This window comes from Panthera uncia, chromosome C2 (assembly GCF_023721935.1).
Source record: "Panthera uncia isolate 11264 chromosome C2, Puncia_PCG_1.0, whole genome shotgun sequence".
NCBI classification, from domain to species: domain Eukaryota; kingdom Metazoa; phylum Chordata; class Mammalia; order Carnivora; family Felidae; genus Panthera; species Panthera uncia.
Genome location: NC_064810.1, coordinates 95,515,096 through 95,659,274, shown reverse-complemented (window position 1 = coordinate 95,659,274; position 144,179 = coordinate 95,515,096). Strand labels below are relative to the sequence as shown.

The following is a 144,179-nucleotide window of genomic DNA, read 5'->3' as shown; positions in this document are numbered from 1 at the left end:
AAAATGTAAAAACAGCCCAAATACTTATTGACTGAAGAATAGATAAACAAAATGTAGTACATCTATAAGATGGAGTATTATTTGGTCATAAACAGGAGTTACGTATGGATAGGTGCTGAAACATGAATAAACTCAGAAACATTATGCCGAATGAAGAAGCCAGTCACTAAAGATGTATTGTTTTGAGTACAGAGTTGTTTTTTTTTTTTTTTAATTTTTTTTTTTCAACATTTTTTATTTATTTTTGGGACAGAGAGAGACAGAGCATGAACGGGGGAGGGGCAGAGAGAGAGGGAGACACAGAATCGGAAACAGGCTCCAGGCTCCGAGCCATCAGCCCAGAGCCTGACGCGGGGCTCGAACTCACGGACCGCGAGATCGTGACCTGGCTGAAGTCGGACGCTTAACCGACTGCGCCACCCAGGCGCCCCTTGAGTACAGAGTTTTGATTAAAGTACAGAGTTGTTACATGGTGTATATTTAAAGAGACGGTGAAAAAGGAAATGGTCATCAACTCTAGTTATACCTAAAAACAATAAAGGCCATTGAATCCCAAGGAAAACAAAGTTTTTTTCTTAAATAAATAAATAAATAAATAAATAAATAAATAAATTTGGAAGATTTTTAGCAATTTATTGATGTCAGGAAAATAAATTCTGAATATGTTAACTAAAGGAACCTAGATGTCCCAGAAATTGTATTTCAAAGGATTTAGAAAGAATGCTGTATAAAGTTAATATTACATTATTTGTTAAACTGGGACTTTGACAACTTCTGGTATAATTTCATCCCTGAACCAATATCATGATAAATTACTCAGTAACAGCATATTCCATCTATATGAAATGGCCAGAACTGGCAACTCTGGAGAGATGAAAAGTAGATTTGTGGTTGACTGGGCTTAAGTGGAAAGAGGAAGAGAATGATTGATAATGGATACAAGGTTCCTTTGGGGGATAATAGAAGTGTGCTAAAATTACAGTAATAATTGTACAACTCTGTAAAAATAACTGAACTGTATGCTTTTCCCCTCTTTTCCTCCCCTTGAATAGTACACTTTAAACAGGCAAATTTTATGGTATATTATATATCAACAAAGTTGTTAATAAATAATATGCACATAGAGAGAGATCAATAAGGTAAATGGGGTAAAATACTAACAATTAGGGAACCTGGGGTATACTTGGGTGGCTCAGTCGGCTAAGCATCCGACTTCAGCTCAGGTTATAATCTCATGGTTCTTGAGTTGAAGCCCCACGTCGGGCTCTGTGCTGATAGCTCAGAGCCTGGACCCTGATTCAGATTCTGTGTCTCCCTCTCTCTCTGCCTCTCCCCTGTGCTGGCTCTGTCTCTCTCTGTCTCTCAAAAATTAATAAACAATTAAAAAATTAAAAGAACAAAAACAAAAAACAATTAGGGAAACTGGGTGGTAGGTACATGGAATTTCTAAATGTTGCAGCTTTTCTGTAAGTTAAATTTATACCAAAATAAAAAATTAAAATAAGCTTTTATCGTGTCCCCTAACTTTTTAAACTAAATGTATCATGAGGGTATATTTAAATGTATACATGTATACATTTAAACATGTATCACGAGGGTAAAATTTAGAAATTATAAAACAGATGTGGATGAGGCGTATAGAGGCGTTCTACAGAATGCCTATAAAATGAGGCAACAGATAACGTGGTCTGGTCAGGATGACTCCAGAACTCCAAGAGGCACCATTCAATCATAGAGTGGCCAGATATTCCCCTCTCAACTGTAGCTTTAAATTCAATATACAGGGCTCTAGAGTTGGGCAGTTTTGATAGTTTTTCTACTGCAAGCAGAGAAAATTCCAAGATCAGCTGCAGGGACTCTTGTATAATGCCCTCCCCCTTGAGTGTGAGGATGAACTGTGAATATAACAGGAAAGTCCCTCCCACGGCTGGATTATGCCATACGGCATAGCTGACTTTAATAAAGGATAGTCCTGACCTAAACACACGAACCTTTTCCATCTGGGTCTGAATGTTAGAGACAAAGGAGTCAGAGATTTGACATGACATATTTGCATTGCCTGCTTTAAAGATGTAGGGGGCCACATGGCAAAAACATGCGGGCAGCCTCTGGGAGCTGAGAATAACTGCCAAGCGAGGGCCAGCAAGGAAACTGGAACCTCAATTCTATAGTTTCAAAGAATGATTCTACCCACAGTCTGAATGAGGTTGGAAGTCGACTCTTCTTCAGAGGCTCTAGATGGGGAAGCAGCCTGCGGACAACCTTGATTTGGGCCTTGTGAGATTCTGAGCAGAGAACCAAGTCATGCCAGGCCTGGAACTTCTGCCCGAGAGAACTGTGAGCTAATAAATAAGTGTTGTGGTAAGCTGCTAAGTTTGTGGTGGTACGTTACAAAGCAAAAGATAACAAATACACAGATTCGTCATACAGCAAACGAGAATAATAGCACTTCCTGCCTCATAACAAGGTGAATTCTTACCAACTGAAACAATCATATAAAATATTTAGCAGCCTTTCCTACTTTAGGTTAGCTTTCATTACCATTACTTTTACTATTGTTGTTGAGATCAGATAAAGCCAAATCCTCAAAAAAAAAAAAAAAAATCAGCATCTTCTCTAGTAAACCCATAATACACTTAATTTATTCATTAATATTGCAACCAATATATTTTGGCATACCCAGGATATGAAAATTATCCCTTATATCGTTCAGAACGAAAGCTCTGGCTTTTAGTCAAGATCTGATTTATCCCGATGGTAGCATATCTTAGTGAAAGATACCTTTCTCGGTCCTATAAAGTATTTATCACAAGGCTGCCTGTCAGGTTTTGATGACGGGTGGAAAATGATGGAGACAGCAGGGAAGATTCTTATAAATGCTCCCTGAATACGGCATTTAAAATTTTATACGTTAACTGTAAAACTGAAATACCCCTGCCAACTAACAGAGTCAAGATGGTATTCATGAAACAAATAAGCCAAACCACCTGAATAAAGTCACGCTTGTAAAGTGGACTGAATAGTTTGTGTCCCCTAATCCCAGCTACAGGCTAATACTCAACATGGCTGATACCCATACGCTAAAATTGACTGTAGATGTGCACCTGTGCGTATGTGAAGCAACATAGCACTTATTCCCAGGTGGTATTTATCTTTGGCAGTGAAGAGCAATCGCCAACCCATGGAGCATGAGGCTAGCTTTCCCTCAAACACTTCAGAGTTTCCATTTACGTTTCATAATATCACAAAGATGCCATGGATTAATCCTCCTTGCTACCGAGTAAGGATGGCACTCACTCCTTGTTCCTCACTTGCCATCAAATTTAAAGCTGTACCAGCATTTTCAGATCTCTGGCATTCACAGAAATGCACTGCTGAGTTATCAGAGCAGTACAGAATGTCAAGGAGATCCATGGATATGCAATAAACTTCTACAAAACAAAGAAATGATAGAGAAACGAAATTGGAACATACCTTCCGAGCAAAGTGAAACTGTCAACTAGGCTCTATGACTGTGTCTGAAATTAAGATCTAATTTTGAGAAAATCATTAATCAAGAGGCATTAAATCCCTGACTGTGCTAAACAACTTTTGATCGCTGACATTTCCAGCTAAGAAAATTAAGTTTAAAATTTATGGAAAGTCTCATTCAACTCTCCTCACCTTAGACATAAATCCACTCTAACTGGAGTCATTTCATATTGCCTTTTATATTTTGAATCCTAGCAACATTCTTACTTTAATCATTCTTGAAGCATTACTGATTTTTGGAAAGATGTCTTATTCATTATTTTTACAAAACACCTTAGCTTATTAAAACGAATGCTGACTTACAAGGTTGTTTTATTTATATATAATTTGTATCTTGATTATTTATTAGCACATCACATTCAAAATACACTGCTAGATGAACAGAGTGGCATGTCAGTAAATCAAATGCAGACTTAATCCTGATATCTGAATGATGATGTAGGTCACATCTTCGTATACTGGGCGGTGGGGGTGAGGGAGATGACTTTCCACATTAAAGTACACCAATTAGTTGAGAACTATTTTAATATATTTAGTCAAGAATTAGTAAACTTGTTAGGCATAAATGGGTATTTGAGAGTCTAATTCCCAATATAGAAAAATAAATATAAGTTGGAGTTGCATATTTTTTATTATTAAATATCAGTTTTCAATGACATTCTTTTTTTTTTAATTTTTTTTTTTAACGTTTATTTATTTTTCAGACAGAGAGAGACAGAGCATGAACGGGGGAGGGGCAGAGGGAGAGGGAGACACAGAATCTGAAACAGGCTCCAGGCTCTGAGCAGTCAGCACAGAGCCGTACGCGGGGCTCAAACTCATGGACCGCGAGATCGTGACCTGAGCCGAAGTCGGACGCTTAACCGACTGAGCCACCCAGGCGCCCCTTCAATGACATTCTTATAAAGAAAAAAAGCTAGGGGGTTTGTATGTTTGTTTATGTTTATTTATTTATTTGGAGAGAGAAAGAGAAAGAGTGCGAAGAGGGGAGGGGCAGAGAAAGCGAGGGAGAGAGAATCCCAAGCAGGCTCTACCCTGACAACACAGAGCCCAATGCAGGGCTTGATCCCACAAACAGTGAGATTTTGACCTGAGCTGAAATCAGGAGTTGGATGCTTAACCTATTGAGCCACCCAGGCACCCTTTTTTTCAAAAGGAAAGTAGTCTCTTCACCACATAGCAGCATTTCTAAACCAGAAATGCTTCCAATAATCAAGCACTGTAATCACCTGTTGATGTGTTTTGGCTACTTGCAAGAAGGTCCATAACTTTACTTCAATACTAAATGATGTTGTCCTCAAAATTATGAGTCTTAAGGAGGGCACTTGTTGGGATGAGCACTGGGTGTTATACGTAAGTGATGAATCGCTAAATTCTACTCCTGAAGTCAATACTACACTATACGTTAACTAACTAGAACTGAAATAAAAACGTGGAAGAAAAAACAAGTAATGGTCTAAATATGAAAGTAATTAAATGTGTCATGATTTGAAAAGAAAAAGAGAACCATAGATTATTTCATTGTCATCATTTTCATCATTGTCATCAGAGATTTAAATAAATGTTCAATGGGGAACCTGGGTGTCTCAGTCAGTTAAGCGACCGACTTAGGCTCAGGTCTTGATCTCAGGGTCCAGGAGTTTGAGCCCTGCGTCGGGCTCTGTGTTGACAGCTCAGGGCCAGGAGCCTGCTTCAGATTCTGTCTCCTCTCTCTCTGCCCCTCCCCTGCTCGCACTCTTCTCTTTGTGTCTCTCTCTCTCAAAAATAAACATGAAAAAAAAATTTTAATGTTTACATAAATATGGGAAAGAAGCCCATCAAAGGGTTAAAATTATTTTATCTGAGTAGTGATAAAATAATTGTATTATTTTTATTTAATTTGAAAAATACTAAAAAAATATATATAAAAAGACAAACAAGGGGTGCCTGGGTGGCTCAGTCAGTTAAGCGTCCGACTTCAGCTCAGGTCATGATCTCACGGTCCGTGGGTTCGAGCCCCGCGTCGAGCTCTGTGCTGACAGCTCAGAGCCTGGAGCCTGTTTCAGATTCTGTGTCTCCCTCTTTCTCTGACCCTCCCCTGTTCATGCTCTGTCTCTCTCTCTGTCTCAAAAATAAATAAATGTTAAAAAAAAAAAACATTAAAAAAAAAGAAAAACAAAATCACCTATAAATCTACCACAATGTGTATACGCATCATATTTACTCTCTGCTCCAATGTCTCACACCGGAGTTGTTATATTAACAACGTAAAACATGTCTTTGTAGATGTTTTCCTAAGTTTATGCAGACATATTTATGAATATTTACACATACATTCACGTACATATTTATTTTTTTATAAAAAGCTGTCCTAGTACATATGTGCAAAACTTATTTTTATTTTCTAATTACGAATACACTGTGGACATATTTTCAGATCTGTACAATATCTACATCATTCTTTTTATTAGTTGCATAACACTGTTCACCTCCCAACATGCTACATAACTTACTAATTTGCTATGTTTATTATATATTTCCTTCCATAGATAAGCCTCATTGGATAAAGAGTTCTTTATTTATTGCCATATCCAAGTGCTTAGATTAATCCTATTATACAGTAGATTCCCAATAAATATTTGTTGAATGAATCAAGTTTTTAATAATGTAAACCCAGGGGCACCTGAGTGGCTCAGTTAGTTAAACAGTTGACTTCGGGTCAAATGATGATCTCACGATTTGTGGATTCCAGGCCCACATCCGGCTCTGTGCTGACAGCTCAGAGCCTGGAGCCTGTTTCCGATTCTGTGTCTCCTCTCTCTGCCCCTCTCTTGCATTCTGTCTCTCTCAAAATAAATAAATGTAAAAAATATTTATTTAATAATGTAAATCCATAACTAGTTTTGCTATATTCTCATTAATGACCTTATTTTGATTGTGTTCTTTGCTAATAAGAGAAATAGTTCAAGGGTGTCTCTACAGATATATCTTCCCTTGCTGAGGCAGTTATTTCTTAAATTCCTGGAAGGTAATTGCTAGTTTTTAGATTATATGCTTTTAAAAATAGTATTGCCAAATTGTTCTCCAAAAATGTTCTACCATACCAAATTCTTTTTTTTTTAATTTTTTAATGTTTATTTATTTTTGAGAGACAGACAGAGGACAAGCAAGGGAGGGCAGAGAAAGAGACATACAGAATCCAAAGTAGGCTCCAGGCTCTGAGCTGTCTGCACAGAGCCAGACGTGGGGCTTGAACCCAGAACCATGAGATCATGACCTGAGCCAAAGTCGAACGCTCAACCAACTGAGCCACCCAGGCACCCCTGAAATTAAATTCTTAATACAAGATATGAGTAGGTCTTTTGTTTTATTCTTTTTATAACTTTCTACTTTTCCAATTTCCTATAATCAACATTAATTATCTTAATCACAAGAAACCATGATTGAAAAGAAAATTAGTTTTTATTTTCTTGATTGTCCTAGAAACATAATTTAACTGTCTAAAACTTGAACATAACAGATATCATTTGAACTACAGTACTCTTTCTCACTCATTTAAACTATTCCAGTACTTAATTTTTAAAAAATTGTTATTTTAATGTCTATCAACAATTTACTACCAAGTGAGAGACTTATAGCATGCTTGCTGGAGCAGAGAAATTAGAAAGAAAGACTTAACTAATTTTCCAAAGTTGGTGTTGCCTTATAATTTGCACAGAGCAGCATGAAGAGAAATACTTTTAATAATAAATTATTTTCAATTAATGATAAGTTATTAATAAATAAACCTACTAACCTCTGAGTTAGCCCTTTTAGTAAAAGTCCAGGGAGAAAAGAAACATATTAACATTTTCAGGGTACACGAAATATATATTAGTTTTCAGATCTGGAATGTTTCTAAGCAGCCAGTAGACTAAAAACAGAGTTGGTAGTTTTGTTTTTTGTTTTTATTCAGCTTTAAACTTGACCTTCTTGCTCAATAAGTGTGACGACAGCTTTGGTAAAGTGTTGTCCTTCTACAAAAATGATTAACCCGGAGTCATGACACCAGACCTGCTTATTCAGACCTGCTGACAAATTGCACTAAACCATTCACGTATATTTGTGTCTCAGCTAAATAGAAACAGAAATAGGGAGAAATTTCTGTCAGGGTACATAGATTCCCTCTTTGAAGGGAAAACAAACCAGTAACTAATGGGACTGGACCCTCCATCATTGCCTCTGTCTTCGGACTAACTGATCCAGGGACAACATTCATTGTCTCCTAAATATTTCAGAAGCTCATGAAATTTCATAACGACTGAACTTCTCATTTATATAATAGCAACTTGTAAATAATCAAATAGAAAACCTATAATGAATAGAAAAAAGTCCCACTTCAATCAATAATAAAGAACACTGCTAAATGCCAGGTGTGCAAAGGCGTAATTTTAGACTCATGCAAAGTAAGCAAGGCCTCGCCTCAAGTACTCTACATTTCACCTTGCAGCCAAGGAGATTTAGAGAGAGAGGTAAGCAAGAAAATGCAGCGAGTTGAGTAGACATTATATCTAGAGGTGAACTTTATGATGCTTCCTTTCATTGTCACTATAAGGAATTATAAACATACTACTCATAAGATGAGTGAATACAATGAGATCATGAAAGAACTGGGAAATCTCAAGTAGGTTTCCCAATGAATTTCCTGACAGGGATCCAAGACCTAAGTCATCCTTCAGCACTCTGGTTTTTAACTTTTCTCTCGAACTAACATACTTGTATTTACTCAGATTCCTTTGTTCATCTTTTCATCTTTTCTCTAGTCATGAAGAAAAATTCATCTCTCCAACTTTCTAATGCTTCTTAACTTCAAGTATTTGCATGGATGAGTTTCAAAAGGCCTATCTGTTTCTTTAAAAAGCCTTCTGTGAAATAAAATTCTTTGAATGGCTACTGTCAAAGTATTCTTTTAATCCTAACAAGAGCAGGGTGCCAGCCAAGCCCCTTTTTGGTTAAAGTCAATCTTCTCCAAGTATTATTTAAACGTATCTGCCAGTGACCTCAAAGACATTAAATTTTGGGGAAATTTTTAGATGAATTTCTTGAAAGATGTGTCCTCCTATTTATCCCGGCTGTCTGTATATCACTGTCCCATTGTTTACTGTAATAGGTTTTTCCATGCAGCTTGCATGTCTCATTCCTTTATTGGAAAGGTACTATCATCTTGCCGAACCTGGCAGATAGCCAACCAAAGACTCAATAATAAGTTAACTCTACAGATATTGATTGAACACCTGTGTATAAAGTAAAACAGTAGCTGCTGAGGTAAAGACAAAGGTAAATTAATCACAGACTCAATTCCCCTGAAGTTCACAACCAAGTGGCAGAGATGGTGTCAAGACATCTAGTTCTGTGTCTGAGGAAAATGTTGAGAAGGAAACGGAGGAGGAGAAGGTGAAATTTTTAGATATCGAAACTTCCTAATTTAGCATTAGTGCATAATTTACATAATTTCATGCGTTCCTCTGAAAAGCATTCTGAACTTTCTTAAACACTTACTATATCTCTCATCCATTTATTCCGACATACTATTATCTATTGAGTGCCTCCTGTGTATACATAACTGCACAAGGACATGGCAGAATACGGAAGTGATGTATTGTCTAAAAACAAAACGTTAGAGACTTCAGAATTGCTGTTTTTCATACAGATGCTTTTATAGCTTGGCCCAGAATTGTCTAGGGGATCTAAGCTTACTTTCATAAAAACTACTTGTTATATTTTACTTAACAATTTTTGCATCACTTTTAGTCTTAAAATCTTAAAGTTCATGTTTTGGGACTTTCGTTTCAAAAGGTTCTTGTATTAATGTGAGAATCCAGGCTTTCTGGCAGCAAATGGTAGCACAAAAAAGTTGTCATACACCTGTGAATCTCAGCAATTATCTGGTAGATTGTGTTACAAATGATAATATGCAAAGCAGAGGTTTAATTCTTCCAACTGGCAATAGATATCAAGTCATGAGTTCAATTATTCTTTATAGTTCACTAAATATTCATGGGTCTTGAAGAATATAACCGAAGAGCTGTAAATAAACATCGGTCACATTATTTTGATGATATATAAGATACTTCACAAATCTCATACTGCAGCATATTTATTTTCTTTTAGCGGTGGCAAAATACATTCCGATATGAAAATGCCCACCTAAAAACGCACATGCCAGCTATATTCACTTTCGTGATGGTTGTGAGTTAATTAATTTGCATCAGATGAAATAAAACACAAGAGAAAATTGATTATTTCATATTAAAAAGAGAAATGCTGCCTGTAGAAAAATAGTCAATATCATACCCAAATGTCGATGTGTGAGGAGCAAATAGAGAATGTGCAGAAGTGCCAGGATTCTGAATCCTCTGTGTCCATTTTCAGGAAGCTACTATACGATGTGCTCAGTGAAATGTGGTGGAGGGAGACTGGTGCCTAAAATAGGGGATCCAGAACAAGAAAGTCAAAAAGTGGAGACACAGCAAGACAGCCATGCCTTAGGCTAGAAAGCAGGCAGAATAGACTGAAATAGGCAGAGGGGAAAAATCTACAAATGATCAGATTTATTGGAACATTTGAAAAGCTGGTAGTAATGAGTATTTTAGCGATCTGACACAGAATTTGAAAGGGTATATCGAAAATCAAACAAGACAAGGGGGGAGCAAAGCAATTAACTCTAGGTAAGCGAAAGGCTGAAAAAAGGTAAAATATAATAATAATGTACTACTTGGTTTAGTAAACGATAACTTCACGGTAAACACTGACCAATGATTTAAGCAAATGTTTTACAAAGATATTGGGACGATAAAGGAAAGGAAGAGAGGTGAATGTAAATATATATATTTAGGGGCACTTAGGTGGCTCAGTCTGTTAAGCATCTGACTCTTGGTTTCTGCTCAGGTCATAATCTCACAGTTCATGAGTTCAAGTCCCACATCAGGCTCTGCTCTGATGGTGCAGAGCCTGCTTGGGATGCTCTCATTCTCTCTCTCTCTCTGCCCCTCCTACATACTCTCTCTCTCAAACTAAATAAATGAACTTAAAAAAAAATAAAAATGTGTAGCCAATAGGTAATATCTACATGTGCTAAAGAAAAAGTTATATACACATATAATTTGTAAATGGAGGAGGGAGAAATACCAGATAAATCAACTAAAGTTGTTAAAAGTGAATGTGTCTGGGTAATGGGACTAGAAAGGAAGAAAGATGGAGAGAGGTATCTGATGTTTATTATAACCTTTTTACTTTGAAAACCTCTGTGTATCATGTTTTGACAAAAATCTTTGCATATTTTAAATTATATTTGAATATCTTAAATTTGCAAATAACAAAAACATTCTGCCTAATCTAAGCAGAGAAAGAATTTGTTAAAGGATACTAGAGAACTCATAGTCATTAGATGGGTTAGTGAAACAGGGTAGAGGCTGTGTACCCAGCAACGCACAGAGATTTCACTCAATCGAGTCATTCCTAAAGCCAAAGCTGCATATCCCAGCTACCTTGCATTCTAGAAGAATGGATGCTATTCAGGTTGCTTACCTTTGGATCAGTTTTACAGAGTGTGAATGACAGAATCTAGACTTCATGCTTTCAGCCTACGGGCAAAGGGGTCTAGAAAAGTGAGTTTTCTGGATTCTCCTTTAAAGAGGCAAACTTCAAAGTGTGGGAAATTATCAATACATGGAGAAGTTATACAAAAGATACCAGGTAGCTAAAAATGGCAAATGTTTGCTACATACAGATAAATCAATTCCTTTCCTAGAATGTATGCTTTCCGTAATTAATATTTAACCACTTAAATGCAAGCATCATTGGTAATTTTTTACAAATGCTAAGAAGATGTTATAACTCTAGATTGGCAACCTCTGGGAATTTATTACGTCATGAGAGACGATGGTGACCTAGATATAGCTGCGCACAGTTTACACAGAGGATATGAGTATATATTCTAGGCCTGATTATGAGAAAGCAAATGTGCACAAACAGCTGGGAAACATTTGGCTATAGGGAGAGGTACGTAAGAATGGGTGAAAAACTCAGTATCTTGGAGAAAAGTTACAAATTCTATCCCAGTTCTTTCTACTGTTAACTTTACCTCTTGTACGTAGTATGCAATGAAAATTATTTTCACTTTAGTTGGAATTTGAGCATCTTAAGTAGACATTTTGGTGACTGTATTTTTCTTTAGCTAAAATTATCGTAAATTTCTTCACTAATTAGCAGCAATTATGTGATAGTCAAGTACAAGTATGTTAAGAAGTAAACATGTTGATTTGTCTCCAGGGCAATCTATGAATAAATGGAGACAGAAGAAGACATAAAGAATGCCATAGATAATAATGTCATAATATTACAGAATGAGGATTGAAATTGTTATTTGACGAAATAAAAGTCCAGATTTCATTTACTAATCTGAGTCAACATAATGCCAGGAAATTATACTAGCCCGGCAATCCAAAATTATACATATATGACAACTCCCAAGAATATTATCACTTTAAAATTCTTCAGACACCTTAGCCCTTCAAGACAGAATCACAGAATGCAGACATCTAAGAATACCATGCCATCAGTTATACTCTGCCTCCAGTGAGGATGCAGATTACAATAGGCATTGATTCCTAAAATGTACATTATGATAATAAATTCAGAGTTGAGGTAGGATATAACACCCTCATTTTACAGATTATAAAACCAAAAATCTTAGAATTGGAAAATGTATGCCCTCATTTTATAAATGAAAAGAAAAGCTCAGAAAGTAAAAGCAATATGAATAAATTTACATATGAATGGAAGAAAACATTTTAGAACGCAGATTTTTTTGTATCAAGTGTTGAGCCAGAATATTATTCCAGACAGTATACACATTCGCGACTACTACACTATCTTGCCTTTGACAAAGGAGGAATATATATGGTTATTAAATATCAAAAGACCACTTTCAATTACAATAAAAGATATGTAAATTAAAATAAGAGGAAATCAAAAAGGGGCGCCTGGGTGGCTCAGTTGCTTAAGTGTCTGACTTCGGCTCGGGTCATGATCTCACAGTATGTGAGTTCGAGTCCTGCGTCGGGCTCTGTGCTGACAGCTCAGAGCCTGAAACCTGCTTCAGATTCTGTGTCTTCCTCTCTCTCTGCCCCATCCCCACTCATTCTCTGTCTCTCTCTGTCTTAAAAATAAATAAAAAATTAAAAAAAAAAATAAACAAATAAGAGGAAATCACGGTTCTCAGATGATTCTTGTTATTTGCAGTAGTTACATTCTATAAAGTAGTTGTGAACACTGAGTTAGTGAATACTGAGCCATTGCTCCAAGGGGAAATGTAAGAATAGATTCCTGAAAGCATTTGGTCACAACATTTTCTTCAACTGACAAATTTATAACTTTGTTTAATTATATGCAGCATTTCTGTATAATAAAACACTACTTGAGAAGGGTTTACTGTGATCCTCGCCCTGGGTAACATGAACATAAATTTCTTTGGCTTTCAGCCTTGCAACAATGCTATCAACCATGCTTTTTTTTTTTTTAATCAGCCATCATCTCATGAATCCACTTTCCATCCATTCCATAACTTTATCATAAGTTGCAGATGTTACTTTAGCACTTTCCAGAGTAGCCTCATGTACAGATCAGTGAATTTCCTCTTCCTTTTTTCTGGATAGGCCATATTGTTTCATTAACATTGAAATCACAGCTAGTAGCACTATAACTCATGCTTCAATGAAATTAATCTAACAGAGGTATTTTCTCCAGGAGGCACATCACAGTTTCCTTCCATACACACACAAAAACAAAAACAAAAACAAAAACAAAAAAGTAGACAGTACTTTAGCACAATGCTTGGGGAGGAGGCATTTTGAATAACAAAATCACCAAGACAAGCCCCAAAACATAAAAATTATAGCACTAAAATGAGCATGAAAAAGATGCTTGAGAGTTGAAACAAGAATGCTGAGGATTGCATTGTTTGACCTCAACTGGAAATAGTTTTTCACTCCTCTGCACATGTACACAAACGGCCAGGAAAGTGCTGTTTGACTTTGGGTTTACAAATAAAGTTTAACGAGTAACCAAATTTGCAAATTCAGAGTTCCTGAATAATAAGGACCAATAGTATATTGACAAAGATTTCAAAAGAATGACAAGACTAGTGTGCCAAGGATGGAGGACAGGGACATGTGCCTTCTGAATTAGGACAGAGTCTCCAGAGGCCAACTCAGAAATATGAATCGAAAATTTAAAAACTGTTCACATGTGATGATTAATTTCATGTGTCAACCTAAGTAGGCCACAGGGTATCCAATATTTAGTCAGACATTCTGGATTTGTCTATGAAGGTGGTTTTGGATGAGATTACTATTTAAATTGATAGACTGAGTAAAGCAGATTGCTCTTTCTAATGGGGGTGGGGGGATGGGGGGGTGAGAGGTCGGTGCTCATCCAATCAGTGGAAGCCCTGAATAGAACAGACAGGCTGTCCTGCCCCTGAATTAGACAGAATTCCTCCTAACTGCCTTCAAAGTTGGGTATCAGTTTTTTCTTACCTTTCTTGCTAGAGTGGGTTCTAGCACTTACTAATTCTGAGGAGGATTTTCCTCACCAGTAAAAAAGAGACTGTTCCACATACTTCAAGAGTTTTTAGGAGTTCTACATTCACTAAGGGATCTAAAGTGCATAGGACAAAATCGGCACTAAAAAGAAATAATAAGTAATCATTTCCTTTTCTTCCTCCTTTCACAGATGACACATTCTAGAATCACGTTATTTCTGAGGAAAATAGGGGAAGGGAAATGATTGTTCTTCATAATTGTCCTAGGAGCTAGAGATAATCTTGTTCTGCCTAATGATTACATTAGACAGTTGATAAATTATAACACAAAATGAATATGTTGTCATAGCGGTAAAAAAAAAATTAAATTAAAAAAAAAGCAAGTTAAGCAATATGAGACAGGAAATAAGCATTTAATTTTGGGATCCAATTTGGAACACAATTAAGGTGATGTAGGAGACTAATATTTCATTCATCTAAAAAAATATCTCCAGGCTTGGTAATGATTAGATGCAGAGTCATTTCCTGGCCCCTCTAATAGATAATAGCTCTGACACTGTCCTTTAACAAAGTGCCGGAGTAACAGCTTAGTCTCCTCCACGAGGAGAACAAATCACACCTTGTCAGACCCACATGGTTTCTGGATTCTGCCCACCAAAGTAGTAACATAGTTTGACCTTTTTTTACTCAAGAATTCTGATAGGATCTCAAGATAAGACATTGCCAGATCTTGAAAACTCATTGTATTCTTTAGAAAGAGAGTTAGGCAAACTCATGTTGATGTGTAACAAGGAACAAATTATGAGGCCTCTTATCAACTCGATGAATCTTAGTTTTGCACAGTGAAGAAACCACTTGGTCATCCAAAGAGATGATCTCCTTAAATGTTCTGTTCTCTGATCCCATTTTCATTTCTGATTACCTCCAAATTCCCCAGAGCTGCAAGTCCCCAACTTTGTGTCAGGTCACCTCAAGGTAAGGCAGAACATTCATAGGGGAGCTGTGGATATTTTCTATTTTTTAAGGGAGACACATTGATTGTGTCTATCAGGTGGCTTGTGAATTACAAGTCTGAGTTAATTTTCAGACTGCATTATAGGATAACACTCCTTTGAATGACATCATACCTTTTAGAAGCTGTGTTTCCTGTAGTTGCTCTGATAAAAAGCAACTACTGTACAAAAATTTATGTGGAACAGGAAGTGAGGGTAGTGGTATCATCCAATTTCAAGCATTATATGAAATATTTTTTATTTTAATTTATGTGTGTTATTTTTCAAATGGCTACCGACTTGCTAGGACATAAATACTTATGAAATCGTTTGTACCTAACTACTTAACACACTGAACTATCAGGTATTTCTTTTGTCCTAAGAATGCTGTGGAAAAGGCAAAAGGAAAAAACAAAAAAATGCAAAAACAGAGACATTGAGGGCCCAGGAACAGAAAAAAATCTGGCAACCTCTGCCCTGCAGCCCACTCCTACCTTGTCAATATAGCTCAGGTCGATATTTTATCTTCAAGTGCTTAACTATCACAACAAACTGCCTGAGGAGGCTGGAGAGATGGGTGTTCTTTTCTTTAAGTTAGGCAAAGTTGAAATTTTAGGTCGTTAAGGTTTTTTTCAATCGGTTGAAAAATATCTGCTATGGTTCATGTTAAATATTTGTCACCTGGGGACACCTAGTGTTCTTTACAATTCTCAGTTGGGCTTAGCCTCTATCTTCTGGCCAAAAGTATTAGATGGTTGATATCTTGATTTCCAAAATCAGTATGCTTTGGGGTTGCCTACTGTATGTGCTTATTCATAGCAATATTTATTGTCTGACCTGCTTTCTGGGGTTCTCCAAAGCATCCATATCTCATAAATATACTATTCATTTCTAATTATGTTGCAGGCTGTAAGAACCCTAAAATAATTATTTCTCCTTTCTGTTTAAATTGGAAAGCTGGAAAATATTCAGACGTTATCACTTACTCATACTAAAAACAAGGCACAGATACTCCAATTTGTAGTTGCATATTCAAGATCCCCAAGAACATGTCTGAGGCCTTTTCTCTCCTCTATATTCATTCTGTCTGGGAGAATTCCTCCCACCTCAGTGCTACCGCAGGATAATATCTACATAGATGGCTCCCAAGTTCCTGTCTTTCCTTTTATCCTGTCTTCTGAATTGCAGACACATGTTCCAAATTACCTAGATATTCCACAGGCCCCCAAACATCATGTGCCCTAGCAGACTCGCCCACTTTCCTTTCACACTGTCCTCCCTTCCTCATTCTTTTACACCCAACTCAGGCTCAGGATTTGGTTACCTTTTACTCTCTTTTCTGGCTATGTAGCTCTTCCTTTATCCTCAATTCCCACCACAACTTCCCTGATTCAGGCTTTTACTTCTTCTTACTCCAGTTGATTCTTTACAAAGTAGCTAGATCATTTGCGAACTTCAAATAGGTCCATGTTACTTCCCCCTCCCAGCTTTCCTGGGATATAGTTCACATATAAAACAGTGTAAGTTCCAGATGATTAGATATACGTATATATTGCAAAATGATTACCACAATAAGGCTAATTAACACATCTACCACCTCACATGGTTACAGTTGTGTGTGTGTGTGTGTGTGTGTGTGTGTGTGTGTGTGTGTGTTGAGAACTTTTAAAATCTTTCTGGGCAACTTTCAAATATGCAGTACTATTTACTAGAGACACCATGCTGTACAATACATCCTCAGGACTTACTCATCTTATAACTGGATGTTTGCACCCTTCAACCACCTTCACCCATTCCCCCCTACGCCCGTGAAACCACCAATCTGTTCTCTGTAAGTCTGGCATTTTAGGTTCCACATATAAGTGATATTATATACAGTGGTTGTCTTTCTCTGTCTGACTTATTTGACTTAGCATAATGCGCAACATGGATGGACCCATGTTGTCACAAATGGCAGGACATCCTTCTTTTAATAGCTGAATAATATTCTATCACCTGTACACACCACATCTCCTTTATCCATTCATCCCCTGATGGACACTTAGGTTGTGTCCATGTCTTGGCTCTTGTAAATAATGCTGCCATGTCACTTTTGGAATTCAGCCTGCTTGTCTTACAAGTTTCATCTGTAGCCTCTTATCATCTCTTCTCATCACAGCTCTGGCCTTCTTTTGGCTTCTCAAACATTTATTGCACTTCTCCCAAATCGGAGTCTATATCATGCTATTCTTGCTACCTGAAAAGTTCCTACTTTGGCCTTCTCCACCTTTCAAATGTGGGATAGTGTCGGGCTTCAGTTGATCTTTGCTTAACGTCTTCTGTAGGAGTCCCTGATACAAGGCAACATAGGTCGGTGCCCACTCACCCACCCACCACTTCCCCACTCTGCCTCCAGGAAAGAAAAAGTGTTCTCAGTTTTAGTTGTGCTCAAGCTGGCTTCAAATTTGGAGGACACAATAGCTTAAAAATAAAGCTATGGTAGTATAATGACCTGAGTTAGCCACAACAGTGAAAAACTCAGGCGTGCACTGGTTGTCAAAAAAAGGAATCTCAAAAAGCACTTGAAAGGAACCACATGAGCAAAACCTTTTATTAAGCTTTCAATGGGAACATCTTTCCCACTGATTTGAACTGATTTGGAACTTAGAAACCAAGGAAAAATTTTTCATTCATTGTCTTCATTAAATGCTTGCTTTGTATATTCTGCAGGGTATATTCCAGTATCTCCTTATTTATTCATTCATCAACATATATTTGTTGAACCTCTGCTGCTGAACCACATTCTAGGCTTTGTGCTAGCTCCAGAGTCAGTCCATCTTGAGGCAAGGGGGCTGGCCTTCTTATTTCACAATTAGTCAGTGATTAGCTATGGGTTACCCCAGGATTGGAAGGCACCAGGGTTACCTCCCAGACAAGATGCTCCTGTTTCTCCAAGGTCAGTACTTAGAGAAAGTTGCAGTTGTGAGCTCTTACGGGTCAAAACTCGTAACAGCTATGGGATGAGTACAATAGCCTTGCAAAGGGTACATGGGACACCAAGAGCTTCTACTACAAGGTGTAAATGAAAGAGCTGTCATCTTGGAAGCCTCCAAATGATACAACTCTGGGGTAGACATGGGTCTGATTAACATGAGCATTGTTGCAGGAGTGAATAAGGATGCATTATATTGTGAAGAATTTGTTTCAACTTAACTTTAACACAGTGGTGCAACACCAAGAACAATAGCATCCCCAAACTGGAGCCAACTGGATTGACCAGTTTCTATGGTTGTCTCTCGAGATTTTTGGAAGCAAAGCTAGCTTCCTTGGATCAAGTGAGCCCTTGATCTTGATTCATTTGGGGAACATAAAAGGATAGTAAAGCCTTCGAAAGTCTATTATATGAGGGATTCAGATGATTTCATTAAAATAAAATTAAAAAATAAAGGTCATGACCATACTTGTACCCTGAAGAGTGCTTGTGAAGTATGGGTTGGAGAGGAGTTGGTTGTGGGTGGGGTGCAAGACAGACCCTCTAAATCTGTTTCTCCCTTCCATGTGGGGTTGAGAATAACTTTGGAAAGGGGAAACTGTAATCAGGTGTCATTAAGTGTCAATCTTAAGTTCTAGAAATGGAATTGGAGATGCACAAGAAAGGGCCCCTTATTGGTTACCCACTAAGATAATTCTCTCCATTTGGGCACATTGTTTACATGTCAAACACTGATGAATAATGAAATAATTTAATAAAAATAATGCTAAATATTTTCAAACCATAAATCTCACAATCTTTCTGAATTTCTGCTTAGATTTACTTTTTTTTCAGCACTAATAGTGATATTTGAAATTTGGTGAAGAGAGACATAATTTTTCTTAGGTCCATTATTCTTATTTTTACTATGACAAAGCCTTGGTTTTGTGTTTAAAATATCCAGTTACTAGAAGAAAAATGGTTCAGCAAGAACCCTTAGATTTTTAAATTTTACTTGTTTTTTTGAATTGGCAGTAAGTTCATATAGTTCAAAATTCAAAAGCTGCAACAGGGTAAATGGTGAAAGGTAAGGTTGTGCCGGAGATGGCTCTCCCTGGCTCATAAGGGCCATTGTACACATCTTTTCCCAACTCTGTGTTCACTAACACCACACTGGTATCTCGAAATCCTGAAATGTGTTGGGAATATTTACACCATGAAAACTGACAAATACTACAAATCAAGTACCTCCTCCACTCCTACCTAGTTGTTGCACATTTACCATAATACCACTGGTAAAAGTTTTTCCCCCACCCTCAATCTTCTACCCAGCCTAATTATCTCCCTACTTGCAACTAACATTATTTAGGATTATTGAAATGTCTTTCCAAATATATTTTTGGCATATGTCAGCAGTATGTTAAATGTAGCAAATACAGGGGCATCTGGGTGGCTCAGTCAGTTAAGCATTCAACTTCGGCTCAGGTCATGGTCTCGTGATTCACAAGTTCAAGCCCTGCATCAGGCTCTGTGCTGAGAGCTCAGAGCCTGGAGCCTGCTTGAGATTCTCTGTCTCCCTCTCCTCTGTCCCTCCGTTGCTTGTGCTCTCTCAAGAGGGGAAAATTGATGATGGGCATTGAGGAGGGCACTTGTTGGGAAGAGCACTGGGTATTGTATGTAAGCATTGTATGTATTGTATGTATTTTATGTCAATAATTTGACAATAAATTATATTAATAAAAAATAAAAATAAAAAAGTAAATAAACATTAAAAAAAATGTAACAACTATACATATTTAGTTATTTCTCCCCTTGTGACCCAAATGGTAACATTTCACACATGCTGTTCTGCCCCTTGATTTTTCACTTAACAAAATACCTTGGAGTTCATTTCATAGTGGTGCATACAGCATTTCCTCCTCATTCAATTTTTTGTGCAAAGTAATCCATTCTACAAATGTGCCATAATTTTTATTTAACCGGATTATGAGCATGTACATTGTTTTCCAACTCAGGAGAGGTGCTCAGTGATCAACCTTTACACTGGTCATTTCCTACATGTGCAAATGTACCTGCAGAATAAATTCTTAAAAGTGTTGCATTTAAAGGCATGTGTATTTTTTTTATTATTTTTTTGAAAGAGAGAGAGAGAGTATGCAAACAGGGGTATGGAGGCAGATGGAGAGAGAGAATATAAAGAAGGCTTCACATCCAGCACAGAGCCATACCCGGGGTTTGATCCCACAACCCTGGAATCATGATCTGAGCCTGAATCAAGAGTCATGTTCAGTCGAGTTAGCCACCCAGGTGACCATATTTTATATGTGATTGATTATTTATTTATTTATTTATTTATTATTTATTTATTTTTAGAGAGAGAGAAGGCATGTGTATTTTAAATAGATGGAGAATACCAACTCATGTTCCATAAATATTCCTGTTTGCACTTCTATCAGTGGTATATGAAGAAAACATTTATAATTAGATGCATAAGCACCTTATCATATAGTCAATATAAAGTTGTTGTTTTCTGTTAAAAATACTGCTTTCTATCATTCTTCAATCAATGGGACAGGTACAGGATACTATTGTTTCATTAAGTGAAAAGCTTTCTTTGACTAAAAATCTCTTCTGCAAATTCTTTATTCTCACTAGGAATGTTTTGTGCAAAATGGCTTCACTCAAACCCTTAGGGAAAAAAATTCATAAGATTTGACACAAGAGAAATCTTTTATGTATTCACTTCTCCAAATTCCTTTTCTATCTCATTATTGCCACACACAGAAAAAAGTATGAAATGATGTAGAGAACTTAAGTTAGGCAGTGATTTATCAGAAAAAGCAGGAACATGCATTTAAAATGCTCATCTTTAAAGAAAAAGAAGGAACAAGTTTTTAAAAATGACTTTACTGTACATCTAACAAAAGAATCAATATCTGGTTTTTGCAGGAGCAATCCCATAGTGAAAATAAAATCATTCACCCTTGTAGCTTTAAACAACGAGTTTCTATGCCTAAGGAGAAAAAGGGGCATTTTCTAGAGAAGCTTTAAAAGAATAATGAGAAGTTAAAATTACTCATGTTCCACTCTTTTAAAGGACTTGTTTCTTGAAAAATGAAATAATTAATGCACCATTCCTAAAGCCCAAACGCCTTAAATAATTCTTCACAAAGTTTACTAAATAGTCAAGACTAAAGTACATGTTAGCCAAGAAAAATAAGACAGAAAGAGAGAGCTACATTGCATAAAGTATTATTTCACTTGAAGGCTTCAGGCAGGCAAAATGCCAGTGGAGTTGTTAGAATAAGTTTCTCAAAGGCTGCAGGCAGGAAACCAAAGAAAAGATACACAACATTTTCTTTAAATGGAAATAAGGCGAAATGCAAAGAGGGGAAAGTCAACATCTCATAACCACCACTAGCTTCTAGGTTGTGTCCCCTAAGCCTCTAACTCAACTACATTTGGTGCTTTGAAAGTATATCTCTATTAAAACAAAAAAGGAGGGGGAAGAAAAAATAATAATAAATAGAAAAGGGAGACAAAGATATTCATAGCATTTGCTAATATAAGCTGCTGTATTTCTTCAGGAAGTACCTGAAGGCACTCCCATATTTGTTTACATTCATACCTTCTGTTGGTTCACATAATCATGTTGTTTGGCACATTGACTAGAAATGTATGGTTCCGCCCCACTGGGCAAAGCTCCCTTTACACATGAATCTTACAAGATTCCTTTTATTGCAATGTGTGTTCACTTCCTGCTTTCCACATATAAAAATGTATTTAAAAAGAACTAATTTGGAGCAACTGAACCCCGAGAGAAGTTCAGAAGCAGGAAGTTGAAAATACACATCTGAGGCTCAGATACACACACACACACACACACACGCACGCACACACACACACGCACACACACACAGGAAGTCTTCAACATAAAGGGCATAGCCAAAGTATGTGGTGAGGCAGAATAATGAAATAAAAATTACAAAGGAGAAAGAGCCAGTGAACAAATCAGCAGGGACCAAGAGGAACAGTGCTCCAGGGTCATTGCTATGCTGGAAAGTTGCTGGTAGAGGCAGCCTAGCCGGAGGCTGCTTGTGCACCTGAGCCCATCACGAATCCTCTCCGGGCTTCGGTTTCCCCATTTGTAAATTGAGGGGCTGTCTAGATCTGATACCTATGAGTCACTGATGCTATGCTTGTACAGGTGTGTAAGGAAGGAAGACGGGGCTGAAAGGAATTACCAGGAAGGCTCTTTCCTCCATCCCCTCTGACACGATCTGAGGTATAAATAGTGTTACTCCCCAAATATTCTTCCACACATCCCAGCCCTTTTGCACTAAGGTGGAGCCACATGACTTGATCTGACCAACTAGCTGTGAGCAACTCTGAGTCATTTCTAGGATAAAGTTTGAAAGAACCCACTAATGGCCCTCTAGTTGTCTCTCTGCCATGGCAAATCCCAAAGCCTGGGTCCCCAAGAGATTAAGTGGAACAGAGGACTTCACCAACCAATATGGGACATGTGCCATGAATGAGAAATGAACGTTTGTTGTTGTAAGACACACACACATGGGGTTAGGCAGGTACTCTTGTCTTCCCAATAAATAGCATAACAGTAATCACTGGATAGAAGAAATATTGGAATATGTGTGGATGAAGAGAAAGGAATGAGAAAAAAGAAACAGAAAAAAAAGGAAAGCTGCATGGTAAACCAGGAAATGACTGGTAGGGAAGGGCTATGAACAGGATACTCTAAAAAGTGGTCAGACCCAGTGGGAATGGCTGCTGCATGTGTTATGAAGGGACCTCTAGGCGGTAAATTATCCTATGCAGAAAAACCACAAGAAATGGTGAAGTCTGTTTTTAGCAGAGGAGGAGAACATTAAATGGTCAACCACCTTGTGTTTAGTATATTGGTTCACAATCAAAACATCCTGTCTTTACAAAACAATTGTTCATTCTTTCAATCAGGTCTAGCTGACAAGATAACCATGACATTGGCATTCAGCAGAAAGAGTACACCTCAGGGGCACCTGTTCAAAATAAAAATCCAGAAAAAGGGTGGTGAAACATGTCTCTAGAGACCTCTTCTAAAATTGCTTCATAGATGGGGCGCCTGGGTGGCGCAGTCGGTTAAGCGTCCGACTTCAGCCAGGTCACGATCTCACAGTCCGTGAGTTCGAGCCCCGCGTCAGGCTCTGGGCTGATGGCTCGGAGCCTGGAGCCTGTTTCCGATTCTGTGTCTCCCTCTCTCTCTGACCCTCCCCCGTTCATGCTCTGCCTCTCTCTGTCCCAAAAATAAATAAAAAAACGTTGAAAAAAAAATTTTAAAAAATAAAATAAAATTGCTTCATAGAGAAAGGCAAGGCTAGTTTTGGGGGGAAGAGTCACCAAAAAAAACTGTGTTATCTCAAAAGAAGTTTTGCTTAAACAAGTCATTTTCTCTGTCTACTAGGAAATCAAAAATGCAGACCTGAGGCTTAGGTATGTGTATAGCTGGAACTCTTCAACATAAAGGTCATAGTTGAAATGTGGAGTGAGACAGATGCTCTGGTTGGGTTGCTGCACACCCATTCTGATAGACACCTAACCTTTCTTCTCGTACTCTAGACCAGGAACCCTAACAAAGTATGTCCCAGGTCCCCTCCTGACTAGGGCTCCACTCGTGATCAGGTTCCAACAAATCTTTGTGTGTTTTTGACGTAACAGTGAGCATCAAGGGACAACTGTCAGGAGAAGAGGTCGTTTTCAGACAGGTAGGCATGGTGACGGAGGTTTTTGGAACTTCTGGGATAGCTGTGGCTGAGTTTCTAGCATTGCTTCCCCAGCATCATGGAATCTGAGTGACGAGCAGTGGCCACTGTGAGCTTTCTACTGAGCTTTCTTCTGGGCTGCTTTGTTGTTGGTTTTATATCTCAGCCTTATTCCCAGGACCCTGGAGTTCCTGTGAGTTTCCCAATAATAGTTCATTAGTCTCTTTATGTTTGAATTAGGTAGAGCAGATTTTATGGTCTGCAACTCAAAGGAAACTACCTAAGGAAACAGTGAAATAAGAGTTCCTGGGTAGAGGCATTGGGCAAATTGAGAAAGAAATATCCAAGAAGTGGAGGTGAAACAGCAGAGTATGGGGTCCTTGCCCTACTCCCAGATGGGATTCAAGTTTAAATACTATCCTGTCATTAAGGAGGTGACGAGTGTCTGGTCCCACTTGGTCTCGGGCTGGTGTTTCCTCTTGCTATGTTCTCTGTGCCCCTTGTGTGGCCCAGGAGAAGACGTTCTACATAGCTATCCATCAGGTCCCATCTGGTCTTTTGGGTGTCTCTTGTTACTGATAACAGCAGACCTGGCCTTCACTGTGGATTACAAGGTCTCTGTTCTCTGTAGCTTGCTCATCCCAAACCCAGTCCTCTTCTCTTCCACTGCTTCCCTCAGCATTCTCATGCCGTGTGTGGACCCAGAAACTCTCAGGTATTTTTTCCATGCTTCACTGGTGTGAGAGGGTATTTTCACAGGTGCTGTCAGACCCACAGCCCTGGAATGTCTCCCTGCCCTTGCTAAGCCATGGCCTGGTGGAGTGCAGAGTCACATCAAACTGGGAACTGTCTGGTGATTAATCACATCAAACTGGATATACTGTTCGAGTGACAATTCCATTGTCCCCACCCCTTCCCTTTCCAGAATTTCAACTCAAGTTGAGAAAGCCAAACACATGATGTTTGGTGTAGACCTTAAGATGTCTAGTTTGAAGAATTCTCATATATTTCCAGTTGGTGTGTAATTTAGTACTATCTCTATGGAGGATAATTTGACAATATTTAGCAACTTTTAAATACACATGGCCTTGAATAGCAATTCTGCCTTCAGGAATTTATACTGCAGATATAATTGTGCTCTCACAGAATGGCTTTTTAATGAGGTTATTCATATGGGATTATTTGTAATAGTGGAAGATTGGAAACCTACATGTTCATCAATATGAAACTGGTTAAATAAAAATTATGGTAAATTCAATAATGAAGCATCAGAAGGAGAAATCAAGGACATTATCCCATTTATAATTGTACCAAAAACCATAAGATACCTAGGAATAAACCTAATCAACTGTATACTGAAAACTATAGAAATCTTATGAAAGAAATTTAAGAGGACACAAAGAAATGGAAATGAATTCCATGCTCATGGATTAGAAGAACAAATATGGTTAAAATGTCAATAAAACCTAAAGCAATCTACACATTCAATGCAATCTCTATCAAATAACACCAGCATTCTTCATAGAGCTAGAAGAAACAATCCTAAAATTTGTATGAAATCAGAAAAGACCCCTAATAGCCAAAATAATGTTAAAAAAGAAAACCAAAGCTGGAGGCATTACAATTCTGGACTTTAAGCTATATCACAAAGCTGTAATAATCAAGACAGTATGGTACTGGCACAAAAACAGACACATAGATTAATAGAACAGAATAGAGAACCCAAAAACGGACCCACAAATGTATGGTCAACTCATCTTCAACAAAGCAGGAAAGAGTATCCAATGGAAAAAAGACAGTCTCTTCAGCAAATGGTGTTGGGAAAACTGGACAGCAACATACAGAAGAATAAACCTGAACCATTTTCTTATACCATACACAAAAATAAATTCAAAATGGATGCGAGACCTAAACACGAGATAGGAAACCATGAGAATCCTGGAGGAGAAAACAGGCAGCAACCTCGGCCACAGCAACTTCTTACTTGACATGTCTCTGGAGGCAAGGGAAACAAAAGCAAAAATGAACTATTGGGACGTCATCAAGATAAAAACTTCCATACAATGAAGGAAACAACACAACTAAAAGGCAACCAACAGAATGGGAGAAGATATTTGCAAATGACATATCGAATAAATGATTAATATACAACAGGGGTGCTGATTCGAAAGGGCACATGTATTCTAATGTTTATAGCAGCGCTATCAACAATAGCCAAAGTATGGAAAGAGCCCAAGTGTCCATTGGCTAATGAATAGATAAAGAAGATGTGGTACATATATACACACAATGGAATACTACTCGGTGATCAAAAAGAATGAAATCTTGCCATTTGCAATAACGTGGATGGAACTAGAATGTATTGTACTAAGTGAAAAAAGTCAGAGAAAGACAAATATATTATTTCACTCATATTAATTTAAGAAACACAACAGATGAACATAGGGAATGGGAAAGAAAAATAAGATAAAAACAGGGAGGCAAACCAAAAGAGACTGTTAAATACAGAGAACAAACTGAGGGTTGCTGGAGGGGAGGTGGGTGAGGAGATGGGCTAAATGGGTGATGGGCATTAAGGAGGGCACTTGTTGGGATGGGTTCTGGGCATTATATATGATGAATCACTGGGTTGTACTCCTGAAACCAATATTATACTGTATGTTAACTAACTTGAATTTAAATAATTTTTTTAAAAATTATGATAAGTTCAAACAGTGGAATATTATGAAGACATAAAAAATGAAGTGGCTCTTTATGTGCTGATCTGTAAGAAAACCACGATATATCTGGATGGTTAAACTAAAATCAGTAATAGTGATTGAGCAGAAAGGCAGTGGGTAAAGTTCAGGAGAGGAAGAAAGAATTTTCACCAAATATTCTTTTATACTTCTGAATTCTAAACCATGTGATCACCAAATTTGTGAACACCTATAAATCTATTTTAACTAAAAACTACAGATTCAAAGGGATACATGCATCCCAATGTTTATAGCAGCATTATCAACTATAGCCAAACTATGGAGAGAGCCCAAATGTCTACCAACTGATGAATGGATAAAGTGTGGCATGTATTATGTATTATTCTAAGTGACAGAAATCAATCAGAGAAAGACAAATACCATATGATTTCACTAATATGTGGAATTTAAGAAACAAAACAGATAAACATGAGAATGGAGAGAAGAGGAGAGAGAGAAACAAACCACAAGAGACTCTTAATGATGGAGAACTAACAGGGCTGACGGAGGCAGGTGGGGGGGGGGGGGGGGGGGGCTAGATGGGTGATGGGTACCAAGGAAGGCACTTGTTGTGATGAGCACTGGGTGTTGTAAGTGATAAATCACTGAATTCTACTCCTGAAACCAATATTGCACTGTATATTAACTAAATAAAATTTAAATAAAATAAAAAAATAACTATCATAGATCTGTAAGTCCAAGACCTGAAAAGATACTCCTTTTGAAAAAGTAAAAAGTAGTAAAACTTCAAATAATTCAAAAAATACCCTTGTTCAATTTTTTAAAACCTACCCTTTTCCCTAAAAATATGTACTCATAAAAACTATATAATTATATTTTAGAAATTGCTCCAAGTTGAGCAATTACTTATTTGTTCTTTGGAATACCTTCCCTCCCCAGAAGCTACAATTGCTTCAGTTTTAATGAAAGAAGAGCCTTGGGGCACAGAGAAGCAATTATTAGCTCCTCAGAATAAGCAATTACTGGTAACTATGTCATTAACTATATCAGTTTAGTGTTTTAAAAAATGCCATCTCTGTACATAAGGTCAATAGTTGGGATTTGCAACATTTTTTATTCAGACCTTTGTGTGTTAAGTGTTTCTCCTTGGCTTATTTCAATATTTACATTAAGACTCCAGATTCTAAGCCATCGTTCTATAGTTTCTGTAGGTTCCAAAAACTGTATCACTTAGATATAAAATTACAACCACAAAACAATCTTATGAAAGCAGCCAGCAGTTTTATGGACTGCTCAGTATATATGAAGCATGCTCTAAGTTCTTTGATATATTTGTTTGATCATCAAAATAATTCTATTAAGTAGGTACCTTTATTATCATTTCACAGGTGAGGAAATTGAGAAAAAGAGAAGTTCACCAAAGTCACACAGGTAAGAAGTTATGGAAGGAAGATTCAAACCCTAGATTCTGCTCCAATAATGGTGATGATAACAACTAATATCTATTATAATAACTAATATCTACTGAGCAGTATTTATGTGTCAGGCACTGTCCTAAACACTTCCATGGATTAACTAATTTTTGAGCGATTGACCAGTTTAATCCTCACAAAAATTCTATGAATAGGTATTGTGATCCTCCCATTACATATAAGGGTATTTTCCTAGTTCCAGCTGCTATGACAGAGTACCATATTCTGGGCGGCTTTAACAACAAGCATTCATTTATCATAGTCCCAGAGCCTGGAAAATCCAAGATCAAGGTGCCAACAGATTTTGTTCCTGGTTAGAACCTTCTTCCTGGTTTGCACATGGCATCTTCTCAGTATATTCTCAACAAGGCAGGGAGAAAGAGAGAGCTAGTTACCTCTCTGGCCTCTCCTTACAAGGGCACCAGTTCCAGTCATGAGGGCTCCATCTTCCTGACCTATCTCCCAAGGCCTCTTTTCCAAATCACACTGGGAATTAGGCTCCAACATGAGGGGAACCTGCATTGTCTTCATCTGCTCTGACAACTATCATAGGAAGCCATAGACTGGGTGGCTTATAAACAACAGAAATTTATTTCTCAGAGTTTGGGAGGCTGGGAAGGCCAAGATCAATGCATTGGCAGATTTGGTGTCTGGTGAGAGCCCACTTTCTGGTTCGTAGATGGCTGTCTTTTCTCTGTGTCCTCACGTGGTGGTGTGGGGGTTTTGCGGGACAGGAACATCCAGTCTATAGCACAAACATTCAATCTGTAGCAGGTGTCAAGGCACAGAATGTTTAAGAACTTTATTATGTTCTTAGCCACTCTAATGTAGTCTTTCATCACTGAAGCAAACCCATGAAGCAAACAAGTTTTTCCCTGGCTTTAAAGAGCTAAGAGTAGCTCAGTGGAATTCCCTAGAGTCATGGGTCAGGGTTTGAATCCAGCCCCATCTGCCTTCTACAACCTGGGCTCTTCCCATGACACCACTGTGCCCCTAAAGAATGATCCCTGAAGCACATGGCAGGCCACCAGGGCCTGGGCTCAGCTCTGCCATTAATTGGGCTGCCAAGTTGTCTAACCTCTCTGAACTTTAATGGAAACACTTTAAAATTTTTTTTAGGTTTATTTATTTTTGAGAGAGAGACAGAGTGTGAGTAGGGGAGGTGCAGAGAGAGAGGGAGACACAGAATCCAAAGCAGGCTCCAGGCTCTGAGCTGCCAGCACAGAGCCCAACGCAGGGCTCGAACTCATGAACCGTGAGATCATGACCTGAGCCAAAGTTGGACGCTCAACTGACTGAGCCACGCAGGTGCCCCTAATGGCAACACTTTTAAAGGAAAGAGGAAAACCATATGGTCTCTGAAAACGCTGAAACCCTGGAAGTTTCTACCACCCAACTTTCCCACTCTATTCCTTCTCTTAGTTTATAAATTCCATACAGGGAAGTCTCTATTCACCCCTCTATTCTGATGCTGCAAGACTCAGAGAAAATATCTCATAGCTGAGGAGTTTTGAGCATTTAAGAGCAAGAGTTGAAGTTCCAGAAGAGAATGAAGAGTTGTCTAACTACCCTGGGTTCAAATCCAGACCTGGGTTTAGCTCTTGGTTGTCCAATGTATCAGCTGTTCCTGATTCAACACCCTTCTGGTCACTGCCACCATCGCCACTGTCCTGTGCTTTTGCTCATACTGAACCTTCTGCCTTCAGTACTTTCTACTTCCCTTTCTTTGAGGGCCCAAGCTGTAATATTCTTCAAGTCTCTTGTTCTCTCCTCTTCCTATATTGGAAGTATTCTCCCTTGCATCTTTTTTGGTTTTTTTTTTCTGCTAAATGCTAATGGAGGTCAAGAGGGCAGAGATCACTGACATTTTATTTATTTTGTGCCATCATTGTAACATTTTTTCTGGCCCAGAAATTCTTCATTATCTCAGGTCAATTTTGCCTGCTACCCTAGAAGCTGACATTCTTTTTTTTTTTTTTTTTTTACAGGTGAAGCCTATACCGAATTTATTTCTTTAACATGCAGAATAATGCCAGTTCCTTCAATCTTTTCTAAAAAGGCATTGTCCCCACTATTCAATATCTTGGTTGCTTTTCTCTACCTCTCTCCAACTTTTCTCTTTCTCTCAATCCCTTTTGCTTTCCCCTCTCCCTTCTCCTTTCTCTCCTATTTTTCTTTCTCATCTCCTTTTCTTCCTCCTCCTTTTCTTCCTTCCACTTCTCCTCCTCCTCCTTCTCACTCACTTCCTTCCTTTCTTTTTAAATGTGCAAATTCAATTCAATTTAGCCAGTGTGTGTGGAAGCCCAGCTATCTATAGAACTCCATCCCTGGCATTTTAGAAGATTAAAAAAATCAAGCACAGTCTCTCTCCTCAAGGAATTTGCAATCTAGTCAGAAAGATATCTGCAAAAACTAATTATGACACAACAGTCTAAGAAATGCCTGGGGAACTAGAGATTAATCTCCATTTGAAACAAATAATGCAATACACACACACACACACACACACACACACACACACACACAAGCTGTCTTAAAAACAAACTAAAAACAAACAAAACATAACATTTAAAAAATATTATTAGCTTTACTAACAGAGAACCCAAGATACAAATTAGTTATAATCTGCAAGTTCTTCCAACTTTAATAAAACAGAAAACAAGTCCATTGTTATTGTTGTTTCAAAAACTAATCAGTTAAGTTTATATGTAAAAGATAAAGAGTGGCACCTGGGTGGCTCACTTGACTAAGCATCTGACTTAGGCTCAGGTCATGATCTCATGACTTGTAAGTTCGAGCCCCCCATCAGGCTCTCTGCTGTCAGCATTGAGCCTACTTCGAATCTTCTTTTCCCCTCTCTCTCTGCCCCTCCCCAGTTTATTCTATTTCTCTCAAAATAAATAAATAAACTTAAAAAAAGAAAGACTTTCTTCTATGGTTATTTAAGCAAAAATTATCCTTTCATTTATAGCATAACGTTTCATTTTTTTTTTTTTTTTGGTTTGCTTTTTTTTTTTACATTTATTTATTTTTGAGAGACAGAGAGAGACAGAGCACAAGTGGGGGAGGGGCAGAGAGAGAAGGAGACACAGAATCCGAAACAGTCTCCAGGCTCTGAGCTGTCAGCACAGAGCCCAACGTGGGGCTCAAACCCACAAACTGCAAGATCATGACCTGAGCCCAAGTTGGATGCTCAACCGACTGAGCCACCCAGGTGCCCCTGGTTTGCTTTTTTAGGTTGGATAAGTACTATGCAGCATTTTAATAAACTCCAAGTGCTCCATGACAATATTTACAAGATAATGTTTGCTTTATATGGAAGAACTTTAAAAGGGAAACGCCCCAGTGAAATGGTGACAAGCATCCCTGGCAATCCAGTACATATTTTTGACCGTAACAAGCTAAGACTGCCTTTTCCCTGGTTTATATTTCCAGATTGTAGAACAGGTGGCTTTAAAATCTTTGGAATCTAAGATATGGCGGAGACTTCAGTGGCCCATTCAGGCTAGGGCTACGTTCCTCATCAGTCAGTGAGACCAATACTGAAGCTAACATCTTCCTCCCTAGCAGTGCTAACTGGCAATTTTACTCACTTCTCTCTCAGTCTCATGTGAGCTATGTCCATATTATATAACCATCACCAACAACAACAACAAAAATAGGCCTTTGTACACCTGTTAATACATTAAGTTACTAACATAATCAATGAATTAATTTACTTTTGTATACAAGTAATAGAAATGGTCCAGATGACACTATGTAGGAACATAATACTACTAATTGGTATTAGAACGTTTTTGTTGTGGACTTTGTTGCCAAAATCAGAATGTGTCTCAAACCATTAGATAGTATGTTCACGGAGATAAATCAAAATAATATAAAAGTGTGGTTCAAGCACACATGTGTAAACCAAAACAATGCTGCACACATAGAAATGGAGAGAGAATCAGAGGGTATCATTCCATCCCCTCCTTACTTTACAGACAAAATCCCGCTACCATAATGGCTTACATTTTTGTTCTTAGTATTATTGAAGCATGCATTTCAAAATGCCTTGCACATTGAAAAGTAACAATACAAAACTTAGTGAGCAATCGCTCTAATGACAATTTTGGATAACGATTGTCACTGTACTGAAGTTACTCGTCTGTGGTATCAGTCACATCCATATTTATAATGTTCCAATTTATCAGCTTAAAACACCCAGCCAGCGTATCAGTGAAACATACTATAGCTCTCCCATTATTAACAACAGGAAACATAAATATAACGTCCCTTCATCCAGGATATCCTTAGCAAGATTTGCAATGCATTTTATTATTATCTTCACATAAACAATGTAGGAGAAAATTTAGAGCAAAGCATAGAAGTATGATTTATTTCTACTCCTTTTCAACATTTCGTGTGATGTGGCTCTAAAATAATGAGTAACACTATATTTTAGTCAATAAAACCAATATTCTGCTTTTAAGAAATGAATTATAGAAAATTAAAAAATACTCTACTAATAGAAAAAGTAATACATTGGCTGGAATTCTGTGTATTTCAAAAATTTTGTCAACAGCATAAATATATTTTAGGGCTATGACACAAGAACTTTATTTGGCCTATAAATATATTTTTATCTCTACATATTCTATTTTGAGGAGCATTGATAGAACAGTTTGCATCAGCCAAAAATGTCTTCAAATGAAATCAAATAAAGTTTAGGTTTTCTTTCTCCTTATAAATCTAAAAAGGCTGCAGAAATTTCATATAATATAGAAAAGCAGAAGGAAAAACAATTGCCCATTATCCCACTATTAGAAACATTTTTGCTATAATTTCTCTTTAAAAAAATTTTTTAATGTTTATTTATTTTGAGAGACAGCACAGGATTGAGCTGGGGATGGGTAGAGAGAGGGGAAGAGAAAAAATCCCAAACAGGCTCCGTATTGTCAGATGGAGCCTGGTGTGGGGTCGAACTCACGAACCATGAGATCATGACCTCAGCCGAAATCCAGAGTCGAATGCTTAACTGATTGAGCCACCCAGGCGCCCCCTCTTTTAGGCTTTTTGTTTGTTTTGTTTTTCTGTTTTTTGTTTTGTTTTGTTTTTAATGCATACATTTTGGTTTGGTGTTATTTTTCTCCCACGGTAAGAAAAATATGGTATGTTTTTTCCACCAGCTTTAGGTACAACGAAAGGGATATTAGAATAGTACTCAAATTCCCATCCTACCTCTCCCTCTGACAAGCTATCGTCACCTTGACAAATCACTTACTTCTCTACGCCTTAGCTTCCTCATCTATGAAATGGGCATAGTGCTGACGTTTGCCTGTTGTGATCTAACCCAAGCAAATGTGTGTTCTCACAATTGCCAGGTCCTTTTTGGTGAAAACTGGTGAACTCTATCTACAGTAATCAGAACTCCTCTCAGGCTTCCTTGCTGTCAGGGGATATGTAACGATGAGAGCGAGGCTCCGTGATTTCTGCCAGACGTGCAAACAGTTCCTGTCAGGAGCACCAGTTCTCCATCTCGAGGAAACCTCATGACAGTCCTTTTGGTAGTGTCACTCTAAGGTAGAGATATTCACCCTATTCTGAGGTGAGGAGCAGCCATCTTTCTAGTTGGGATATATGATGAAATTTAAAGCCCTCCTCCAGCGGCGTTAGGCTGCAGGGCTCTAAAAATCCAATGCACCATTCGGGCAAATTTGCATGTGTCCATCAAGTATTTCTATTTGATCAACATAGTTGGAACATCACTCATTCCACCAATGAGAAAGTACCTCTAGCATCCCTTATGTTAAATAATGAACTCTAATAATAATATAAAAAAGTCGCACAGTGACATCTGCAATGCTGGTGTAGATATTCCTGGCGTGTGGATCAATGTCTTTCAAATAGTACCAATTGCCTCTGGAATGTGTATTAGAATACTCAAATTATTGGCCAAATGTCTGTGGGTTATAAATAAAGACTGATACATACTCATTTATACCCCGTTGTCCATGGCAAAGTATTTTAAAGGGATTATGAACACTTAACACTGTCATATACTGTCATAAATTTTCAACAAAATCACTTAACAAATATTTATTGAGCTCCTAAAGATGTACCAGGGACTATTCTAGGTTTTGGGATTATGGAAATAAAAAAGAAAAATCCCTGCTTACGTGGATATTTTATTGACAATTCGTGCTCTTGATAAACTATTTTTAGAATAAATAAATGGTTGGTATTTCTGCTGATTTTGGTTGATATGTCGATGCTGCTGTTGATGATTTATTATGTATCTTCTGTATACATGGCATGCTATATATATGTGAATATATATATATATATATATATATATAGAGAGAGAGAGAGAGAGAGAGAGAGATTTATTATAATGTAAGCATTTTTCTTAAATACTACTGTTAATTACTACATAGTATCCCAAAGTCTGGATATGCAGCAATCTGCTTAGCCATTCTCCTTTCCTTGGCATTTAAGCTATTTTTAATTTTTTATAATAAAAATAATATTGTGAGAAATGACTCTGTAATACATCTCATAAAAGGCTATTTAATAAAACCACGGTAACACTTCTTTCCTACTCTCAACCATATTTAAATCAGACATACTATTTATGTCTGAGGGCCAAGAAGCTTGCCTCTCTGGAAATGTTGCCATGTGTCCATATTTGACTGATCTTGTGAGTTTTAATTTGTAAAAGGATAGCCTTGGCAAAGTCATGGTGAGGGGGAGAGTGCTTGGACACTTTGAGAGAAACAAATACATTGTGGGAAATGTCTAAATGTAAGATTCTCTCCTCCTCTGGGTCTTTCTCTTCCTCCTTACCTCCCATCTCCGCCTCTTTCCTTCCCTTCCTTCTGTCCCCTCCTTTCCCTTTCTTCCCTTCCTTTCGGCCAGCCTTAATTATCCCAGCTTTGATGTCACTTGGTAGCTAAGTTAGACTCATTTTCATACCCTGGAATATACTGTCTCTAGACCTAAAATGGCCTACCAGGCACTGTGATTCTTTCTAAATGGTAGGAGGTACAACAATCTGTTCTTTACTTCCTTTTTAAAACTTTTTTTTAATGTTTATTTATTTTTGAGAGAGAGAGAGAGAGAGAGAGAGAGAGACAGAGAGACAGAGAGAGAGAATGAGTGGAGGAGGAGCAGAGAGAGAGGGAGACACAGAATCCGAAACAGGCTCCAGGCTCTAGGCTGTCAGCACAGAGCCTGACACGGGGCTCGAACTCACAAACCGCGAGATCATGACCTGAGCCAAAGCCAGATGCTCAACCGACTGAGCCACCCACGCGCCCCTGTTCTTTACTTCTGAGAGGATATCCCACCATGTCCCAGCACGTGGGAGTTTTATAACCTGCACTGATGAGGACAAATCTGTGAAGGGCTTTTTCCCCTCCCTTTCTGGCTTTTCATGTATTCTCCAATTCTTGCTTATCTGGTCACAATAACGTACAATTGATATAATGAACTAATGTGATGTTCTGCAGATCATCTCAAAAGCCCAGGTCCTTTTGACTATATTATGACAGAAGAGGAATTTTAATATACTCTGGAACAAGATCATAAACTTACACTCTTATCCACCCCAAGTGAATGCAAACTATTTCTGATCCTGCTCCTAATAGGATTGGAAAAAGATGAACTCATCATATCAAAGGCTGAACATTATGTACCTTAGGCCAGTTATTCTGCTTTGGCAAAATATCCCACCCATATGGCACAGTTTACTCTCATCCTTCAGGATTTTTCTGGTTTAAATAGAATATGATTGGGACCATCAATGCTGCATTCTTTAGTTTAAAGGCAGCACTAATCTCTGCCATTCCCCATGAAACTTAAAATAACTGTGATTTTCTATTTTGGTAGAGTATAGGGGTGTTCCAGTTGGCCCTCTCCCTTGTGACAACTCTTATTCCACAGACCAAGCAATCAATATGGAGGCTCTTCTAACAGCAGAGTATGCCTATTATAATTATTCATTTAGGAACGGGAAAATGACCACTAATGGTTCTATGGACTATTATGAATAAGACCTGGGCCAAGATTCCATTTATTGTCTGACTCCCAATGACCCCAACTGTAACAGGGAAATTATATGCTGCTACTTCTTGGGTCCCTTTGGGGAAATACGGGGGAATTGTTACCATGTGTCTTTCAGTACCCTTTCTCCTGGGAACTTAATCTCCATTTCACTAAGTGGGTTCTGGGTTTGAAAACTGGTTCATTTCTGGAAACTGGACAAGAGATTGTGAATTTTTATTAGGGAAACTGACCTCAGGCTCCTATCTTTGATTTCTTTTGACTATGTACATTTAGCAATATGTATGTTGGCTGCTTCTGTCTTGCCCCTTAAGATACTATATTCTATTAATCATCTCCACATCCTAAATTAACAAAATTCAAAAAGGCTATTTGAAAGGGATACGAATTGACAAGAACTAGGAAAAGTCTGCGATTTTACCTTCCTTGCATGCTAACAAGTCAGCCAACCACAATTTCATGAATGTCTATTGAAGATGTAAGACATCTTGGTCAGAGGCACCGAATGGTTTACTATTCATAGCAATAGTAGTAGTAGCCAGAGTATAAGCATCTTTTGTGCTGGTTCCCTAAGCCCCATTTCCCAAAATGGAATGCAAAGGGGGTAAGATGAAGTCTGAACATGCAGCAGGGTGTGCTGTAGGAGATGAACTCTGAACTTGGGGAACTTGAATATTTTACAATGGAAAAGAAAATAATTATTCTTTGTTTTAGAGAGAGACATTATCTTTATTACACTACACAGTAAGCATCCTGCCCTTTGCTTTGGAGAGGACCACTCCTTTTATCTTTTAAGGCTGTTTGCTATACAAACATTCTTTTTTTTTTAATTTTTAACATTTATTCTTTTTTTTTTTTTTTTTTTGATAGAGACAGAGACAGAGTGTGAGCAGGAGAGGGGCAGAAAGAGAGGAAGACACAGAATCTGAAGCAGGCTCCAGGCTCTGAGCTGTCAGCACAGAGCCTGACGTGGGGCTCAAACTCATGAACCGTGAGATCATGACCTGAGCTGAAGTCAGATGCTCCATCGACTGAGCCATCCAGGGTCCCAGTACAAAAATTCTTTAAAAGATAGTTGCAACAAGAGGCAGTAGGTGCTTAACTTCTCAAGATGTGCAGAAACATGAGAAACCCATGGATAATTGTGTCCCCAAACTGATAACATACATTGAAAAAGTTCACAATATTTGTTCAGTAAAATACGTAAGATTTATAAAAGCGCTATAGTGCTTATCCAGAGAAGTGAACCCTTGTTGAAGGGATCACAGGTTGTTTTTTTTCTTTTAGGTAATTTGCTAATGACTGCTCTGTTAATGAAGATTATTTCTGTATGTTAATTAAGATTTTTAACTTTTCAATTATATGACAATGTTTTATTGATTATAGAAAGGCTCATTTCCTTGACTCTACCTGAAATTTTACTATATCATTGTATTCTACTGAACCTAACATCTCAAAAATCATAAGATGTGCCACTAAGAAAAAAATTGTCTAATAACTTCATGTTGCAATGCTTTCTTATCACATTTGTTCTAAACTGCATAATAATTTTAGATATTAAATTATGGAAAACAGATGTGTCTTAAAATCAATGAAATATGTATTTCTTGTCTGTCTTTTCCAACCAGAATATAAACTCAAGAGGAAGGTGGGGATTTTGTCTACATTAATCATCAATATATGCCCAGTGCCTAGAATAATGTCTGGCACATAATAAATATTCAGTAAATTTTTGTTCAATTAATACAGGAAAAAACAATAGGTTCTATTTCTCTCACCTTTCTGTCTCTCTCCATGCCCAACTTTGGTGTAAAACAGTAGTTCTCAACTCTACTTACATACAGAATTATCTAAGGAGCTTTAGAAACAGACCAGTTCCTGGGTCCTATTCAGACTAATTAGATCAGAATTACTTGGACCAAGACACAAACACAGTATGCTGTAAAAGCTGTCCAGGTGAATCTAATGCATGCTGAAAAGTTCAGAATCACTGATTCACGCTGCTCCATTAATACAGCCTATACACATAGAGCGACCACATGTCTCTGCATTGCCATCTTCTCTGTAGCGAAGATCTGATCACTTGCTGGATGAGAAAACGTTTTTTAAAGGAAATCATTGATATTCTCTCAGAGTACAGATCCAATATGCCTTCACAATACATTGTTACAACTATCTCATTTGATCCTCAAACAGGTGAGGAAGATACAGCAAATATGATCATTTCTAAAATTGAGAAGAATCTGGTTCTCAATCATTTGTTCAAGGGAAAAAGAAGGGTATACGCATTTTATCTTCTCTGTTTTATGATCTTAAGTAAATCAGAATAACAGTTCTAAACTATCATTTTATCTCTGTTTTCAAACAGCATTTCCTAATCAATGTGTTAACATTAGCAAAACACTGAGGGGAGACCTGATTACTATTAGCTGTTCGTTCATTCAACAAATACTGAATATTGACGAGTTTGTTGAGTGCCCGCAATGTTCTAGCTGTTAATCTAAAGCAGGCTGAGTTTTCCCTGTAACTTCTACTCTGCCCCCGCAACCTGTAGCTTTTCTCATGTTCCTGTCTCACAACACCTTGGTGGCCTCCCTTTGCCTTCTTCGGTTCAAGCCATTGCTCTAGGTGTAGTCAACAGCACAAGTCTATTCACGCTGTTCATTGTTTGAAAGACTGTTAATTTTCTTTTGAACTACAACGTCCTACTTTCTTCATGCTTCAGGCCATGATTTCTCTGCTCTTTCCTTCCGCTTGCTAGTTTTTAATCAGTGAGTTTGGGGCCACTTGAAAACAGATTGAAACATGCTAAGAATAATATCCAATTAACCATTGGAGAATTAAAACTTGAGAACTGGGGTCAATTTTCTTTTTTGTCTTTCCAGACAAAGCAAAGACCTATATCTTTAATGTGCTGGAAACCATTTTTCCTGGAGGGTGAAGAAAACCATTAAACTCTCGTTATCATTTTATAAAGTTGGAAACATTTGTTAGAATTATAAGAGAGAGAGTTCCAGCAACAAGGAAATCTGCACTTAAATGACCTTATGCCCATAAATGAATGGGACTTACAATAAAACATTTTCCTGAAACAACTGTAAAAGACTCTTAGAATCAAAAGTCACCAGGATAAAAATGTAGGCGAAATAGGCAGGCTGTTCTAATGCTCTTTAGGGACAGACCTAATTTCCTCCTGGGGTATTATAACATTATTAAAAAGTTAATAGGATATCAGCCATCCTCAGAAACCTTTAATCCCAAGGATTTATATTACACAATTAAAGTCCTCATTAAAGAATTTAACATCATCCATAGACATTTAAATTTATATAGAAATGGTAAGTCCCTCCTTTGGTTTTTACATAGTTTCTTTTTAAACTTGAAATGAGGATGGGGATGTAGAATCCATGATTTCCAAGTACACATTTAATATTTATTTATTTTTGAGAGAGACAGAGACAGGATGTGAGTGGGTTAGGGGCAGAGGGAGAGGGAGGCACAGATCCGAAGCAGGCTCCCAGCTCCGAGCTGTCAGCACAGAGCCCGACGCAGGGCTCGAACTCACGAGCTGTGAGATCATGACCTGAGCCGAAGTTGGATGCTCAACCCACTGAGCCATCCAGGCGCCCCTCCAAGTACCCATTTAAAACTGACATTTCGAAAACATTGTTCTACCCAGACCCTCAACATGTTCCATACGTGTTTTTTTTTTTTTTTTTTTTTAAATTTTTTTTTCAACGTTTTTTATTTATTTTTGGGACAGAGAGAGACAGAGCATGAACGGGGGAGGGGCAGAGAGAGAGGGAGACACAGAATCGGAAACAGGCTCCAGGCTCCGAGCCATCAGCCCAGAGCCTGACGCGGGGCTCGAACTCACGGACCGCGAGATCGTGACCTGGCTGAAGTCCGACGCTTAACCGACTGCGCCACCCAGGCGCCCCACCATACGTGTTTTTTGGAAGTACCCTATATTAGTTTCTTCCTAAGCAAACGTTTACTACTACTCTAAAGGTTCCGAAATGATGTACAATAAGTTGGGTGGTCATACATCAATTTTTGCCTGGGAAAATCCTGGTTTAAGCCTTTGTTCTGACACACATATCAACAGAGCTCCCTTTCTCTCTCAGAAGTGTCTTAGTTTGGACAATATGGGTACCCTAACAATTTTAGTTTAAAACGGTTTAACCTGTTTCACAAACTAACTTTACCACGGAAGCTGTTTAACGTTTGTCAATCTCCTAGGAAATGATATTTTACAGTTTTCCTAATTAATACTTACGACAGTATCTGACATTAGTTTAATTTTGTAAAAATGTGCTCTTACCATCTTTTCATAGGAACCATAAAAATCATTTGCACAGGGCACCTGGGTGGCTCAGTCGGTTGAGCGTCCAACTTCAGCTCAGGTCATGATTCTTGTGGCTCGTGAGTTCAAACCCCACATCAGGTTCCCTGCTGTCAGTGCAGAGTCCACTTCAGATCCTCTGTCCCTTTCTCTCTGCCCCTCCCCTGCTTGTGCTCTCTCAAAAATGGATAAAAACTTAAAAACAAACCATTCGCAGGAAGTAGGCATGTTAGAAGAAACTGAAGACGCATTTAAACATACAGGAGAAGGATGCAACATGCAACTTCTTTTCCAAGTTATGGACATTGCAAAATGGGACATCTGGTCTACCAGGATCCAGTGGATTGTGGAACCAGGTCTATCACAGACTTCTCAACTCAGTTGCACCTTAACAAATACAATGGGTAGATTACAGCAGCAACCTATAGATTTTGTATACCCCTATCTTAATCACCTAAATTCACTTCCTCCTACCACTTACCATCTGTAAACTCCCTTGAATAACACTGGTCAATGCAAAAAACAAAACAAAACAAAAACAAACAAAAAACAGAAACAAAAACAAAAAACACTACCAAATAGTCAATGATAGAATTGCACTCACACAAGATTTGTGGTCACCCAGTCTCCATTCGATTTACCTACTAGTCTTAGCTAGGCTGGGGAAAGAAAACATCAGAAGCAGGGTAATTTCACTGTTCTAGTGTGGTATATTTTTGTCTGTGGCAGTACATATCCCAGGAAGTGTATTTGGTCTGAGAGATGAATGGCAGCAGAAGATTCCTCTTTGGAGATAGGAACCCATGACCTAGATGTGCTCAAGGTGACTGTGCTGTTTTGCTTGGACCAATGTTTCTTTTTGTGGGATGAAAGAGGGCAAGTACAGACCTCTGTCACAACCATTGTCCCAGGACATCTCAGCAGGAAACATTCAAACCCACATATATCAAAAACACACCAATAGAATTCAGATTGTTCAAGTAGTGTAAGTTTTCCACCCGATTCACTTTCAACAGCAAGTTCAGCTCCAGAATGATTATGCTCTCCCAGGAAAATCCACTCATTACATTAAAACAGACAAATGACTCCTGCTGAATAAGAAAATCAATTGCCATCTCAAATAAATTGTTTATAACTATCCAAGTTATCCAGTGTTCTCCGGAAACCATTTTCTGACGAGTATTTAGGTCCCCAAAAGACTTTACAATATTGTCTCACATCATTCTTAAATGTTTATAGGTACCAGTTTTGTTTTTCTTTGTTTTCCTAATAGTAGCTAACACCTCTACAAAGCTTCCGGTGTCTGTGCATGGTTCTGAACACTTTTCAGGGATCGACTCATTTAATCCTCCTAACAGATATAAATATCACTGCCTCCATTTACAGATAAAGAAAGTGTGATGCAAAGAAGTTTACTGCCCTACTCATGATTATGTCGCTAGTAGGCAGCAGTCTATCATGCCCTCACTTCCAAACTGCACCTTTCTTTACAGTAGAGTATGCCCTTATTTGAAAGCTTTTAAGGAAGAGTACTATGTCTTTCTTGTTTTCTTTTTTCCAACAAGTCATGCCCTACTTCATGTATTGCCAGTAATCAGGAGTAGATATGATAACTATTTTAGTCAATAGTAGTTATGTTTCAGATAAACGAAAGACCAATATGCTATGAAGAGGTGCTGGGGACATAGTAAATGTTCAGTAAATATTTATCGGTTCTTTCCGATACAGTGTGTGAACATGAAGCCAACATTTCCTACAAATAGTATTATTAGATTATTTCCTAATTCTTTGCTCTGATAAAACTCAATGAAAATTTAACAACATACTTCCCAAGTCAAATTGTTTAACTGTCAGGTTAAGCACATGAATACCAAAAACATAGTCTGAGCCACTTTTTTAAACTATTCATTTTTTCCTTGCAATGGGTAAGGCACACTATTCGGTTGAACAGTGTCCCCTCCAAACCTCCCATCCACTCAGATGCTCAGAACATGACCTTATTTGGAAGGAAGGTCTTTGCAGGAGTAATTAGTTAAGACAAAGTTGTACTAGATTAGACTGAGTCTTAAGTCCAACAGCGTATGTCTTTATAAGAAGGCGATGTGAAAACACAGAGGCAGAGACTTACAGGGAAAACACCAAGGGATGACAGAGATAGACATGAAGGCAAGCAGCCACAGACTAAGAATCACCAAGGATTGCTGGAAACCGCCACAAGCCAGGAGAAAGGCCTGGAACGGACCGTCCCTCAAAATGTCCCTCAGCATAGAAGAGCCAACCCTGCCATACCTTGATTTTGGACTTCTAGCCTCCACAAGCGCGAGAGGATAGACTTCTACAGTGTTAAGCCACCTAGTTTGTGGTGATTTGTGATGCAGCTCTAGGAATCTAGACATTAATGTCAAATTTTGTCTTGGTTCCCTGGTAGGTAGAAATTTGCCAATGCCTCAATTCTTTTGACATTAGCAAGAAAAACTATTTTTATAATACCACTCTTTTCTGTTGTAAACATACATGGTCTTAGTTTATAAAATGATCAATTTTCAAAGCAATATGTAAACATATAAGTTTCTGAATAAACTTAACGTCAGCCAGTTAATTATTTGTTGCTATATGGAGAGGTGAAACCAATACTCTATTTTCTCCATTTACGGTAACAATAGACCATACAGATAATGTATTAGGCTTCTCATATGGTACAATTAATTTGATAGAATGTTTAGTGAAAGACGAGTCAGACCTTCTCCCATGGTCTTTTTGAAATGATGACCTTTCCTTCTTGGTTGTTCATAAAAAAATACAGTCGTTTTGAAAATAATTTCAAAAGCTACCATTAATCTACATATTAATTAAATGTTAAATTGTTGAATGATAAATTTGGCAATTATTTTATTAAGTTGGCAAAAGAAAAAAATTGCTGAAGTCAGTTCTAACTCTATGAAACCATTCATAATTATACAAAAACACTTGAACCATTTGGTTTATTTACTCACATACATCCCTCCCTTTTTACCCCAAGAATATTTTCAGTTTGAAATAAGAGGGATGAAGAAAAACTATTCATTTAGATTTTGCTTCTGATATCACTTGGCAAGTATATTAAAATGCTGAAAACACAACTCAAATATACTTAAAAACAATGACAACATTGATGGGAACCTAGAACAACTAATTTTTTTTTTTTAAATCAATGTCCTCGCTTTCTAAGAAATACCACTTTGGAGGCTAAGTGCATTTCCAAGCAACAGGGAGAAATATACAATTTTCAACTGGCACAAAAGTCATATTTACAGTTGGAATTTTTTTTTCAACTTTTACATTTGGGGCTTAAGTGTGTTTGCATCACTGGAAGGCTTACTTGCTTTCGGCATCACCTGTAGATTTAAAGCTATAGTGGAACTATATCCTGGGAGAAATAACAGAAAGATACAAGAGAAGAGTGTGAGTCAAAGGTGCTGACTTAGTTCTTTATTCTAGCCATCGAAATATAAATGACACTTCATTAATTTTTCATATGAAGACAAAGGCATGATTATAATTTCTAAGTGGAAAAAAGTATTGGAGAGGCAGTTTAATAATTGAATGATTCCGCCTCAAATTGTGGGCTGGGTAGCACACACAATGTTGTATTCCCTCTTAGCTCATCACTTCTACACGCGGATGAGGCTCCTGAGTTACCTCTTCATTAAAACAAATTGGATGCTTATATTGGGCTCTCCGATACACATAAAATTAATGCTGTATTTTGAGGCTTTCATAAAATATATTTAATTATAATTACTGTCTATCTGAACTGGCTATCTGAAGTGGCTGAGTGTTTTATATTAAATGAAGACACTCTATAGAACATACACAGTATATAAAAATCTATACTGATATCTAGCCATTGCTTTCCTAAGCTATCTAAAAAGAAAAGGTATAATATTAAGACTCCTTCTAGAAGCCAGTTCCCAGCGTAGTGTAAACTGTCTTATTTGTTACTCTTAGGATATAAAATTAAAACAAAACCAAAAAAAAGTAGGCCAGAAAACCATGGGATGTTGGCCTGTGGCCAGCTGGTCCTTTGCAGTGAATCTTGACTCACAAAACCTTGGCTTTATCACACTGCTAGTGAAAGAATATATGGTGGATGGTGTGTTCCCCCTTTTACAGGGAGCACACATGGATTCAAGAGCTGAGAACAGACCACAGGGAAATGCCAAAAGGATTAAAGCCCACATATGTCTCTGTAGTGCTATATGCATAGGCACAGTATTTATTAATTCAGCTGTCAGCCCTCAAAAACCAAGAGTATTTATAGATGTGGAGCCGAAAGAGGGAAAAGCAGAGAAAAAGAATTGGAATCATGGTCTCCACCCCATTAGCCTTGATCGTACCTGTGTGCCCTCCTATAGCTCTGAGATAATGGAAGCCAAGATGCTATGAAGACAGAAGACAGAAGAGGCTCCCAGGGGCTCTTAAAACTCATTCCAAAGCAGAGGTACAGAATAGAATCACTAAACCACTTAAGAAGTCAGAGTTAGCAATCCACCGGGATGAAAGTAACTACTCCTAGAGTTTGCAAAGGGTCATAATCTTTGAACTGTAATGCAAAATATTTTCGTTACTTTACTCACAGCTGAAGACAAACAAGGTGGGCAGGCTCTTGGCAAATGGTGCTCTCTTCCCTCAGTCTCAAGGCTGCCAACATCCTCTGAACATCTGATTCATCATCCAGCAGCATCCCAAAACCCCAACCCCCCAGGATTCAGTGATGCACATTTTAGTTACCTGAGATTCTGTGCAGGTGGATAAGCTTCTTCATCCAGAATCCTCTGCCAAACCATTCATTTCTCTTTGAGAACTCCTAAGTCTTCAAGTCCTGGTATTAAGGCATTTCAAGTATTAGTAAGCTGGTTAGCGCAAAAAGGAGAAAGCCACAAGAAGGAAGAAGAACAACGAGGGAGTACCTGGTGTGGCTCACTGAAGTTACAGCATCCCTGTGAGATGTTGTACAGGTAAGACTCAGGGAGGTCAGGAAGAGGTTTGTTCCCAAGATGTTCACCTAGAGATGCCCCTGCCCGAGGCTGTCCTGTGGTGGAATGGGATGGTAGTAGGCAAAAGTCACAACTTTACTGTGTAGGTACACATTGAATTCAAATGCATTTTCAAAGTGAGAAGCCAAGGTTTCACTTTGCAGTTCCCTCCTGCACGCCTCCAAGCAGATTAAATCTATCATTTTCAGGTTCCACACTGGCGTTTCTTCCCTTTCCAAGTGTATGTCATGGCTGATTTTCCTCGCCATCCAGTTTCATTCTTATTAACACGTATTGTTCTCTTTCGCCACCTTAGTCATTTTGTTGCACTTCAAATACCATATTTCACCTGCTGTTGGAGGCAGTCATCGAGAGGCTGTGACCACAGTTGACCCTCCAGCTGGACCCAGGCAGTCAGAGGCTCCTCACCCTGCTCCCCCTCGGAATGTTCCTTCCGCCCACGGTTCCACAGCTGGAACCATTTGCAAGAACGCCGCATGGAGATAGTGATGCGTTGTTGAACACACCTGGATGGTGTGAATCACTGAGCCCAGTTAAGGCTTCTACATACACCTTTTAAACTTGGCGGTTAGGTGTGGAGGCTTTCTCCTCCCAGCAGCGCCTAAGACAAGCCTCCTGTGTAAGTTCCCATGCTTATCAAACCTGCCACCTGCCAACATGGCCTGCCCCTTTCTTCCATCTCTCCCAGCCCTCCCCATAAGGGGGCCAGTTTCAAATTTCTCAGGGGGAACTCCCAAGGTTGCCAACCAACATCTGATTTTCTCTCAGGACCAGCAGGCTTTTCAATAGCTTTTGCAATCTAAAAGCCAGGTTGGAGATTTTTTAAATATACTGAACTACCCTAACTGTACCATGAAGTTTGCAAGGTCATTATGTTTTCCTCTATGTCTTAGAAAAATTTCTGGTCTTGGCTTGAATAGACCCTGGGCTAAACAGCACACACTCATAAATTAGAACAGCCATCCACATTGTGAACAAATAGCAGGGCTGTCTTCTATGACACAACACCCCTTCCCTGCCCCCTGCCCCAAATAGCAGAAACCAGAGGCTGAACCAAGTAGCTTCTTTGCCTTTGATTTACTTCCTGGTACTTGTGTTTTGCACGATTTCTAGGTCTGTACATATGGTGTATGTTTCCAATCTCTAAAGTTTTAGGAAGTGCCGTAGTGAATATTTGAATATACTTTGCTTAGTTTCCTGGGTCCTCAAATGCCCTGGGGTGCCTTGGCGGCGAGTTGATGGTGAGGAATATCAACCAGGCTGTTTGGCCATTCCCTTCTACTGAGACTCTGCACAACTTTTGCCTTAGCTAGGATAATCATCTCATTTTCCCTCATATACTACTAGTTTTCCATAAGGCAAATCCATAAAAGTGAGACGTTGCCGGTTATTTTATTTTTATCTGTTTTCATTATTTTTTTTAAATGTTTATCTATTTTTGAGAGAGAGAGAGAGCACAAATGGGGGAGAGGCAGAGAAAGGGGGAGATAGCATGTCTTGCAGCACGTACAAGGAGCACGATGAGGGGCTCAAACCCATGAACCTTGGGATAATGACCTGAGCCGAGACCAAGAGTGGGATGTTTAACCAACTGAGATACCCAAGCACCTCATTCCTGGTTATTTTAGTTTATTTATTTTGAGAGAGAGAGAGAGAATGAGGGGGAGATGGAAAGGGGGGCTGGCTGGAGACAGAGAATCCGAAATGGGCTCTGTGCTGACAGCAGAGAGCCTGATGTGGGGCTTGAACTCATGAATGGCAAGATCATGACCTGAGCTGAAGTCAGATGCTTAACTGACTGAGCCACCCAGGTGCCCCATTTCCTGGTTACTTTAAAGTAAGGATGTGGACGGGGCAGATCAGTTCGTATTAACTACTCAATCCTCTCTGGCCAGAACAACTGGTTAACTTAACTTAGTTTTCTGCTTCCAGCCAGAGTGTCCTGAATCATTGGAGATTAAAGAACGTATACTGTTTTTAAGATTTTTGAATATTTTATATATTGAAAGCTCTGATAAGTCCTAGTTACCACATATCATGATTAAAGAAAAACAACAACACGGTCAGATAAAGACAAATACCACAGGATTTCACTTTTTTTTTTAAACAAATCATTATATCTCAACACTTCTAATTTTTTTAATGTTCTCTTTTTATTTTTGAGAGAGAGAGAGAAGGGCAAAGAGAGAGGGAGACAGAGGATCTGAAGCAGGCTTGAGCTATGAGTACAGAGCCCAATGCGGGGCTTGAACTCGTGAACAGTGAGACCATGACCTGAGCCGAAGTCAGATGCTTAACCAATTGAGCCACCCAGGAGCCCCTGTTTTCACTTATGTGTAGAAGTAAACTAAATAAATGAACGAAGAAAAAAAGAACCAAACCAAAAAAGAGACTCTTAATTATAGAGAACACGCGGATGGTTTGTTCCCTCTACCAGAGGGAGGGAGGTGGGAGATGGGTACAACAGGTGATGGGGACTAGAGAGGACACTTATCATGACGAGCACTGGGTAATGTAGGGAATGGTGGAATCACCATATTGTACACCTGAAGCCAATATAGCACTATGTTAACTATAGTGGAATTAAAGTAAAAATAATAAAAAAGAATTTAAAACGCAAGACAAAAAAAATTGATTTTCAATATAAAACAACGACCATAAATTTAGGTTTAGTCTTCTGGCCTCCAAGCTAAGAAATAGGTCAGGGCTTCCGTGCCCAGTCTCTTTCTCAGTGAGTCTTAAATGTAAAGGAAGGGAGGAGAAACTTGGCAATCGGGTGCACAGATGAGGATTAGTGGTCCCAACCTCAACCTGAAGGCTGCAATTCTTCCCATTTTACAAGTGGGCAAGTGGAGGTGCACGAAGGTCAAGAAACCTGCCTGACTTCAGAAAGCCAGAGAGTGGTGCAGCCAAGGGTCACATTCCCATCTGCTTCCCTCCCACATGGCAGGCAGAAGCGCAGACACATGGTTATATTCTCCCAGAGTATTTTAGCTGTGATTTTCTCACCGTTAATGCATCATGCCAGCAAGATACTGAGTCGTGACTAACACTGCCATGAAATAGCATAAGATAGAAAAGGCATGAGCTGTTTCTTGGAACTTTTATTTCATTGGTATAACACACACATCCATGCACACTGTTTTGTGATATAAAATGTATTTATTTCTTCCTATGATCCTACTCAGAAATGAAACTAATTAAACTGCCAAACTACTCTCCTTTTGGGATTCTTTGTTATTCCATAAAAACCACAGTTTATGGGTTTGAGACACAGGGTTTTGAGACAAAGCAATTGCATTATGAATTTTTTCTCCAAGAGCAGAGATTAATAGAACTATTGACTCATGCAGTTCCCCTACTGCAATGTTCTGAAATTCCCCAGTGTGAATCTGGGAAAGACAGCTATATCTCACTATTATAGTATTTTTAATTTACTTTAAAATACTTCAGCATAGACAATGTGGTGTCCTCATATAAGTGGATATGTGCATATGGGGAGTAAGGAAGGCTGGTTAATGTAGGAAGTTCACACTGGTGGTGACCTAACAATGAATACATGTCCCAAAGTTGGTAGACCATCCCTTGAAGGAATCTAATCCAGTGACTTCCAAGGCTGGCTGTACATTAGAATCATCTTAGGCATTTATTTATTTATTTATTTATTCATTCATGAGAGAGAGAGAGAGAGAGAGAGAGCACAACTGGGGGAAGGGCAGAGGGAAAGGGAGAGAGAGAATCCTAAACAGGCTCCATGCCTAGCGCAGATATCGATATCATAACCGTGAGATCATGACCTGAGCTGAAATCAAGAGTCGGATGCTTAACCAACCAACTGAGCCACCCAAGCACCCCCATCTGAGGCTTTTAAAAAGAATTTAATAGTTATGATATTTATTTAAAAAAATTTTTCTTTGCATTTATTCCTTTTTGAGAGACAGAGACAGAGCACAAGTGGGGGAGGGGCAGAGAGAGAAGGAGACACAGAATCCGAAGTAGGCTCCAGGCTCTGAGCTGTCAGCACAGAGCCCGATGCGGGGCTTGAACTCACAAACCGCGAGATCATGACCTGAGCCAAAGTTGGACATTTAACTGACTGAGCCACCCAGGCACCCCTTATTTTTAAAATTAAACAGTAAGATTGATCTTTTCATTTGCACAATATTCTTACCTGTGCAGATTTGCATAACACTCTCACAGTCAGAATATAGAAGAGTTTCACCACCCAGACTACCCCTTTAGGGTTGTATCTCCCGGCCAACCTATCCCCTGATAATCCGGGGCTTGTTAAGAAGTTTTTGAAAAGACCAATGCCCAGGCTCTGCCCTCAGAGTTTCTGGTTTCATTAGACTGAGGTCAGGGCGGGACTCTTTTTTTTTAAGTTTCTTTGGTGGCTCTAATATGCATCCAGGGCTGAGAAACAGGTGATCTCATTAGGGCCTACACTCCAGAAGCCGTTGTCACACGATCTTTTACTCTCTTCACTCAAATCAACACTGTTATGTTAGATAGTACCGTGGGTATTAAACACATTTTTTTTTCATTCTAGAAGTGAATGAATGCTATTCAGAACAGGTGGGTGAGCTGGGGGAAGTCTTGTACATACAGGTACTGACCCTCCTGCCGCCCAAAGACATGCAGGAAGACATGGGACTCTTAAGGGAAAACTGTCAGGTACAGGATCTGGTTGGAAACTTAGCTGAATTCTGTGCCTCTGAAATTATAGGATCTGTCCTGAGCAAAGCTTTCACGCCCTATGCCTGTCTAGAATGCCTTAAAGGATAGGGATCTGTGTCTTTATGGAGACTTCAGGAAAGCTTAATGTCTCTTTCTGCTTGCCCATAAATATTTGCTTTGCAGATTTGCTCTGAGACTTGTTGTATTGTAATTTATCATCTGGTAGGGAGATGTTGCGGAAGGAGCATTACTCTTTCCTACTTTTAGCTTAACCTTAATCTTAGCTACACTTTAGAAACACCTGGAAATTTAAACACCAGGGAATTTTAAAATCCTGGTGCCCAGACTCCAACCTGGTGCAGGTATTTCAGAATCTCTGGAAATGGAGCCCAGGTATCACTACTTTAGAAATTCTTCCCAATGTTTATAGCAGGGCTTTCAACAATAGCCAAATTATGGAAAGAGCCCAAATGTCCATCAACTGATGAATGGATATAGAAGATGTGGTATATATATACATAACGGAATACTACTTGGCAATGAAAAAGAATGGAATCTTGCCATTTGCAAAAACATGGATGGAACCGGAGGGTATTATGCTAAGAAAAATAAGTCAGAGAAAGACAGATATTATATTATTTCACTCATATGTGGAATTTGAGAAACTTAACAAATGACCATAGGGAAAGGGAAAGAAAAATAAGATACAAATAGAGAGGGAGGTAAACTATAAGAGACTCTTAAATGCAGAGAACAAACTAAGGGTTGATGGAAGTGGGGGTTGGGAGGTGGTAAAAGTGGGTGATGGGCATTGAGAAGGGCACTTGTTGGGATGAGAGTACTAGGTGTTTACGTAAGTGATGAATCACGGGAACCTAACCCTGAAGCCAAGACTATGCTGTATATTAGCTAACTTGACAATAAATTAAAAAAAAGAAAAAAAAAAAAAAGAAATTCTTCAGGTATGAATCCAAGTTGAGTAATACTATGTTAGAGGCTACTAATATCTGCCAAAAAGAGCCTAATAATTTGAACAAATTAATTGAGTTAAATTTATTTTACTCATTAAGTAGATCTTTCTCTTCTGTCACCAATGCATCTAGACTTGGCTTCCAGCAAAGCAACTGGCTAGATGCCCAGTCTCACCATGCAGCTGCGCATCATCTTCACCATTGGCCTCCCCACTTTGAGTCATAAACACTCCTTGGAAGATGCATTAGTTATCTACCGCTGTGCAACAAAATCTAAAAGTAAGTAAACATTTATTATCTCAAGTTTGTGTGGGCCAGGGATCGGGGAGTGACTTGTCTGGGTGGTTCTGGTTCAGGGTTTCTAATGAGGTTACAATCAACTTGTAGTCTGATGGCCAGAATGGGGCTGGAGGGTCTCTTCCAAACTCCCTCCAGTAGCTGGGGGCAGGAGGCCTCACTTACTCATTGGCTGCTGGCTGGCTAGAAGCCTCAATTTCTTGCCATACAGATGTAGGTCTCAACATTAGGCTGTTTCGACATCCTCATGACATGGTAGCTGGCTTCCAAGAGAGAATATGGAGGGTGCTGCATTGTCTTTGTGACCTAATCTCTGTGTCGCACACTATCGTTTCACTTCAATTTTATTTGTTAGAAGCCGGTGACTATGTCTAGCCCATGCTCAAGGGAAGGGGGACTAGATTCCATCTCTTAAATGGATTAAAGATTTTGTGGATAAATTTTAAAACCACCACAAGAGGTAATTGGCCAGGGCTATGGGAATATAAAATGTGCTTGAATTGACTTTGTGGAAAAAAAGTCTAATTCCACTAGGATGCACAAACTTAACAGGAATCAGAACACCTGCAGAACCCCCCGAAACTCTTGGAGTTGAGATCACAAATTTGATTGCCATTAATGTATTAATGGTAATTGGTTTTAATTCCTTAGGTCTTCAAAGGAGAAAGAACACACCAGACCAAAAGAAGTCATCTCATCTTGCTCAAACCCATGTTTTCCAACGGCTCAGTTCTTTAAAAGGCATGTACCTTATAGGGAATTCTGTGTATGTGTTAACAGACAAACAGAAATGACATTTAATTTCAAGCTCCATTAGTAGCATATAGGGAATGGTAAGAACAAGGTCAGCCAAGATAGTCAAGGACAAAAGTATTTCATTTCCAATTACTTAAAATAGTGCACAAATGAAGCAGCTGAGATAATGTTGAGTGCTTGCCAACTTCAAATAGAAGGGATTATAGGAAAGAAATAGAAAGCCTTGTGATACCCGAAGATCTCAAAATGCTCTATTTTCGGTTGAAATCATTGTTTTTACAGCAGGCCTTCAGATCATATATAACAGGTGTCTACAATTTGCAGGCCAATTCTGGCATGCTTTATGTTTATGTAAATAAAGTTTTATTGGAACACAGCTATAGTCATTCCTTTATGTATTGTCTCTGGCTACTTTTGTAGCACAATGGCAGAGGTGAATAGTTTCGAAAGAGGCTCTATGGCCCACAAGGACTAAAAGATTTACTATCTGGCCCTTTTGCCGATCTTTGGTATAGACTAAAGAAAGAGGATATATGAGTATTCTTAACTTCATTAAAATAATCCCAAAGCTTTCAACACAGATTCTCTGGGCCTTAAAGACAGACCCAAGAGAAAACAGGACAATCAAGAGATTGGCAAAAAGCGTGCCATTATTTATTAAAACTTGCCACCTTAGGGCAATGTGACTAAAAGTGAATGCCAAGTATCTCCTCTCATCTTAATCTTGTTCTTCCCCGTAAAAAAAAAAAAAATAATGCTTAAGTCAGTATTCTTTAAGTTGTGATTGAAAAGAACCTCAAACCTGCTGAAGTAAAAAAAAAAAAGGGGGGGGGGGGGGGGGTGGGAGGGAAATCAAAGGAAGTCAGAACCTGGGAATTTGAACACCATTCTCTTTATCATTCTGTATCTATCTCTCTTCCTTCCTCACTTTTCTTCTTCCTCTCTTATATTCCCAGTTCTGTCCCTCTTTCTGTATTGGCTTCATTTCTCTCTGCTGCAACTGGGTATTCTCCACGTCACAGGGAGTATGACCCCTGGAAGCTCCAGATGTACACTTCAGAGCAGCCAGAGAGCAGTTCTCTGATCTGGCCTCATACAGAAATCCCAGAAGATGGAGCACAATGGTTGGTTTGGGGTCCAATTCTGTGGTTACAGGATTAGGCCTTTCTACAAATGAAGGGCAGAAGAGAAATGGTGTGCAGACAAAAGGACAACCAGTGGACAAACACATGGTCCACTGCACCACACCGACTGGCCCTCCCCCAGCAGTCAGTCAAAAGACCCAAGGACATTCTAAGATAATTCTGCATTTTTCTTTGGCTTAGGTAGGGCTCTTATAAATCATAACTGATTAGTGTATTATGACTTAAAAACCTCTCTAGATGTCATAACTCCACCAACCCATTTCTTAAGAAATTCTTTATTCCTTATGCTACAGTTGATGCTTCTAAGAAGATAGACATAAAACATTACATCTTCCTTTGACCTTATGTCTTTCCCTGGTCAAATAATTCTAATCTCTTGGTTCCTCCTCAAGACCCTATGGCTGAGGCTTTGGTCATTTAAAAAATTTTTGACTCCCACCAGAATTGTTTTTGCAAAATTTAAAACACACCTTCTTAATATGTGAAACCCAGAATGTGGCACTGGATAGTAATCCATCCAACTCTGGCTGTATTTGCAATTAACATTGGAATCAGATTCATCTGGGAAGGATTCCTAGTTCTGCCACCTATTCATTGTATGATCTTGAAGTAGTCAATATTCTCAGATGAGGACTAGAAGATGTTCATCTAGTAAATATTTAATGGAAGTATCAGTGTTTGGGTTGTGACAATAAACAAGAAAAATAAGGTCTCCACCCTCATAGAACATTTATGCCAAGAAGAGTATAGCCAAGCTTATTCCCATGTCTGTTTCCATAGGCTGTGTTAAATACCCGGATATGGAATGCAGGATGTTATAGAAGGACATAGAAAAGGTATACGATCTAGCAGGGCAGGGGGTGAGTGGGAGGTAGACCCTTCCCAGGGGAATTGGTATCTAAGGGGATACCTAAATCAATGAGCCAGGCAAAGGAGAAGAGAGTAAAGAGGGATTGGACAGTGGTTCTGGGGAGAGTAGGTAGTAAATTTACCATGATGCAAGAGAGCATGATGATTTAAAGGAACTGAATATTAAGTATTAGTCAAGAATATTCAGATGACAAGTGACAGAAATCCATTTTCAACTAGCTCAAATGAAAAAAGTAAGATTTATTTGCTCATTAATCAACCCCTGGGTAGACTTGGCTGGCATCAGGAATGGCAAGATATAAGGACTGCAAAATTGCCACAACTTTCTTCACTTCCGCCTGTGCAGAAGCTGTTTGCTTACTTTTGTGGGTTATGTTTGTTCTCTACTTCTGCAGACTATTTTCTCCGTACAACTGAGAAAATGGACACCAGCTACCCTGAATTAAGGACACAGTAGCTTTGGCATTGGTGGAGGGGTTACTAAGACATTAGGAGAGGAATGTGCTTGACAAAGAGGAGCCACATTTATTATGATTCAGTATTAGAATGTAAATTATAAAGTTGGAGAGGTAAGACGGGGCCAGATTATGATGATGTAGGTTATACTTAAGAGTTTGGAATTTTCTCTGTGTGGAATAGCAATTTGTTGAATAATTTTATAGTGGGGGAGTGTTAATGTTATCTTTTGAAAGATCACACTGTCACAGATTTTAGGGATTGGTGGGGGAGAGCAAATGAGAGAAGTTAAAGGACTGTTGTAATAGTCCAGGTAAAAGGTAACAGTGGCCTGAACCAGGATAGTAGGAATGGGGAAAAAAAATGGGCAAATTTAAAGATATTTTGGTAGCCTCTGTAGGGAGTGAAGACAGAATCAAGGACAAACTTTGTTTCTGTTTCGAGAAGTATTGAAACTAAAAGTAGGTGTTAGGAGGGGAGAAAAGAAGACAAATTTAGCTTTGGAAATTATAAATTTGAGGTAGAACAGGTCATCGAAAGTGAGGCTGAAGAAATGGATCAGGAGACATGTGTCTAAGGCGTGGACAGAGAGAGGGCTATAGAGGAAAGACCTCCAGGACAAAAGCTGGAGAACACTAATATTTAAAGGCAGGATGAGAAGAGAATCCCGCAAAGATTGAGAAAAAGTAGCCAGGATGGTAAGAAAAAAAAAAACCTAGGAAGAGATAGTACAACAGAAGACAAAAAAGGATTCAAGAATAGAAAATGACTTGTTTTAAATTTTTTACACGCCATAGTATGGATGTACCACAAAGTAATAAGAGAACTGAGAACTCATTGTTATCAAAGTGATTACATACTGAGAAACAGAGCTTACAGGGGAAATATATAGTACTGTAGAGAACTGGATATTGAAACAAGGATATCACGAGGTGACTTCAGAAAAAAAGAACTGAATGGGTGCTCACATAGAAAACACCAGCCACACACACACTAGTTAGTAAACAAGGTGTCAGTCCTTCAGGAAGGTTTATAACTGAGAACTCAGTTAAACAGTGTCAAATGCTCCAGGGGGACAAAGTTCTTCAGTTGTGAGAAGGGGATGCCATGAAACTTAAAGGATCACTGTGGGGATAAAGTGGAACCTATTCACATACTTCCTGTATTATGAAGGCATTCAATACATGTCAATAATTTTCCTTTATGAAAGTGAGTCACTGTGACCTACCTGTGGTTCACATTATACTCTTATTCCAGGATCTTTTAAAATCATTCTTACAAGTATGTAGTCATTACACTTGTACTAATGTAGCTTTTTTGTGTTCCACTGTACTTGTCCCTAATAAAGGTGCCTTCCCCCACCCTTCTGATTATGTCACTGAGACCAAATCCTTTGATTTTTTGGTTGTGCCAAAAGTCACAGAATAATTGGCAAGATAAATACAAGTGACCCTGTATTTCTGTTCATCTCATTAATGTAGATCAATTCTGGCTGATTAGTTCTCTTCCAAACACTAGTTAGAATGACTATAACTTGGTGCCATATGGAGGAGAATGGTTTGTGATGGTTGCTTCTGGGGTGGGGGTGGGGGTGGAAGATTTAATAGGTTTTTTTGTTTTGTGTGTGCTCACATGACAACATCTTATGTTTCTGTACCTATTTATTTTTCCTTCACCAAAACTAGCTCAAATAAAATAACAATTCTTAGCTCTTTCTTTAGGAAAGGGGGGAAAAAATCAAGTACCAATCCAATTAGAGAAAGAGATAAAGAAAGTAGGTAAAGGTTGGAAAGGCATTTTAGAATTCATTAATATACTGGCAACCTCCTAAAATTTTTCCTTTTACAAAAAGGAGCTGAAGATCAGAAACTAATAAGAAATCACAGACTTTTAAAAGATTTACCACTTGCTTTTCATAGCTTTATTGACTATTACCAAGTTTCAATATGGTTCAAATAATTAAATACTGCAACTGGCACATTAAAAATACAAACTAATTTACCAAAATAATTGTATTCTGAATATTATGTACAATATTATACATTTTACATTACATAAAGGGTTTTTATACATAAAGGTAAAATTTGATCTATGATTATTGAAAATCCAAAATACATTTGAACAAAACATTCCTATGCATACATACACAATCACTCCGCTGGGATAATCAGAACCATACATGAGTGCGGTTATTAAAAAATAACATCGCATTCATACAACAATGGTAGAAATTGAAATTTGCCTTTATTAATTTGAGAGTATTATTATAAAACCACACACATATGGGTTATATAACCTAATTCTATATATTTAAAAAATCTTTATATAGAGAGACAAATATGTCTCTACCCCAAAAGTTATTTTTGATTTTTAGATTTTTATTTTAAGGACTTTTGTAATTCATAGCCCAATCCCAGCAAATGGAAAAATCATGAGGGTCTATCATATTACCATGTGTATTTCACTGAATACTTTTCGAAGAATAACGCTGATTCAACTGTATAATTTGGAATGCCTTCATGTTCATTCCTGTTATCAAAGTGATTACATACTGAGAAACAGAGCTTACAGGGGAAATATATAGTACTGTAGAGAACTGGATATTGAAACAAGGATATCACTAGGTGATTTCAGAAAAAAAGAACTGAATGGGTGCTCACATAGAAAACACCAGCCACACACACTAGTTAGTAAACAAGGTGTCAGTCCTTCAGGAAGGTTAATGCACTGATGTGCCCTACCTTGTTTGAATACTGGAGTGTCAAAGTCCGGAATACTGTCGTGTGGGTTTTAGTACCATCTCATTTAAAAACCTAATTCCTTTCAAGAAGAGCTGTGATTTTAAGTAAAGCCAAACATTTTTCTAACAGATACAAAAATTCTGAAAAACAATGTCTTTATAGCCAAAATGCCTTTCCAATTGTATGTCACTCTGTACATGGATCTTATTACAGAGACAGACAGATGGGTAAAAATTCCATCAGAACTATACCTCACAAGAACCTCAGAAAGGCAGCAGTTAATAAACTGGCCATTCTCCTTAAAGGATCTGCAGCCTTCTGCAGTATTGCCTATTTGAAATCCTGTATTTTATTAAAGGCAAACAACAGAACAGCTGGAAACTAGAAGACAGAAAAGTAACAAGCTGAAATATACAAAATCGGTGCCCTTTCCAACATCACCTAATCTATGAAAAATGAGATTCAAAGGCCAAGGTTTGCTTTATTCTTTCTCTTCTTGCACGTGTTTAGCTTGAATATAAAAGAAGCTCTAACCTAGGTTATCAAAATATATTCATATAAATGTATGAGCATTTCTAATACAAAAGTTAAAAAAAAGTCTAAATTCTTAATTTTTGTAATTAAATATCCTAGAGTTCAGTAGGCAGATTTATGTCTGAGCAGCTTGAAAAGAATCCGTTGGCTGAGCACTGTCGGTGAGGTCGGGCACCATTACATTTCAGCTCTTCGCCGGGATTTCTCTGCAACAGCAGCCCCGTCCTCTTCCTCTTCTTCCTCCTCCTCATAGGGTTCCTCTCGGCCTTTGGGGTGGTTGTCGTCTCGAACTTCTTGCTCTTCACCATCATTGTTTTTTTCATCGGCCTTAAAGGTAAAAGAGAAAGGGAAAACTAAGAGGGCATAGAGTTAGGATATAAATAATTCCCTCTTCAAAAAAAAAAAAAAAAGGCATGAAGTTATTCACTTTTAGAGAAAAGACTGAATAAAAATGGTCCAACAGGCAACAGTGCGGTCTTCCCTAATCCTCATACCATCACAGACTTTCAGACGTACACAGTGGTATCTACACAAGCAGCCATTCACATCTCCTACATACGCGCACATGCACGCGGCCGAAATATATGTCCCACACTTACGTTTTCATCGTTTTCACCATAGGTCTCTTCAGCGTTATGCTCTAATTCCCTCTTTTTCTCTTCAGTCAAATCTTCCTGAACCTGAGAGAAACCAGAGACACTAGGTGACACTTTTTATAATTTCAATAGTTTGATTTCCAAAAAGTTCATTTAAAGTAGTAGAAACAAAATCAAGCTAAAGATGAATTTGAAAAGGGACAGAAGCCAAAAACTTGACTTGTCTATTAGCTATGAAGAGATGTACAACACACGTCCTACAAAGAAATCAACGCGATTGATTCAGAGCCTAGGACTTTTGTGTGTGAATTTCCAGTTTCTCTGAATAAGCATTAAACCTCCAAGATTAACACTTGAAGAAATTCAGCTTATGAAATTAAAAGTTCCCCTTTTCCAAATGGGAGAACTGCAGAAGTCTGAAGGCTCTGACAGAATGTAACCTCTACGAAGACAGACACCATGTCTTACTCAACTGTCTTCAATACCAAGATGTATACCTGGCACACAGCAATTGCTTAATAAATACTGGTGAGTGAATGAGTCAATGAATAAGAGAATCAAAGCAGCAAATGCCTGCTCTGTAAAGGCCCAGAGAAGAGACACCATTACCTGTATACAATGTAGTAGAAAACAGAGAAAATGTGTATGTACAATTCTTAATTAAGAAAAAGTTCTCTGGCTAAAATATCTAGAGCTCAGAACACAATCATTTCCATTTCTTCATGAAATAGTTACTAAACTGCCTCAAATCCCTACATCTCTTCGATGTTCTAACATCCCATGTCTGTTTTAAGTAGTTTTCTGTCATGTGCACTATTCCCAGTATGTGTCATTGATCCCAATTATTTTTTTCAAAATGCAAATCAAAGAAAGTATCCAAACATCTTTGCTAAATAATCTCCATTTAATGATTACATTGCACAAAAAATGCAAGGTAAAACATTTTCTAACTTAAGTATTTTGACAACCTTATGTATGCCAAAAGATTTAAGTCAGCTGAGTCTCAAAAAATTGCTGACCATCAGTTAAGTATCATGTACTGGGACGAAAAGCAAACCTGCCTTGTCCTAAGACAGTAGTATAAGAGTTAAGTCCTCCGGAATCACACACAGAATTACCAGGTTTTGGGGGCCGGGGGAGTTAAAAATCCCACAAATGCGCAAAGGAGGGCAAGTATGCAGGCGTTACAATTAAAGAGGAACAAATTAAGGGCTGCCTCTTAAGTGTCCATCTGAGGTATGACAGGAATGAGTCACAACCCACCCCACAAGCTTTGAAGGGAACCTGGCTTAAGAGCCTACAAACATGACCCTTCAAAGATGCCTGAGACAGAGCCCAGCTTTCGTGAATCTCTTCTAATCAGCCCAACATCGGCCGGACTCACAGGCCCTAAAGTACGATGGCACCAAATAGGTACATTCTGGACACAGAGGCATAGAGCAGGGTTTTTGTATTCACACGTTCCGGTGGCGAGAGCTAAAGAGAAAACACCCTAGTTTCACCTGCAAGCTCTATCAGTGGCCCATGACATCTCCTCTGCCCTTAGTCGCAGAGTCTCGTAACGACATTCCCCAGGGTGCTGGGATGAAAACACCGAACCACTTATTTGACACTACATATGCTACGGTCTCACTCATTGAAACATCATTAAATTGCCAAAGTGTCCTGATCAATTTCAGGAAACAAAGACACGTCTTTTAGAGCATTATCAAGGAAAACATACTAGTGAACACTAAATTTGGTTTAGCTGGGATTGAGAAGGAACTGCCTTGAAACTGCAACATGGTGGAAAGAACATATAAATCAAGGTCGACAAACTTTTTTTTTGTAAAGGGCCAGATACAGTACATATTCAGGCTTTCTCGGCCGTAAAGTCTCTGGAGCGGCTCCTCAACTCCACCCCTGTGGTGCCGAAGCAGCCTTGCACAGTACGCGAACAAAAAGGAATGGACGTGTTCCAGTAAGACTTGACTTACGAAACAGACTGAGGCCTGTAGTTTGCCAAACCCTAACATAGGCTCCGGAGTCAGACAGACCTGGATTAAAACCTTCGTTAAAACTGGCTCCAAAGTGCTGGCTGCATAAAAATAAGGTCACTTGTTTTTACTATGAAAATTCGCAAGCACACACAAATAAAACATAATTCAAAGAACTCCTTACCACCATCACCAAGGTCCAAAAGTTATCTCAACGTTGCTGCCCTTGCACCACCTATCGCTGTTCTTTATTTTTGTTGATGAAGGGTTCTTAAAATTTCTAGACATCATTATTCATCATAATTTTATCACATTTTACATCACCGTAATTTCGCCCCTGTCCATCTCAGTATGTTATCTCTAAAAACAGTGGATTTTTCTTACATAACCATAGAGCCATTATCACATCTGATAAGTAATCCCACAGTATCATCTAATGTCTACTTCATGCTTAACATTTTCCTGATTATCTTCAAAACGTCTATTTACAGTAGGTTTGGTCTAATAATCCAAACAAAGGCCATACCTAACATCCTTTCTACTCCCCTTTTTTCCTTAATGCTATTAACTCATTTTCCTGTAGAATGACCCACATGCTGCATTTGTTTGCTTCTTTAAGGTATCACTTATTTCCTTTGGCCCCCACTTTTCTTATAAAAGGAAGTTTAAGACTTAAATGGATTCGATTTACAAAGCAAGAGTTTTTGAAAGGTAATACTGCATATTTTATATCTTCACCGCATCAGGAGGCATATAAAACGTGTCCCTGGTACTTTTAATGAGGCTCAAGTTGGTCAAGGAGCTCAGAAGCCTGACCCCTCCATGATACAACTCCCTGACCTCCACTCATGTAGCAAGATCACCCACTGATGACTTGCTCTTAAGTCATCGTTTAATTAGAGGTTACAAAAATGGCAACTCTCTAATTCCACCATTCCGTCTGCATTCACTAACTTCTATAAAGAAGAACTCGTCCCTATCCACTGTTTAGTTACCGTACTTGCTACAGCCTTAATTACAGTAGCCTCTAAAATCAGACCTGGCTGCGGTCTAATCACGGGTCCAACAATAACAAGCTGTGTGACCTTCAAAAACTTAGCTGACCTCTCTGAAGCTCAAATTTCTCATCTGTAAAATAAAAGGGCTTGATGAAAATCAGTGATTTAAAAATTTTCTGTGTGTTTGTGTGTCGGGGGGAGTCATGAACCCTTTTACAACTTTGAGAAGAAATGCAAATGTATGCAAAGAGACACAGATACATGTCACTTTACACAGAAGGTTCAGGAGGTTCAGACTTCCCCAAGTCCGCCCGTGGCCACCTGTCCTAGGCATGCTTCTCCAAACAGCGTGTTCCTGGAACTCTGATTACTAGGCTCCAGCACAGGTAAGATCAAAACCTCCAAGGGTGAAGTCCAATCCAGGAATTTGTACTTTTCACACACTCTCCAAGGTGAGTCTTAGTCACAGCAAAGACTCAGAGCCACTAGTTTGAATGACGGGGAGTGCTGGGTTAAGAATGTCTCTGGCCAGAGAGAGAAAGACGCTTGCATGCGGTCTTTCTTCTCTGGAGACCTATTGTAGAAAATTCGGGTTATTTATCAGTTGCCAAACATGAGGTAAATTAATTTAGGGAACCCACAAATAAAAATTTTATAATTTTCAAATATATACATGTATACACTATTATTCTGGTAGTATATTCTTTGTATTGGGAACAAAACCAATTCAAACTCATCTTAAAAGGCATTACTGAAAAGGAACAAATGATGCAGAAGTTTCTAATTTTCATACATGTTTAGACTGATGTTTCTTCTTTATATGGAGACACACCAATCACGTCTTCCACGTTCAACCCTCTTCAGTAACCTGCTGAAGCTGATGTGAACATTTTGTCAAAAACTTCCCAACGCTGCTCCTCTTTACTCATTTTTACTCACTGAAATCTAACGTTTTAGCCACTTTTAGAAACAGTCCCTATGTGATGCAGCAAAGTTTAATAGCCAAAATAAGACAGATCTACTGGGTCTAAGATGGGCTTTGGCTTCACACGTCAAAGATGTCACGGGATGAGACAGGAGCCGGAAGGCCGAGCCTGACGCAGTCCAATAGGTTAGGATGCAAAGAGGTGGAGGGCATGTGACACAGGAGAGGCTTCAGCAACATCAGCCACATTGACGGACACCACCGTTTGCTGGGTGATGTTTAGCAGGGGAGGCTGTGCCACCTGCACAAGGCGACTCACAGGCTGGCAGTGCCACTAAAGCTGACCAAATATCCCTGTGCTCGCTCTCCCACGAGTGTTCAGATCAATCTGTTTTCAGTTACACTGGAGAAAATGAGCACTCAGATTTTTCAGTCATTTAACTTCTGGGGTTTTTCTGAACATTTAAATAATTTTTAGGCACACACAGCACTTTTTGGCAATGCCATAATTTGTCTCATTTGCTCATAAGTAGATAAAAAAGTCTGGACAGTAAGTGACACAAGGATGGGATCCCCACATGAATGTCCCAAACAATAAGCCATGAACACTTGTTCATAACCATCATTTTTATGCCTTAGAAGGATAATGCTATTACACTAAGATAAAAGAAGGCAGGGATAATGCAAATTTCCAAAAAGCACACTTATTTTGGGTCCTACTCTCTGAGCTCAAGTCACAAGTCTTTTTTTTTTTTTTTAATTTATTTATTTGGTGGGGGAGGTGAGAGAAAGAGAGGGAGAGAATCTCAAGCAGGCTCTGCTCTGTCACCACAGAGCCTGACGCCAGGCTCCATCTCATGAACCATGAGATCATGACCAGACCCAAAATTAAGAGTTGGACGCTTAGCCAACTGAGTCACACAGATGCCCCTCAAGTCACAAGTCTGATGGGCTGTAGCTCTGAGCAGGGACAGCTCTGACAGAAGTCAGGTGACCTGGGATAGAAGGGAGGAGAACCGAGGGCAGCAATGAGCCATACATCCCTGTGGTCAGTGGGGACAGCTGGACGACCCTGGGGCTCGGTGCAGATAAGAACAATGCACATTACAGGGCCCCGCATGGTTTCCAGACCATTCCACAGATGTCTCACACACAGCACCTATAAACAACACGCTATGTGTTCTCACATATTGTAGACCTCTTTTTCTCATTTTGCTGCAGTCTGCTGAGAACTTCGTCTCTATTACTAGTCCTTAAATTGTATTTGGGGACCAGTCTTCTCCCTCCTCAAGGGAAGGACTGGAACAGTGGAAGAAGGTGGAAAGGTCCCATAACTAACCATCTCAGGAACTGCCCAAGGAATGCAACACAGCCTGTGCAAGGGACGCCGGGGGGCAGAGACGGAAGTCACCCGGAGAGAGAGAAAGGCACGCTGAGAGCAGTCCCACACGGGAGGCTATGCAACCTACACAAGACAGGGTCAGAACGTGGGGCAGAGGCACCAGACAGGACTTCAGAGCAGGGAACCAGAGAAAGAGAAGCAGGACTGGGGGCCCGCTGCAGGGACAGAACAGAGCTCTGGTCAGTTCAGCCCGCCTGCAGCCCTCACCTCTGCCCGCCACCGCTCTCTTCCCCTCCTGTCTCTTTCTCTTTTTCCTATCCTTGATCCGTCTTGGATCACAGGACTGCTCTCTCCACCTTGACTGACATAATATAAAGGTGAAAAATAATCAGTAAATACTGATTAAAATTTTATGTTTACCCTTCTGCATTTTTAAAAAGAAGCCAAGGTGAATCTCTTCTCCTTTAATCCCTCAAAGATTCCTGGCATCTGACATAATGAGACAGAGTAATATTCATTCAGACATCCTGTTACAAGAGAAGTCCAGATGAGTATCTTTTTCTTGCCAAATATCTTAATATTCAAGGCTGCTAGTTCTTCTAATGTTCTCTTGTGATAACAGAGCTCAGGATCTCGACCAGGATGAACGGCAGGATGAGAAAAGAGAAAGGATAAAAAGATCAAGCCAGTGAATGTACATGTGACTAGAGATGTATGTGGCCAGTGTCTGTAAAGAGCAACATCCCTTTCTGTTTTCCTGGTGTAAGCGCACCCTTTCACATGAGCTCTGAGAAGTGGACAACAAATGCAACAACAATGAGAAAGCAGGGCTCGTCGAGGGAACTGCACCGGCAAAAAGGGTAGCTCACGTATTCTGAGCAGGGATCCCCAGTGGTGGGGGTGTCAGTTCAGGCTGCCATCTGTCCATCCATTCACGCAGTTCCCGTTAGGGCTAAAGCCCACATGGGCAAGAAACCTGGCTGAGGAACACCTCTGCACCAGAGCTTTGATTTAGCGGACCATTTCCTGGGCCAGAGAGAGACCAAACACAGGGCCTTGGCCTCCTTCGTATCATTTCCCCAGGCTCGGGGCTTCAGCGGTCCTTTCGGTGGGGAGCAGAGACTAACCAGCTACGAGCAATGGCACTCACCCAGCACTTACATGATGTGCCGCCAGGACAGGGCTGCTCTGCAAAGCTAGTTAGCGATAATCTGTTAGAAGTTTACAATAACAAGGAAACTAAAATGAAATTTACGAAATTCCACCTAAATGCATTTTATTCAACTGACCTCCTCATGTATTTTTCCTTTTCTTTATCATTAAATCTCATTATCACACTAAATTCTTAGGAGAGAAAAGGCAAAAAGTAGAGACCCTAAAAATGTTTTTGGAGGGTGTTAAGTGTATTCCAGTGGACACTTGAGGCACCCGTGAGGCAGCACTGTGGCAACGTCTACAGAGCAAGTTACAGGGTTCATCCCGACCCCCAGACCTGACATGCAAAGCTTTGTTCTTCCCTCTGTTATGAGGGGAAGAAACGAGAGAAAATATTCTTACAAATATCACATAGCCCTAAGTCCACCATTCCGGGAGGGCTGGATGACTTCTTTTAGTTCAAAATTTCTAGCGACACCCAGAAAGAAGGATTCTACTACCCTGTTTTTTATTACCTTCTAACCACATGTCACCTTTTTCCACAGTCCATTTCCTCTTGAACCACCCTTTCCCATCCCGACTATGTCTTTCTGAATGTGTCTATGGAAGGCACGTCAAAGCCCATGCTGCCCCTTAAGGTTAGTGTGACGCACCAAGCAGTTTGACCAGTTTCCTGCATCCCACCTCCCTACCTCTTCTTCTCCCTCTTCCTGGTACTGTTCATCAACATTATCTTCCTGCTGGTCTGGGTTTCCTGCCATCTGTTGAAACAAAAGGGGAGGCTTGAGTTACTGAAGGCGGGAGATGCATTTTACAGTTCTCTGGGACAAAGAGCAAGCTTGCTGCCATAACACATGTACTTTCAATGCATCGGTGGCCAGGAAATGATGAATAATCCTTCCCAACACAAAACCTAGGATGTGTGTTTCTCTCGCTCTCTCTCTCTCTGAGTGTGGCCATATCATTTCACATCGCGGCCTACAAACCAACCGAAGAGGCAAACCTTCTGTCAGTGTGCCTTAGGACTAACCTTCTGCATTAATCAGGCAGTTATTAAGATGCCCGGGTTAAAACCACCCTCTAAAGTAGCGTCTGCTTACCACCAAATGTTCTTCCATTTCTGCAGTCTCTTGCTTTGGATTACTTTGTTTTGGCTCCTCATTTTCATCTGGCAAATTTTCCTCTCTCACTTGCTCGGCTTCCTCAAATTCATCTTCGCCTTGATTATTGGGGTCATCTGCTGGGTTTATATCCTCTACAGCCGCCCTCTGCAAAATTTTAATAAAAAGCAACCACTACCTCAAAATCCAGGATCAAATTTAATTTCATTGGAAAGGCCACACACTGGCAGAAAATGAAATCGCCCTTCACCAGACTGTTCGACTCTATCCTTGCCAAGACTCACAAGTACACATCCCACTGTCAAAAGACAAAACTCCTGCTTTATTTGTCAGCGGCTGATGGATCAGAGTGAAGTACAGACAGCACTTGTTTTCGGGAAGCGATTCCAAGACAGTCCTCCAAACTCTAGCACAAGAAATGGGAGTGGAACTAAACAGACCAGAAAAATAGTTCATCAACGCTAACAGAACATGTAAAAGAAATAACTAAAATGGGGGATTTAGATAGGCAAGGAGGAACATCTTTCCTGAGTATGCTGGTTTTCATACAGACAAGCTTTCCTCTGCGAGCAATTTTTTACACAGTAAGGGGGTGAGCAGCCATTGAAGAGCGAGAAGTCTCAGAAAGGACTCAAGAAAGGGTGTGCTTGAAGGGGCTAATCCAAAAGTAAACAGTCGGTATCTAGCATGGAACCAATTTCTATAGAACGATCACTACCACGAAAGAGAAATGTTGCACTGGCAAAGGACAAGAGAAAAAGAACTGAGCGAACCCAGTCTTTGGCAACAGATCTTTAAAAATCTCTCCCCCAACCCTCCCTCCAGCAGCTCTCAGTTATGGTGTTCAACAAATGCCCTTCACGTGATCGACTTGAGAATTATCTCCATTTTCCACTTAAACTCCCAAAGCACCTTTCACAATAATACATGTCCTCATAAAGATTCAGATTTTAAAGCCTGAGCTGGGCAGGGATGTGCTTGCAGGAGCTTCCCGATCACTCCAGGGTCACCAACAGGACACTTAGCTGAGCAGCAAATGCCTCCCAGAGTTGAGGCCTCAGAGCAAGATTTGATCTGTATCAGTGTTCTACAGGCAACAAGATTCCACTTCAATTCACTTTGGAGCCTTGAACATAGTCAAGAGCTCACCGGTCTCAGTTGACTTATTACTTGCACATCCCCAGCTACATGCTTCATTTAAGAGCAGATGACACTTTTCTTGGGAATAGAGAGTGACAAATCATCACCTTTACTCCAGACGCCAATTACTCCACAATCTCTATATATAGATTTCTTTCTGGGCATTATCAATAATACGTGTGGAAACACAGGAAAAATATAATACATTCTCTTCAAAAACAAAGTACCAAAGGGCTTTTGCAAAAGCCCACAGAAATGTACACACAGGGTCCAACACGACGCAAGTAATAGGTGAAGTGTAACAGGCACAGTTGTTACCTTCAAATAAACAGATGATAGGGGCGCCTGGGTGGCCCAGTCGGTTAAGCGTCCAACTTTGGCTCAGGTCGTGATCTCGCGGTTCGTGAGTTCAAGCCCTGCGTCGGGCTCTGTGCTGACAGCTCAGAGCCTGGAGCCTGTTTCGGATCCTGTGTCTCCCTCTCTCTCTCTGACCCTCCCCCGTTCATGCTCTGTCTCTCTTGGTCTCAAAAATAAATAAACGTTAAAAAAAAATTTAAAAAAACAAATAAACAGATGATCAAACACACCTCAATAAAACTGGAAAAAATTTCTTTAATTAAAAAAAAATTAGATGAGACAAAGAGAGACAAGCTGGCTAACGATTTCTAATTAAAAGAAGGAATGGGAGGAAGAGAGCAGTGTCCTCCAGACCAAGTGGAGTGCTGACTGGAGAGCGAGGGTTAGATGATCACCCTCAAAGCACGCAGCACCTCCCAGAGGGCGGAGACTGGGACAGGCACCCTCTCACCGGCCCTGCAGGCCCTGCATCGGCTCAGGCACATCCGCTTTCTTGCTGCTCTGGAAGATACTCCCTTGTCCCTCCACAGTCACCAGCTCTACTCCCCTACTCTCCAGAGCTCCCACCCTTTCCTGAGCACACTTGCACAAGTGCTAACGCAGGAGCCACAGGCAAAAGTGCTTTGTTACAGCTCCGCTCAAGTTAAGTACAAAAGCCATTTCCACACATAAAAAAAAAAAAAAAAAAAAAAAAAAAAAAGTAAAAAAATTAAAAAGAAATTAAAAAGAATTTTAAAGCTGTTTCCATCCAGGGGGTTTTAAGCAGCTATCATCAGGGAGACTTTCTCAATGAGTATCAAGGAAAGATATATGGATCTTCCTTTCAATATAAACAAGACCCATATGGTAGCATAGACTAGATAAACATAGCGGTGGTTTTACTAGCAAAAGATGACAGGAGAGCTAAAGTAAGTTGTAAAATTCATCTACACACAAGCGCGAGAACGCACTCACTTGACGCTTGCTCGCCTCAGGCCCCCCGGCTACACAGGTGAACTGGGAGTCTAGGTCCTTTCTTGGTAAACACAAAGGACATTCTTGGTTATCAGGTCTCTACTGATTCATATTCTAAATTTTCTACAGCATTATGGTACCTGAGCATTTTTTTTTTCCCATTTCTCAAGCCCCACATCCTTACTTCATGTACTGATTAAAACGGTTGCTTACTGCCGGGAGATGACAGAGTCACACGACCTACATAACACCCTAGCAAACTATTCAACATGCTCCAGAATGGCTCATTTATTTTCTCTGCTTCTCTAACTCCCACACTTTTTTTTTTTTCATTTTTCAGAATGACTGCATATTTCAGTGGTTCTCAGCATTGCTTTTCCTGATCTAGAAGTTGTCAGAGGGAAACTCCTATGTTTTTCTAGAGCAGCTTCTGAGCCAGTCTCCCCCAACACACCCTCAGTTTACAGTTAACAACATTGCTTATATAATTACACAAGCCACCTTCCTTCTGCACTGATGAAATAACAGATATATCTGGAGCCAAAGGCGTGGTGTCAGGTAAACCTTCAAGTTTCCTTTCCGCGTTGTGAGTTTCCAAGAGTCATGACCGAAAGAGAGGACACTTACATCTGCCTCGGAGTCTGGATCAGCTTCGTGGGGACCCTGATCTTGAGGCTCATGTCCATTCTCTGGGTCATCTTCTGCCTCATCTTGGTGCTGGTTATCTCTGTCATAGGCTAGCAAATCAAAGGAACTAATATCAGTACAGATGAACCAGACAGGACTCTACCCTTTCACTCAAAGAAAAGCCACCAGTGGGCTTTCCTACAGACTATTTCACCCAATCTCTCCTCCAAAGAGAAAGAGGTTAATTCAACAGAAGGCATACACCTCAGCTCTTCTGAATAAAACTAGGTCCTTTTCCTAGACCATGTGTCTAAGGAGATAGCATGGGTGAGTGACACATGCTAATCTTCTAAAGCAAATGTTTATAAGAGCTTCATTCTCCCCCTTGCTATATGAAAAACAATAATAAAACTTTCTCAACAAAAGCATGCCCAGTCAACTGGACACTGATAAAATTGTCAGCTAATTTTTGGTAACATCAAAGGAAATAGCAAGGTACCAAAAGAAGAACTGGTAACGTCTCAGGAAATGGAAAAAAGAACACCTCATCACACGGCAGTGATGAGGGATGCCACCACAAGGATACATCTCACAGTTCAACTCACATAGATATTTGCTGCTTTCAGAAAAATAAAATTTCATAAAGGAAATTTAGGTAAGAGCATACAAAGAGAAGAACAAACAACTTTTTAAGTAAGATATAAGAGGAAAGGTTAAGTATATGGAGAGTATTTAGCTTATAAAAAATAGAGATGCAGGGTAACTTACCATCAGGTTTCAAGTGCACCAAGGGATTCATTAAATAAATAAGAGAACAAACTGTTCCCTAGTCTTACTGATAATGGAACAAAAAAGCTGAAAGTGCTACACAGGGGGACATAAGGAAAACAATTTCTTGACTATGAGGCTATAAAATATCAGAACAGGCTATAGAGGGAGTTTGGGTAATCACCTTCTTTTAGCCTCTTTTAAAGAGGATACATATCTGAGTGTTAGAGTCGCCAGAGAAACTGTTACTTTCTAGCTCTATTATACAGGAAGGGATATTTGATAAATTGCATACGAGACGCCTGCCACGAGTGAAAGCTACTAGTGCCTTAATCTGAAAAACTTTCAAGGCAATGATCCAAAGGTTTCCAAGGTAAGGAGAAAAGGTAGCCATTTCCCGGAGTATAACAGTCCTATGACAATGTGTCATAAAGAACAATTCAGTACACAAAAAGCTTAAACTGTAGGAAAAAAATATTAGGAAGGAAACAGATGATCTTGGGCAGGTGTGGCCACCAATGTGTACTGTTTGGAAGGATTACCAGTGACATAACAGCAGCAGCGACAAAAGGCATGTGGTACACAAGTCTCCCTTGTATGTACTCAGATGTGCACGCAACTCTGAGTCGATGTTCCACGTGACCAAGTAATCTCATTAACGTATTGACAATCTGAGAAGTCTCACCACCTCCTTCCTCTTCTTGGACGCCCTGGTCCTCTGCTCCCTGAACAATATCATGATCCACAGTGTCATAATGACCTTGCTGCCTGCAAGAGACACAAATGTCAACAATTCAGTGACAAATTCGGTGGCACAATTTCACAGAAGTCATTTACATTTAAAGGTAATAATAAACGAATTTTTCAACGGTTTTTAAAAAGTCATCAAGAGGTTCTTTTTTCTTTTTAAACTTATGCTATTGGGTTTAATAAAGATTCCAGCTACAATTTCAAAGCATACCTTAAAAAACATAAAACACCTTTCACCTGGTAAAGTAAAATAAAGTTAGCACAGAACCTGCTAGGTCCTCTCTCTCTAAAGTAAGCTTGGAGGGGTGCCTGGGTGGCTCAGTCGGTTCAACATCTGACTTCGGCTCAGGTCAGGATCTCACGGTCTGTGAGTTCGAGCCCCACGTGGGCTCTATGCCGACAGCTGGAGCCTGGAGCCTGTTTTGGATTCTGGGTCTCCTCTCTCTCTGACCCTCCCCGTTCATGCTATGTCTCTCTCTGTCTCAAAAATAAATAAGCATTAAAAAAATTTTTTTTAAATAAAGTAAGCTTGAAGATCTAACGTTTTTAATTAGGAAAAAGAAAAGGTTGATTGTTTTAGAATGAAATATTTGGAAATTCAGTTCTCCAGTCGTTGTTCCGCTCCGGCTACAGGAGCCCCCCCCCCCCCCCCCCCCCCCAAGCTCACGGGGAACAGGCACCCCGAGCTGTGTGCCCTGCTCAGAAGAACGAGAGGAGAGCTGCATGCACCATCGGGAGAAGGCTACCGTAGCTGCTCCGGGGGCTGCGGCCGCCCCTCCTCGGGGCCGGCCTGCCTCTGCCGGGCCACCTCTCTGGCGAGGAGCTGCTGCCGCTGCCTCAGCAAGTGTCCCTGCAGCCGCTGCTGGTGCAGGGCGTCCTGCTGCTCTCTCAGCCTCTGCGCCTCCTCAGCCCGCCTCGCTGCCAGCCGCTGCTGCTCCAGCTGCTCCTCGTAGGGCGATCGCAATTTGGTGGCCGGCCCGGCGGAGGGATACACCTGGGGGGAAAGGTGGCGCTGCTGAGCGGGGACAGGCCGCACCTCGGGTCACCCCTTCCTTGGTTTCCCCTGACACACTCTGGCGGCAGGCCTGGTTTACTTAATTAACACCCACCCATCTGTCAGGTGAACTGGGATTGCACCTCAGGTCCAAGGTCACCCTGAGCCAGAACCCCTCTTTCCCAACTCTCTGAGTCAGCCTTGGCTTCTTTTAGCAACCCATCTTCCCGATTTGCTGGCATTTTGGCAGATTTTCAACGTGCTCCCTCTCACACGGGAGAGGGCAAAACAGAAGGGCAAATCCCTTCTGAACCCTAACTGAACGGATGTTCAAAAGGTGCTGCTCTAAGTGGGCACGTAGTAACCTCACATTAATTGTAGCAATTTGTGAGCTGAAGCTGTAAGAGTGTAAGATCCAGCGATGCCAATTAATTCTAGGAATGCGGAACCAATCTCAGGCTGACCACAGCCAAAAAAGCCAAATTTCCGGTAAGGGCAGAGGGGCAGAGAACAAATTCCTTCAAGGAAAAAGAGAATGGGTGAGAAGGCAGTACCTTCTGATGAAAGGAAAAACTGATCCAGGAATTCTTAAACTCTGCTTCCCACTGAGCTACCCACAACTCACTCCTCCATCACCCCCTCTCCCAACCAACACAAGCACACCCAATATTCACCAAAGAAAAGAAGGTGCAGGGTTAAGGGGAATTAAACTCAAAGGGAAATTACTTTTGAAAAAGGCCGTATGAGGGACACAAGACTGGGAGAAGCTTCTCCATGCTAAGTTTGCAACAAGGAGTCCAACAACAGAGGCTGTTACATCTACTCAGCCTAAAGCCTCAGGCAGCTTGTAGTCTTAGAAAGCTCGAAGCCGAACGAAACCTCAGAGGCATAAATACAAAGTGACTGGCATGTATGTAAAGGCAGGCAGCCCAGTGTTAAGGATCAGCTTAGAGACAGAGGAAGAAAGAAAGCTCTCTGCACTCAGTGTTGCTTCAAGTTCTTTTAAATTCGGTTTTCTAATAATAATGGATTTTTCAAAGATAAAAAGCCTTATTTATGTGAGAGGGGAGTGCTCCGGTAGGGGGAGACTGAGCAGAGATTGGTTAAACATACTCACCCAGTGGGCATCCTTAAGTGATAAGATCAGCCTTTTGACAACTTAATAACCACCTTGAAGATGAATGTGCAGAAGCCAACCTACCATTTGATAGTAAATGAACAGGGAGAAGGAGACTTTTGATCATAGAAAATGAGACCTTTCTGGGCCTCAAGTTGCCCTTGGAACTTGAACACGTTCCCCGGAGGTGCCCCATCAGGCGCTTATCTATCCTCCTTCTGCTCAAGGGACCTGAGTGAGCATGAGGCTGCCTTGTTACGCACTACTGACAAAGAAAATACACCAACAGCTTTCTGTTTCCTTCGGGTCAGCTTTCTGAGGGATGGGAGCAGCTATGCTATTAACATTACACGAAAAAATTTAAGCATGTGCATCTAAAAAACATACGTGCATGTAACATTTAGTGAAATCGCTCGAATTTTATTTTAGAGATTGTTGTATATGGGGAGGCTTTCTCAATGTTTAAAAACAAAGCCATGCTCCCTATCCTGGCTGACGAAACAGAATCCCAGTGGAGGTGAAGGACCTCGTACCTCGGCGTGAGCATGCCCTCCCAGAAGGTTGGCTTCTTCCCTCGGGTCACGCTGTTCCTTCCATTCCCGATCCTGTTCCTCTGGCGATGGGTCGTGTTCCTCCTCCAGATGTTCAGCCTGCCCGACCTGTTCCATGGCCTCCTCTTCCAGGGCCTTCCTGTGCTCCTCTTCCACCTGACGCTCCTCCGGCTCTCTGGGTTCCGCGTCCTGCTGGTTCAGCTCTGCTGGAGCCTGAAATTCTGCCTCTTTCTGGGTGGGAGGGTAAAGTTTTGTTTCTTCTGTTCTTCTAGGAACAGCTTCATGTGTCTGCCACACATCATTATTCCGAGACACCTAGGCCAAGCACATCACTGGAAATGACCCTCTTCTACTTTGAAAGCAGTGAGACAACCTGTTTATTACCATGTCTATGGGGTTACAACATAAGCAAAATCTTGGGAATCTAGAAATACACAGTCCTGACTGAAAAGTATGGCTGCAATGGAGTCACTTAACTCTTCTCACTGTGTCATCTCACCTATAAAATAGAGATAACATCAGTAAAATTTCATCGTAGGAAGCATACAAATAGTAACCTAAGAGTAAAGCCTATACATGACCACATTGCAATCTAACTTCCCTCAAAAGCAATCTAACTCCTGTTTTCCTTTAGAACAAGGAAAAAGAAAAAAAAAAACCTCTCAGACTTGAAGTGATGAAGTGCTTACATGATTTTCTTCAATGTAAACTTTGTTTTCAATAATACTTGAAAAGTGGGGTGCCTTAGTGGCTCAGTACGAAGAGCATGCAACTTTTGATCTCAGGGTCATGAGTTCAAGCCCCATGTGGGGTGTAGAGATTACTTAAATAAATCTTTAAAAAAAAATAATAATGATTTGAAAAGAGAAGGACAGGGGCTTCTGGGTGGCTCAGTCAGTTAAGTATCCAACTTTAGCTCAGGTCATGATCTTGAGATCTGTGAGTTCGAGCCCCACATCGGGTCTATGCTGACAGCTTGTGGCCTGGAGCCTCCTTCAGAGTCTGTGTCTCCCTCTCTCTTTGCCACTCGCCCCCCTTCCCCCACTAGTGCTCTGTCTCTTTCTCTCTTAAAAATAAACATTAATTTTTTTTTTAATTTAAGAAAAGAGAAGGATAAAATGATATTGAGGATAAGTTGGGTTTATTTTTATTAACTAATAAAAAAAAGAATGCCATTACTAATAGACATCCATGTTAACTAAAAATAGTGCCCATTAAACCATACAATAAAATATTTTTAACATATTAAAGTAGCATCTCTTCATAAATCCGAGGAAATAATTTTGTAAATATTTTGTAGTGTTAATATAGAAAACTCTGAACAACAACAACAAAAAAGACATGTTTTGTGTTTTTTTTTTCTTTACAGAAAATTCCTCTTCAAAAATTGGTTGATTTAAATTGGTTTTTCCAGATTGAAAGTTTCAGAGATTTCCATTTGATCTTCATTACTTAGAAAGGAGGGTCAAAAAAGAAATGATAAAATATCGTAAGAAAACGAATCACTCCTTTCTCCCTTCCCACCTTCTTTATCAGAAAAAATGACTACTTTGGTCAGACTGTTCTTCCAAACTGAAATAAATGTGAAGCCATCTTCTTAAATTGGCAGAACTGTAACTGAGAAACTGGACTGTATAAATAAATAAATATTTCTGCACAGTGAAGGAAACAATCAACAAAACTAAAAGGCAGCCTATGGAATGGAATAAGGTATTTACACATGAGATATCTTATAAGGAGTTAGTACCCTAAATCTATACAGAATTTATCAAACTGGGGGTGGCTGGGTGGCTCAGTAGGTTGTGTTTGACTTTGGCTCGGGTCATGATGTCACGGTTCATGAGTTCAAGACCCACATCAGGCTCTCTGCTGTCAGTGCAGAGCCTGTTTGGGATCCTCTGTCCTCCCCCTCTCTTTACCCCTCCCCCTCTTACACGTGTGCTCTCTTTCTCTCAAAAATAAATAAAAGCATTTAAAAAATAAAAATTAAAAAAAAAAGAATTTATCATACTTAACACCCAAAAAAACAAATAATCCAGTGAGGAATGGGAAGACAAGAATAGACACTTTTCCAAAGAAGACATCCAGATGGCTAACAGACACACGAAGAGACGCTCCACATCTCACATAATCAGGGAAATGCAAATCAAAACCATGAGGAGATATCACTTCACACCTGTCAGAATGGCTGAAATTAACAACACAGGAAACAACAGATGTTGGTGAGGGTGTGGTGAAAGGGGAACCTTCTCACACTGTTGGTGGACAGTGGACAACAGCATGGAGGTTCCTCAGAATTAAAAATAGAACTACCCTATGACCCACAATTGCACTACTAGCTATACCCAAAGGATACAAAAATACAGTTTTGAAGGGGTACATGCACCCCGATGTTTACAGCAGCATTATCAACAACATCCAAACTATGCAAAGGGTCGAAATGTCTATCAACTGATGAATGGATAAAGGGGATGTGGTGTGTGTGTGTGTGTGTGTGTGTGTGTGTGTGTGTAATGGAATATTACTCAGCCATCAAAAAGAATGAAATCTTGCCTTGCAATCATGTAAATGAAGCTAGAGTGTATTATGCTAAGCAAAGTAAGTCAAAGACAAATACCACATGATTTCACTAATGTGGAATTTAAGAAATAAAACAGATGAACATATGGAAAGGGGGGAAAAAAAAGACAGAAGGAAGCAGACCATAAGAGACTCTTAATGATAGAGAACAAACAGAGGGCTGATGGAGGGAAGTGGATGGGGGATGGGCTAGATAGTGCTGGGCACTGAGGAGGGCACTTGTTGGAATGAGCCCTCAGTGTTGTATGTAAGTGATGAATCACTAAATCCTACTCCTGAAACCAATACTGCACTATATGTTCTGTATGTTAACTAACTAGAATTTAAAGAAAAATCTGAAAAAAAGAATAAAATAAATAAACAAAAGGAGGAAGAAAGTGCTCTCTCAGACATCTGAAGACAACTTTTGGAGATGTATGTCTTACCAATGTCCTCACGTACCTGGCGCGTTTGACATAATACTGCCCTAGCTTTACATGAAGTATTTCTTTAAAGGGCCCTAAGTGCTTTCAAATGTGTGCCATTTATCTCCATAGCACTTCTGTGAGAAAGCTTCCAGCAGATAACTACTCTCTCCACCTCACAGATGAGAAAACTAAAGGTGTGAGTCATTACAAGATTAACCCAGGAATCTGGTAGTCAGACTAGGATAAAGAATAGAACCGATCCCCAGGCCAGAGATCTGGTCATGTTTTCTTATGTTAAGAGTAACCACAGAAGACACAGAGGGTCCTGTCTATACAGGAATGCTCTGCATGACTGAAGATTTCCATGAAGTCTGCTCCTAGCAACTTAAATATTCCCATAAGATGGTAACTCAGGGCACATCTTCTTGAACATTTGCTGTTAAAACCAACTTTTTCAGGGGGAAAGATAGTAATATGTGCTGTATTTATTATGCATGTAATTAAAACAACTTTGTAAGAGTTAAGGATAAGGGTAACCCTACTTTTGATGTCTCGCTTAGGAGATATTTTTTAAGCAAGGCTCAACTTTTATGAAGAACAGGAATACAAAAAAAAAAAAGTGGATTAAGAAACTAGCACTCATACATTTGGCAGTTTTATAGAGACCTCTTAAATACAATTTTTGGCTTGTTCTCTGTGGACCCAGAACTATACTTTCAACCCTAATACTTGAGTGGGCTATCACATAATATCCTTATGATCATTTAATCTTCTCACTCTGCCCCCTAACAACCCAAATGACATGAACAGAAAAAAAATAAATAAAAAACTCAGCACAACCGCTCCTTAAAAAAAATAAACCCACATGAATAAACAAAGTTGGTAGAGTCTTTCCCAGAAAATATTACAGCAGTTCTCAAAGTGTACTCCCCAGACCAGCTGAATCAGTTAGAAATGCAGGCCTCATCCCAAAATAACTGAACTGGAAATTCTGGGCTGGGGCCCAACTATTTGTGTTTTAACAGCCCTGCCGGGGACTCTGATCTATGCTAAAATTTGAGAACCACTGTTCTGAAGGAAGGGTCGGCAATATTTCGAGCAGTTCACCTGATGACAGCTTGATGGGGAAAGTGACCCCACCACAGAATACCAGTTCACGCCTCTTACCTCCCGCGGCTCTCCAGCTGCCTTCTCCCTCGCTGTGCTGTCCCTGTGTGGAGAATGTGTCACCTGGGTAACATTCTGCTGCTCTGTTTGTTCTGGTTTGTGAAGGCTTGGGATCCGATTCAAAGTATCTTTCAATTGTTTATACTCTGCAACTTGTGTCTGTGTATAAATTGCACAATTGGATGCAAATTGTACAATTTGAGGAGGGAAAGAGATACATTGTTCATGGATGGACATTAGGGTTCACTGGAAGACTAGACTAAAATATTATACTGAAGTACAAATTAGGAAAAATATGCAGATTATTTCCATGCATTAGCTATTCTTACTTGGACAAGCTTAACCATTTTTAAGCACATGCAAATGAGAATTAGACATAAAGGGAGCAGAGAAAAAATATCTAAGACAGATGTTAGTTTCTCATGCTATGTTAAACAGTCAGAATTTTTATAAATAACTTCCTAGTATAAATATCATTATTAAAAGACAGTTTGCAATCAGTTTTACAAGCATTAAAAAATCTGTTTAAAAATTCACATAATTATATCTTTTACCAATATGGTCTAAGTCATGTTTTTCAGTGGAAAGGAATCATAAGCTTAAAATAAGCAACTATATAGATATACATATAAAAACATTAGCATATATATATGTATATATATATAATCACTCAGACCACACCCTTCTGCCCATCAGCCTGTGCTCAAATACGGTCCCTTACTTTCCAGAATGCTTACGGTATTGTGCTCTGAAGATTTAGAAAAGGAATAGCATAGGCATGAAATGAGCCTAGATTTTTATTCCTCAGCTGTGAACCTTTCTTCTAAGGTGATAAAGGCACTACTGTAAGTATTAAACTACGATATACTCTTATAGCTGTGTCTGTGTATATGTGGTGGTGGTCTGTATGTGTGTGTGCATGTGCAATATTTTTAACACAAGGAACTAGAAAGGCAGAAGAAAAATCAAATACCTTAACTAAGAAAATTAAGAGACACTGCTCATACTTAGCTCATCACATACACCAGTAGTTATCCCAAAACAGAGATGCTGTGTGTGTAAACACACACCCACGTAAACACAGACAGAGAACACAGCAATCTTTTCTGAACAAGTTTCCCAGCCAGTGTGCACAGTAGAGCAGGTGAGTGGAGGTGGGAGTCCAGCCGGCACCCCACTGCCCCAGCCGTGCACCCTGGCATAGTGCTCTTTCACCCCAATGAAGAGGGGCCTTTTGAGTTTTTTTTTTTTTTTTTTTTTCCAATTCATACAAAGGTGAAGAAGTTTTCTCACTAAACCTATCTCAGGGGAGCGCTTCCTTATAATTTGTACAAAGGTATGCCATATGGCTAATGATGGCCCTTATCCCAAAAATCTATCAAAACATTTGCAAACCAACTTTGGAGGTTAAAGGAAAAAAAAAAAAAAGACATCCACATAGTGATACTTTTTAATAAATGTTTCTCCTTTCTCCTCCTCCTAGATACATATTTGAGAGCAGTAATGCTGCAGCTGTCAAATATTAGTGTGCACTGAGAATAATGGAAGGATCATGTTAAAAATGCAGTCTCCTGAGCCCCCAGTCTAGAAATTATGACTCGACGGGGTGTGGGGCAAGGCCCGTGGAACTGTGAAGAGGGAAAGTCTCCAAAAATGCCTGCTTACGAGTTACACGTGACCGTGACGTCTGCAGGCCCTAAACTTGAAGCTCAGATGTGGTCTGGTCACTGATCTTGGGCCAGCTATTTCATTTCTCTTTGACCTCACTTTATTTAGCTATAAAAAGGACACAATGTAATATCTCAGTAGACTGTAAATATTAAATAAAATCCTGTATAAAAGTTCTTATGAAGATCCCTGGCAAACTGTAAACTCAAATTCTATTCTATTCTTGCTTTCTCTCCACTCAACTACATTTAAAAACCAGGTTGTCGAGACCCAGTCTGGTAAGATAATTTACGTAAGAAATGTAGGTGCCAGCAGCAGTATTTATTTTCTAAGGAGATCCAGGGAAAGTACTACTATGGGGATCAGAGGGGGGACTCTAAGTGCTGCACCTAGTTCTGGCATAATGATTTAGGGGGTGGGGTGGGGCGGGTGGGCAGGAGAACTTCAGCCCCCCATCGAAGGAGCAGAAAAGATTTTAAAGAAATAGAATATGATACGTAAGTTACATAAAAATATTTTTTTTCTACTACAAAATCTTGTCCATAACACTCCCAGCAAGCTTACTACGCAATTTGGTTTTGGTCATTTGTAAAATGCATTTTTTACTTACATTTCTCTGGATTTTCAAATTGTTGCTTAGCCTAATGTCTGTGGCCATGATAGCACACAGAATACTCAAATTGGTTTGTCATGTTTTTCAGCATGAAAAACAGCCTCAAATAAATTCCTGGTAAAAATTGTATAAAGAAGGTTTTGAGTGAAATAATCTCCCAAAGTCAATTTGATTTGTACACACGTGAAAAATTACCACACAGCTACAGTTTCAGAGGGAGATACTCAATGACTACCTTGAAAAGGAGTCCCACAAATGCAGATGCTATAGTCTCTAAGACAGGCCAGGGCCCAGCATATTACCTTTCTTATAATTTTATAAAGACAAGAAGTAACGCATAGTCTCCTGAATTGGACAGATAGTTGGTGTTCCTCTTAATTCTTCCAACAGAAAAAAAAGTGCAGACCCAGTGACTAAGCTAGCCATTTCTACTGGTTTGCTTCTACTAGAAAGCTGTAAATCACAGTATGGTACTGCCTTAAAAAGCTCTCCGACACTCGTATTTGTTTGTTTGTTCATTCAGGAAATATCCACTACAGGCCCGCTTTGTGCCAGGGACTGTTCGAGGCTTTGAACAAATGGACCTTACGACTCTTGTTTTTCCTTCTCCACTGACATGAGATCTCTTATTTCCTGTTAATTTGACCAACAATTCATAAGCCTAGTCCTAAAAGGAGTGTCTGTAGGCTGGAAAGCAGAAGTGAGGGAGGGAGGAATGGAAGAAAAAGTCTGACAATTATTTATTTAGGTAGCTAGCATCATATACAGATCCTACAGGAAGAGTCATCAAAAGGGCGGAGAGCGGCAGAAGACCAGCTACAAGGGATGATTTCTGTAGTTTAAACAAGTATTAGACCACTGCATGTAGGGGCTGCTGGAGAGTAGAGATAGTCATAGGTACCACACTACCAGTGCAAAAAATCATCATCATCATCATCATCATCATCATCATCAAAGGCTTATTTAATATCCTCTTGATTGAATTTTGAAAGCATGCAGGATCCTCAGGATCAGGAGAGCTCTGTCCTAAGGAACTTACTGAAGATTGGCTTGTGAGAGACTACATGCATAAGGAATTTGGAAAGGTTAAGCAGACTGTAACAAGAACCAATAGAGGCTGCTACCCTGCTAACCTGCGCAGCAGCTAGTGCACTCTTGTGGTCTTCCAAAGTCACTACAAGTTGTTCGTGCTCGGAGAGTAAATTCTTATGCTGTTGCTACACAAAAAAGAATTTTACATGTTGACATTTAACATTCTAAGACAACTTCTGCTTTGCCTGACAGCGGTATGGGCACCCACACGCAGCTTGCCTGCCTGGCTGTTTGTTGTTCTCATAGCATTTGCTAAGTTGAAAAATCATCATAGAGAGAAGATTCTATGAATGTAGTATTCGGAAACCGACAATGTGCTACCTCAACGTCATCATCACTAATCGCTTCTCGGCCTTTTGGCTAAGATCAAGTGTAGTATCAATATCATAATCACAATGAAATCAAAATCAAAGGAACATCTCATTATTAATAAAACTTGGTAAACACAAAGCTTATTAAAATGCAACCATCTAGCAAAAGAATCATTTCAGTACGAACAAAAATGCATTTTCAGACCATCCTTTAGCTCACGATGCAGAAGTGGTAAAAGTACTGGGCACACTCCAGTTTACGCAAAGCCCAAAACAACAATGTGGATTGGTAATGCAGGTCAATTAGGGAATAACATCTAAAGACATTCTGCAAAGTAAAGCAGGCCAACAGTAAACAGTCAAATGCACAGTTCTGTTTTACCTTGACGTCTTGAAGCTGTGTGTGCATGTCTTGGTGCGCTTTCCTTAGTTGTCTATTCTCTTCTCTCAAATTGTACACGGTTTCTATTTTTGAAAAAGAAAATAGTGCCTAAAGCCTTGAGATTTTCTGGCTTTTGATTCCATTAGTTTCATATCTGAAACTTCACATAACTATTTTTAGGATTTGTTTTTAACTTTGATAGTATAATAGGCCAAATCAACCAAAATTATATCATTTGGGGATGTGGCATGGGTTCAGCCGGACATTCCAAAACAATCTGGTTTGATAGTTTAAATACTTTTAAAGAAGCTACACAGTGTAGAAGTTAAGGAGTTGTAATTACTCAGTAGTTAAAAAAATGACGTATTTCTATTAATAGCCAAGTCCTTAGGAATAAAATGTAATGGGCAGGAACGGTATAAGATTTGAGTCTCTCCACAAATTAAAAAGAAAGTTATCAAAAAGTACAAATCCTCCTTCTATAGCATGAATAATTTCCACAGACCCCAAAGAGTATTTCAATTACAAAGGCAACTCAAGAAATAAGAGACAGAGAAAAATACCACTTACCTGTTGAAAAATTCTACATCTATTTTCTTTCCTCTACCACTGAGTTCTTGACTGATGCAAATTCTCCCACCAATAACAAAAGGACAGTTTTCTCCAGGGCTATAATGTGAGACCATGGCTGTCCAAGTAAAGTCCTATAATCTCTCCAATCTCAAGCCTACTGTTCAGGGAACAGCTTCAGTGACTTAAAGATTCCAGGCCCAGCTCTGTTACCCTCCTGGTGATTTTCTCACGTTTACTATATCTGGGCATTAGATGCTATGAACTGTTAGCTCCAGGGCTGAATCTAACTCACATGAGTTTTTTCTTTTTTTCTCTCTCTCTTTTTTTTTTTTTTGGCCCCTGCAGTGTTGACCTATGCAGAGTGTTCCACATTTGAACAGTTGTCACCCCTTAAAAATCAAGAATCTGGGTCTACTAATATTTGGCAACACGAGGCCAAATCTCATGTGACAATACTCAGCAGAAGTTGAATGGTGGCAGGATGACAATATAATTCATTTTTCAATGGGAGGTACCTTTGAAAGTGAAAGGGGATGCTGTTAATAACAATGCTGAGACAGCAGCTGTTAAGTCTGCACAGTGCTGGGCAAACCACCCGAGTGGCAGACAAAACCCTAACTCTGCAGCGTGGCACCCAGCGCTGAAGAAAATGCCCATCACCACCTCTCACCATATTTTCTGTCCACTTTTACTCCTATATAGTCCCTGCCTAACCCCCTGAGCTTTGGACTGGTGATTGGGTTTAGGGGAGAGATCAAGAACAGGGTGGGAAGGATTTCGACTCAAAGGTCAAAACAGGACACCACTGGCAATCCAAGGACACTCTAAATGTGTCGTTGGCTGGATGGGGGCTTCAGTAGACACACGCATACATACATACACATGCAAACGTGCATATACACGCCTACATGCATGCACACACACAACACCCAATCCACTAGCTTATAAAGGAGTTTTGGATTATAAACTTAAGGCAGTTGCTTCTGTACTTTAACTGTATTGACTTGAGTTATTTAATTTGATTAAGCCTCAGTGCCTTCATTTGTTAAATTAGGCTAAACACAATGCCTCACTTACAGGTTGTTATGAGAATTAAATAAAAATAATCGCATGAAGAGTTTCACCTGGTACCGGCACATGGTAAACATTTGCTGAGTGCCAGCCATTATTTTAAAAATAACAAAAAGAATACTTACTTAAACTTATATGCTACCAGCTCATCTCCCCAGGATTCTAAATTCCCTTCTGGTATCACATTAAACTACCACAGACTGCCTGGATTATTCACCTTAGTTGCCACTAATCTGCATCTATCACAGTATGCTTTAACTTACTATCTAAAGCTTTTATCCAGGAATCATAATCACGCAAAAGTGCTGATGTAAAAACTGCTCATAAAAGTGTCATCAAAGGCATCTTCACACCCGACTGTTTAAGGCCTCTGTGAAATTTCTTTCAAAAATTGATACCAGAAATACGTACCATTCTCTCTCACCTCCTTCTCTTACTCTCCGTTTCTCCCTCCCTTGCTCAACACACAGTGTAGGTATATTCTCTCTTTCTGATGATGAGAACCCTGCCACTTACTGCATTTCCTTTTCTGTCCTGGCTGCTAGCAAGTTGAGACCAAGTTACGAGGCTTGCATTATTTAGGACACAGAATTCACATACATGTGTCCTTCTCTTTGCCATGGTTCTGATTTATCACTTCTGTATTTAATTTGTTAAAACTCTACTCTACATGAGCTTTATTTCAAAGAAAGGAATACAGAGTAGACACAAGAAAACATGATTTATATTACCTCCGTGAAGACTTTTCTCTGTTATCTTAATGACTCCCACCATCTGCCATATCACCAACAAGCCAACGCCCCTGCCAGTCTACACCTTCTGGGTATCATCTGCTGACACCTGGCCCCTCTCTCAAGACCACCTGAACTCCTTGTAAACTGCTTCTATGGCTACCTAACTCCCATGTGCCTTTTTGCTGTAACTTATTATTTTGAAGTACTTACAGACAAAACATTGCAAAAAAAAAGTACACAGAGGTCCAAAGTACCCATCACTCAGCTTCCCTCTATGATGATATCTTATATAAAATCAAAATATTGTTTGGTACAGTATAATTAACTGGGCCACAGGCCTTCCTTGGATTTCACCATTGTTTTTGCAAGCATCATGTGCCTTTTTACACCAACTCTCGCACTTCAAACTTATTTAGCATCTGAAGAGCTGATTGTAGAATATTTCCCCTTTTAAGAATTTACATGTACTCAGAGACGTGATACATATTGCTTCATATTAGTATGAAAATGCCTCATGCTGATGCTGATTGTGTGTCAGTAACTGTTCTAGGTGCTGTACATAAATCAGTTAATCCTCACATGAACCCTAGGAGGTGGATGACTTGTTATGAATACCCCAGTTCTACAGACAACGGCAATGAGGTGTGTGGTGATTACACAGCCTGTCCATGGTCATGTAACTAGTAACCGAAGAGGCCAAAATCCACCAGGGCCCTCTGACTCTGGGGCCTGAGCTTTTCAGAGCTACTGCTAGCAATCAACAGGTAATCTTTTCGGCCCCTTGGAGACTAGGAAATGCACGGGGCAATTCGGATCATCACAATGACCATGCAGCATAGCTGGCATTTTATGGATAGGGGTCAGAGATGCTAAATATCTTGCAATACACATACAAAGAGAACCGTCTCACCCAATGAAACCAACGCGCCCCACCAAGAACCACTAAGTATTCTAGGGCGCCTGGGTGGCTCAGTCGGTTGAGCGTCCAACTTCAACTCAGGTCATGATCTCACAGCTCATGAGTTTGAGTCCCGCATCGGGCTCTGTGCTGAGAGCCCAGAGCCTGGAGCCTGCTTCGGATTCTGTCTCTCTCTCTCTCTCTCTCTGCCCCTCCCCCGCTCACACTCTGTCTCTCTCTGTCTCTCAAAAATAAATAAACGTTAAAAAAATAATTAAGAATCACTATTCTATTCTGTTTCCCTAAACAAACACAAAGAGATAAAGATAAATGTGAAATGTTACGAAGAAGTAACCACATGTGGGGGCACCTGGGTGGCTCAGTGTCCAACTCTTGATCCCGGCCCAGGTTATGATGTCACAGTTCAGGAGACTGAGCCCTGCTTCAGGCTCTGCACTGATAGCACAGAGCCTGCCTGGGATCCTCTCTCCCTCTCTCTCTGCCCCTCCCTGGCTCACACTCTTTCTCTTTCTCTCAAAATAAATAAACTTAAAAAAAAAAAAGAAGAAGTAACCACAGGTAAGTGTGAATCAATCGCCATGTAAAACAACAAACAAAATTCTATTGTTTTACAGAAACATTAATATGAGCAGTTATGTCCACATAAACTGGCTAATTAGACTTTCAAATACCTTTTAGCTTAGAAAGTTCTTGCTCTTTCTCTTGCTGCAGCTGCAGGTATTTCTGCTTATGGTCATTAAACGTCCTACTGAAGTCTTCTCCTTGCTTGCGATGTTCCTCCTCCAAGTCGCTGTGCTGTTTCTTCAGCTCCTCGTGTTGACTCTGCAAAGATGAGAACTTGAGCAGAGATGTGTATTCCCTAAATTATCCCAGAGTCTATAGCCTTTCTCTCTGGAGAAAGAACAGGTGAAGTAGCAGGTTCTGTCTTCCTCGGGTTGCTTTTAATTTGGGCCGTTCCCCTCCATTTCCCTTACATTTCAGATCAGTGGCTTGGGATCATGGCCAAACATAATTTTCTCTTTAATTTTTAACATCGGTAAAACAAGAAGTCAGAAGTCAGCAATGGGAGATGGAAAGGGGGGTGGGGGAAGGATTTGGGGAAATTCCCAGGGGTTCAAATTGCTGCGGAGACAAGGTAAAGATAATGGAAAAATTATCCCTCCACAGATATTCCAGACTTTCTCTTTCAATCTAATGTTTTCTCAGCAACATTTTTTATTTCCCTTCCTTACTTTTCAGCCTTCCTGGCAACTCAGTTTAAAGAAAAAGGGAAAAAAGTGATATTTTTCCCTTTGGGGGAAGTAATAAATCTTATTTACCTTACTCCTAGTTATAATACTACACTGTAATCATAATCTAGGTAAATGCTACAATCTCCATATGCTTAATGAAAGGATGGTCTGCTTTAATCCATGCACTGCTTTCTTGATCCAGGAAAGGTTCTGGTTTCGATGAAAAGCACTCACTCTACTGACACAGGAGGAAAGACAATACCAAAGAAAAAGCCAGGCGGGGAGGGAGGGAGGGAGGGAGGTTGAAGGAAGGGGTGGAGACGGTGACATGGTTTTCCTGATGTGCAGAAGGCTTCATGAGATCCAGTCTTCTCTTCTAGCTTGACAGAAATAATGAATCTTCCCCCCACCCCAGCCCCCCCTTTCTCTCTCTCTCTCTCTTTCTTAAGTCGTCTTGACCCACAATAGTTTTACCCAAGAATCAAGGAAGGAAAACCTTTAAATATAAATTGTGTTCCTGTAGCAAGTAAAAGGACACATTAAATATTAGTAACATGAATGAGACATTTAATTCTACTGCCTCCAACGTGCCTAAGATGAAAGAAAATATCTAAGGTAGACCACTGTGAAAAATTAAACAAACAAAAAGCCTTAAAGGATAAAGAGAAGAACAGAATTAAAAATCAGGTGACCAGACACTGTTTCACCAAAAAAAAATGTGTAATAAGCTGAATGGTTGTGTGTGTGTGTGTGTGTGTGTGTGTGTGTGTGTTTATAATTGGGTGATAAGATGAGGGGACATTACAATTCTACATCATTTTTAATGAAAAATGACAATGTGCTGTATTACCACACAAATCAACCTTCCATAAGTTTTCCTTGATCTTGTAAGTTACTTAGTTCTTTCATCCATGCATGAAGAACAACTTTAAATTACTCACTTTCAACATCTGATGTTGCACATTCAACGCACTGTATCTACTATTGGAATCTTGCTGTAAATTGAAAAGAAAATGGTTAACACAGAGATAACGAATCTGGCTCTCTTGCTAAACATGGCTTAAAGCACTTAACAGAACAATTCCATCTATTTCACTTATATAAGCCACAATGAATTCTATGCTCTAACCAGGATTTCTCTGGGGCCATCTCTTTATTTAACGGCAGGAAGAAGTTTCAATGTTCCTCAAAGTTTGCTACATTTTAGTAAAGAAACAGTAAGACATGAAGTCATAAAACAGCACCCTGGCAGGGCCCCTGGAAATGATTTACTTCCCTTCCCCTCTCCAGTTGAGAAGAACCGAGGCTCAGACGCACAAGGTCCTTGCCCTGAGACACAGTCACTGTGCATGGTGCATGGCTGATACACCACGCCAGGTGCTCTGAGGGGATGGGGGGATGAACCAACTTGCACCAGGCCTCACAGTCTCTGCAAGCCTTAAGAAAGGGAAGAGAAAAGGTGCTTTCCTTCCCTGGGCTTCCGCAGGTAAGGAATTCTCCATGTGTCATTTTACCCATTTCACAAGTGAGAAACCGAGAAAGGATAAGGACTCCAAGCTGAGGGCAAACACTTGTTTAGTAGCAGAGCCAGGACTGAAACCTGAGCCGAAGCCATGTTGCAGCAGTGTACAATTTGTGTCACAGGGGAACATCTTTACACACGGGCCTCACACATTTCCACAGTCCTGGACAGCCACAAGCAGCCAGGGCACAAGATGCCTGACAATTCTCCCTCCCCGTGCTGTTCTATCTGACGTGCTGCACCCCATCTCCGGCACAAGTACACTCCCAACGATTTCTGGTTTTCTTTTTTTTTTTTTTTTTTTACAATTTCCAAAATGAACTGCATTTTTCCTCTATCACTTCACTTTATTGCTTTATTTCATAACGCAGTTTCTTTGTAAAGTCAAAGAGTAAACTTTATTGCTTTATTTTATTGCTTCATTTCATAACGTACTTTCTTTGTAAAGTTAAAGTTTACTCTATTGCTTTATTTCATAACGAACTTTCTTTGTAAAGTAAGAGTAACTCTTTTGAAATGCACAACAGAAAGTACGCAATCTTAGCTGGGCCTTTTAAAAGTTAAGAGTTGAAAGCTGACAGCCTCCTGACTCTTCTCAGTTTTAGTACCCCAGAATGCTGATGTTTCATTCAACTAATGTTATATGTTTTTCTTAGAGTAAGAGAAAATCTTGCTTTTCTCCAGTGAATTTGTACTAAAAAAAAAATTTTAAATGCCACTATCATTCCTTCCTTCCTTTCTTCCACAAATGTATCTGAATGCTGACCCTAGGCCAGATGTTACACAGTAACATCTGTGCAAGTTACAGTAACACTGTACAAAGGCAAAGCAAAATATACATCACATATATATTCTCTTAGAAAAGGACTACAAATGAACAAATGAATGAATAATCTTTTATTTATTGTTGAACATTAAGGCTAGTCCCACTTTATCAAAAATATATTTATATGTTTATATAATTATATTTATATATTTATATTTAAATATGTTTATATAATTATATTTATATTTAAATATATTTATATATATACTATACGTATATATATATACGTAGATATATATTTCGTATATATATACATATGTATATATATACGTAGATATATATATTCTCATATATTACGTATATATATATACGTAGATATATATTTCAGCCTTACTGTCCTAATGATCAACACTGTAAAAGATTTTGTTGCTATATTTCCCTCTCCTTAAGTTTCATAAAATAATTAAGAAAAAAACCCAAAACATACCCTTCCTTTATTTAGTGTTTCTTGTGCTTCTAATTTATAAACAAGAAAATCTAGAAAATAAAAAAATGGAGAAAATAGGGTGTAAGTTAATTCATTATGGAATTTTTAAACAAAGGCAAACTTTACTCAGACTTGTGAAAAATATTTTAGGTTTAAAAACAATCATGCTTAGTAACGCAGTTTATTTTGCCTCTTAATGCTTTAGAGAGAATTGAAAATAACTATCATATAATTTTCATCTTTATTTTAAAGCTATATATCTTGAATAAACAAAATATACATGATAACCAATTAATTAGAAGTGGTCTTAGATTGTGCATTCTGCAATGAACTCTCCTTGAAATTAAGGAGAAAGAAAAAAATGAGGCACACCTAAAGACAAGAGATGATTTATTGCTATCCACTAGATGGCATGCTAAAACCATTCAGGACTTGAAAAGAGAAATCAAGCCTTGGAAACCACCTTTTATGCTCTTAAAGCTTTATTATCCACTAGATGGCTCTATAAAATCACTCTGCATTTAAAGACAAGGAGAATCCAAATCCTATCAAAGCAGTTTAATGATGTTAAACTTGTATTCTTCCAACAGGCTTAATCCAAGGGTCAGTAAAACATCCTACCCCATACTGCCCTCCCATTTTCCCTCGTCTACTCTATACCAACATAATCAGACAGAATACCTAACTTATATTTCCTCATAAGATTTCACAAAACATAAGGAAACAAATAAGAAGAATGGGGATAAATTCAAACCACAAGCTGTATAAAGCCTATGTTTTCTAGAAAAATTCTGATAAAAATCAGTAGCATTGCCTAATGCCTGTCCTAAATGCTAATTGCTCAAATTGAACCCATCAGCTGTGTCAATAAAAGCCTAAAATAAAATATGTGCATAACATAGGAGACACCATACAAAAAAAGAGACATCATGCAATGAGATCAATTTCTTATGTTATAAATGTATGTATATGTCTAAATGTATGCATGTATGTGTATACGAATGTATAAAATTTGTCATATTCTGGACAACACAAGCTGTTACTCCTTGTACATCTATGGACAGAAGTTTCTGGTATAAGTAACATATGTGTGTAATATTCACATGAAAAGCTGTTTATTTCTGATGTATGTGTAACTAATAATATGAACTACCTCAAGGTGGCATAAACTGAATGAAAGATTCTGAACCTAATCTTAAGCAGAAATTATTGAACTGCACAATGCATTACATATTGCTTGACTTTCTCAGTCTACCCATAAAACTGACTTAGGGTTTAGCTGAGAAATTTCTTAGCAAAAAGATAGTAAAGCAAGTACATGATATGTCAACGAGGAGTTTGATAAAAATACAGAACAGAAATTGCATTTTATATTTACCTTCCTTTGCTTTCTTATGTTCAAGTCTTTCCTTTTGCAAGGATTTCTCTAATCTTGATCTGTGTTCATACACAACTGAAAAAAAAAGTTAAAATTTATCTGCAAAGAATTAGAACTTCTAAAGTAAAATTAACATCAATTTTCAAAATGGGGGGGGTGGGAAACAATTTAAGGTCTTCGCAATTAACATAAAAATGACTGCATTTATAAGTTCCACATTCTGGGTAAAAAACAGAAACAATAATACACATAATTCTGAGCTGACTTCTGCATAGCCTGCCCCTTTATAGAAACAATACTCTGAGAGAGGCTTCTATCCACCTTCTTTGCCAGCTCCTTCTCCTGCTTCTCAAATACAAGAATCTCTGAGGTTCCATGTCTCTTGCAGGGCAGAGGTGTCCACTCTCCTGACTTTCACCACCATTTGCACAGCTGTTAGCCCCACATGTATATTTCTAGCTCCTGCCTCTCTCTTAGGTATTAGCACAGCATCTTCCAAAGACTTCAGGTTTCTCCACCTACATATCCCATAAATACTGGCAAGTCCACGTGATCTGAATGTGAGCTAAGGCTGTCCAGACCAGTAAGGAAACCTCAGCACCCCACTGGCCTAAAAGAGAAGGCGTATTCCCCCACAGCAAGGAAAACACAGGGGAGAGTCATAGAAATGAAGGGGGCAGGGACTCTAAACAGAACCTATAAACGTCAGGTTTACATCTGCCATGGGGAGAAGCCAATGGCAAACTGATGCCATGCTGTAAGACTTTCCTGTGCTTGATTATCCCTACCTACCCAGTCTTCTCTGAAGCAGCCAGCATTGCCAGGTGAGTAGAGAGGAAGAACAGATGTGGTAGGGGAAAAGAGGGAGGAGAGGCCCATCAGGACTCTCTCTTTCCCACCTCAGGCTTCACTTCTACATCAAACGGGAAGAATGGGAGGAGCTTTACCTTTGAATGAATAAGATGATAAAGTCGGTATTTTATTTATACAATAAAATGTATGCAGATGGACTAGACCAGACATAACACTTAGTAGACCAAGACTGTGTTTCCGGATAAAAGTTACTAAAAAAATTTTTTTTTTTTCTTTTAATCTGAGAGAAGTTGAGAAGTATCCAAGTTTGTGTTAAGATTTCCTTCTGGGAGGGCGCCTGGGTGGCGCAGTTGGTTAAGCGTCCGACTTCAGCCAGGTCACGATCTCGCGGTCCGTGAGTTCGAGCCCCGCGTCAGGCTCTGGGCTGATGGCTCGGAGCCTGGAGCCTGTTTCCGATTCTGTGTCTCCCTCTCTCTCTCTGCCCCTCCCCCGTTCATGCTCTGTCTCTCTGTCCCAAAAATAAAAAAAAAAAAAAAAAAAAAAAAAGTTGAAAAAAAAAAAAAAGATTTCCTTCTGGGACAGAAAGGCCAGCCTTGCAGAGTGGTTTGTACAGGCAAAGAAGGGGGGAAAGGGCAAAACCTGAATTTCTGACATACACTTTGCATCCTATTTGTGCAGCATTATGGTCCCATGTGATCTCATTCCTTGCCAAGGAAAGCCAAACCTGTTATTTGGTTCCCATGCCAGTCCCTAGCTTCCCTTGGCTGCCTAAGATACAATTTCACCATCAATCATGGACTCACCATGTACAGTGCATACAACTGCCCGACACTATTGGACACATCCAAAAGTGCCGCGGTCACAGCAACTCCCCTCCCCTCCCCCACACCTGACATAATAACCCCTTACGCTTGAAGTGAATGCCCTGTCCCTCCCGCCCTTTCCCCAGTGTCACGGCTGCCAGTTGGCAGCTCCTGCTGTCCTCCCTCCAACTTGCCCATCGCCTCCTGGGTCCTCCACCGCCTCCCCACACTGCATCTCTCATCTTGTCATCCCATATAAACCTTCCACTTCCAAGGAGGTTTCTCTCCCTCTGCAACTACCACAGCCCCGACCTCTACTCACACGTCTGCTGCCATCTCTGGGCACTGCTCCTAGAATTCCTGCCACCATCCAAACTGGCATCACGTCATGCCCTGGCAGCGTGTATGCCCCAATCTCAACTTGCCCCTCAGCCTCAGCCTCACACAAGTCATAGCAACCATCCCTGCTCCAGTCTTTTCCTCTGCCTGGAGTTCTATTTCCTGCCAGATGACCCTTCCTCGCCCACCCCAGTGCTATTCTTTATAAAGGAATCCAATACAGCTCTGTATCCATTGAGCCCCTACCATGTAACTGGAACCACATCATGAGTATAAATGAAAAATGAATAGATAGACATAGGCCTGGCTACAAGCAGCTCAAGTCTAACACAGTAGACAGGTTAGTAGACAGTAATTTTTAAATAATTAGAGCTATAGGTCATGATCTCACGGTTCGTGAGTTCGAGCCCTGCCTCAGGCTCTGTGCTGACAGCTCGGAGCCTGGAGCCTGCTTCAGATTCTGTGTCTCCCTCTCTCTCTGCCCCTTCCCCTGCTCACACTCTTTTTTGCTCGCTCAAAAATAAATAAACAATAAAAAAAATCAAAAAACGGAGCTAAATACATTTAGCGCAATAAAAATATATTGAAGCCCAAGGAAAGACAAGGATGAGCTCTGGATGCGAGAAAGGTAAGAGAAGACTTCTCAGAGGTGAGAAGAGGTGATCTCTTGGCTGGCTTTGAGAATGAAGAGCAGTTTGACAGAAAAGGACCCCGAGGGAGAAAGGCACTTCTGGAAGACATCACAGGGACAAAAGCACAGGGGCATGAACTTGGGGTAAAGGAAGCTGTACTCCAAAAAGCTTGGTTGCAGGACACCTGGGTAGCTCGGTCAGTTAAATGTCTCACTCTTGACCTTGGACCAGGTCACAATCTCAGGGTTTGTGAGACTGAGCCCTACATCAGGCTCTGCACTGACAGCATGGAACCTACTTGAGAGTCCTTCTCTACCTCTCTCTGCCCCTCCCCCATTTGCATGCACACATACTCTCTCTCTCTCTCTGTCTCTCTCAAAGATAAATAAAAATAACTTAAAAAAAATCTTGGGACACCTGGGTGGCTCAGTCAGTTAACCATCTGACTACTGATTTCAGCTCAGGTCACAATCTCACACACGGTTCGTGAGTTCGAGCCCCACACTGGGCTCTGTGCTGATAGTGTGGAGACTGCTTGAGATTCTCTCTCTCCCTCTCTCTCTCTGCCCCTCCCCTGTTCTCTCTCTCTCTCTGCCCCTCCCCTGTTCTCTCTCTCTCTCTCTCTCTCTCAAAATAAATAATCTTAAAAAAAAAAAAAAAAAAGCTTGGCTACAAGTCCAGTGTTGAGAAATTTTTTTTTTTTTTCAAACAAATCTGTATGGTATATAAGTCCCTCTGCCAGCTTCTAAAAAGCCTATTAAAACCAAGAAGTTTCTTGGATTGGTACCAACAGTATCATGTGGAATGATGTTTAGAACAAGGCAGGGTAAAAAAAGGTTAGCACTATAGGACCTCACTAAGCCAAGCCCTAAATAAACTGCATGCTCAGTCAGGTGGGAAAAACTTACAGGGATGCAGGTACATTACAGTGCTATCACGATATCACAGAGGCAAAAACAGGATGCCACAGGAACACCTAAGCTCCCCGGCTGGAAGGAAGTGCACTCCTTTCCTCTAACCCACCAGCCAAAGTTCCCAGGTCCTGGGTAGAGAGAGTCACAGGAACATACACATGCCAGTTAAAATGGAATTTTGGTGTATTAATTGGACATATTATAGATGATTTCAGCAAGTATGTGTGTCACTTTCAAAGAAAGGAACAGGAAAAGAAGTCAAGATCTTGTTCCAGTGAAACTTAAGTGGCAGCAGGGGTGAGTGGGAGGTCCTGGGTACAGGGGGCTCCTGAGGAGGTCGGGACTAGTAGAGGCGAACAATTCCAGCCTAGAAACACCCATGATCTTAAGAGACAGAGAAGCACAGTAAACAAGACACAGGAGAGGGCTGCTCACCACCTGTCTCCGGCTCTCAGACTCCATATACTAAACATTATTATGGAAGGGTAATGATAGAGAAGGAAGCTGCATTTACAACTTATAATCCTGTGAAATTCTTTACTTCATATATAGCAGCAATCACCATAAACTTACTCTTGCAAACTCAGTCTTATATGGGACTTGGTAATTGGGTAATGATTGTCTTTGCACTGGGAAGCAGAAAACTCATCAGCATTATTTCATCTTCAGTAAGAGTAGAGGGTCCACTACATTATACCAAGTAGACAGGGAGTGTAGGGGATGGGATGAGAGGGTGGGAGACAATGCTCCATTCTTTAGTCTCTTCTCTGCAATGCAATCAGGAAGATAACGTGCCAACAGCCAGTCCGAAGTACCCATTTATCATACTGAATCACACAACTGTCTTTGACAGTTTTACACTCAATGGGAATTTACACGTTCAACATATTAATAGCCATGTTGTCTCAAGAGCCAGAAAATCTGAGGATACACAGTTATAAACTTTCATAAATAACCTCAACAGATGCTACGAAATGTCTACAAAGAGCCCAACATGTTTGTGGATTCCAATCAAAAGTCAAAGGTCTTCAGAAATCTGAGATGTACATGAACGAATAAAATGGCAGCACTATTAGCAAGATCTAAGGCATAAAGAATGTGGTTTTGCAAATGCAGTAAAAAAAAAAAATGTGGTAAATAAGGATAGAGAATATATGTACAAACCATGAGGTAATTGTACTATTAATATTATCTTACTCAGAACTGGTCAAGCCATTATTATAGCACCAGTTTCTGGTCCTGACGTAAAATAACTTAAGAATGCAGAAATGGCTTAAGGGTTGGAGAATATCAACAAGGAGGAGGTGAGAGAAGGGAGCCGCAGTGACTGATAGGGGCTGGAGAAGTGCTGTTTCTTAATCAAGTTCAAAGAAAAAGGAAAACAAAGCCAAAAGGAGTCTTAAACTGTATGCTGAGGAAACCACATTATGTAAGGGAAAATGAGAGTGAAAATTAACCCTTGAAACTGCAAATTCTAGAAAGAAAGGGAGAGGGAAAGAAGCAGATGGTAATGTAATGGTTGAGAGCACAGACTCCGGTGTCTAGATGCAAATCCCAGATCTATTCCTTACGGGGCAAGTGGCTGAACTTTGTACTTCAGTTACCCTCACACGGTGTATGGGAATAATGATATCACCTATCTCTTTTGGGTGAATGTCAGGGTTAAATAAGTTAAATTGTGCCAAGTGCTTAGTTAAATTGTGTCAAGTGCTTAGAACACTGCTCGGCACAGAGTAAAAGCTAGAAAATTTTAAAATATTTTTTCACCTATCTGTGATGGCTTAAAACTGCCAAAGAATCAGATGATTCCCTGAGCCCTTTCAACCCTACAATTAAAGTCTAGTAATGTGAAGTACTTACACACACACACACACACACACACACACACACACACACGGAGACAGCAGGCAGGGGGACTCGAAAAGGCAATAAAATATTAATCTCAGTTCCCTTTTACTTAAAAAAAATTTTTCCCTTAAAAAAACCAGAAAGTAAGTAATCAGTCCAACAGCTCCAAAACTCAGAAGGCTTTTTTTTTTTTTTAAATAAGAACCGAAAAGTAAAACAGAATCTTTGTGTCCTTGTAGCTCTCTAGAAAATTTCCCTATCAACTAAACAGACACACACATACACCCCACACTACCCTTAATTCTTTTAACATGCGTTCTCCAGGCTTTGGAGCTAGTGATTTATCTAGATGGGTTTACTGTTTCACTTAGAAGGAGGATCACTAATCAATCCTTGTCACCTATCTCTATTTTCCTATTTATACTCTGAAGTCAAGGGCATCAGTCAAGATGAACTAATACTGCCAGAACCTCCACGACAAAAAAGGTGCATAATGAGTATTCTCAAAGCACCAGACAAATTTAAGGAAAAATAAGGATAAAAATAATGATTCAATCTTGGCATTCAAGATTTTTAAGGCAGAACAGCACTGCAACCGGGATAGGATCTGAATCACAAGAACCCATGAGGAAAGGATGAAAACGCATAATACTCATCATCTCCCCCGCTTCCTGAAAAGGAGTTTAATATTTTCCATGCAGTTGAGAATGGAAAGAGGTTTTATTCCTCTTTCAAGCACTCAAGAGTTTATAATCATGCCAGCTTCCTGCAGCAATTTTCCATTTTAACTCTGACTTCCTCTGAAAGTCACAAGAGAAATTAGCTGTTGCACATCCCCTTGTGGGCAAAATACCTATCTATGACATTTCAGGGCAAACAGCGCCAATTCAGAATTAAAAGGCAACACTCCAAAATTAGAAAGCATCGCTGAGTCTTTTAGCACCTTAAGCCAAGAGAGGGCAATGTTTCTTTGGCAGAAGCAACAGCCCATAGAATTTTGCTTTCAGTCTTGCCCGTAACATAAGGTTTTGTCTTTATTAAAAAAAAAAAACAACAAAAAAACACTTGAGGCTCCGTAAGAAAGTCATAGAACTCAACCTGTGAAACCATTAAGAATTGCAAGTACCTTTTTCATTTTGCAGATGATAAAAATGAAAATGAACAAACCTGTGCCTTTGAGAATTGTGGCTGAAGATTTTTAAGTAGGATAGCAAGAGGAGACAGAAAAGAAGATGAACTGAAATCACCATAGTTCCCAGAACATAGTCCTTTCGGAGATTTGTTTTGTCTTTGTTTTTAGGCCTAAAATAGCAGATATTTATCACAGCCTTTAAGAACAGTTTTCGGTTGCGGTTCTAACTCACCAGATGTGGGGCGGAGGCCGGCCACTTGCCACCCTCTCTTCTGGAGAACAACGACTTGGTAATTAACGTGAAGACAACATTTCAGATACAGTTTTCCAATGATCTGTCCTTCCTTCTCTCAGAATTTTACCTCATAAGGAGTCTGAGAAAGAACAGAGGAGCTCCCCTTAGAAAACAACCCACATAAAACAACTAAGTAAAGGAACAAAGAAGGTGGCATTTTGAAGATCTCACTAGATCCTCCCTCCAGCCCCCTGGAGTAGGCAAGGCCGCCCCTAAGGCCCGTGGCTGCGTTCAGTGTCTCGGCCTGGCTCTTTCAGCAAAGTCTCCCCGGCTTCTGCACCATTTCCGAAACTCCGTTAGGATCTCTCACACATAACTCCTGAACAGTTAAGTCTATCTTTTGCTTCTCACTCACCCCAGTTTACATCTTCCAGTACAATTTAACCTTTCCAGTCGGCCTGACAATTTATAGCTGAATTCAGCTGTTAATTAACCTTTTCCTATGGCTAGCTCCCTTTACTAAATTACACGTTCACACTCCAGGCCTGGGGGCAAAACCTTCAGTGGCTTCCCATCACACTAGGAGTGGAACTCGACCCCCCTCTCAAGGCCCAGATCGTTCCTCCCGCTCCACTCCGTCATTCATTCCTCCAACAGGCCAGACACCCTTTCACCTCAGCACCTTGGTGCTGCTCTGCACCACTGACTCCTGCATTTCCGGCAGATCTTTACTAACAAGACACCTTCTCGCCAAGTCCTTTCCTGGACAACCCATCTAAAACTGCAACCTGCTTCCCACCCTCGACGCTTCCAGCCTTCATTCCTGTTTTATTTTTCTCCTTAGCACATAACACCCTACAGTATTTCTTTACTTATTTACCTTAGTGATTGCCTTTCTATCCCACTAGAATACAAGTTTAGTCGGGACAAGAATTTCTGGTTTGCTCTATTCCACTATTGTACCCCTGGTGCACTGAATTGTCAACATTCAGTGGACAATGAATGCACGCATGAGTGAATGAATAAATGAACAACAAAAAAAGAACTCTATGTGCTTTGAAGGCTGGGATTGGCTATCTCCTCAGTCCTCCTGTTCTATATCTGAAACTCTCATTACCACTTCAGTCCCAATACCCCAGTTCCTAATAGCTAGTGGTATTCAATAGTTGTTAAATGAATGCGTGCCTTTCGAAGATATTTCATACTTTTGCTCATTTGCCTGCCATCCTTTATGTCCTGGCACTTTTAAACTAAATTTCCACATTTGTTGGCTCATTAGTACTTGCATATCGCACAGAAGAGAAAAGTAACAGAACAGAGATTAAATATAAATTTATCTGTTGATGTGCAGGCTCATAAGATTAGCATTAGTTAAATCACAGCCCTAATAGAGGCTGGAATAGAAGACACTTTCAGAGCGCTGAGAGAAAAAAGGACAGTCTGATTAGGTATTCTTCTGCTGCATGGCAATTGAAGTATCTTTTTTTACTGCACAATACAGTTCCTATAATAGCTCACACAACTGTCTATTTTTAAGTTTGCTAATGCATACAGTTTATGAAGTAGTTTAAATGAAAATTTTCACCATGATTTGAATGGTGCTTAACTGCCTTTTCTATTTTGGATAAAACTATACCCAGGCTTTCCCTTATGACACTATCTGAGATTTGGCTTTTTCAAATAAGTAGCTGACTTAAGATATATTTCTTCATACAGGTCTTCTTTCAAGTAGTGAGCTACTAATAATCATTCTTATTATTAGATGAAATCTATTCACTCCTCATGAAAGGATACTTCTCTTAGCTACTCTGAGCTACTATATTATTGCCCAGCAGTATGCCAGGCACCTTGGGAAACACAAAAGTGTAGAACTGACTCTTATAAAAAGCTTATAATCAATAAATTTGGGCTGTGAGGAGAGGCAAGGACAGGTAAAACAGTAAGGAGACAATTAGAGCTCACCAAAGGTTAGGCGAGCTGGCATAGTGACCTGCTGAGCCAGCAGATTTTTAAACAGAATCTCTTTGTAAGCTGAGAGGAAAAATATCCTCCCGTCCCATGAAAATGCTGCACTCTACAAAGCAAAAATTACATGTGGAAGTACATATGCATATATATTAGAAACTTAAGGACTCACAGTAATAGAAGCAAAAGCTATTCTAAACTTAGATGTACAAAAATAGACCCTATACAGTAATATTCTTCTCTGCTAAGCAGTCAGATTTTAGCAGGACAGCATCACAGTGTTTCAGGAAATAATGAATGAGTAAAAGAGAGATAGAGGCTTCTGGCCACCCAAAACTGATGTAACAATGTAGAAGAATGCCCTCTAGATGGGCTAAAATATGTAAAAGCACACTGGTTTTATAATAGGACTATGCAGTTATACATAAACTTTTTTCTAAAATTTTTTTTAACATTTATTCATTTTTGAGAGACAGAGAGAGACAGAGTATGAGGGGGAAAGGGGCAGAGAGAGAAGCAGACAGAATCTGAAGCAGGCTCCAGGCTCTGAGCTGTCAGCACAGAGCCCGACGTGGGGCTCGAACTCACGAATCGCGAGATCATGACCTGAGCCGAAGTCGGACGCTCAACCGACTGAGCCACACAGGCGCCCCACATACACTTTTCAAAACTCATGTGCTTGAACCAACCATAAAAGACATTTCATTTTCCTAAGTTATCTGATTTCTTCATGGGAACCAGCCTCCATGGACACTTCCACTAATTCCAGCAAAGAGGGAACAAACCTAAAATCCAGCACTCAAGAATCAACCCCAAGAGGTTCTTATCTTGTATTAGCCTTTATCCCAGAGAATAACCACAAGGAGGGCAGGATGCACCAGCCTACAACTGGCTTCTCCTTCCAATCAGCACAGCAGTATATAAGCAACACCCTCTTCATCCAAACTCCCAATGTCACGTTTTCACTTCAAGATGTGAAAATATGCAATGTATCTTGGAAGAGCGTTCATAAAAATCTTGCTTATAAAGAGATACTATTTAAGGTTGGCATATCTATAGCATCCTGAATACTTCATTCAACACATCAAACAAGTATTCAGTGAATACTTACTATGTGCCAGGCATTTGTTCTGATATTAGGGAATACATTATGAGCACAACAGTAAAAAATATTTGCCTTTGGGGAGCTCATGTTCTGGCAGATAAGTAAGTGATTAGGAGCTACTAAGTGTCATGGGGGGAGAGGGAAGAGCATGGTAAAAGGGACTGGAGGCATGGGGAGGATGGGTCACACTTCTGAATCTGAGGACTCACTGAGAAGATATCTGAGCCAAGACTTGAAAAAAGTGCAAGAATGACTACCACAGACATCCAGGGGAAATGTTCCAGACATAAGGGATGGGCAATGCGAAAGCCCTACAGGGCAAGCATACCCAGGACATTCTAAGAAAAGTAGGGAGGTCACTGTAGGTGAGGAGTGTGAGCTGGAAGACCAAAGTGTGAAGGTGGGGAAGGGGAAAGATTGGGATGGGCCTCCTAGGACCTAGTGAAAACTCTGGCTATTACTCCAAAAGAAGCGGGGACCCTTCGGAGGGTTTGGGCAGGAACATAGAGGGATGGCTTAGATCTTAAAATAATGATCACTCTGACCACATGGGGTCAAGATGCAAGCAGGGAAACCAGTTCTTCAGTAATCCAGGCATGAGGGAACAGTAGAAGAGGACCAATGTGCAGGCTGTGGCAGATTCTGCATTTATACTGAAGATAATACCAATGCATGTGATCATCTGGGATGGGGAAGGCCACAAGTGGAATAGGTTTGTGTGGAAGATCTGGAATAAGCATTTATTGACTACAGAGTGATTTACTCAGCCTTCAGGAGTCAAGATAGACACCCACAGGTAACATCTGTGTGGATGTTGAAAGATAACGATGGAGGAAAAGACAGAAAAATACAGACAGTGGAAAAGAACTCAGTGCAAGAGCACTGAGGCAAAAAAAAAAAAAAAAAAAAAAAAAAAAAAAAAAAACAAACCTGCTTATGGTATTCCTCACACTTTCCTGAAAATAAGAATAACCCTGTTAGTAGCACAGGTTCCTGGGGCCCATCTTTAATCTACTGATTCAAAATTTCCAGGGAGGATGCGTGATAATCTGAACATTTAGCAAGTGCACTCTACCTTCTTCCCCCAGTGCTCTTAAAGGGGGAGTTCTGTAAACATATAGGGATGATAGGAAGGTGGGTAATCAGGGTGGGAAGAGAATGAGTGAGAGGGTTGCAGTTGACTTGATCAGATCTGCATGGCTACAAAAAATACGTTTCTGGATGGTGCACAAGAGAGAGAATCCAAGAGAGCATAAAGGTTGATGGATTAGTTAGGAGTCATTACAATTGACCATATTGCCCAAATATAAGATGATCTCCAGTTATGCCAATAAGACAATCCAATAAAAAAGAAAGTCGAATTTTGGGGCGCCTGGGTGGCTCTCAGTCAGTTAAGTGTCTGACTCTTGATTTCAGCTCAGGTCACGATCCCACAGTCATGAGATCGAGCCCCATGTGGGGCTCTGTGCTGACAGCATGGAGGCTGCTTGAGATACTGTCTCGCCCTCTCTCTCTGCTCCTCCCCTGCTCCCTCTAAGTAAACTTAAAAAAAAAAAAAAGTTGATTTTTTTTCCCAACTGGAACCTACAAAATTTTAAAGCAGTGAAAAGGAGTAGGAAGTGAAAAAGAATATCAACAGACACTTGAAGAAATTCTAACAGTGATTAAATGTGGGAAAACGTAGTAAACTAAATTAACCATCACAGAAATCAAATTAAAATCATAACGCAACACCACTATTCTCCCATCAAAATGGCTAAACTTTTAAAAAACAGAAAATACCAAGGGTTGGCAAGACTGTGGGAGAAACAGCTCCCCTGCTTGGCTGATGGATATATGAGTCAGTATAACCATTTTAGAAAACAGTTCGACAGTGTCTGCCAGAGCCGACAAAGGCAGACCTCGTGGGCCGTAAATCCCATGCCGAGGCACATACCCAACCAAATATTTGAATTTAGTAACCAGAAGTCACATAAGAGAGTCTGAAGAGCAGCACTGTTCATAATAGTCCCAAACTGGAAACAACACAAACATCTATTATAGTAGAATGAATATGTTGTAGTTGTTCAAAAAAAAAATTAAGTTATCGCTCAGCAATGTGAACAAACAACGTGTAAGAACATAGATGAATTTCACAAAACATAACGTTGAGGAAAGAAGCCAGGCAGTAAAGTGGTACTTGCTGAATAATTCTACTTATGAAAACAGTTCAAAAACAAGCAAAGCTAATCCGTGGTGATAGGAGATGGGGTGCTGTTCGCAGTGTGCAGATGGCAGTGGGAGGCGGGCCGGCAGTGACTGGGAGAGAGCAAGAGGGAGCATTTCTGGTGCTGGTGATGTTCTGGTTCTCAGTCTGTGTGCTGCCTACACTGCTTGGTGAAAAACCACTGAGCTCTATGCTTACGATTCATATACTTTTCTGAATGTCTACTTGTTTACATTAGATAAGGGGGGGGTATTTGCTAATTTTGGTGACACGGTGAAATACAAAACCTGTTTAGGTAAATTACTTTTTTTTTCATCTGCATCTCTACAAACACTTTGATTCAAACTCTTCACACGTGTGTCTGACCTCCGTGTCAACATCACCACAAGTCCGAATTTTAGTCCTCTGAGTTTTCTGAAGCATGCCCATTTTCACTGGAGATACAGCATTTGTGGAAGCTGTCTGATGCTATCGCGAGAAATGTCCTAAACTGCAGATACTTAATAAAATTAGGAGCTGATGGTTTCATCTGCCCCGTAGGTGCATGCGGATTCATGCTTTCTATATTGCTAACTCAAATGTATGAGGGAGCTTTTGGGGGGCTGGTGGTAAAAAAAAAAGTTCATAAAAACATTTTACATTTACAATTGGAGGACACATTCCTGGGAATAAATACTCACACTATTTTAAGTGCTATTTCATTCTTAAAAAAAAAAGATTTGGTCAGGTGCCTTCCATAAATGTCTAACCATATCAAACGAGGTCATTTTGGGCTAATGTGTCTTCCTCACACAGTGCTCTGCTGTTTAAAATAAAGCAGTTGGGAAAGCACCCAGTAATAGCAGAGGCTTTGTGCTGACTCCAATACAACAAGACTCCCTCTTTTCTGAGGGGTAATTTTGCAGGATGAAGGGAATCTTGCCTTATAATATTCGAGCATATGCAATAATCATTGACAGAGAGAGAGGAATGCACAGAAGCAAAATATATTTAAGGAAATCAAATCAAAATGCCTGAGAGACTGATTCAAAGTGCACCACGAGAGTAGATCCAAGGATGATACAAATATTTCTGACTTAGGCTACCGTGTGAAAGGTGGATCAGGGCCCAAGGAGCCCGGGGGCAGGGCAAATCATGCATCCCATGTTGGACTTAATTCTTAAACTGTTAAAATTGTTTATTTTCGGGGAGGGAGGGGCAGACAGAGAGAGAGAGAGAGAGAGAGAGAGAGAGAGAGAGAGAGACAGGGAGAGAGACAGAATCCCAAGCAGGCTCCCTGCTCAGTGTGGAGCCCGATGCAGGGCGCAATCTCACGAACTGTGAGATCGTGACTCGAGCCGAAATCAAGGGTCAGATGCTTAACTGACACCCCTGGGCCTGGTTAATTTTTGCTAGGGATATCCGGACAGCAAAGAGAAATGTAAAGAGTAATCTAAGAAACACATGCTGCTGGCAGCTACAAAGTTCTTGCTGTGAAGAGCTATTTCACCATCGCTTACAGGTCTAAAACCAATACAAGGAACCCCACTGAGGCAAACCTCAGCCTATATCCCCCAAGGCCACTCCTACTCCTCCTGACACGTTTCAGTCTCACCACCAAAAACTGCTTACCTACTTATGGTTATGAATGAGGGAACTTAAACAAATAAGAGACTGTGGGAACCAAGTCAGCAGTAGATGCCTCCCAGCTACTTCTTCAGGCTCACTGGAATTCTTGATGATAGCCTGAGTTCTCTTTTCACATTTGGACATTCATTTTTAAGCTTTCCTTTGGGTTAAAAATGTAATTAAGTATAATTCTTTTCTTTCCTCCAATTTGGAAAATGAGTCTTTTCCTAATGGCTTAAGAAGAACACATATGGCTCTAAACAGGAATACCTTCTGCATTGAGACTTTGGGGACAGCCTGACTTGGGGCAGGGGGTTACGTTTTAACCACTAGTCACTGCAAATGATGTAAAACTCCTTAAACTAGAGGGCTGGGTGAGACCCTCCAAGGCCAAATGAAAATGCTACCCTTTCTTCATCCTTTAAGAAAGGCCACGCTACTTAGCAGGTGGGCTTGAGGGTGACAGTGAGAGATTTTTAATGATGATATGATGCAAGAAGGATACAGACAGTTTCGTGAAAGCATATTCTGGTGACTAGTCCTTGCGATACTTCTGTTATACTGGCCTGAATCATGTAAATAAGGTCACAGGCAACATGACACCCAATACTCCAGCATCTGTCTTCACCGTGATCCCTGGAGGCCTTCCCAGGAGGTGTGGATGCCTACCCCCCAACCCCACCCCCACCCCACCTCTAGCTTCCCAGAGGGCCCTAGGCAGAGCTCTACACAGTCTTATTATCACTTTACATATCGCTTTACTACTCAGACTGCACTCTAGATTACTTATGAGATCGTTGGTCTCTTTACTGTCTGCATACTAGCCTTGGTCTGGTACAAAGTGGGTACCTGCTCAATGTTTATTATTAAGTGACTGAACTGATGCAGACAGACGAATGTTCCAATCCAAGGCAGCAGGTGATGTTAACAATGTACTCGTCACATCAATTGTTTTATAAAATGTGTGTACGTAAAGCTTTGGTGGTTACCTACCAAGGCAGATTTCCAAGAGTCCCCTTTTAAGAAACTTTAAATTTGATACAGCCGACTTGCACCAAGAGAAGCATGGGGATTCACCCGCAACCTCTAGAGTTTCTCTATCAAAGGTAGAGACAATATATCTATATTGTTGAAATTAACAAAGTACACGGGGACTTTTGAAAGCACAGAAAAATCAATAAGCAGTCCTGATCTGTAGAAAGGAGCATGACTGGATGCTGAAAGAAAAAAAGAAAAAAAAAACCAAAAACCTTTGATGGTATCAGCCTCCTAATTAGAGTTAGGCTTCCGATTTTCCTTTTCAACCTCATACCATAGTTAGAATTCAGATTAAACCCACTGAAAATAACTTAAATAGGACTAAGGTGCATTCTCCTGAAAGAAAAAAGAAAGAAAGAAAAAAGAGACAGGCTGACAAATAGAATCAGATGGAGACAAGAGATAACTTAAAGAGAATTTTTCAAATAATTTAGGGAAAAGAGCCCTGGCCTGAGCCAAGATTCCCGAGTTCCACGTGGCCTGACACTAACCAGTGCTGTGCTCACAATGAAGAAACCTCACCATTCTTTCTAAGTCTGTTTCCTCAGCAATAAAATGCAGTTGGACAGTTGAGGGGCCAAGGTCCTTCCAATGCTAAAATTCTAACTAACTATGCATATTTCCAGTAAAGGAGAGGAGTAGGGACACTAACAATACATAAATCAATTCACCTTGGCTTTGTGTAGTTTCAGTATCTTAAATTTAAATAAGAGACAAAGGACACTGTTTAGCAGAATGCTGAGAAAGGCTCTGATTTTAGGAAAAGGCTTTTGACAGAAGAATACTATTTCAGGTTTATCTGTCTCCCACGATTGTCAAAAAGTTGAAAACTATTATACACGAGCTACACACAAGCTAAGACCCTGTGCCACACTTAAGGTGTCCTAAAGTGGGACTCGCCTGTTCTATAGGTATGGCCATGAAAAATACAAACATGTTACCCTTTTCTGACACTGAATGACTAACAAAAGCAGCAAAGTACGGAAAATACAACTGCTATTCTAATTGCAAATGGATCTAAGGAGTGTGCTCGCTCATTCTTCCCCTGCCTTATATAGTTTTCAATTTGCTCTCCCCGTAATAACTTTTTCTTAACCCCCGTAACAACTCTTACTCATACTGGGACATCAGCAGGCATATTTGGTGAACAGCCTGGACAGAGGTGGGAGAATGCAAGAGTTAGCAGTTCCTTTGGAGGAAGCGGATCTCTGCCCACACCTACTTGCATGTATCTGGAGGCAACACGTCACAATGGAAGGGGCTGAAGGCTGGAAGTCCAGACATTTGGATCTAATTTTTAATGTGAAAGTATTTATTTAATGTCATATGTTTCATCATTGGCAAAACAGAAGGGCTTACCAACTGATTACTAAGGCCTCCTCGAGCTCTAAAATTCTGATTCTCTGATGTGGCTAAGCACGCAAGGGTGTGGAATCAGAACTGTGGAATGACCTGGATAAATGTTCAAGATCTTAGGGCATAACGGTGATGTTCAGAAAGAATGCTGGCCTGACTAGAAAAGAAGGACCCAGCAGGGCTACAAAGGCAGATGAGAAGAGAAGGGCAACACCTTTTTGGCTGAAGGGCTTAAGGCCCTTCTCTTTTGCAAAGTATCTGAAAATGATTAAAATTATTTTGACAGCTGCAAGTAATTGGGAGGTAGGTGAAAACAGGAAGTTCAGGCACAGAATAACCTCACGAGTTCCAGATTCAACCAATTCAATATTTATAGTAATTTGGACTTGAGAAACTGACATTTACTATTACGCTGCATAGTTTCTTCGAGTAACAGAGAACAAAACTAATTATAACCATAGCTCTTAAGACAGGATTCATTCGCATACTAGACACTGCACCTCTGATTTCATGTTATTTCTCCATTGACAAAGTGCAAATCAGAATTTCTCAGGAAGAGCAAACAGCTATTTCACTAAAAGATGTCAGTTCTATTCTTTATCATCTTGCAGATAAACCTGTCACAGAGAGGTTAAAATATTCGTAAACGAGTGCTCATATATCCAGGGGGGAAAAGGTCCATTAAAATCTACTTTCATAGCAATCATGGTAAATTATGTTTTTATAGTCCTTTACAGTTTATATACAAAAAGCTTTTACATCCAATTCACATGTAATTTGTGAGGGAACAGGTGCTAATTAGAAATTACTCCCATCTATTCATTAGAAGATATAGTGACCTTTCTTTAGCCATTAGTTCATCTTACACTTATAGTATTCAAAAATGCATTTACTTAAAAAGCATTAAACTTATTGGTGATTTAGTATGGTCTTGTTCCATTATTCTGAATTTTTTAAGAGTTACTTCATTAGAAAAGGAATCCACTTACTATGTAATTTTATGAGTGTCACTCAAGAGACTGTGACAAGGACAAGAAACTTATCTTTAAATTTACCTTAAAATCATTTATACAACATAGCCCCCCCTCCCCGTAAACCTGCATGAATAGATGTATGCAAATAAAAGAAAAAAAATTCTGTAATTACTGCTGAGTACAAATTGTCAGAAAAATTAGGACAATTTTTAGTTAATATTCATGCTTCATTCTTTCATCTTTGCGTTAGAATCTTGAGAACACACTAGGTAAATTTTTTTGTTTAACATCTTAAATAACCCACTTTTGAGAGCTACTTTTTTTTTAATTTTTTTTTTAACCTTTATTTTATTTTTGAGGCAGAGAGAGACAGAGCATGAACGGGGGAGGGGCAGAGAGAGAGGGAGACACAGAATCGGAAGCAGGCTCCAGGCTCTGAGCCATCAGCCCAGAGCCCGACGCGGGGCTTGAACTCATGGACCGTGAGATCGTGACCTGAGCTGAAGTCGGACGCTTAACTGACTGAGCCACCCAGGCGCCCCGAGAGCTACTTTTAATGAAGGTAATTGTATGCCTACCTTATTACTTACTCAGCGGCAGAATAAAAACACAGTACTTACAAGTAGCCTATCCCTTTAGCACTGCAAATTTATTAAGAATTCTAGCTCTTGATCCAAAGCAATAAACCTAGGAATACACATTGAGTTCTTACCTAAATAAATATAGAATTAGCAGTATATGTAGGCAAACAAAAAAAATTGAACTAAATGCTTATTAGCTTTTCTTCCAAGGCTACCACACACACACACACACACACACACACACACACACACACACACACACAAGTGACATAGCAAAACCAAAACCAAATCAAAACAACCTCTGATCTTTAACATGTTGCCAACATACTGACCGAACTCAGTAAATCATCCCTATACTAAATGCCTCAAAGAGCACAACATAGCCATTTGAGAAATAACAAAAAGGCCAGGACTCATTAAAAAAAATCCCTTTAACGCAGAAAGGACAATTCTACATTATTAATATGGAAATATACATGATATTTATCTGAGGTACAGAAAATATTTCCATCATCTTGTCTTCAGGAGTTTCATGAATCTGAAAAGAACACAAATGAAATCTAACAGAGCATATTAATATCTTCTGGCCTGCTGTTTCACCAGGAATATATAAAAATAATTTTATGGGGTGCCTTCTAAATTTAAATGAGTTTATACAATATGATGAAAATATATACCTGATAAAACTGCATTATGGAATTAAAACAACTTTCACAAAATTTGCCTTACAAAGTCAGTGATCAAGAATGAATCTATCTTGGGGCGCCTAGGTGGTTCAGTTGGTTAAGCGTCCAACTTCAGCTCGGGTCATAATCTTATAGTTTGTGAGTTCAAGCTCCGCATCAGGCTCTGTGCTAACAGCTTGGAGCCTAGAGCCTGCTTTGCCTTCTGTCTCCCTTTCTCTCTGCCCCTCTCCTGCTCATGCTCTGTCTCTCTCAAAAATAAATAAATGTTAAAAAAAAAAAAAAAAGAATGAATCTATCTTAAGATAAATACTGATACTTCCTGCATGCATTTTTCTGTTAGGCTTACATTTCCTACTGTCATTAAAAAAAACTTGTTGGGGCTCCTTGGTGGCTCAGTCAGTTAAGCGTCCGACTTCGACTCAGGTCATGATCTCACAGTTCATGAGTTCGAGCCCCGCATTGGGCTCTGTGCTGACAGCTCAGAGCCTGGAGCCTGCTTTGGGTTCTGTGTCTCCCTCTCTCTCTGTTCCTCCCCCGCTCATGCTCTGTCTCTCTCTCCTTCAAAAATAAATAAAAACATTAAAAAAAATTTTTTTAATAAAAAAACTTAAAAAAAACTTGAAAGTAAATCAACAAAAATTACTGTGATGAAACTGTTCATTCAACACTCTACATAAAAAAATAAGGCAGAAAATAAAATCTCTTAAAATTTGGCTTCTGAATGGTCTTATTTTTTAGAGCTTTTTCCTCTCCTAAATTCTGAAAAGGGCATGTGATTTACTAATTACATATGGACTTCTTGTAGAGCAAAAACTTTTAATAATAATCTTTTTCTGTATACCCATTAAAATATAAAAATGGTAACTAAGGACAGTTTTTTTTAAGCATAAAGAAAAAGCCTTATTATTTCTACTCTTTTCAGTCAATTTTCTTATAATTTCTATAAAACTTAAAATGGAAATAAAAATACAAAAAAAGAAAAAACCACTTAAGCAGGTTAAAAAAAAAACAGGTTAAAAAAAAAGAATTGCACATCCATTTGCCTTTGATTCTGGAAATAAAGACTAAACACTAAAGTTTTACAAGATTGCTCTCATTGTTGATGTTATGAATGACTTTTCCCTTTGCTTCTTAAAAATTTTCTGCACTTTCCAAATTTCTACACAAATGTAAACTACTCTTTCAAGCCTCTATCCTATCAGTTGATTATGCTGATGCTCATTTAAACATAACTGAGAATAGAATTTTTTTCATTCAAGTTCTAGAAGGGAAAGATCAAAACCATTGATAAGTCAGCTCATTGCTATGCCCATTTAAGTTGACTTTTCATCCTATCTAATCTACATTTCCAGCACTTGAAGAAAATTGATATTTACCAATGAAGTAAAGCAATCAGTATAGTTTGGAATGCTTTTCAGTTATATAACTTGAAACCAAAAGGATTTTAATTGATTTCCCTTCCTTTTTCCAGATAAAACAAAATACAACAACAACAAAAACTTGGCACAGAACTTTCAATATAAACTCAAATTCAATAGAATGATTTAAATACAGAGATCAGAAACCATATGGGCGGAGAAGGTAATAAGTTTTCTGTTTAACACGGACAACTAAATTCACCAGAATATTCTATTTCCTGACTGCTTCATTTAATTGAGTTTTGCTGCTTTGATGTTCAAAGTCTCTGAGTAAAATGAATTAGCGATTGAAACGGCAGCCTTTCAAAGATCATTCCAAAATATACTTCCTGAGAAAAATAGAAATGCCTGTTAAAAACATCATGTCTTATAATATGTTAAACTTACTTTCCTTAATGGGAATCTTAAAAGGGTGTCATTAGAGCTTTAGGCCATCTCTATTTTCACTTTCTAAGTTAGTGTTACATAAAACCTTTGATATAATGTAGCTAATTTTGAACTCTAAAGACTTTGCACAGAAAGATGAAGTTACTAACCACCACAAGTGAGGGAAATACTTTGTTTTTCTAGAAATTGTAATTGTAATCAAGTAATTAAAATGGTCGACTTTGCCATATGTCTACCGTTTACCGGGCACAAGATAGATGCTTTCATCAGACTCCGAACTCCAGAAAGAAAGCAAGTGTAGTCCTTATTTGAATACCCAATGAAACAGGCTAAGTGGCTAGGTAACTTGCCGAAGGTCATCCAAGTATTTAATTACAGAGTCCAAATTTGAACCCAGGTCTACATCCATTCCAAATTTGGGGAAAATGCATACTTTCCTTATCTTCCTGAGTTGGGTGTTCACAATGCGGCTTCATTAAAGTCTCCGACATAATCTTCTATATCATCAAATACAGATTCTAAGGTAAACTCTAAAATCACATTACAAAACCCAGAATGAAATATCTTTAATACTGCCCTCCAATAATGCAATTACTCAATAACTACCTATTCTTCAACTCACAGAAACCACCTTCATTTTCATTAATGTTTTTTTAAGAAGTCAAAAAGGAAAAAGAAAAAATTTCGGTGACCAGTCTAAACAGATACATAAGGCTTGAAACGCTTACTCAATGTAACAGGTAACACTCTTCCAATTAAAGATTAAATCCACATTCTGAATAAAGTGAAGTCAAAGAAGTTCCTCCAACTTCTTCACATTTAGTAAGTTTACTCTTTTTTTTTTTTTTTAATGTTTATTTATTCTTGAGAGAAAGACTGAGACCGAGCGTGAGCAGGGGAGGGGCAGAGAGAGAAGAAGACACAGAATTTGAAGTACGCTCCAGGCTCCGAACTGTCAGCACAGAGTCCAATGCAGGGCTTGAACTCAGGAACGGTGAGATCATAACCTGAGCAGAAGTCAGACACTTAACCGACTGAGCCACCCAGGCGCCCCAGTTTACTCTTCTCAATGGAGGTTTTCTACCCTGAATTGCTAAATCTACTTTTAAGACCAATTTTTCTTCTTTTAAATCAATGGTGAAGTGATCTTTCTCTCCATTCTACACACGCAGCCCCTGCACATCTGCCACATACCTGCTTACAGCAGCCACCCAAGCTGGAAAAGAGGTGACGGTCAGTGGCACGAACTCAAGCATGACCTAATGAAGCTTTCCAGCTCACATCATCAGTGTTTCCCCACATCTTGGCCTTGAGGAAAGGGGAGTGCCAAATTAGAAGTAAAACTGAATTTGGAGTTGGCAGATTTGCATTCAAATTCCTTCTACCATTTATTACCTTTGTCATTCTGGACATGTAACCTTTCTGAACTTCATTCTTCTGATCCATAATGTGAGTATCGGGGTCTAATTCAGTGGGTGGCACATAATAGGCACACAATGAATTGCAGCTGAATTTAAAACAAGAAAAAGGCTGAATCTTAGTAGTTTTCTCAGGGCACAGAGGTAAATGAATACAAGAAAATGCAGCATTCAGGCAAGAACAACCTGGACTGAGGGGGCTGGATGTGATGAGAAGTTCCGGGTGGTCAGTGGAAGCCAGTCCAAGGGGGAAAGCAAGGGAACATGGAGGCAAGAAGAAGCCCTACTGAAATGAGATTCTTTAGGGCATACCAGACAATCCAGCAGGCCAGGGAGATGACCCACTTTTGCTTGATGACTAGAAGAGAATGCTGATTTCACTGATTTTGCTACTGAATGAGTCACAAGGGTGGGTAAGCTGAGAAAACATGTGAGGGAGTAGAAAAATGTGAGTAATTACACGGATGTTGTAGAACTTTCTTTAATTAAAAAATTCCTTGCTCTGAAAGTTTTGTTAACTTTAAGTATCACAGTGAGTGATTCATCCTCCCATAAAACCCACCACTGTCTTATACTTCTCAAACGCTGACATGCCTCTGAATTCCACTGTTGTGAAATCCCAGGTAGGGAGTGAGAATACCACACAGCAGTTAAACCTGTGTGTGGGTATCAAACCTCTGATGGAGACTTAAAAAGCATGTTTACTCCTATGGCCAGTCTCGAACTGGATTTTCTATGGGGCCAAGTCACTGGAACCACTCTGGAGGGAAACGTGACCTTGGATCACTCCCCGAGTTATGCTGCCCATCTTAGGAAATAAAGCTGCCCGCAGGACTGGTCTTCCTGGGCCAGTCCTACACTGCCAGAGATAAGCCAGGACATCCCTGTCAGAGTGACATGCACGGTGGCTGTGAAGCCTATTCTACCTGGTGGGGAATAACTGGCAAAGGAGGAGAGCAGGACACAGACTGCCAGGTAACATTCTCGGCCCTTGTCATAGCCATTTACTCTTCACACTCACGCTGTGAGGAACACCTGACTTCTTTTTTTTCTTTTCTTTTCCATTTATGAGACTCAGATCCAACACTTATTTAAGGATATAAAGCTAAAATTTGGCAAACATATGAGTCAGTCTGACAACTCTGATACACTGCATTAGACACAAAGTCCAATAGAAAACCTATTGAATAAACACAAACAGGTAAAATAACATCCTGTCTATCAAGAGAAGTTGTACTCAAAGCTGAGTACCAGAAAGATGTAAAAATGAGCCACAAACGGTTGAACCATAAGTAAAACCTCCCTGAAAACTCAATTACCGGAAAAGAAAACTGTAGGAGCCTTATTTATTCTTACTACACATAATTCTATCAAGTTTGGTTGCTGGCTTTTCAAGTCCACAGCAATTACATGAAACAACTTTAATAAAAAGTGGGAGAGAGAAGGACTACAGGAATGAGCTAACAGCAGAGAAAGACACTATAAAACATAATCACTACTCAGAGAACGAATTCCAAAGATACACTGACCTACAGCTATTTAATGTACCGGCAAACTGTTCCACATCTACATATGGTCACACGTAATGAAACACAATTCCATATATTTTTAGTCATTTCAGCAAGGTGATTTTTTTTTAAGAGACAGATGGAGCATGAGTGGGGGAGAGGGGCAGAAGGAGGGAGACAGAGGGAGAGAGGGAGGGAGAGGGAGAGAGAGAATCTTAAGCAGGGCCCATGCTCAGTTGTAGAGCCTGACTCGGGGCTCGATCCCAGGACCCCGGGCTCAAGACCTGAGCCAAAATCAAGAGTCCAACACTCAACTGACTGAGCCACCCAGGCACCCCTCTTCCCTTCGTACATTCTGAGCATGCTAAAAAGAACACACTATTACAGCACAAAAGAGCTGCAGTGACCCTGAGACATCTGGTGGACATTCCACTGTGTAGTTTTCTCCAATTTCCATTGTTCCCCTGGCTCTGGAGTTTTCCCCTCTCCTCTAGTTTACTTGTTCTCAAATGACCCACACCACACTCTGCCCTTCCTTACCAGAGAAACTCTTGTGGGGGCATGGACCAGGTCGTATTTGTGTTTGTAACCTCACAGTATTTAGCACAGTGCCTTCTACATGAAGTAAACTCAGCAAATATTACTTAAACTAATGAAATTCATGCTCAATATACTCAATGTTAGAATACAGGGATGCATGTAGAAACATTTCCATATACAATAGTTAAAATAAAAGTTCTAGGGCTTGAAAAGGCAAACCTAATTTTCATTTATCAAATAACTAGTACATTGCAGACATTGTTCTAAGCTCACGGATTACAACAGTGGATGTGAAACCAGTTTTCTGAATTCAAGATCCAGTAATCTTCTAGAGGAAGACAGACAACATGGAGATACGACATTTCAGTCATCTGTACAAGTAAGAAAATATAGGAGGATAATGAGACAGAGTACTTGGGTAGAAGAACCATTACTATTTTTCTGATTGTATGGGATATTACTCCCTATCAAGGAAGAGATATAGTTGCAACTTCTATAGATTGTTCAGAGGTTAAAAAAAAAATGAAAGGTACGGACTTCGCGAAAGCAACCAGTGAAATCTCAATGGGTGGCAGGGCTGCAGAGGTTGCCAGCCTCCCAGACGGTTCCCTGTGATTCCCCCCCTCCTGGTACTCAAATCCTTGTGCACTTCCCTCTGCCACTGGAGTCAGCTGGTCTGTGTGACTAACAGCATCCAGCACGAGCTACGTTATTGCACTTCCAAGATTAGGTTATGAGAGGCTGTCGCTTCCATGTTGGGTGCTTCCTCTCCCAGATCCCTCACTCTGAGAGATGCCAGCCGCCAGGTCATGAGGTCACTCAGGCAACTGATGGAGGGAGGGGTGTTCCACAGTGAAGAACGACCATGCAAATAAGCTGGGAAGTAGATCCTCCCCTGGCAGAGTCTTAGGTGACTGCAGCCCAGTCCACAGCTTGTTTATAGGCTCCAAAGAAACCCTGAGCCAGAGCCATCCAGCTAAGCTGCTCCCAGATGCATGACCTCAGGGAACTGTGTCACATAGTTAACGATGACATGTTTGTTGCCTGAAGCTGCTAAGCGTGTGGGTAATTAGTCATGTAACAACAGATAACTAACACAGCTACCTCTCTAGGAGTTGAAGTCTGAAGAGGAACTGGTGAAGAACAGATCTCAGGGAAGAATATTCCAGACAGAGAAAATGGCAAGTAGAAAGACTCTTAAGAAGAGTGTGAGCTTGCAGGGTCACTTGAAATAGCTAAAAGGCCTGTGTGGCTGAAATCTTGTTGGTGAAGTGCAATAAAGTGGTTAAGAGACAAGGTGGATTTTTCTCCAAAGAGAAATGGAAAATAATATTACCTAATTTATATTTTACAAATAATAACCTTTGTAAACTAAATGGACTCCTATGTGGGAGGCAAGAAAACCAGGTAGAAGCCTACTGCAATAAGTCAAGTCAAGAGATGATGGTCAGACTAGGATGTCAGAAATATTCCAGACTGGTAAAATTCAGGATGCATATTTAGAGTCAGCACAACTATATGAAAAACTTATCCATGTAGATTACACCATGCCAATAGGATCTGATTTTTGAGTGACCCAGATAAAACCATAACAGCCCTAGAAAGAGGGGAAAGTAGATATGACCTACTGAAACAGAACTCAAACTTCAAGAAATTATTTTAGATGTGGTAGTTAAAAACCATAACCTCTTTAGGTTAAAATTCAATGAGGAATGGAAAGAAAGACTTTTCCCTTTGTAAAAATAACTAAGCAGTCAATACAAATGTTCTTTTCAGTGTCTATTCTGATAGGTGCCAACCAGACTGTTAAAAAAAAAAAAAAAGTTGTTTAAGCAATCAACTAGTGAGTTTAAAAAGAAAAAAAAAACCTAAGTAACAAAACAGAGATGAGGAAGATGGAAAATAAAGCCAGATTGTCCTTCCACATCAACGTATTTGCAAAGGTACAAAGTTAACGACGAGAAGCATTTTTTTTAAGTTAGAGAATACTTACACTAGTAACCTGCAGAGTATTCTCTGGTTTCATAGAGCTTTAGCGGTTCACTACCTAGGGCTTAACAAGAATCTACATGTTCCTACTCTGAAATTTTCTGAGCAGGCACTGTTCACAAAAAGTACATAAATGAACTTGTCAGAAAAAAAAAAAAAAAAAAAAAAAAACCCTGCCTCTTCTTACCACTTCTTCCATTATGTGCACAAGAAGCATGTCAGGACGACTCATAGGAAATATCCCTTTCAAAATCAAAGCCATATTTGTGTACCTAGGGACCAGCCTTCAGCCTCCTCTTTTTTTAGCACAGAATTCTGATATTCTTAAGCTGAGACACGAAGAATCAAGCTGTAGAAAGTAAAAATCTAAACAAATTGGGGGTACCTGGGTGGCTCAGCTGGTTAAGCATCTGACTCTTGATTTCAGCTCAGGTCATGATCTCATGGGTCATGGGTTCCAGCCCCATGTCAGGCTCTGCACTGACAGTGTGGAGCCTGCTTAGAATTCTCTCTTTCTCTCTGTCCCTCCCCTCGCTCATACTCTCTCTCTCTCTTTAAATAAATACTAATTGCATAACTTTTTCACTTAATTTTTTTTTACCAAAGAATCTCAGTGAATATGCAATAAAATTTTCTAATAAGTATTACATATGTTCATGAGATGTGTACAAAAAAAATTAAAATGCCCAATCCTATTAACGAGTCCATGTTCTAAATTGCTTTTTTTAACCCACATAAATTAGTATATAAAAGTAATTCTCTGTTTTATCATATCTGCTTTTTGCTGCTAACATCCTTGTATTAAATGTTGAAATGCTTTCGTAGAGAAATTCTACTTACTCTATGTCAGTGAAATAGCAGAATCATAAAAATCCAATAGAAAAGGCTTTAACTTTACTGGATAGTTCATTTACATTCTGTCTCTTCATGGCAGGCGGCACCTGTATAATCAAATTTATACCCCTCAAGAAAGCCTGTGGACAGTAGGTGCTTCAGGAAAAGTTTGTTGCATAAAAGAACATATTTACCTACTGCATTTTGTTTAGGATTTATGCTAAGTGCTCATTTGTTATAAACCTAAACACTTTTCCAGGAAATACAAAAATATCACTAAAATTATGTGATTTCATGTTAATCTTTTAAAAAGTCTACATCAAATCACTGCAAAATGATTCTTCAAACAAAAGCAGCTTTCTTCCTTTATCTCACATTGTACCAATTTTGAAATTGACTGATGGGGTAGATGGAGTCATTATTCTAAATCCCTCACCCCTTACTCCCCCACTATATCCACACTTTGCCATGCATGTACTGCTTACTGCTGAGGGCAGAGTATTCTTCTGCACTCTAACCTACTAAAGTTGGGACTGGTCATGTGACTTGTTTGGCCAATGAGAAGTGGACAAAAATGACAGCTTGCCAGCTCCAAGCCCAGGCTTTCAGAAGCACTGTATGTTAACACCTACCTTCTTGTGCTCTTGTAAATCCACTGAGAGGGAAACCTCCAGGTAGATGCAATCCTTTTAGCAGCAGGTTGTGGAAAGGAGGCATTCAGAGTCTCCTTGAAACTCACCAAAAACCTGTTGCCCAGATCTAGGCTCAGGCAAGTCAGGCCCAGCCAAGCCCAGTCTGCAATGACAGAACCACAGCCAAACTGCAGAACTTGAAAGCGACTATGTTTGTTGTAAGCCACTGAGATTTTGAAATTGATACAAAACAAAAAGCAGTATATTGACTCTCTGTATCTTTAGATGGCTACTCATGTAACATTAGCTGCATCAAACCACACCTTCTTGATTTACTTACCCTAAACTACTCGTCATTTGCTACGGCTATCTTCCATTTTGGAAAAAAAAAAAAACAGATCATTTTAATACAGGATTTTTTTTAAGAAAAAAGGTTGTCATAAACAGACATTTGCTCTGTAACTGAAGTGTAATTTCTACAATAAACTATAATATACTGAATAAACTATATTTTAAGAAATCCAAGTTATAATTTTGTAACCTCAGATGCTTCTATAATTTACCAGTCCTCCAAGTGAACCAAACATAAAGCACCTGAATGTCTGATATACTCTAGAATCTTTTTCTCTGTTTTGTTTTGCTTTGTTGAGAAGTTTCTGAATAGCTTCCCATCAAAAACTCGCAGATGTGAACTAACCAGTGTTTAGAGGAGAAGCCAGTATGAATTAGCAACAATCTTGAAAGAGGTTTTAAGGGCGCCTGGGTGGCGCAGTTGGTTAGGCATCCAACTTCAGCTCAGGTCATGAACTTGCAGTTTGTGAGTTCGAGCCCCATGTTGGGCTCTGTGCCGAAAAACGTTTTAATACATGCAATTTTATTACTTTTGAGTACTAGTATTTTCAGGGTTGGTCTGAAAGTAGATGGGAATCACCTGTTAATGTCTTGGGTTAGGAGGATATTTTTTCATGTTCCTGATTCAAAAATCTGTTGTTTTAAAAAGTGGGGTAGATTTTGTTTATGGATTTTATTTTTATTTGAGAGACAGAGAGCAAGCGGGGGAGGGGCAGAGAGAGAGAAGGAGACAGAATCCCAAGCTGTCAGCGCAGAGTCCAATGCAAGGCTTGAACTCACGATTTGAGAGTTCATGACCTGAGCCGAAGTCAAGAGTCTGACCTTAACCGCCCAAGCCACCCAGGTACCCCATGTTTACAGATATTTTATTAGTTAATTTTTTCTGTCATAATCTCAATGAAGATAAAGTACAACCTAACACAAGTTCAGTTATCACAAGTCATAAAAGTAATACTGATGAGATTTTCATGGATCAATTTCACGAATGTCATTGTCTTTTCTGCCGCTTATATAGATTAAAGCAACGCTGTACTGTGAAAACTGTATTAATAAGTTGATAAGTAGGAATTGCTACAGATGATTCTTATTTTCATTACTGTTCACTTAAGCTAGCATCTCAGAATTTAAAAATCACAAAATTTTAGCTCAGAAGGAATCTTAAGACTAGTTCAACTACCCACCACTTATACGGAAGTGTAACTCCGTAACACTTCCCCAAAGTGCTGCTGTACTTTATACCTTTCCAGAGCAAGGCGGTGTTTCCAAACTAGTGGGATTGCCAATATGTTTCAGGAAATTAATTTAGTGAAAGGCAGTAATTGAGCCTGTTGTAGTTTCTGCTTTAAAATAAATTACTTAAAAAATGGAAAAAGAATGGATCAAATGAGCATGAATGGTGGTTAACATGGGAACAAATAAGCCAGTTCCTATCCAGGCAGTCCCATGGGCAGCTTATACTTGGCTGAACAATGATACCAATGCTTGTGTCCTGAACTTTAAGGTATAGTTGTTTTTACTTTGGGTTCTATTTTAAAATTTTTACTGATAATAAACCAGTGCTTGTAGACAGAATGCATAGGAATATTAAATTAGCATTAGTAGAGGGGCAATAATAATGATGTTGCAAATGCATTCAAAATAGTCCTTAATTGGGATTATCTTACTCAAAACAGTCATTGAGCACATCAAGGAGCTGCTAGCCCTAAAAACGGTAAAAGAACCAGAACATTCATAGCAACAGCAATTGCTATTACCCAAATGTCCATCAACAGAAGAATAAATAAATTTGAATGGCATACTAACAGAAATGAATAATCTATAACTACATGTAACAGCGTGGAGGAATCTCAAAACAATATTAAACAAAAGAAGCCGGACACGAGTATATATGAGTATATATTGTTTGATTTCCCTTATATATACAATAATAAAGAGCAAGTTAATCCAGTTTTTATCCATAGGGGATCAGGGGCAGTCAGTGACTTGAAGGGGCTCCAGGTAACTTTGGGCTGCTGGTATTGTTATGTGTTTTGATTCGGTTGCTGGCTACACAAACATGTTTGTGAAAGTTCATGAAGCTGGAGACTTACAATTTGTGGACTTTTATGTATGTATGTAAGTTACAATTCACAGTTCAACAACTAAAATGTCAAATAAAGAGGCGTTAGATTCCACTGAGCTATTTGCTAATATTTTATCTACAAAGTCTTTCTTTCTATGTCAAATATAAGAACTCGATACAATAAGTCTAAAAGTAACTCTAACTTTAGAGTTATAATACGTAACTAATTTTAGACTACATTTTAATATACATCTGTGCCTAAATCAAATACAATGTTGTTTTCAATGTATTAAAAATTATTTTCTTACACACATAATTCAGAGAATATTAAGTGGTCAGTGTCACTGAGAAAAAAAAATTCTTTATATATCATGAATATTAATTTTGTTATCTTTAAAGTTACCTTTATTATAAAATTGTTGATAATATACAGAGCTAAGTTTCTTTTACATAAAATCACTTCTGTGTCATGTACCATGTACAAATTAGGAAAATTCCCATAGGAGTTTGTGAGATTGTATGTTATTATAGAAAAAGTTTTGAGAATTAGAAGAAAAATTGGACACTACTTTAGTAATGGAGAAAAAATATGGTTAGAACCATTGATATCTGCTGACAAATTCCAGACCTGCCCACAAGTAAGCTGTGTGAGTTCTGTCAGATCGGCACTGTCCAACAGAAACACACTGTGAATCACATCTGTAATTTTTGAATTTCTAAGTAGCCACATTTTAAAAAGTATATGTGCACTGAAATACACCAATAATACCTAATGTACACAGCACTTCGTTGAAATGTAGTGCCACCAAAACAATGAAGTCACGTTTTATAGAAAAATATTTCACCGTGCTTTAGTCCTAACTTCTAAAATTTAAATTAAAGTTTAAAATTCAGTTCCTCAGTCACAGTAGCTGCATTTTAATGCTTCTGCCACACACGACCAACTGGTGGCTACCATATTGGACAGCGCCACTGTCAGGTCATTCCATGTCTCGGAGGCTCACTTTCTTTGCTGATAAACTAAACAAGTTATTATTTGAGATACAGAATTCCCAGTGGAATTTTTGCCAACTGAAGCCCACATGCCCCAATCAAAATGTGGGCCATTCACCATGCAGGAATGCAGACCTGTGTGAAGGGATCTTTGGACTTCTTAAACAAAGTCAGAAACCTGTATATTTGCAAAAAAACATCTTTCTTTTTCCATGGTAGACAACTACTGTGAAATTTTTCAGAGCACTGTGTGGGCCAAACCAAAACGCGGCCACATGCTACTCTTTGCAACCTGGGTTCTATAAACATTCTTTCTTGCTCTACCGATCTATGATTTATTTAGGAGTGATTTGACTTCTACATCTGGAAGCTAAAAAGCACAGCTGGAGAGTCATTTGAGTGGTGAGATTCAAACCCCTGCCCCCGCACCCCCCTCTTCCCCCCACCGTGAGGTCAAGGCGAAGCTATAGATGCTATCAGGAGGTGATAGCCTCTGGTGAAAGCAGAATCCCAGTGTGAGCTTAAGCTCAGTCTACACCCCAGGATGCAGAAGAGTCTAAAAAAGAATTATCCCAAGGTAAGGGTCAGCCTAAGACCCTAATTTCGGATCAATGACAATGTGCCAGAGATAGATAGAAAGGGTAACGAAGACAAGTGTATCACAATGACTATCACTCTTATTGCCCTGGGTGGGACCCAGTCTCTATGAAGCCTGCTTGGATCCTCCAGGGTATGTAAGGTCCAAAAACAAAAAAGGTAACGTGCCAAAGACAACAGAGAAAGCTGCAGGGGTTAAGCAGGAAACAGCAGATTGAGCAGCTATCAGTACCTTCTGTGGACAAGAAGATGGGGAGAGGTGGGGAGTGGTGAAGCTGGAATTTATCCTGTCAGTTCAGATTAACAACGAACACTAGAGGTCATGTCACCCTCAGGCAGCACCAGATGATCTAGGAACACATAAGCCTAGGCTCAAGGGATAGGAATGGTCGCTAATCATTCAGAGGAACCTGTAGGACAAGTAGGTAATCAGCACTAATGAAAGCTCTTGCATACAGAACAAAAATACTTCTCAGATTCCAAGTCTCTGGAGATGGAACAGACCTCTGGGGGACCAGATGAAGTGGCGTCATAAGTTATTTAGTAACATCTGCTAACATGACCTCACGGGCCTCCAATCAACAGTGTCTACCTCCTCAGATCTCTGTCCCCAGTTTTGTCCTTAGAAACCCTCACTTGCAAGCAATCCTGCGAGTTCCAAACTTCTGGGCATTAGCTCCCCATTCTCCTGAGTGATGCCACACCAGTAAATAGCCTATCTTCCTTCACTGCAAAAGCCCAGTGTCAGTTTGTACTGGCTTGTCATGCATCAGTTGGACAAACTCTCATTGTTTCCGTTACAGTGGTAGGTCGACTCCAAGGAGACTAGTTCTCATGTCCAGGTGAGTCATCATCTGGGAATATTCTGAACTTTTTGGCAGCATCTAAAAAGGATAGAGTTCCCTCTGAGGAGGTAAAGTCAGAAACTGTTTTGTGAATATTGTTAGAATCTCATTTCAATTCCAGGGTGAGGGAACCTTGGAAACCGAGGATAACTAAAAGCCCTGAATTAGGATTCAAACAATTTGAGCATTAACCCCAAGCATGTCATTGTCATGCTGTGTGACTTCTGTTTCCTCACATTTAAAATGGTAATAACATAGAATATTGCTTTTCTCTATATCATTGGGTTCCTCCAGGACCAAATGGTATCATGAATATAAAGTAATTTGGAAGGTATAAATTTCTCATGTAATTGCAAGGCATTTTTTATTATTTACTAAGTAATTACTAGTGAATTCTAGGAATGCAATTTATTAAATACCATTTAAATCCCTAATAAGGAATCTCAAATTTGAGAGGGGTGGAGTGGGTTAGGGCTTTAGGGAAATAGCAGTGAGCACTGACCACCCCCATTACAAATTTAGCCATTTTCTAGAGGATTCATCGGGTAGGACCAAGGGAGCTCAAATTCCAAGATGGACTTGAAAGGACCTCAGAAGAAGGAATTTGCCCTAAAGCAGTGGTTCTTAACCTTTTTTAGGTCACTGACGCTTTGAGGATCTGATAGAAGCTATGGCCTCTGTCTTAGAAAAAGGCACATATACAGAATGGACATATATTTTCAGGAAGTTCCTGGACCCCCATGGATCCCATATTGCAAATGCCACCCTTAAAGAGAGGGTCACAGATGAGACACAAAATATGGCCTTAGGAATGAGTTGTTGCTGGGTAGGAGGCAGTTGTGAAAACAGCTGGAGGCTTACAATAAAACAAAACAGTCTTTCTTTAAAGACTCAGCCTGTACTCCAAGTATTGCTACTATGGGATCCTTCGATGAAGACTTCTTGGGGTTTAAATAAGGAGTCTGACATGCACACACAAAAGCATCATTCTAGCTAACTAGGTTAGTAGCTACTGCTTCCTTGGACAGTCTCATAGCAGAGTGCACCCTCTAGCTTAATCTAAATGGATGTTAACCAACGGAGCAAAAGATATATGAGAAAAAAAAAACAAAACAAAACAATATGCAACCCTAAGAACCACACTGCACATGTTAGTACTACATCGTAGAATATGTAGTGAATTTTTCACACTTTGGTTTTTGGAACATAGAACAAAGACCACATATCATGAGGACTTAACAGTATGCATGTGAATATCACAAAGTAAAAGAAGTCCATGACAACCCGGAATTGACAGTGGATATCATGGCAGCAATCTAGTACCCACATTGATAGCAATGGGGCAGGAAGAGTCATGGATTCCACAGAAATTCAACAGCAACTTTTCACTGGCAAGAAAGAACTGTCCTTGATTCTTGAATGGAACATGGCTTCATATTTTGACAAGACATTCTCTACTCACTTCCTAATCCAATCTCTTAGAGAATATAACAGAAGGCAAATGGAAACTAGAAATATTTATCTTGTATTTCTAATAGCTAAAATATGTTAAGAAGGGTGAGGTCATACTATGAATTTTGGAATGATTGTTCAGGAAACATTATTTAATGACTTTTTCATAAAATGCTACAGTCTATTGTTATTTTTTTAATATTACGGAAGAATAATCTTATATTTCAATCTTTACACTTGACTTCCAAAGTAGAGACCAACGAACGAGTTGAAATCACTAATCATGCAGTTAATGTTCTTTCTTTAAATCAAACATATTTATCTTTCTAAGACCATAAAACTCACTCCTCAAAAATTTATCTTCTGATTACCAAATAACAAGGTTTTCGTCAAAGACTGCAGTCTATAAAAGCAGAAGGAACAATCAGAAGTAAAAATATATGAACAAACACACTGCACTGCCTTCCTACGTACCTGCCAAAGAAATACGGTCAACTGTAGGAGTGAAAACATTACACATATTGTCAACGGATTTTGAAACTCCTCAAGGACATGAGCCTTCCACTCTGATTTCCCTCAGCAGCTTACTAGCTGGGTTTACATTTCAGAGAGTCACTTGCAACTCTTTGAATTTCAATCATTACAGGTCAAATGGTTTAAACATGAGAGTTTCTCTCCACAGTGCCACGATTTCAAATGCCACTTCTTGCTAATATACTTCAAATTAAATAATAAATCACATTTAAATATGTAGTAATGTATTTTTACAAAAGTATTATGTCGGATAATACAAGAAAGTCATTCAGAGAAGTGCCTGCTACATAGCAAGTGCTCAGTGACTTTTCGTTTATGATGAATTGGTAATGATACTGCCAACAATGACAACAATGACATTCTCACCTGGTAGGCAGCTGCTTAAGGGGACCCTAATGACCCCCACTTTCTGTTATTCATGCCTTCACAAGCCCCTTCCCTTGCACATGGACTGAACTTAGTGATTCAAGTCTAATGAACAGAACATGGCAGAAGTGATGGGTTATCACTTTCAAGGTTGAGGTTATTAAAATATTTTCACTTTCATCTTAGGTTCTTGCACACTCTTTAGTTCTCCCTTGGATCTCTTGCCCTGGGGGAAGCCAGCTTTCATTTTTTTTTTTTTAAGTTCCACAGTGGAACTGCAGAAAGTCCTATGGAAAGGCCCAGATGAGCAAGATTAAAAGCGGATCTTCTGAGGCCTGCCAACGATCACATTAGTGAATTCTGAAGCAGATCCTTCAACCCCAGTTAATTTCTGAGATGACTACAACCCTGGTCAGCAGCTTTACTGCAACATCATGAGATATCTTTAAAAAAATCATCCAACTAAGCCCAGATTCCTTTCCTATAGTAACTGTGAGATAACATTTTTTGTTCTAAGCCAATTCAGTTTGCGGATAATTTGCTATGCAACAGGATAACCGATACAGATTTTGGAGGTAGGGTGCTGCAATAACAAAAATCTGAAAGGTGGGAACAGCTTCAGAACTGTGTGATGGGACTTAAGAGCATGAGTCAACATGTAAAGTGCTTTAAAAATACTATTCACAGAATTTTGGACTTTGAAGAGACTGCTAGGAAGGGTGTAAATAAAAATGAGAAAATTTTCTTGGAAATTGTAAGTTATGTAGTGGTGGAAGGTGTAACAATACCCACACTTATAGATAGTTACATGACCTGTATGTGGTCACTCGCAGTTCTATGAGGAATAAAAAATGTGCCGCACGAACTGGGTAATTTAGCTGTGGAGATTCCCCAGCAAAGTGCTGGAGATGCTACCTGGTTTCTTCTTGATGATTAGAGTAAACTGGGAGATGATAAATTGAGGGAAGGACCACTAAACCAAAAGAAGGCTTTGAAAATTGATGGTTTTCAAACCACTCGATGGTTTTGAAAATTCTCAGCATCTCTGGACAGCAAACAATACTAACACTAAGAAACAGCTTCCACACAAAGATTAATTCCAAGGAACTGCCAGGAAAAAAAAAATGGTCTAAAGATGAGACAGAGAGGCACCTGAGTGGCTCAGTTGGTTAAGCATCTGACTTCAGCTCAGGTCATGATCTCACAGTTCGTGAGTTCAAACCCCACATCAAGCTTTGTGCTGATAGTGCAGAGCCTACTTCGGATCCTCTGCCTCTGACAGATCCTCTCTCTCTGCCCCTCCCCTACTCACACTCTCTCTCAAAAATAAACATTTAAAAAATAAAAATAAAATAAAGATGAGACAGAGAGTGTGGCTTCAGAAATTCCTGTTAAGACCTTGGAAATGTAGCCTCCTAATGAGCTTTTCAGTTGTACCACAGGGTCTCTTAAAAGCTTAAGACCGTGACTCAGCGATCCTTTCAGCAGGCCTTTGGAAAGTTAAAGGGCACTGCCTATCCCTTGTCTCAGCAGAAGCCCAAGGTAGAGAAAGATTTATCTCTAAGAAATACGTGGGTATGATCTTTGTCTAACTGAGTAAACCCTAACGAGTTTCAAAGGGGACTGACAAAAGCTTTAAGAGGATTTTATCAGCAGAAACTCTGCCATTTTAGAATGAAAGGAACAGACTGTGCTAAATGAAAAAAACGCCATAAATCCCCCAAATCCTACCGGCAGGAAGCAGGCTGAGAAAACTCAGGTGCAAGGCTTCTGGGTGGCTCAGCTGGTTGACTGTCCAATCTCGGCTCAGGTCATGATCTCACTTGTTAGTGAATTCAACACCCACATCGGGCTCGCTGCTGTCAGCTCAGAGCCCACTTCGGATCCTCTGTTCCCCTTTCTCTCAGCCACTCCCCCACTTGTGGTCTCTCTCAAAAATAAACATTAAAAAAACAAAAACTTCTGCTGCAAAATACGTGCCACCTTTCATAAGGGAAAGACGACTCAGAAAGGGGAGCCAGTAGCCCAAGGAGTAGAATGAAGAGCCATGGAGAATTATCCCCAACTCTGGAAACTTCGTCAAGAAACTTCTGCTTAGCAGGATTTCAGAACTGCTATGGACCAGTGACTCTTACCTACCACAAATCTTATTCTTTTTTGAACAAGAACATGCAAGTATCTTATGCCTGCATCATTGCTGTATGTTGGTTGTGTTGGGGTCAGATATCCTGACTCCATAGTTTCACAGATCTACAGATGATGAGGAACTATATTTGAGGAACTATACCTGAGGAGCCCCACTCACACCCAGGTCAAACGTAGATGACTTCTGGATTTAGAGCTGATGCTCACCTATATAGTGAAGACCATTTATTTTTCATCTTTTAATGAAAATAATGCCTGACATCAGTGCAAATTAACATGTTTTATAGCATCAAACCTTTAAAAAGGATATAAAATCCTTTTAAGAATTCATGTGTGTTAATAGATTGAGAGACTAATAGATTATAGATTTAATCTCACTGATGTAAAACTAAATAAATGCTAACCAAATACAGAAGCAACAGCTATCCAATTTTAATCTGTTTAGAATATTTATTTCATAGCATCATAGCTGGTGTTGAGACCATACAATGTCAAAACTCTCTTAAATATCTTGATTTACACATTTTTGTTGTTGTTTATAACAAAGTTCCACTTAAAGAAGGGATTTAAATGGCATGTGAAATGGGAAATGAAATGTTCAGCTCTCCTAAAATGATTATATATTTTTCTTAAACTCACTCTCAACAGAAACAGTGTCATTCAAATGTTCCATAATGCCTTATCCTTCAGAATGACAGCCCGTTTGTTACTTTTCTATTCACAGTCTATCATATTGTGACATTTTTATATATGAAAAACAGTTAAGGCATTATTTTTAAAAATGTCATACTATTTTAAAGAGCAATTTATTTCATGCCCACATCCCTCCAGGCTATTAGTGAGGTTTATTAGCAAAAGCCAATATAACTGGCATGTCCTCTGGATAGGCACCCACTGGCCAATAAAAACAAAGAACACAAATATGCCATTCAGAAATACATAGCATTGTTTAAAAATAGCAATGCCCATTTCTGCTGGAACTGAGAAGAGTGTGCTGGTCTCCAGTGACAGGAGAGCACGGTAGGGGAATGCTATGTTGTACTGGAAGTCAGAACACAGGACACGTGGGCTTAGCTTGAGATACATGATAAATGATTCACCTGCTTCAAGACTGTTTTCTTAACTGTAAAATTCAATGTCTGTATCTGAGTCAATCGGTTAATGCAGTCCTGAACTACAGACACTCAGGTACTCAAACATGACTTCTTACTTTATGTACGCAAAACCTGTATAGGCACTTTGGGTTGACAAATTTCACATTTTCGCCTAAAACAAACTTACTAAAAAAAAAAAAAAAATACACTACTACCTTGTAAATGAAAAATATGACTTACATGGCATTAATGGACAGTGACTGTAAAATTTAAACATAATAATATGAAAAAACAATTATTAGATTCCAGCTATCAAACTGTTGGTTGTCTTAGTCTGCTCTCTTTGAGAAAAACAAATGGGTAACTATATCTATGAGAGAGATTCTAGCATGAAACTGAGAGTTTCTACTTGACTTGTTTTCTTAAACACTGAAAGCAAATTCAAAAGAATCTGAGGTCTTTATTATATGATTCAACATTATTTAATGCAGCATCTGGATACTACCTAAAATCAACTCCAAATCAACCAAAATTCCTTTCTGTAACAGCAGCAAATGTCTTATACTCTGGAAATGCTGCATCAAATAATCACGCTGGTATTTCTGATTCTAAATTTTATCTTGACTCTTCATGTGACAACCCACCTAACCTACTTTCTCAAAACCATTAATATTGTCATGAGAAACACTAAAATAATTTTGAGGGCAATGGAGTACTGTGGAAAGAACACGGCTGGGAAGTTGCGTTAGGGTTCAAAGCTCAGTTTCATCAGATTTGACCTTGACACTAGCAAGTTAACTAACCCCTTGAGCCTCAGATTGCTCACTTACATTAAAGTACTCATGTCACTGTTAAATAAGAAAATGCATGTAACGTGCTTAGCACAGCACCTGAACAGGTAGACATTCCACAAATGTTATGTATTTTTAAAAATTTTAATTTCTTCAAATAAATTTTCAAAATTCTATCAAAATAAATTCACTTTATTTTTAAAGGTTTTTTTTAAAGTTTGTTTGTTTGTTTGTTTGTTTATTGAGAGAGCGAGAGAGAGAGCAAACGAGCAGGAGAGGGGCACAGAGAGGGAGAGAGGGAGAATCCCAGACAGGCTCCACGCTGTCAGCACAGAGCTCGATGCAGGGCTCAAACTCACAAATTGTGAGATCACAACCTGAGCTAAAACCAAGAGTCAGATGACACTTAACTGACTGAGCTATCCAGGCGCCCCAAAATAAATTCACTTTAAATAACAGTGCTCAAAAGGAAGATACAGTTTGCCACTTTTCTCTTCCAGTAAAGTTGTATTACATATAACTTTGACTTCCAAAGCTACAAAAGTCACAAAGCACTGACTGGCAAAAGTAGCAAAAAACATTCTGTCCTCAATGATAAAATAAAAACACTTGTCAAAATGAAAAACAACAATTCTTAGTTGTGACCATGTAAAGCGTACTCAGGTCTTTTCTTCCCCACCCCCCGCCAAAAAAAAAAAAAAAAGTACAGTAGAAAATACAGAGTGAGACTGTCTTAAGTCAAGTAAAAGTTTCAGCCAAGTTGGGCAAATAGCTCTGACAAAAGCCACATTTAGGCCATAACTAATAATGCTATTACCTGCTAGATGTAAACAGTGACCAAAATAAAAAGCAGCTCAATGCTAATCCAGCAACAGTAGTCCCGGCCACCTAATAAATGCAATAGTAATGTGCTCCAGGATCCCTGCTAGTCATTTCAGATGTATTATTTATAATCTACACAAGTGTGCAAGTTAGACATTGTTATTCCCAATTAAACATGACGAAACTGAAGTCCAGAGGCGTCACTTGCTTGTTCAAGGTCTCTACCTGTGAACACCAGAGTTGTATTCAAACAGCACCTGATGCCAAAACCAATCGCCCTTCACTAGTCCCTCTTTCTTTCTTTTTAGGACACAAACATGTGAGCAAGAATATTCCTCAACACTTTGAAAAGTCATAAACTGATAGCACTCCCCTTTCTTCTCTCTGCCTTCTTCTAGTTTCTCTCAAACCCACTGCACGTCGATTCCCCAACTCCAAGTCACTGATTCCTTAGGTCTCTGAAACCTGTCTTGTGTTCCAGCCCTAGAAGTAACCGTCCTTGGTATGACAGGAGAGAATAAAGAAGTCAGGGAAGACTTCCAATCTATATGGGACTTAAACTAAAGGCTCACAAATAATGAGAAATTGTCTTATATAGTCAACCAATATGGACATGTTCCAATTTGCAGGGATGACTAAGGCAGACACAAAGTGTAGACTCATACAATACAAACTTATGCAAATCATATACATATATAACAGAATGCTTAATTGAAATAGATTTTCAAAAAGTATCTAAAAGCTTTCATCTTTTATTCAGGGAATGCATTTTTTTTTAATGTTTATTTATTTTGAGAGTGAGCAGGGGAAAGGCTGAAAGAGAGGGAGAGAGAAAATTCTAAGCAGGCGCCTCAATGTCAGCACAGAGCCCAACACTGAGCTCGAACTCATGAACTGTGAGATCAGGACCTGAGCCAAAATCAAGAGTTGGATGTTTAACCGACTGAGTCACCTAGGCGCCCCATCAGGGAATGCATTTTAAGGCAGGATTTTACATACACATAAAAACTACTGACCTTAAAGAGTATTTCATTCTGCTCTATTTTTTAAATGAAAATGTTCATTTAATAAACAGTATCTCGTTGATGTTTATGAGACCCAACTTAGCACTTAAAAATGAGTATACCTAACTACACACAACCCACACTTGTGGGTCTAAATTATTGTGTTCTGGGAACCACTCAAAAATTGTTGGTTAAAAAAAAAAAAAAAAAGATAGCAAGACTTGAAACCCAAGTGCTGTGACTCCTCAACCTGTATCTACCAGACTTCACTGCCCACCACATAATAAGCACACTCGTAAGCAGACAGGAAATACCACAAAGGTATAGACCTACTATCTTCTGAGTGCCAGGCACCTGGCACTGGAGATGAAATAATAAATAAAGACTGGGCCTGAGCTGAAGAAGACTTTTTATTCTTTCTTAAGCGGATTCAGGGTAGGCTGAAAACAAAGAAGTTACCAGTTCCAATGTGATCTGTTCACGCTCAGGCTAGCAAGCCATCCTGTGTGAAGAGAACACAATGCAAGAAACAACTAACTTAAATAAAAATATGAGCCTTAGAAGCACCACATTTTTACTTTAAATAGTTGTGATCTACTCATCTGGAACAGGAGAACAGGAAACATTATATAAACCTTTTCTTGATGATTTCCTGCCATCACTGCAATAATGTAACACAGTGTTTCGGGAATGAGGGCTATTTGCCCCTATTTTTTAAAAAGTTAAATAGTTCTATCTCTATCCCAGATCCTATTGCACAAGGTTATTGCCTACCACTAGGAGTTACACCTTCTTCTTATCTGATATGATACAGAAGGGAGTTAATCAGTAACCCTACTTTAATTTCTTAAGTTTAAAAGTCAGCGAAGGTCCCTTCTCCAGAGGAAAGTACTTGGATTTATGTTTGTTTACCGGTTTCCTTTGATGTCCAGTCAGGTACAATAAAAGGAGGTAGTTAATTATAAAAACAGATTTTGCCAATTTGAACACTTTTACCCACGACAAACCTGGAGAGGAGAAATGAAATATCCTACTTCAAACAGGGGCCATGATAATAACAGATCATCTTTAATGAGCAGTACCTACTATGTGCCAAGTATGTCCTAGGAGCTTAACAGGATTCATTACTTTATCCTCACATTATCCCGATGAAGTAGGTCATTCTAATCTCCACTGTATAAGAAAAATGAGGGCCATGTTCACACAGAAAGTTGCAGGGCTAGTATCTGAATCACATGCTCTGGGTAAAAGCAACAACAACAAAACCCTCAGGTGTCTTTATGGCCAGAAAAGTAAAGTAATGTGTGATACAGCTCAGTTTTAAGATTATAGGGATGTGGGGGCACCTGGGTGGCTCAGTCGGTTGAGCATCCAACTTCGGCTCAAGTCATGATCTCACGGTGTATCTGCACTGGGCTCTGCACTGTTAAGTGTAGAGCCTGCTTGGGATTCTCTCTCTCCCTCCCTCTCTGCCTCTCCCCCATTCAGCCTCACAGGCACTCACGCTTTCTCTCTCTCAAAGATAAATAAACTTAAAAAAAGAAAAAAAGATAATAGGGCTGTGGTTCCCAACCCTGGCTGCATATTGTAATCACCTGGGGAGAACGACATAGGGGTTTCACTCCCACAGACTGTGGTTTAGTTGGTCTGAGAGCTGCCCACGTGATTCTAATGGGCAGTCAGAGCTAAGAACCACTGTGTATGGACACGGAGAATGGTGCATGGCCCACCTGAAAGCAGTTTTTTTTTTTTTTTTTTAATGTAAGAGGTTAAGTAAACATTGTGCTGGTCAAAGGTTGTTAACTGCTGCCTCTGCCACCAATATGTAACCTCTGCCCCACTGCTCAAGGTAATTGATGTGTGGTGTAAGTGGGAGATAGATAAGCAAATAGATACATAGGCGGGCAGACATAGACATTTGTTTTTACCGGAGAGGAGGTAGCCTAGTCTTGGAACTTTCCCCAGGTCGCCCCTCACCATCTCCTATTTAAGGAACTGGTCTACTACAAAATGTACTTAGAGTTAGACATAACCTACTTTCAAAATAATCTCTGGAGTACAACCCATTCTTAACTGAAGATGACCTAAATATGCTCACTTAACAAATGTATACCTTCAGATTATAGGGCCAAACTACTTAAACATTTCAAGAGTCATCTTTTTTTTTTAAAGAGGCCACTCATAATTAAGTCTGATCTTAATCCACTCCAGGTCAAGAGATCTCACCTAACTAAACAAGTTCTGAGAATGGAGAGCCTAACGCCCTCAAAACAAATCTATGCAGGTGGTACAACAGAGCGCTGCTGAGTGAAATGTCATTTGTCATTGGGGAAGCAAAAGATGCTAACATCAGAAAACCTTCATTAAATGACCTGCAGATGTGAAATCCAAAATAAATGCTATAGGAGTCAATCATGTGGCCTGCCTGGGAAATAATTCTTCAGGTATGATCATATTGTAATTGTTCCAGCACCACAATTCAAGAGGAAATGGCAAAAGGGTACATTAAGAAATAGACTTTAAAGCTACTCAAACTAGCTACATTTTTTCATCTCCTACTGCAAAACAAATGTTGTATATTTGAATGGCCTTGTATCACCACTTACCACCACTCTCCTCCACAACTTTCACCAAAAGGCAGCCAATAAAAGGAGAAAAGAAATCGAGATTGATTTTCAAAACTAAATACTGCAAATACAGGCCATGACTCAGAAATCAGGGCCTCAGTCAATCAGTTCCAGCTTTGGCTGCGAAGGTAAATGCTCTCCTTGGGCTTGGGTGAAATTTTGGTTACTTTGTTTTGTTTTGTTTTGTTTTGTTTCACAAAGCAGAGACAGGGAAGTGAAGGCTGAAAGGGCAGACAAAAATGCATGGGATTAACTTTCTCACTACTGTTCAGAATAATTTCCTTTGTTGACTGAATAAATATATATTGATCCCCTCATGAGTGTCAGGCACCGTGCAGTGCTGAGGAGGTATTGGTTAACTTGACAGTGTATGTTCACATCGGTCTCCTAAGCTAAGAGACCGAGGTAACAACCTCATAAAATCCACCACACATGCCCCTTCCAGCCACATGTGTGAAAATCCAGTCCTGCCCTTGTAGTCTTAGATCATAAATTTCCCCCTTTGTCTAACTGTGCTGAACTTCACAGGAAGCCACTGATGTCTTCTAAGTAAATACATAAATATCCAGAATTCATACACCAACAATAAGTCATGGGTAAATACCAACAAGTTTAAAGAAAAATTTTCTTAGCCCAAGTCTGCACCAAAACAGGTTTTCCTTTTGAGCCAAACCCAGCTCACATATTTTCACTGCCTGTGGCTATGCAGCTTCAGTAAGCTAAAAATAATTCCTTTTCTTCTAAGTTGGGAAGAGAAAATAAGACCAAGCAATCAGCTGCATGTCCTTTTCTCTCGTTTTAATTTTTTTTTTTTTACTAGAAAACACTCAAAATAGCTGAAGCCACGAAAAGGCATCTGTTTCATATTTATATACACATACACTGACAGAAACATCCATCCAGCTTATATTTTCCCAGTAATACGAAATTAGCTATATTTGCATCATCAGCAAAGACTGTCAACATTTCACTGCTCACAGCTTTCTACTATTATTTTCTGCTTGGGGAGAGGACTACATAAGTACTGAAAACTACACACAAGTACAAGTAAAAGCTTTCAAAAAGTATATACAGGATGACTATGCTCTAAGACCACATCGCGCTTACTTTGCAGTCATGCATCATTTATGTTTCTGAAATTTACATTAAAGGAGATTCTAAAATAGAAGGGTAGAAACTTTAAATCTTTCTGCAGGTCTTGCTCAAATTGTGTTTACTGTATCTGATAAACTGAAAAATTCTATTTCTCTCCTTGGACTTCTCAAGGCTAACTGTAAAGTACCACCTCCCCCCCCCCCACCCCCAACACACACGCCTACCTATCTCTGTATTAAACTAAAAGTTTCGCAGGAAGACAAACTTTTTCCCTCCAAAACATATCTGGGGGATGGTGAACAGCGGCAGTGTGGACTTTTCCAATACCTCCAACATCTCTAAAGTCACACTATTAAATTAATAGAAACCACCAGGTTCCATTCTACTGGGCCTTTAGTTTGGGCTGCTAGGTCATGGCTAAATTTCCCTTAAAAAAACAACATAGTTTGGGAAATCACCGCCAAACTCCATCTCTTAGACTACTGACAAGGGCAACTGCAAAGCAAATACCCACAAACGAGGACCGTGCCTCTCCGGGATGGGCTGGCAGGCACGGAGGAAGGGCTATTGGTCGGTCTGCCCGGACTCCAGCGGGGCCACTGACAAGGACTGGGGTAAAGCGCTCAGTGTGTGCCGGCCCATCCAACGCCCAGCGGGACCAGCCTCTGAGCGACCAATTTCAAACGTAACCGCCGGAGGAAGCGGGAGGATGGGGATGTCATCTCCCTTGACACTTTGAGAACCCGGGCGGCCCTGCAGGGCTCAACTCTGAGGTCCGTGATGGTCAGCGGTGGCACCCGCAGGGCCAACGTTTCCCCAAAGCCACTTTTCCAGCCGGGGCGGGAGGCGCGGGGCGAAGTTAGCCACCGGCCGCGCGCGTCCCGTTAACCGTACCTTGCAACTGGGCAGAAAGGGACTCCTGGTGCTGCTGGTACTTGAGCGCCACCGCCTCGGCTTTCCGCAGCTGCGTCTGCAGCTCGTAGTAGAGCATCGCGCCGTAGAGAAAGCCGAACACCACGGTCAGCAGCAGCAGCGTCTGGAAAATCCGCTTTTGCTTTCGGGAGCACATCCCGTTTCCCATAGTCCCGCCTGGACCCCGCGCCGCGGCCGCCCCCGCCGCCGCCGTCCCTTCCTCCCCTCTGCGGGAGCGAGCGTCTCAGCAGCGGCCGCCGCAGGAGGTGGCCGGACGCAGCATGAGGAGGAGACGCGAGACACAAAAGCGGGGCCCGAGGGGAAGTGGCGCCCGCTCAGCCCCCGCGCGCCGTGGGGCGCGCAGCCATCGACGCCGCCTGGGCAGCGGCCGCCAAACTTTTGCGAGGCTGGCTCTCCGCGAGTGCCCGGGCCCGGCGAGGGGCCCTCCGCATACTTCCGAGCGGACCGTGCCCGCGCCGGTCCCCAGACGCCGCCTGCCTTTTTTCCTCCTCCCCACTTTTTGGCTCGGCTGCCCCCGGCGGCGCTCGGAGTCCCGCCCCGGCCGCTCCCCGCCCCCTCGCAGCGGCTCCCGCTGCGCGACTTTGTTGCCACCAAAAGGAGGGGGTACGCGCCCAACAAAAGGACGCGGCTCCAGGCGGCGCCTCCGCGCGCGGCCCGCCCGAGTCGGTGGATGGGCGGGGGCCGGCTGGCCCCTCTGGGTTTGGGGGGACGGCGGGCCGGTGTCACTGACCGGGCTGCCCAACCTCGGCCGCCGCCGCCTCCCACCGAACTTACGTGTCACCCACGGCCCCGCTATTCTGGCCAACGGGATTCCGGGAGGAAGTCCCACTCGGGCTCCCCGCTCATTGGGCCCGTCCGAGCCTCCGCTCCCTCCCTTCGGGGAGGCAGTGCGGGGCTCGATTGGACGCCCGCTTTGTCCGTCCGACCCCGGGGCCGCGCCTTCCCGCCCACCCCGGGGGCCGGCAAGGGGCTCCGTGGGCAGAGCGGCCGCCTGGCGCCGGGGTGCGCCCACGTGGAGTGCGGGTGGATGGGGAGAGGCCGCGGAGCCAGGGCCGGGGAGGTGGGGTGCGCGGGCGACGTGTCCCGGCTTGCGGCTGGGCGAGGTACGGTGCGCACGTGTGTGAGTGCAGGTGAGTGTGTGTGTGTGAACGCACGTGGGGAGAGGAGTACAGTGCATGTTAGGGGGCAGTGGGTGAAAGCAGCTGCTTACGCTCGACCGAATACCCGTTCTTTCTTTCTCTAGCCAGTGGGCAGATGCGGCAGACACACGGGAAAGCTACACCGTCAGCATAATCTGCGTAGCCGAACTGGAGAAGCCTTGCGGATGGACTCTGGCCCCAACCCGGGGGCTAGGGTGAATGCGTGTGTGCCCGCTGATGGCAAGACACGGTCTGGGGGACTCACGTACGCTAACGCGCTACTTACTGCTCAACTGTCCGTGTGGATTGGGGAAATGAGCTTGCCTTTGGCAGAGGGGAAAGAAGTGACCTCATACTTTCCCCCAGCTTCCAAACAGAATAACTTAAAGATAAATCTCAGAAGCTGAAATAAGTATGCATACGTTTCGTCACATGTATTTGTCTGATCGGTGGCAGAAATACATCAGTTACGTCGGTAAATTACACTTTAAAGGCCAACAAAGGTTCCCTTTGTAAAACAGAGTAAAACAAACTTAACCACAAACCTCTTCAAAAAAGAAATCTAATTCAAAGAGAACACTGCTTTTGTTCTTTCTATGTACTTGAGAGGGAAAAAATTGAGGTTGATAATTTTGTTTTTGCTCTTGACCTGACTTCTAAGAAAGTAAATTATTTCTCAAATGCCTCAGTAGTGTCATGGAACTTATTTTATACTGCATGATTTTTATGATATTCTAACCAGATTTTAGTTATCACTATCAATAGTACCCAGTGAGTGCTCAAAATGAAGGTAGATGTGCTTAGCCAAATTAAACGTAAAGACAGTCCCTGGTGCTGAACATTTTGGGGTAGACTCTGAGACTAGAGAATGCTAAAACCATAAAATAAGCCTCAATTACTACCTAGTTAGCCTATGACACTTATACTACCATGAAAACTAAGTTTGCCTGGCATGTGTTTTTCCCTAATCAATAATAACTTACAATAGAACAATATGTTTTTCAAAAATACTTTCATTTATTATCTCACCACACCCAGATTAAGGGTTAGCCTCACATTTTGGTAAAGAAACCAAAGTTTATTAAAGTGACTGAGAGCTGTCAGAGAAAGTGAAATATCATATGATTTCACTCATATGTGCAATTTAAGAAACAAAACAGATGAACAAAGGGGAAGGGAAGGAAAAATAAGATAAAAACAGAGGGAAGCAAGCCATTAAGAGACTCTTAAATATAGAGAACAAACAGCGTTCCTGGAGGCATGTTGGGTGTGGGGATTAAGAAGGGCATTAAAAAGGACATTAGTTGGAATGAGCACTGGGTGTTGTAAGTGATGAATCACTGAGTTCTACTCCTGAAACCGATACTACACTGTTAACTAATTTATATTTAAATAAAATTTTAAAATTAAAAACTAAAGTGACAGATGGCTGTAGGACCTAGGACATGCAGAGAGTTAGGAGTTCAGCAGAATTAGATCCAGGTTAGAATACTGCTCTTTTTATCACTTCCTTTTATAGAAGTCAAGTTCTCATTCTTTTTTTTTTTTTAATGTTTATTAATTTTGAGAGAGAGAAAGAGAGCACAAGATGGGGAGAGGGGCAGAAGGAGAGAGAGAATCCCAAGCAGGCTCCACACTGTCAGCACAGAGCCTGGAGAGGCTCAATCCCAGGAACCATGAGATCATGACCCGACACTGACCAGAAATCAAGAGTCCCACGCTTAACAGACTGAGCCACCCAGTTTCCCCAGTTCTCATTCTCTTTAAACAAGTGATATTAACAAATCGTATTTGGTCCATTAAAATGAGAACCTTGGGGCGCCTGGGTGGCTCAGTCGGTTAAGCATCCGACTTCGACTCAGGTCATGATATTGCAGTCGTGAGTTCGAGCCCCGCGTCGGGCTCTGTGGTGACAGCTCAGAGCCTGGGGCCTGTTTCGGATTCTGTGTCTCCCTCTCTCTCTGACCTTCCCCCGTTCATGCTCTGTCTCTGTCTCAAAAATAAATAAACGTTAAAAAAAAAGTAAAAAAAATAAAATGAGAACCTAGTTTAAAAAGAAAACGATTTAAGGAAATTTCAAAATTTTATTCTGTTGTGTAAAATATAGACTTGTTATTTAATCTACCACTGTTTAAATTTCTTTCAGCTTTAGTCTTAGAAAATGAGACTGGATAATTCCAGGAGTTTACTCTTCCTCCAAAAAACCTACCAAAACTGCTCTGGAGGAAATGACATTTTATAGCAATAATCCTGGCCCATTCTTGAAGAGAAAATTATCGAAAGAAAGAAAGAAAGAAAGAGAAAGAAAGATTGGGCAGAGGATTGGAAAATTATTATTCATATATTACACAATATGCAGTATTTAGTTGAATTTCAGACTCTCTGGAAAATTCTTATGCTTCTGGAATACATGATTTCTCATTTTCAACCTCTGATTCTTTCGCATCTGATTCCAGACTCGAAAGGTATTCTTTGCCTAAAGCTGCTGACAGACTCTACAGAATATAATAAATGTAGGCCATAAAACACAACTCAATATTTTAGTCATAAAATTTGAAAGAGAACAAAAATTATTACCTGAACTTCTCCATTATTTCAAATTCAGAAAGGGTATATGGAAGTACATAAAATCACTAATGGCAGTGTCTTTATAAAATTACTTTTCCAAGGTGAAGTATGCTGCTAGTTTCTTAAAAATATCAGTATAAAGCTTTTGAGAGGCCAACATTGGGGAAGCTATCCAGGGCCTATAAATTGAATTTACATAACATTGCCTTTGGGTAGAACTTGTAATAGATGAGCTATTTTTGCTGGTCTTGTGAGGTCTGTTGTTAGTTCTGTTTTATTTTTATTTATCATTTTTAAAATAGTATTATATGATATTTCTATATGCCATATATTTAACATTTGTAATTTAAAAATTATATATCCTGAGGTATTTCGTCAACTTAATATTTTATTTCTAAGGCAGGAAGTAATTAACTTAAGAAATTCAAAGTCTTGCATTTGAGAAAGGCTAAGGTAACATCTGGGAGCCTTAGCATTCTTTCCAGTGTTACTAAATTAATAAAATTTGTTTATTTTCAAAATAGGGGAAGGCAAGAAAAATACGGTTGAGGGATACAGCCAGTGTATAATTTGTAAATTTATATGATCAGTCCCAGAGTAAATAGCCTCCATTGTCTGTGAAATTTTTTGATTAAATCTCTTTACTACAAATTGAATTCAATAGTTTTTTTTTTTTTTTAATTGGCAAGAGGCATCAATGCCTAAGAAAAGGTGATGAATGTTAAATAAAATTTTAAACAATTTTGTGACTATGTGTGGTGATGGATGTTAACCAGAATTATTCTGGTGATCATTTTGCAATAAATATTTATATTGAATCATTATTTCATACATCTGAAACTAATGTGTTATATGTCAATTATATCCATAAAAAACTAAAAATTTAAATGGCGTTTCAGTGTTAATAAATCACAGCTGTAACCTTTTCATGTAAATATTTCTGAAATCAGCTATCCTTTATCAGCTATAGGAAACTGCACTCTTCCTTTTTGCCACTTCACCTTTTGCTAGCACCTAATTAAGACACAGTCTTTCCTATACTTTCTTTTTAAGGGGTAAAGGAAGCCACATTCAAGCTATTCTGTTTTGTTTTGTTTTGTTTTGTTTTGTTTTGTTTCGTTTCATTTTGTTTTGTTTTGTTTTGAGGATTCTGTAAGAGATGTTTTGAAACTCCTTTCCATAAAATTTTGCTAATGACCTGTTGGTAATTGTTAGCAGATTAAGAGAGTATGAAGTAAGCCTGTAGCTAAAAGCATGATAAAACAATTGAACCCTAATCAGTGGTCTTGGCGCCTTGCTTTGCTCTGTCTCTAAGCTGCCACCTTAGTAGCTTTGAACTACTTTGAACTTTGAACTATTTAAGGAGTTAGAGGAGAGTGAAGGGGAAAGTCAGCCCTTGTCCGTAAAATGATTTTCAATACGAGAAACCTTACTTGTAGCACCAATAATAAATGCCTTTCGAACATGGACTACTTTGATAATGGAGAAAGTTCTTTAGGAGGCCCTCCTTGCCACAAGGTGTGTAGCTTAGACTAAAGAAACAAGAAAAATCATTTCAAATGCCTTTAACATCCCTCTAAAACAGGACAATCTAGCATACCATAAACTCTTCCAAATTTTAAGGTGGCTCAAGAAATTATTTTGTATTTGTTGCTTAACGTGTATTATAGCTAGCATATTACTTTTTTAAAAAGTTTCATTTCATAGAATGTTAGAAGAAACGGAAAAGGACCATACGTGAGAATCAAGTGAAGCAAATTTCCCAAATCTTCATTGGCTTCTTCAAGAAGCTTTTCACTAGCTGTCTGTCTTTAGTAACCCAGAGACTTCAGACAAACAGACCGTGGGAAGGTCAGTGGCCAATGAAACATGACATTTTTAATGTTCCCCCAAAATGGATAGTTTATTGGATTCCTTTATATTAAAGACATACTTGGTTTATCCATGACCATCTTACAGAATCAGTATTTAAATTTTAATGTTATATGATAGGTATGTATTTTTTAATTATCATGGGACATGGCTGATCATATTTATGATGTATCCGATGCTAAGTCCTGGGTCAGAAATTTGACAATTTCGGAACCGTTCCTAAAGGAAATCATAATCTAGTCCATAAATATTTTTTATGCTCTAGTTTTGGGAATACTTTGAGTCAAAACAAAGGGACTATCAATGGTTTTACTTAGAAATAAAGTAGAACAAACTTTCAAAAAAAAAAAATTCTAAGAGTTGAGTTACCTCAGCATTAAGTTCTCAAATTAAAACTGTGAAATAAAAACACATGTCTTTCCTCACTCTGCTCCTTCTCATTCTGTTCTCTGGTGCAACTCTTCAAATCCTGGCATCCAACATCCTATCATCCCTTTTCGTTTCCCAGATCCTTGTCTATGACTATGCCCTTCACTCCCACCCACATACATATACATTGTCCTTCCCTTCTTGAAGACAAAGGACAATAATCCAAAACAATCTTTCTCAAAGTGCCTATCACAGTCCTTCAAGTAACCACTTAATTAAAGGGAAGCAAATTGGGTATATCGATTAATAGGAAGATGTTAAAGGATGAATTATTAACTTCTTATTCCTCTCAAGAATTTTGTGAGAAAATATGTTAAACAAAGGACTGAACTCCAATGACATAATCTTAGGCTGGTGAGCAGATGAGTCATAATTATGGATAGAAGAGTTTCATTTTTCCCCACTTATTTCCTGATTCTCCTGTCCAATTGTAAAGGGACTTGGGAACATTCAAAAGGTGACTCAAGATGCCTACTGCCAGGATACAAATCCCATTTAGGTTACAAACTACCTGTGAGATCAACAGTAAGTCAGTAACTGTTAGGACCTTAATTCTCTCATCTGTAAAATGCAAGGGACAGTCATATCTGCCCTGCCTAGCTTCAGAGAGAATGAGCCCACAGGATTCAAGACGGAAGAAAAACTGTGGCTTTCATTTAGATAAAATTGAATGTTGTAGTGATACTTGTCATTGTTGGCCTAAATTTGTTTGTACATTTCTGGAAAACTACAGTTGATTAAAAAAAAAAAAAAAAAAAGCATCAGCTACCCACTTTAAAATGATAATTTTCCAGGGCACCTGGGTGGCTCAGCTGGTTAAGCAGGCGACTTCGGCTCAGGTCAGGATCTCACAGTTCGGGAATTTGAGCCCCAAGTCAGGCTCTGTGCTGTGTCTCCCTCTCTCTCTGCCCCTCCCCTGCTTGTGCTCTGTCTGTCTCAAAAATAAATAAACATTTAATTTTTTTTAATAAATAAAATGATAATTTTCAATCGTAATTATTAATTGAACTTCTTTCCTTTCATAGTTAAGAGGAAAGTTATGACCTTAAAACAAAGGAATTTCCTTGCACACTTATTCAAGCCAGATTCTCATTCTTGGGTTATTACTTCTGGACTAATGTTTTCCTTATGCTTTGTTTATATCTCAACAATTTTCTTAGGTAGTTATAGCAAAAATGGCACAGTACAGGGAGGGAAGTGGAAGGTGGAGAATGTGGACTCTTTCTGCGAAGGGGCTTGCAGATTTGGTGCTTGTTTTTTTGTTTGTTTTCCCGGGAAGGGCACAGGGAGGGAAGAAGGGAGGGAGAGGGAGAGAGAGAGAGAGGGAGAGAGAAGCGGGGCTCATGTTTACCCAAAGCAGGGCCCATGTTCACCATATGGTACTTGTTTATTTAAAGGCTAAATTAGGGGCACCTGGACGGCTCAGTCAGTTAAGCGTTTGACTCTTTTTTTTTTTTTTTTTTTTTTAATGTTTATTTATTTATTTTGAGAGAGAGAAAGAGCCAGCAGGGTAGGGGCAGAAAGAGAGGGAGAGAGAATCCCAAGCAGGCTCCTTGCTGTCAGCACAGAGCCCAAGGCGGGGGCTCAAATTTACACACCGTGAGCTCATGACCTGAGCTAAAATTAAGAGTCAGACACTTAACCAACTGAGCCACTCAGGTGTCCCAAGTGTCTAACTCTTGATTTCAGCTCAGATCATGATCTCATGGTTCCTGAGATGCATGGGGCTCTGTGCTGACAGCACAGACCATGCTTGGGATTCTCTCTCTCTCTCTCTCTCTCTCTCTCAGCCCCTCCCCTGCTCATACTCAAGCTTTCTCTCAAAATAAATAAATAAACATTTCAAATTTTTAAAAAATAAGGGCTAAATTAAAGCTCTGGTTGGAAACTAAATTACTCAAGGAGAGAGCAGAGAAAGAGAACAAGAGACCTCATGATGTAATCATGAAATTTCTAGAGAAGGAGGCTTGTAACACCAGGCAATGGGATAGGTTAAATCAGTAGAGTTAGTTCAAGATGGGAAAAAGTGAAGTGTTGCATAGAGACCTTAAAACATATAAATGTTACTTTGCTTTCATTCTCTCTTGATGCGAGGCATTCTGCTTTGCTCTGCAAAAACAGTGTCTGTTTTTGGTTGAAGCTTGGCTTAGTCTCTTAAGCTGTAGACAATCATTCAGATTCCAGTTTCAGCTTTGTTGTGTGGTGTAAGACCTTAAAGATACTTTCATGGTAGGGTCATTCCATGTCAATATGCCTAGACTGGAAGGAGTTTTTTCTTGGTTTTGTTTTTCACCTAACTTGACTGCAAGTTTTCTTCAACGTACCAGCCATTATGGAGCTTTTCGGAATCACTCATCTTAATTTTTATAAAAACAACCCCCTTTTTTTCCCCACTCTATATTTTATTAGTTTACATAATAGTTGATTACATTACATAATTAAAATAACAAGTGCAATGGCATAAACAGCTTCTAGAACAAACGGTTAGTCTCTGTGAGGCATTCAGTTTAGTAGGCAGACACAGATCAAGTAGAGACTGGTTTAAGTGTCAGGAGTCTTCAGCCCTGAGGTGTGCAGGGAGAGACTGACTGACAGAGGGGAAAGCCTCCCCTCATCCAGGGAGCTGGTTAAGTAGAGTTAAGGGTTTCTACTACACATTGAAATGACTAGGGAGGTAAAAGGAGAAATTGGTAATCAAGAAAACGTACGTGAGATGGGGCACCGGGGTGACTCAGTCAGTTGAGCGTTCCACTTCGACGTCGGCTCAGGTCTCATGATCTCACGGTCTGGGGGTTCGAGCCTCGTGTCAGGCTCTGTGCTGACAGCTCAGAGCCTGAAGCCTGATTCAGATTCTGTGTCTCCTTCTCTCTGCCCCTCCCGTGCTTGTCCTCTGTCTCTGTCAAAAATAAATAAACATAAAAGAAAAGAAAAGAAAAGAAAAGAAAAGAAGAGAGAGAAGAGAAGAGAGAAGAAAAGAAAAGAAAAAAGAAAAGAAAAGGAAGAAAAGAAAACATATATGAGAGAAGTACCATGGAAGCCAAAGTTACTGAGAACTTTTAGTGTTGTTGATAGAGCTATGGAGAGGAAGTTGAGATAAAACCTACAACAAGGCCATAGATGGAACTGATTCGGGGTGGAGCGGAAGATTATAGTAGGATGGGTAATAAATGGGTGAAAGATAAGTAAGAAGAGGAGTGGTAGGGTGAACTTTACTTTTGATAGTTTGGCTGCAAAGGAAGAGAGATTGGATGGAGCTTGAGGAAATCATGAGATTGAAAGAAAGTTTGCTGTGAGGGCTTTTGTTGTTGGATTAGCATACACAGGAATTTCCGGAAAGGAGCTAGTAGAGAGGGATAGGTTAAAGATTTGAAGAGCTACATTAAATACATTGGAA

The 144,179-nt window shown here is 39.7% G+C and overlaps 1 protein-coding gene and 1 pseudogene across 4 annotated transcripts; one reads left to right on the top strand and one right to left on the bottom strand.

The window, feature by feature from the left end:
* Positions 1–56,445: 56,445 nt before the first annotated feature.
* On the bottom strand, positions 56,446–135,020 carry GOLIM4 (golgi integral membrane protein 4). Of its 4 annotated transcripts, none has more exons than XM_049628579.1 (16): positions 134,739–135,020; positions 90,106–90,180; positions 88,728–88,777; positions 86,894–86,947; positions 85,392–85,542; positions 81,424–81,506; positions 80,772–80,855; positions 77,358–77,516; positions 73,186–73,518; positions 71,288–71,535; positions 70,477–70,559; positions 69,024–69,133; positions 65,925–66,092; positions 65,517–65,585; positions 58,432–58,512; positions 56,446–58,159 (listed from the first exon to the last, which is right to left on the bottom strand). In XM_049628579.1, exons 1-16 carry the CDS (start codon positions 134,923–134,925, stop codon positions 58,010–58,012), a joined length of 2,085 nt encoding a protein of 694 aa, XP_049484536.1. In that variant the 5' UTR covers positions 134,926–135,020; the 3' UTR covers positions 56,446–58,009. The 4 variants fall into 4 exon arrangements, with proteins under 4 accessions (XP_049484536.1, XP_049484537.1, XP_049484539.1 ...); XM_049628580.1 differs by having other exon boundaries at positions 70,480–70,559; XM_049628582.1 differs by lacking the exon at positions 80,772–80,855.
* LOC125922278 (uncharacterized) lies at positions 81,071–81,151 on the top strand (annotated as a pseudogene).
* Positions 135,021–144,179: the final 9,159 nt, after the last annotated feature.

Coding starts and splice junctions, on each gene's coding strand:
- GOLIM4 (XM_049628579.1), bottom strand. CDS start 134,925: ATGGGAAACGGGATGTGCTCCCGAAAGCAAAAGCGGATTTTCCAGACG. Junction 90,181..134,738: donor CCTTTCTGCCCAGTTGCAAG/GTACGGTTAACG, acceptor TTTTTTTTTCAG/TTGTGTATGAACACAGATCA. Junction 85,543..86,893: donor TGCAACATCAGATGTTGAAA/GTGAGTAATTTA, acceptor TCATCTTTGCAG/AGTCAACACGAGGAGCTGAA.